The sequence below is a fragment of the Carassius auratus genome, chromosome 6 (genome assembly GCF_003368295.1).
Source record: "Carassius auratus strain Wakin chromosome 6, ASM336829v1, whole genome shotgun sequence".
NCBI classification, from domain to species: domain Eukaryota; kingdom Metazoa; phylum Chordata; class Actinopteri; order Cypriniformes; family Cyprinidae; genus Carassius; species Carassius auratus.
This window is the reverse complement of record NC_039248.1, coordinates 16957110-17101288: the sequence shown is the minus strand read 5'-3', so window position 1 is coordinate 17101288 and position 144179 is coordinate 16957110. Positions and strand designations below refer to the sequence as shown.

Below are 144179 nucleotides of genomic sequence, written 5' to 3'. Positions count from 1 at the left end.
GCACAATCAGCATGAACCATCAGGTTCTTGTCTTTATCAGTCGTTTGGCAGCATTTCCATGCACATGGTCTGTTGACTGTGTACAAGGACTGGGCTGCACTGCCCTCTAGTGGTGGATGTCCATCTGAGGCCAGACGAGATAGTACTATTTTTGCCCTTCACATAATCATAATGTTATCAAAGGTAAAAGGCCTTTGCATAAAAAAAAAATTGCTTATGAAGAGTGTATGTCCCTGTAGGTTTAAAATCATTGCAAGGATAGAAAAGGTCTGCATTTACTGTCTTAATTAAAACCTAAAGAGCAGAAAGGTTTCTAAGGGTTAAATGTAAGGGGTAATGGAGGGGTAAATCAGAATTGAATGGAAAGACCCTACCATGATACACAAACAAATGCGTGTGAGTGTGTCATTGAATGAGTGACTGGGTTTCTCTTGGTTTTGTTCAAGCAAGGCTCCATGAGGCTTCTCCTCCTGTTGAGGAGAGCATAGCTCCACTGATAAGATTATGCAGTGACTTGTGTTTGGCCATGATGAACAAGCCCTCGTTAGCAGGCGCTTAAACCTGGGCCTAGATAGTGCACTCATTAGAAGCACTAACACATTTTGTCGAGAGTTCAGACAGACTGTGGCTCTTCCCTCACTTTCTTCATCATCATTCACTGTTTGCACCCTTTAATTATCTTTGTCTCTCCTAGGCAGCTTGATTTAGTGCCGATATACATTTTTAGGGACTTTGCCAATATGGCTGCCCAGTCTTAATTGAACCCATTTGCTTGGAGGATGCCACAAATCCATCAAAAGTAGCTAAAAGAAGACCCAAGCTGTCCAAACAGATTTGCAGGATGCAGACTGTAGAGCAACACAGTCACTGGGTTGCAAACTATCATTCAGTTGTATATCTTTAGACACCTAGCCAGTATATTGTCAAAATAAAATATCACCTAAGTGATTTTAGGGTATAATTTTATCTGCATATGGCAAAACAGTGATAGTTGTCACGCAGGGTTCATATCTGAAACTATAAAGTCAAAAGTCCAATGAAATAAATAGGTGTTTCACTGGTTTTCTGTGTGGGTTAGTTCAAAACTGTGAAATGCAAATTCAATAGTTCATATTTTTGCTATAGCTGTTGAGTACAATGACACTGGCATGTTAAGGCAATTGTCAGCTATATAAAAAGTACAAAAATGACTTGTGCTCACAGAACAAGAGCCTTTTTCCCCATGAAATATCAGTTCATGAACTTTCTATTCGCCAGTGTTGAATTTTAAGTTGTGAAAACTAACCACATCAATTGTAGTTATTTATTTTACAGAAAAAGTAGAAAAAACCTCAAATACACCTTTTGTCACACTAAAAAAAAAGAATAGTTTTTAGTGTCACAAAAGGTGTATTTGAGGTGTTTCTGTTCAACAGCTGTTTGTCAATGTATGGATTGTCTACTCTGAGAAATATTCACTTGAGTAAAAAATCTCCTTGATCTTATAAAAAACTGCCACTAACATTTTTTTTTAAGAACTAATATCTCTTTGTTCACTATATTTTGTGCTATTTCTATGAAAAGGCTGCTTAGAAAGTAAAGGAAGCCTTCCATTTCCAATTTTTCTTGGCAGCGGGGTGTTCTTTTTCAGCATGCCTTTCATATCCTGTCCTTCCGGCATATTCAAGTTGTTTATTCTTCTTGATAACTATCTCTTGCACTGTAAAAATGTATATACAAAATCTGAACACACTTTGGAGCAAATCATTCCAAGCCTGGATATTTTTTTTTTAAATCTTAAGGCGTTTGCAAAGAAAGTACAATGCCATGGGTTGCTTTTATTGCTGTCTCTCTCCTCATTCTAGTCATCTTTGTGATACTTGCAAACACACACTTTTATGACAAGAGCTCAAACTTAAATCAATTTAAATCAGCCTTTGAAATTCCTTTCGTTATGCTATTGTGCGCGTTTGAAAAAAAGAATGAAAGGCAAATCGGAATTGTAGCATCTGCTGCATTGGGGTGTTCTTCCACCTCCTGTATGGCTTTCGTCACACACACAAAAAGGTATTGATCGATTCAAGTCCATTTAAAGGTTTTGAAATAAATCTGTATCTTCCAATTCTGAGAGGGATGCAGAGACAAGAAGGGGAAAAAATCGTAGGCCCTGCAGGCAAACAAACACATTAAAGATGCTGGGAGGACAGAAGCAGCCAAGCTCAGTTAAAGCCAAATGGATGATTCATTTAACCGCTTCTGTCATCTCCTTAAGCACTATGTGTATTTCTGCAGTAGCTACGGACTCTCTCTCATTCTGTCTCACTTTCAATCTCCCTGCTTCTCTCCTTCTAGTGTGACTTTGAAGCACTCTTCTTACAACTGAACAGTGAATCCAGCCTTCTGCACAAAGAGCAGAAAGCTCCAGAAAGATGCACTTGACAGACAGTACAATGTATTTACTTCTTCCTGCTGTATACATTCAAACATCATTAAGACAAATCCAGTCTATTTCTTCAAAAGTGTCTCATTGTTATTCAGTGTGTTAAAGATATAACATCATAATTTACTTGTGTGGCTTTCTTTCTTCTCCCGAACACAAAATACGATATTTCTGCTGCTCCTGGCCATATTATGAAAGTCAGAGTGGTCCAAAACTTACAAGTTTCATCAAAGATGAAGGTATTGGGTCACTGCCAGCTTACATCAAGCTGATAAGCTTGTGTGAGGTTGACTTTTGAGGTTTGTGTTACCATATTCAATGTAGTCATGTGTCCGTTGATCAATATATAAAAAAACAAAATTGATTAAAGGCTTATATTTGAATCTGTTCATAAAAAAAATATATCCAATAAAATCCCCCCAAAAATTGCTTTTTTAAACTTAGGAGTTTGTCTACAAAAATATGTCATCACCACAGCACTCTATTAGCATGACACTACTGAATTCACCTTTAATGGTTTATTAACATTTTTATTAAAGGTATACAAGGAAATCGGTGATTTAATCACACTTTAATGCACAGTCAAGTCTATTTTCTTTCAGAAAAATACAAAGCCACTATAAACCCTTCCTGAAGTGTTTGCTTAAAAAGTCAATTGTGATTTCCGGCTCGGTTGCAGTTCACATAGTGTCGCTGAGAAGTTACAAAATGGATCACCATCCAAATGGACATGGTAGTCATATCTGTTTGAGCTGAATTAGGAATGTCTCCCTTAAAAACAGCTTAAACTCCACGAGCAGTGCCAGCGAGAGAGACTTTGCCTCTAAGTCAAGTATCTCATTGACCACACTTCAAACTTGGTGAATTCTTGAGCCCCTTCAAAAGGCCATCCTGCCAACATAACACATGTGAACAAGCGCAATACGCTTGAGAAAGCTTCTCCTAAACACCAAGCACCTCTGATACAAGCAAATCCCCCCTAAGCCACTAAACTGTATTTAAGCACTGACCATGAGCAGAAGGCAGCATTAGAATCTATCAGAGCCATCGCCATATGATTTGTGGTGACAGGGTTGACGGGGAGCTATGGAGAGGACTGCGTGTGGGTGGTCAGTGATCCCCCCTGATCTCTGCTCCTCTTAAACCTCACAGGAAAATGGAAGTCGCTCGGATTATGGACTGCTATAATTGTGAGAGGTGGCAAAGTCCGAGAGCGGTGATTGCACTGGATTAAGACAAGGAAAGAGAGAGAGAGAGAGAGAGAGAGAGAGAGAGAGAGAGAGAGATGTTAGCTACTGCCCTTCAGGCTTTTTGAATGAGAAGGAAGAATAAAGGCCACAAGGGTATAGTGCCTTACGAAAGTATTCACACACATTATTTTATATTTTTTCCAGTTATGTGCTGCCTTATGTTACACTGCTTAATGTACTTTTTTCCCCACATCAGTCTACACTCCAACCACCATATTAACAAAGCAAAAACAGAACTGTCACTTCGTAAATGTATTACAAATAAAAAAACTGAACTAGGCTAACATTGCATAAGTATTCATGACTAAATATTTAGCTGAAGCACCTTTACAGCCTCAAGTTGTTTTTTTGTTTTTTTGTTTTTGTTTTTGATGCGACAAGCGTTGCTCAACAGGATTTGGCGATTACATGCCATCCTTCTCCTCACCTCTTCACCTCTCAGACTCTTTCAGGTTGGATGGGGCAGATGCACAATTTCAGGTTTCACCAGAAATATTTGATTGGGTTTAAGCTCAGGCTCTGGCCAGGCCACTTAAGGACATCCACAAGGTTGTCTATAAGCCACTCTTGCTGTGTGTTTAGTCAGGTTCATTGTCCTGTTGGAAGGTAAACCTTCTGCCATGTCTGAGGTTCTGAATGCTCTGGACTGGTTTTCATTAAGGCTATCTGAATATTTCCCTGCCTCTGAAAAACAAGCCCCACAGCATGCTCCCAGCACATTATACTTTTGGGATGGTACTCTACAGGTGATAAACAGTTCCTGCTTTCCTTCAAACATGATGCTTGGAAATGAGCTTCATCAGACCAGAGAAGATTATTTCTCACAGTCTGAGGGTCCTCCAGGTGTCTTCACTGAGGAGAGGATTGAGCCACACCACCATAAAGCCCAGATCGGTGGAGTGATGTTTTTTCTTCTGTAGGTTTCTCCTATCTCCACATATGGAGCTTGAGTGACCATCAGATTCTTGGTCACCACACTAACCAAAGCCCTTCAACCACTAATGGCTCAGTTTCAAACTTCTTCCATTAAGAGTACGAAGACTACATACTTCTGTGAACCTTTAACGAAGAAGGATTTTTTTTTCTGAACTCTTCCCCAGATGTGTGGCTTGATTCAAACCAGTTTCTGAGCTCTACAGCCAGTTCTTTTGACCACAGGGCTTGGTTTTTGCTCTGATATGCGTTTTCAGTTGTTAGACCGTTTATTAAGATGATACCATATCATACCAATTCAACTGAATTTGCCACAGGCTAACTTCACCTGAAATGTAGTAACATCTACAAATCTACAAGCAATATGATTGCTCCTGAGCTAAATTTCAACTGTCCCAGATACTTATGCAATCAAATCATATATATATATATATATATATATATATATATATATATATATATATATATATATATATATATATATATATATATATATATATATATATATATATATATACATTTATATGTTTTTAAAAATTTGCAAAGATGTTAAAAACCTGTTTTTTGCTTTACTGTTTTTGTGTATGCAGGGTAGATTGGTGTGGAAAAAGTGTTTTAAAGCAGTTTAATATAAGGCAGCAACATGTCAAAACATTAAAATGAAGGGGTATGAATACTTTTGCAAGTCACTGTATCCTGCAGTGCCACCAAATCTTACAACTGACATAAATACCATAAACTTGTATGTAAATATAAATATAAAGAATATATCCCAGTTAAATAATGTACATGTAAATGTACATGGGCTAAACAAAATTTGGCAACTAATAATGTGTTTTTTTTATTTATTTATTTAGAGTAACAAGACTAGAGAGTGGACTATAAGTGAAGAGCAATCTTGAGGTGAAATATGAGGTGAAATATTGCTAGCAGGATATTTTTATGGTGTGTCAGTTTCAAAGCTGTAATTTTCAAAATTTTTGCAAAAGGGCTGAAAATACTGTTTAATAATAATTTACAATGGATAAAATGTTAACCGTGAAATTAGCTTTAGCAAGACAGAACAAGACCCATAGAAGTTAGTAGCTAAATTGTGTAAACTAGTGGGAGTTTATTTCCTAAAAGTCCTCAGGAGTGAAAGTGCTCAGAGAAACACTCAATTACCAGCAGCAGTGATTGCAAAACAAACGCAACAATACGAGCGAATAAAGCAAAAGTTTTCATCGCTGAGCCGGTGGTGCAGAGGTGCTGGAGCTCATCTCTCGTCTGCAAGCGGCGCGGCTCCTTTGTCTCCCGGAGGGGAGGTGACCCCATGTCTGCTGCTTGTATCAGCGGAGCAGCATTGTGCTCTGGGGGAGATTTAGCTTCTCAAAGCATCTCCCAGCCCCGGCTTTCTTCACAAACACCCCGACTGCCATCTCGCCTTTTCTCTCTCACAGACAGTAATCTTTCTCTCTTCTTCTCCATCTCTCATGAGCTCACATTGTCAGAGCGCTGCTAATGTTTGCCTCCTATTCAGTATATATACACATATATGTATTTTTGTGTCTGGAAGAATCCATTGTTCCCAAATCATTGTAATATCTATTTAGAGTGGCAACAGCAGTGGCGGCTGATGCTCAGTATTCACAGAGCATAAACCAGCCTTAAGACTTAGAAAAGCTGAAAGAGCTTATCCCTATATTCTTAAACTCTCCGCTTTTATGCGGGTCTTAGGCATTAAGGGTAGGATTGTGAATAGCAATTGTTTGACTGCTGCAAAGAGAGAGCGAGTGTGTATACGTGGGTGGGGGAATTTTATTCCACGGCAAAATCCTCTCTCTTTTTCCTCCCCATTTTTTTCTATTCCTTTTTCTTCTTTTTTTTCCCTAGTTCTTGCTATAGCTCTGTCTTCACGACTGTAAATATTAACCACGTTCTTAACTCGTAACGGTGTATGAGACAGAGTAATGTGCTTTTAAGGATACATTATGTGAAAGATTTTCCACAGTATACAGCGCTGCTCAGAAATAAGAAAAGGCTATTTTATGGAAACTGAAAACAAATTTGCTGCGGTTGAGAGGAGAAGAGAAAAAAGTGATTTGAGAGCTAAGAAAAATACAGATAGAACTCTGAGGTATCAAATTGTTACCAAACAATAAAGAAAAGCCTCCAATAGGGTTGGGAGGATCTGGGTTTTTAAAAATAAATAAATAAATATATATATAAATACATTTCTCAGTGTCCCATTTCTTTGTGCTTGCTTGCTGTGTCTCAAATCCGTACTTGGTCTTTCTTTAGATAGTGTCTAATGCTAATTCATTTCAAAGGGCTTTTTTCAAAGCACAATAGAATACACCATAAGAGTTTAGCGGTTTCGCTCCAGCTATGCTTGAGCTCAGCGTATAGAATAGGACATTGGCTCTTTGAAAGGCCTGCTGCTTTCTGTTTATAGCCATTCTGTAGCACAGGAAAGGGTCTGTTGCATATGCAAAATGCTCTTATATTTACGGTATGGATAACATAAGGGCAGCAGTTTATCTTGGTGTCTTATGACTCAAGAGAAGATTGTGTTATTGTATCATAACCTAAAAGTGTTTAATCAGTGTGGACAGCAGCTCGGTTTTACAATCTTCAGGGATTTTTTATTTCTTTTTTTTTTCTCTAAGGAGAGCAGATGATCAAGGCCTGCCTTTTATGTCAAACTAATAATGCAGGCTGCGAATATACACAGATGTCTGATGGTCGGATGGTTTTAGATCCTGTGTGAGTAAAGATGTGTAACCAAACAAGAGCAAACAGCTATAGCCGGGTCTCAGCCTGGACCTGTAAACATGAAACAAATTGCTTAAAACAGTGGATTTTGTAATTCATGTGCTGTCGTTCTACTGGGTCCATTAATATAGGCAGGGGGCTCTTTAATTGAGAGAGCAGGGCTGAGGTTGGGTGGAAAATGAGTGGATGGTTAATGGGAATGAGCAGTGTGGATATTTTAATCAGCTGTGACTCTTCAGCAGGATGGAAATGAAAGTGAACAGCTTCTCGCCAGCACTGCAGCGCAGCCATCAATCTTAAGAGCCACTGGCTGTAGGTGACAATCATTCCTCTTTTTGCCATTCCTCTGTCATCCACGCACCCCTTCCACATATTTCCCTGTTGTTAAAAAAGACACATGCCACTTGCCATGAGGCACTAAAGCTGTTACTGTTGACCAGTCTAAACACTTGTAGTACTATGAACAGGAGAAACTGGAACACCCATTATGTCAGCTCCAGTACAGGAAATCCTGGCTTTTAAAAACAACAACAACAACAACAGAAAAAGAGCCGGTTGCTAATCGGCTAGTTCTTGTTGTTAAAACAAGTTTGTGATGATATTCATGTCAGATTTGTTTTCAATAAAATGTTATTGAAATGTGAATTTGGCAACCCATTTTTGAGAAATTGATATGTTGAATTAATATAATTAGTTAGCATTTAATTAGCATTACCAAAATATCCACCCTGGTGCGTTCCAAAGATGGCTGCAGAGTAAACATTGGCATTGATATGATGCCTTACAGTTTACATTGGTTTTGATTTTGGAGGGGGTGTGATTGTGTATGTAATGACTATTTCCTGTTTCTTTTAAGAGCTGTCATGATCAGTGAGTAAAGGTTTGGCTGATTATCACGGCCCTCTGCTGGAAGATGATGTAACTATACAATCTGGCTGCAAAAAAAAAACAAAAACATCTTTGTTTGTGGACGGCCATTAAAATTACTCCCATATTGCGATATACTGTAATTGAATTTGGCTAAATTTAAATACCGAATGATTTATGTTATTGTCGATCTAGTTCTATTAGTGCATGATTTATTCTGGTACCAGCAAACTACTGTTTTATGACATCCTTTACCTGTGGTTCCAGAGTTATTAGTTATTAGTCATCCAAAGATGAGTAGATTCCAAACAGCATACTTCCTGTGACAGCCAAGCAACTGTCATTGAGAAGAATGGGAATGTTAATGGATCACTCTCTCCAGGTATTATAGACCTGGGGAATTTCAGGGGCAAATGGGGAATTTCATGCAAAGGCACGGAGAAACTGAAAAGAAAAAGAACACTGAAGAACCATGTTATCCTTGTGGCTTTTATTATTATTATTATTATTATATATTTTTTTGGATTGGGTATCATCCCTGGCCATTCAAGAACATGTGCTTTTGTTTCTGGGCTTCAGGATATTTGCTGAGGCAGTTCATATGCAAAACTTTGCAAGATATTGTCAGGCGCTCTCATTTGTCCTTGCCACGTTTGTCATTAATCTTTGGCCCTGCTTGGTGAGAGACAGGCCTGATTTGTATAGGGGGTCTCCAGAGGGAAGCCCAAAACATTCAAATAATATAATGGCATTATGGCCAGCTGCAGTAAAAATGTGTCATATAAATTATACATTAGCATAGAGTGGTATGCCCCACAGATTGATATGACAGCTCTCAGTCTACAGTGAAATTCAGTCTGGACTATGAAAACGAAAAATCCCCCCTCCCTCCCTTAAGGCCTCATATAGCGGCTTTCAGTAATACTGAAGTGGGCTGTTTCATTAGAGTTTGTTTGATGGTAAACAATGCAGGACTAAACACCCTCCTACTGTGACAGGAACAGAAAGACATTAAGAACAGCTTAAGCTGTATTATGATGCATTTGCTTTGTCCACCATTTTTCTTTTAGACACTCAACCCTGAGTGTGACCCCACTGAGTCTGGTAAATGTGAATATATTTCTAGAGAATAAGGATGAAATGCTGCTTCATTGTGCCTAGTCACAGGATATTCCTACTAGACACATATGGATTTACTTTTTCTTTACTTCTTGGTGTTATTCATTAAAATGAAGGATTTATTTTGTTTTTATGATGAAACATTATTTCATCACATTAAATCTGTCTTATGCTTTTATGATATATCTCATAATTTATAATTTCATAAAATGGCTTTTATGTAAGTAATTTGTAATTTTACTCTCATCTAACAAATGAAAAAAAAAAAAAAAAAAAAAAAATATATTAATAATATATATACATTTTAAATTGTGAAACAAATTATATAAATATTGTAATATTATTATAATAATAAGTATAATTTATTTTTCTCATTTTTTTCCCACAGCTGTTCGGTTGTCACTGAAGACATATTAAAATCAGGGGATATTCAAAAGGTTTTAGATTAACTGTAAAAAAAGAAAAAAAAAATCCACAATATGTCCTATATATTGTTACAGGGCCACATAAATGTGTCATAGAACATGTTACCCTACATATTCCTCTTCCCTCGTGTCACTCCTGAAGTGAAAAGTTATTATTAAGGTTGTTTTGTCCATAGATGGTGAAACCATCTCTAATAGTGCTACTTATCCAATTGACATTAATGGTTGAGGGCATTTCTCCTCTGCTTCAGAGATCAGTATACACACACACACACACACACACACGCACACACACACAAAAGAGAAAAAAAGAGAAAAGGAATAAGAAAAAAAGAGAGAGAAATGTAGAATGGCACAGGGAAATGACCCAATACCCAAAGGAGCAGAAAAACAAGGTGAACAGGGTACGACAAGTACTAAGCCACATTTGAGAAAGGTGGAGAGCTGAGAGAGGCAAAGCCTGGAGACTTTGTTGGCAGAGATGAATTAGAGCACTGGAAATAGCCTTTTCCACCTTCCCACTGATACCGCCAGTTAACACACACTCGCACACACATCTATCTCTCTTGCTTCTCATTCCAAACATCCACAAAAAGACAGAGAAGGAGAGAGAGCATTGTATGGAGGAAGAATAGACTGTAGCATGTTCAAAGTGAGACTCGATTTTCAGTTCTCCAGAAAGCCATTTTGTCGTCCACATATGATGCAAGTGAAAATAATATGCTTGACCCTTTTGTGCACACACTTTGAGAAGTTTGTTAGACTGTGGAGTTCTATAATAACTCGCAGACCTCATGTATATTAAGTAGAAATTCACCGCCTTTTATGATAAATTGCCAGGGTAATGGTGAGACCCCTCTTTTGCATTTCAATGCGAGTGGGTGTCAGATTGTTATTTCATTACCTGACAACACATTAGCTGATGGAGTTTAATTTGCTATTTCCCACTCTCTCCCTCTCTTTGATAGCCAGGTATCCACAGAGACCATGCCTAAACACGTATGATCTTAAGAGGAGGGGTCGGAAATGAATTATTAAAGGAATGCACACCGATGTCAAATGCATTCTACAGCCAATTCCGGGCCCTCGTGAAATGAAATAAATAAAGAATGGGAAAAAGGTACATGCGTGTACTCTAGCATATATATTTGAATACCTTTAGAAATTTCTCAGCAGACCTTGAAATACCATAAAAAATAATGATGCCACAGACTGCTGGGTTTCTCATGCTGAGTAGACAGAAAATCAAGGTTTAATTCATTATTTGATAAAAATCTGAATGTCAATGAAACTAAGGCATGGTAGACTGGAGCAATATTCTGCCATTCAGCTAGTCTCTCTCTCTCTTTCATTTCTTCTCGCCTAACCCCATGCCCTAATCTACAGTACAAACTCAGCGGTGGAATTCTTCACGCCTTACTTACTTTGAGTGGGGAAAGAAGCCAAATAAAAGGTGCCTGTGCAATTAACAAATGACTTCTGCCTTTCTCGCCCCCTGCTTAATCTGTTTGTACCAAATCCAACTAATAATACATTAATGGAGAAAAAGATTATAGCGGATGAAATGAGACACTCAATGGAGGCAGTAATTACTCTCTCTGTAGTGCTCAATAGGCGTAAGCTGGATCAAAAAGCAGGCTGACGTGATACCTAGGAAACCGAGAGACTCTGCTATCCTTTGCCAAAAACGACTCCATTCTACTGCTCTCTGTAAAGGAGTTGTATTGAATGATTACACAGTTTTACTAAAATAGAGAAAAGAAACAAATTAGTCACCTCTGTGAGTCTCTAGAGGTTATGATGTTCATCAGGTAGGGGAGAATGACACTGTTTTTTTCATCAAGATTAAATGAAAGCATATCATCAGGAAGTCGTCGAAAGGTGATGGTCTTGCCATCATTTATTTGCCATAGAGAACGTTGTGTACTTGTTGCAATATTTGATTTAAAAAAGAGAGTTTTAAAAGTGTTAATTGTGAAACGTATAAAGTTCTGACTCAATTCAAAAAACGTCCTCCGTTCCAAAACATCTCGTTCTGACCGCATGAACGATTTTCTGACATAATTCATCCTAGTTTCATCCTAGATTCACCTTCATAAGTTTCCTAACAGTAAATACAACTTTCATATCTTATAATTACAAAATTTCTGAATCCACATAAGGGCACATATGTTTACATTACTTTAAAACACGTTTACGGTAGTCCATAATTCGTAAACTTCTGTATTTACTATATTAACTTGAAGCATTTAAATAAAGGCTTTTAGCAGCGGTAACCAATAGGAGTAAAGACAAGAAGGCAGAAGTCTTAAAACTACAAAATAATCAAAAATAGAGAAAAATGGTTCTGTTGAGGCACAAACATTTACTAATAATTTAATTCGACTTAAGTTGGAAAAATCATTAAATAGCACTTTAAAAAGTTCAGGAAATACGGATCTATCAAGTTTAATGTCCCTTTTAAAAATACAATACTAGGTGATCAACTACAAGCTTCCATGCCAAAGCGATACACGGCTGAGCTCACGAACAAACTATGAGAAAGTTAGCGTATGTACATCAAGCTGCTAGCACAGTGTGGATTAGCTGGCATTGGCCTGCTGCCATTCATCTTCCACATACAGCTGTAATTTATACAGGCCGAATGAGCAGATGTGATAGGACCATATGCTTGAGTGCATCAATGCTGCTCATAATTCAAATCTAATAGCTACTTAAACTTAAGTGAGAACCTGAGCAAGGCCCTTCATACAGAGTGGGGTAATAAGGGATGAGGGATGACTGGAGTGGATGACTGATGCTGGAGTTTTGAGGAAGAGGAAAAGAGAATGGTGCGAGAGAGGAGAGGGTTGTGAGATTCCTGGCTTTCGGCTCCAGCTCTTTAGCTCTGTTCTGTTTCACAGTCTACCCCTTCGCTAACTCATGTTACATGGCTAATTAGTGGGTTAATCAACCATGTTATGCAGTTTAATGGAATGTGTTTTAAGAATATAGGTACATTCAGAGATGAGGAGATGATCTGCAGTCAGTACTGCATTTTTGGCATATTACTGAAGATTCTGCTAATAGAAGTACATTAGTCAGTAGAGAAATTAGTCTTTAATATGGTGTTAAGTGGCAAAGCTTCAGTGAATGTCCACGTTAATGTTAAGGTAAAATCTCGCTTGATCTGATGTTTTTGCTTGCTATAATGTTGTATAAAATTAGAAGATTAAAAACCAAACAAACAAAAACCATTAGTAGATTCAAATGAAAAATAACACAATTTACAAATTATATCATTAACAAAACTTTCCAACACAGTACATAAAATCCAGAAAAGTGTGAAGATTTCATATATGTCTGCTAATGAGCAACAAAACACCTACAAACTGAAATTGGATTTTTTTTTTAAAGATCACATTAAAGCAAATTTAGAAACTATTTACTATGTCTTCAAATGTATTTTATGCATACATATTCTAGAAGTTTTAAACTTGTACCAGCCTTTCAATCTAATGAATATCCAGTACAATGTACTGTTTAAAACTATGAAAATCTCAACAAATCAGAATAAATAATAATAATAAATAATTTATTTATCAAATATGCATTGTGTATAAATGATTTTGATTTTAAGTTTTCAATACTGGCATTAGTTTCACTATTCGCTATTTTGCCACAAATGTGCTTTCTGATCGAATAATAAAAGAAACTAAACAAAAATCAAGGTGAATATCAATGTGAAGAGAATATTTCATTGCTAGTCATTTTGGCAAATATGAAAATATTATGTGTATCTAGGATAAATAAATGCAAATGTGTCAAAAAAAATGTGTCTGTGAATGAGACAAAAATTCCTAAAATGTTTCAGATGTAATTTCTAACGTCCTTTCCACAAGTATCCAACAGAATCTTGTTAAATACAATACACAATATGAGATGTGGTTGGATTTTCATTACTTCCAGAAAAAAGGCTTTCGGAGTTTTCATGTAATTTGTAAATATACTTTGTTAGTGGACAAATTCAACTAGTGTGTGTAAAACTATAGTGTAAAAAAGTGTGTTTTAAAATACTTCATGTTCACCCACTGATTATGTTTGCTGTATAGGACGCTTTTTAAAAATACAAGAAATTAAGAGAATAAAATGTATTTCATATAAATTATATTTTTATTGTAGTGTTTACATTATAAATTGTATACATTACTTCTGGTGATGTAATAGATTTGAATAATAATATAATCAGTAATATGCAATATGCAAAAAAAATATTTTATTAATGGTTTAAAATAGCCATCAATGGGCCCATTTAAATCTGATTCTTTTGTTGTTTGCCAAGAAGATCTAATTGTGTCATCTAATAGCACTTTGTGTCTTTGCCAGCCTGTTTGTGAAAAAAAGGCAAAACAATTGTCTTTGAATTTTGATGGAACACTGTGTGCAGAAAATAAACTTGCTTGAAACCAGTCCTATCTTATACATTTCACTTATTATTCTTCTTGTTTACTTTTTTTCTTTGCAGTAAGTATGAGATGCGGCCTGTCACCAGAGCATTAGCCACTATTGTCATCTTCCTCTAAGCAAATCAATGAGAACAGCCCCACTTCCTCCACTCCCTCTCCCCATCGCTCAATTCCTCTGAATGTCATACCCATTGCCCATTGTCACTGTATTAACCGTAGGCTAGCTTAAAAGTAATTGGAAACTGACGCCATCCAGAGCTCCAATTAACGCTCCCACCAAAAGTCCCCTGTTCTGTGTAATCCACTATAATAGCTCCATGTTTTGGGGGACGGCGGGTTGCCCGTGTTCATCGTTCACCTCCTGACATTGGGATCTTCAGCTCCATACAAAAATCCCGCCGTTTGCAATAATCTCAATTTCCAGCATTTGTCTCCCTCTCTCTCACTCCGTGGTGTTTGCTCGCAGTCATTGCGTATGTATCGCGGGAGCAGGAGGTGTAATTGACTGCTGACGACTTGGCGACAGGATTGTTAATTATTACCTTAGGGAACAGCGACCGGGGGAGAGTTCAGCTCTTCCACTCAGAGCACTTAAACAGCCGTGACTACTGCACTTACCATATTCAAATGCATCCCGCTCTGTGCTGTTTGGTGTCAAACCTCTCACTGTGATAGAGAAAGAGGAGCTTCAGAAATATGGAGTGAAAGTACAATGCAATATTGTCCAGATGAAGAATGACTACTTAGTCTTTCAGTTTGGAATCACCAAGTATTTGAAACATTAGCTGCTAATGATAAAGACCAATCCAGTCAGAGCAGTCGCTAGCTGATAGAATAATGAACCATGCTAATGGATTAATAATTATATAATATGATTAACTGCTCATTTTATATCACAATCTTTGACTGACAACTCCCTAAACTACCAAGCTTCACAACTACCCTTATAATGTACTGACCTACTCTGTCTCGCTATCAAAATGTCTATATTTGAAAAAATAAAAAGGTTGAGCAGTTTGCATCAGTGGATATAGCTGTTGGTCATTTAACATTTCTATTATAAAACAGTTAACTGATATTCGCAGCTTTGAGATATCTTTCAACTTTAAACTAGCGCTTGGAATTTGTGCTATGCTTCTGTGAACAGCAAACCCTGCCTACTTTAATTTAATTGGCCATCTTAATTATTTTTACATTGATGAGTGCTGTTAGACTACTGAGACAGACCAGGCTGAAAATTTAGCTTTTAAATATTTTTGTCTTTCTAACAATAAGAGTAATCTGTGTAATGGAGTGCAGCAAACAAGTGAAAGAATTTCAAATATTGGGGGTACAGTTTGGCCATTTCTAATTATTGTCCCCCTCAGTGTCTAGGGTGCTTAAGGCCTTGATTCATACTACTGTATAAAGAACATACTTTTTTTAATGATTGCAAAGTAATTAGTTATGAAAAAGAGGTACAGTACCTACTCAGAGAGAATGCTATTTTAGATGCAGCCCAGGGATGGGAAAATCTGTCCCTTAAGGCATCCATTTTTCTGCAGAATTATTTCCAACTCTGATCAAACCTGAGTGCATGCATGCTTTAGGATTAGAGCTACAGTAAACTCTGCAGGAAAGTGGATCTCGAGGGCCAGAGTTGCTCATCTACACAGTATCTCCACCTCAAGCGATTATGTGTATCCGTGAGTGATTTTTGCATGGTCTAAGGTGTGGTCACATTATCTAAATTTTGATCTAATTCATGAAACACCACTTACCAGCCTGAGTTTCCATCCAAAGTTGCAAATTTAACTTATGCACAAAATTTCAAATATCGCACAAAACATTTGAGAACAAGCACGGTTTCCATCCACGAGTCAAAGAGAACAAAATTGTCACATCCTAATAAACTGGCACTATACAATCACTAAGAAAAGTAGGAGAAGCTACTGAAAATAATAATTTTCCTTTATAATAAATTGCTTACAACAAACAGATGAAACAGTTTGAATATGGTTATTGCTTTCTTAGGTGGATACTGCTGTTTGGGAACACAGTCATTTAACAGTTCTGGAAGCAATAATACAGAAATACTTTGACTTTGCTCATGCATTTCCGAATGACCATAACAACATTTTAGATGCTGTGGAAAGAGATTGGTCTCCAGGTTAGTCAGAATTTACCGTCCCATAGCCCAAAGTCACATGACTTTTTTTTAATGCGCTTGGAGGAATTTATTTGCAATATGCATTTCCATCTGCCATTATTCGCATTAAAACTTTTTCGCACAGATCAAAAACCACTTCAAGCGAGCAGAAAAAACTTTTTTGTGAATCGAAATTCAGCATTTCCGTCACTCGATTCTGATGCGATACTTCAAAATGCACATAAAAGCATGGTGATTGAAACCCACGTACTCAGACATTATTCCTGAACTAAGCGGGTCTATACTGGTCAATGTGGCAAACTTTGTGTTCAAAGTTGAACTATCTTGTATCCTTGAATCACCTCAGGCATCTCTCAAGTGGAATTTTAAATTGTTCAGATTTACTGTTCAGATGATTGAACACCTGTGGAATTACCTTAAAAAGGTAAATGAGAATATACCTTAAGTCATTAGACCTTGTGGAATGCCATAGCATGTCATATATAGTGAGAGATTTCCAAGCAGTGCTTTGCATCTAAATGAGTGCAAACTGATGGCAATAGCACAGCATGCTGGGTCAGTCAGACAGGCTAATGTGACATAATAACCTCAGAGGCTTGTCTGAAATACACAGTTGCAAGGTCTGTCTGAAAACTTATTTACAGGAGAGCAAAGCAGACAAGAAAGTGGGAGAATGGGTCATAAGCCTAGTCCGATCCAAACCCTGGTCCCCATAAGATAACTGTTTTGTGTCTTGAGCAGGTGCTGCTTTGCAATTGCCTCAGGAAACCTACTGCAGTTTGTTCATCTCCTACAAAACACAGCGACACCGTGATGAAATAGATTTTTTTTTTTTTTTTACAAAACCCTTTCTGGCTTTGTCTGGTTAACTTGTTTTGGCTCTGTTCTGTGAGATTGGGTAGATCAGCCTGGTTAGAGAGACACTGCCTTTGCTCCACTGTAGCATCTATATCAAGCTTTCTTTGCAGGAGGATATGGACGGGGGTGTGAAAACAATCTGACAAAATGGCCTTAACACGCTTAGAGCCTCTTCTTTCTTTAATCAAAGCACACACATGCAGCACAAAGGGAAACAGAGAAAACGTGATTCTCCACTGGAGCTCCGTAGCCACTGTTCTCTGGCTTAGCTTCACTGGCTGTCCCCTATGCTAAAAAAAAAATGAGTTGACACACAGGATTTCAATGGCCTCTTTCATTTTTAAACTCTCTTAACCACAGAAAGACTCTGACCATGTTCACTCAACATGGAGTCTGGTACAAAATATCTGGTCTTAGCAGGTGTATCACTGGAGTGTTGATGGATTACGAGAGCCACTTAGAAGTGGTACAAGTTATCTCAATACACAAAAACAACAAAACCATCTTGCCCACTATTTTAGGCCAAATGAACATGGTTATATTTTGACAAAAATTGTATATGTGCTGAAACCTACTGAGTATTGCAGTGATTAAAGTGACATGACATACAGCCAAGTATAGTTACCCATACTCAGAATTTGTGCTCTGCATTTAATCCATCCAAAGTGCACACACACAACAGTGAACACACACAAACCATGAACACACACGTGGAGCAGTGGGCGACCGATCTGGGGTCATGGGGAATCTAGTATCTCAGGCCGTAGACAGGAAAACACCCTGTACAGTAGGCTGAAAACAGTTTGTCCCAATCCTCCTCCTGAAGGCCCATCAACAGAACAAATTATAGAAGTCTGCCTTTTCTGACCCATCCATTTCTTATATTCTCTACTAACAAGCTAATGAGTTTGATTCAGGTGCATGTTGATTAGATTACAGCGTTTTTACTGTTGGTGTGTCTCCAGGAACTGGCTTGGAAAACAATTCTGTAGTTAACCAGTATAGAGCATTAGGTAAAACTTTAGTATAGGGACCATTTCTCACTAATTAAATAGTTGCTTAGCATGCCAATTATTAACATTTTGGCTGTATTAGTGCTTATAACACATATTCCACATGACCATATTCTACATCCCTAATCTTACCTTATACCTAAACTTAACAACAACCTTACTCACTGCAGTACATTAGGAGTTTAGGGGTCAAAAGTCGTAGTTAACAGTTTGTTAATAGCAAGGACTAGACCTTAAAATCAACTGTGACCTAGTTGATTAGCATTACATTAGCAATTCCAAGGTCATGGGTTTTTATCCCCAGGAAATACATATGCTTACAGCACCATGGTAATCCAAGGTGATCTCCCATGATCCATCCATATACTATAACCAAGCCAAACCTTGCTTATCTTTTGAGATCAGATGAGCCCACTGGACCATGAATCAATGCTTTTAAATTCTATTAATTCTAAACTACTTAATAGTAATACTGTTCTCTAATCCAAAGTGTTACCAATGTTTTTTACACTGTGGTATTGTTGGTGGCAACCTAAAATTGACAATGAATCACAGGCTATTTTAGACCCTCTTTTCATAAATCTCCAAAAAAATATACAGGCTGAAACATTGTGAGTCGTGATTATTTTTGAAAAATAATATTTGACTTTTTGGATCTTAATTTGAATACCTCTGCTGTGAACATTAAAGTTGGTCATTTTGTTTTTCATCACTGTTAAAATAGCTAAACTGGTCTTTCCATTGTCCATAACCTTTTCCTCTTGATCTTTATTACTGATTTCTTACAGAGATAATCACTATTTGACATCTTTATTATGTATTTTGTCCATGGGCGTAGGTTTGGTGTCAGCTTCGGTGGGGACGCCCCGGGACACCTCAGGACACCTCGGGACACCTAAATAAATAAATAAATATAATAACCCTTTTCTATTATAAACACTATTTACCCCCCAGTACACTCACGTTTATGTTGACTGCAAGATTCCAAGTTAAGGTACACAGGCTCATTGACATTCAGTTACTTGCTAACGTAGCATTCTATCATCCTGGGTAACACATACTATCACCAGTTAATACTATTTTCCACAGTAGAATAAAACTGAATATTAAAATGTTTTACTGGCCTTTGTATGTGGCCCAGAGACAGCCCTGGTAACTTACCGTCAGCAGTCGTCAACATGTGCGTGCGTGCACACACACCACCCACTCGCTGCTAGTGCAAGCACAAAAGTAGTCCCGGCCCTTGCGTGTAGCCTGTCAGATACCCCGGCGCCAATCAAATTACAGCGTTTCTTGTACTGGCGTTGTGGCTGTTAGAATCGATCCAAATAGCAGTGCAAAGATACAAATAGCAGTTCAAAGGAGCTTGCTAAATATTGGAGGGGACAAATTTGTCATCTCAAAATATTGATAGGGACTAGTACCTAGCGTCCCCCCTAAACCTACGCCCATGATTTGTCCTACCACATTTTGGCACACACAGGTCGGAAGGAAGTTTTACTCAATCAGAAAATTAACATGGGTCTGAATTAGATATTAACTCTAAATGTACAGATGAGGAGGTCTAAATAAAATAAAGTGCACCTACAGTTAGCCTACAAGTATCGCATTATAATCGAGTGAAGAAACACTGTTTTTTGACTTGTGTGAAAAAGTGTTAACGTGAATAATGGGAGATGGAAATGCATTTTGCAAATAAATTCCTCCTAGCATTGAAACAGTGTTTGTTCAAAAATATTTTGTGCGATATTCCAAATTTGATTATAAGTTAAAATCCCGATTTCGGACGGAAACCCAGCTGTTGCTGTTTAATTATATGACGAATCGTTCATGGTGGAGAAAATTAATCGTAGATGAAGGTTTTAATCATAGGTTAGAATTTGATTTGTTAATCTAAGTTTAAAATTAAGTGGTGCAACACAACTTGGTTTTAAAATAAAACCCAGATCAACAAATCCTTGATTAACTCTAAACTTTGCTTAAATTAATCCTTGTTGGTTCAACCCACCCCATAATGTTGGATTCCCATCTGTAATTTGATAGCCGAATGAAAGGAGTATACCTGGAAGGGCACAAAGCGTTTAAAGATGGCTGGAGCTGGCCCACTTGCCCTTGCCCTTAGTATAACATTCAAGGGGAGAAGAGTATCCCTTTGTTATCATCCTTCTCTCTCTTGCAATTATCACCCTCTCCACTTCCCCCTGCCCTGCGGAGCCTGAGAGCTGAGCCGGTTGAAGACGAAGAATAGCTACATTTATAATTTTTTTTACTCCCTCTCACTCCTCACTCTCCATAGATTAATTTTCCAGGAAGCCCTGTCACTGCCCATACGGGGAGGGTGAGGGAGAGAGAGAGAGAAGGAGAAAAAGAGAGTAGAAAATCAGGGGAGGGGAGAGATTGGGGCTATGGTGCAAAAGCCTTTTCGCTTTCCTTTTTTCTCCTTCTTTTTTTTCTTTGACAGATCATTTTCATGCGGGGGTATCAGGGGGTCTGGCCGATAATTGGCATGCAGATTGCTACTGATGGCGTCCTGCAACAGAAGAAAAGAGCTGGCTAGTTAGAATAATGAGCCAGCCGTTCTGATGGATGGCCGAGAGAGGAGGTCATACAAAATGTTTCAGACACAATCCAAACCCCGTTCCCCTCCCCTCACCTCGGCACAAGCGCCGCCAATATCCCTACTTCTCCTTTAAAGAGCCTCTCTTTGCCTGATATTACATTATAGCTCTCCGATCTCTCGCTCTCCCTCACTTCCTTATACTTTACTTCACTTGGATCCACTTTTACTTCCTTATGCTTGCTTACCTCTTCCAGCTTTTAGTTCACAATTACTTTCTTTTTGATTAAAATAATACCTCAAGGCCTTGATGTCACAATATGGTTGTGATATAAACAAACCGCAGTGTGTTGTATTATATAAAGTGTATTGGCTATATTCATGTTAGATGATGCCATGCCATTAAAGCATTGTCTGCATTTGGCAATTCACTGATGGTGTTAAGTGGCTTCTTTTCATCAGTTCCATAGAAAAGGCTGGTTGGTGAGAAATTCTCTCTTCATTCAGTTTCCAAATGTTATAAATAAGGCTTTATACTGTCATTTCTAAAGGGCGTCTAATAGGGGTGCTGTTGAAATATATTTCATCATGTTTCATGTTCTCTCTTATTTTAGAAGTCTTCTGCTTTATTTGTGTAGAAAATAGCACATTAGATGCATGGCTAGATGTTTATATCCTTGTGCTAAGGAGTGCAATTGATAAGACCAAAGCTATTTCATTTTAAGACATGAAAGGGAACGTACAAAGTAAGCTGATTTGTATTTGTCTAACCTACATAAATTCAGCTTTCGTTTGAAAAGATGTCTGACATTCCTTAGTGACATGGCAAGTTTGCCTTCAAAAACATATTTTTAATTTTATAGTATTGTATATACATATGCCATTTAAAATATAAATGCAATAACATTTTGTGGGTGATGCATTTTTTTATATTTTTGATAGACGTTTCAGTCACACTTTCAGTTCTCACTAACTATTAACTTAACATGCCTCAATAAATTCCTGATTTGCTGCTTATTAATCGCAGGTAATTCTTAAGTTAAGAGACAAAAACCTAAAATATGCTCATGCAGAATAAGGCATTATTATTTATAAGGAATCAAAATGCTAATATGCTGGTAAAATGCATGCTAATAAGCAACTAGTTCATTTTGAGAATTGGTCCACAATTCTAAAGTGTTACCAAAGTTTCTTACGCTCACCAAAGCCTTGAATTTAGTCATAATCATGACATATATACAAGTGTTTAAAAGTCTGAGGTCGGCAAGAATGCTTGATTTATTGGAAAGAAGTGCTCAAAAAGGCTGCACTGAATCAATAAAAAATACAATCAAAACAGCAATATTGTGAAGAATAGTTACAATTTTAAATAATTCAATATATTTTTTAGCAAAAAAATTCAGCATCCATTACTCCAGTCTTCAGTGTCACATTATCCTTAAGAAATCACTCTAAAATGTCGATTTGGTGCGCAAGAAATATTTATCTTTATTCTTAATCAAGATTTTTTTTTTTTTTTTTTTGCTTAATGGAAGTTCAAAAGAACAGCATTTATTTTAAATAGACATCTTTTGTCATAGGCTCTATTTTACTGTAGATTATTTTACTCTATTTTACAAAATTTATGTATATATATATATATATATATATATATATATATATATATATATATATATATATATATATATATATATATATAAATAGTCTAATAGTATTCTATTCAGCAGAAGATTTATTATTATGAACACTATTATTATACTGTCATTATATGTAATAGCTTCTCTTGATGTAACCTGTCTTTAAAATCAGTATTGTGTGTAAACCTTTTTATTAAAACATAGTTCCTAAAGCAGGCCTTCGTCTAATCATTTGGATTTGACTAAATCTCTAGCTGAAACACCAGCTTGGGGTTTCTTTGCAATGCCTTGAGGAAAAATTCAGTTTAAAGATACAAAGTTCTCAATAGCACACTGACAAGAGGATTTGGAGTGTTGGGCCTTACAAATATCAACCACCATCAACCAGAAACCTGTTCACCTCTGCAGGCGGCAGTAATTATTTTCTGAATGAAGGCAGGTACTGGAATGCTGACGCACCCTGTTTCTGGCTTTGTGTTAAAACCAGAGGCTTTGAACGTTTCTTTTTTTTTAATCTCTCCTTTTCTTTTCTTCACTGTTACCTGAGGTCTTAACTCCCATATCTGAAACCACATAACTACTCTAACTAAACCCCACCCATTTTTCACTGCTTATCTGTCTCTGTAACTTAAATATATGGCTGTTCTCTCTCTCACAGAACATTTGGCGATGTTGAAACCGTCCCCTGTCAATTTCCAGTATTTCCCTTCTGCTCTTCTTCATGAATCTGCACCATGATGTCAGAATGGGCCTGGAGGGTGTGGTGAGGCCTATAGTTAAAGCTTCTCACACAAAGGAAGCTGTCACTACCACACCGCCCCATGAATGCCGTCCCTCCTCACTGATCGCTTCTAATCCCTGCAGCTATACTGATAATTAGCCCGGCCTGTCATCCAGCTCGGCACAGCCTCCTCTCTTTGATCACCTCCAGCACAGGTAACGCAGCAGAGGAAGGCTGATTCAGTGTTGAGGTAAAGAGGACACACGCTTAACTCAGTGTTTCACAACTTTTTTTTTATGTCGTATGTCGCCCCACAAAAGCTTAAGTACCCCTTCAGTGCCACCCTGTAAATCTCACCCACATAACCGCTTGTAAAACACACAGCAGTTTGTAGAAAACCTGAAGGGAATTCATTGGAAAACAGTTGAGGCAGGCAGTAACAAAAACATCTTGATAAAGAGCTAAGATTATCACTGAAGTGTGGGGAAGGTGTGTGTGTATTTATTATTATTTTATTTTTTTAAATACTGTTGCAGATTTGTAAGGATTTCAGTACATGTTTGCATTTCATTGTGGTATGGATATTTTAGTATTTTTGGTGCGATGAGGAGCACTTTTATATAAATCCACCTCTGTGCAGTGGTTTATAATATACAGTACATGCATCAACCCAACACTACAAATGGTCTTGGGTTCTTGTGCTATGATTTATTGATTGTTTGATTTTTATTTTATTTTATACATTTATATTGGCATATTTGAAAACAATATAATAGTTCTCATCAGGCATTAGAAACCAATTTGTAATATTACATTTATTAAAACTTACACAAAATAACCAGAAGAGCATTTGACAGTTGACTTGAAGTCACGTAAAATAATAATCTAAATAATAAACAAATTATTTTACACATTTGTGCTTGGTGATTTTTAACATTACTATAAATTACACACTTGCTTAATTATGATACCATGTTATGATACCATGTTATGCGTTTGTCTGTTGTTGAGGTTATTTAATTTATATGCAATATGTGTAATGTATCCATTTATGTAATTAACATATAAATCATATAAAAAAGATTTTCCTGAAGCCTTTTTGTATCATTCATAGACCAGAAGCTTGGCTAAAAATCTGCACATATTTATTGGTCACTTTTCATTTAACATTTAAGACATTTTATCTGAAGCAATTTACAGTTCAAAGCATCAACCTTTCCAGTGAGTTACATCACCTTCACTGCTGCAGTTTGCAAGTGCTGTGTATTCAGGATTAGTTGCTAATCGGGATAGTCCAATTTACTGCAGGTCGTGAGTATTGTCATAGAGATGCCAGGGACTGAACCAGGACCTGAAATTTGCGAGGCATATGCACTATACGACCACCGAGCTATATCCTCTTATTAGCATGATTCATATTCCCGAACAAACTCAAACCTGGAAATTTCAGGAAACGCTAACTTTAAAGCCTGTACTAAATCCGAGCTGCGCTTTCATCAGCTTTTGCACAGAGGAAGTGTCCGTCCCAGAGGGTCCTCGCTGCAAACATAATCTCTTGCACACCCCCATCAACGCCAAACAGAAAGGGAACAAATTCACTGTCTCATCCTCATTCTTTCTGGCGTGCCAAGAAGCTGTATACAGTACACTGCAGATCAAAGCCTTAATTGAAAAATAATTATAGGCACTTAATCATGGGAGGCGGTGGGCTAATTGAAGCAAAAACAAGGCAGCGAGTGGAGGCCCTCCGAATCGTAGCAGAAAGAGGATATTGTGTGAGCTCCCGTCTTTAATAAAGCATCGTCTTCAATCCCCCATTGTCTCCCAGATTAAATTGGAGAGGGCTATTAGCAGAGTTAATTGGCTCTCTAATTTAGATCTGGCCAGTCTCAATGCATAACGGATGTGAGTCGCAGCGGCCCATGATGGGCTCACTCTGTCACACCATATTGCCAGACCTGATTGGTTAATGGCTCTGGAATCTGGAAAGTTTGGGCCCATCCTTCAATTGCAGGGGACCTCGTTCTTCCTGGAGGAATCTCCACCCTCAACTCACTTGTCAAGTGATTCTTCATTCCTGTGTAATGGAAAGCAGCTTCAGACCTACTCATGACTGTGCTTGCAAGTTATTTTGACGAAACAATGTTACTGATCCCTAGAGTGAGTTTATGTTTCCCGGTAAGGATGAAGAGCCATGCGTCTTAATAAATTCACCCTGTGACCTCACTATCTGCGAGGGTCTGACCCGGAGGTCTAACGCATTAAATGAACACTCCACTGTTTTTGAAAATAGGCTCATTTTCCAACTCCCAGTTGTGTTTGACTGTTTTTCGAATCCAGTGAGCCGATCTCCGGGTCTGGCGATAGCACTTTTAGCTTAGCTTAGCATAGATCAATGAATCCGATTAGATCGTTAGCATCTCGCAGAAATATGACCAAAGAGTTTGGATATTTTTCCTGTTTAAGACTTGACTCTTCTGTTGTTACATCGCGTACTTAACAGAAAATGAAAAGCACCCATGGTACGGCAGCAAAGTTCCTTGATTATTATGCTGGAACGAGAGTATAGTTCCTAGCCGTATTTGCCTAGAAAATCGCAAATTTTCATTTTCCGTCATTTTCTTAGTACAAAATGTCACCACAGAAGAGTCAAGTTTTAAAAAGGAAATAAATAGGAACTCTTTGGCCATTTTTGAGCGAGATGCTGATGGTCTAATCAGATTCAATGATCTATGCTAAGCTACAGCTAAACTGCTACCGCCAGACCCAAAGATTGGCTGAATGGATTAAAAAATGGAAAAACACAATTGTTTAACTCTAGTGGAGTTGGAAAATGAACTTATTTTCAAAAATAGTGGAGTGTTCCTTCAAGTCCAGCTTTTGGTACAGTAATATAGAAAAGGTCTTTATTTTCATCCAGCATCCTGAAGCCTTTTTCGGAGAACTTGAGCCTGCCGTATCCAGCACCGATGGGACCATATCAGTTTCTAGCATCTGTGTTCCCTCTCTGTTAGAACAAAAAACTATTTCAATGTCCCTTGAATTCGCTGGTCTTTCTGCGAGAGCCGCGCTGGATGTTGTATCGTCTGCTTGGTGTTGTGTATTAGTGGATGCTGCTCATTGAAGCCGGGGCCCCCAGGCGTTCATCTTGAAGGATTTGAAATCCTCCGTCTGTCGGCTGAAAGCGGCAACGCTGGCATTATGGAGCTTCGGGATGGACAGAAGATAAAGAACAAGGACACAGAAGATTGTGAGGAACTATGGATTGAGTGTTTCAACACTTATTTCGAGTGTGAAATGTGGGTAAAAATCCTAATTGTCCTCTTCTTGACTGGCCCACATTCAGTGTGAAATCCTCAAGGCTTGTTGAGAAGTACAAACAAACTGTTTCCGCTTGGGGCTTCGGAGAATGAAAAGAGAATGAAAAGAAACACTCTTATCAAGTGCTCTGCAAATTTGTTTCCTGCTGTGATACAAGCGACTTATTCTCAACACACTGCGCCCTCTAGTGGCAGCTGAGCTGTAATAGCAATTAGGCATCAATCTAGTGGTTAGTGAGGAAGAGTTGCAGTGGAAGTAAGCCAAGTAACCATGGGTAAAAGGCTGTAAATGGCACCCTATTTGTCACCATTTTCCCTGGAGAGTCTTTCATCTTGGCCAACACTGCGCGGCTCAGGTTCTTTTCTCCGAGACTTTGCTAATGGAGGGTCCACAATGATTGCAGCTACTCAGGCTATCAGAGCTCAGATGCACAGACAGAATTTAAAGGCCAGGGACCTTTATGTCTCTTTATGAGGATGCAAGCCATTCTAGGTCATGGTGTAAAATAGGACAAACAATCGTCAGGCCGCTGCTGAAAGAGTGGTAGGAAGGCAGGTTGTTCGTTGCCGGGTGAGAAACGGAGAGGGGTGTTATTCAACATTTAATCTCATTCTGAGATGAATGTGTGCTGATAAGAATGGCAAGGAACCCAACTCTGTCGACTGAGAGATAAGAACATGCAGCCAGGATATTGTGGGGAATGTAACCTGCGTGGTCGCTTTTAATTTTTGGTCAGAACTTACAGCTACCTCACTTGTTGCAAACTACTAAAAAGTGAATAATAAAAACATTGGTGTAGGATTTACTTTGAAAAAAAAAATGTACACTTAGAATTTGCTCATGAATTACACAAGCAATTACAGAAATGGCAATTAGCGTGAACATTTAAAGTTAAAAACAAAACATTATCTTATTGTCAAATGTAATTCAATAATCTTTTTATTTACAGTTTAGCAAACTTTTTCTCAATACTTTCTCATTAGCTACTGTTTGATTTTACTGAATTTATTTCTACCACTGCTATAAGCATGATTATGACTTGCTTTAAAACAAATTAAATCTATAAAGGTTACTACTAACTATAGTTTTAATAATCGTTCAACTTATATGAGAATAGGGAAGTACACACCAAAGCCATTAATGATAATGACACTGATATTGTTGAAATCACTCTTTTCCCAGCTGATGAAAAATAAAGGCATGACAGCCAATCAGATTCCATCTGACTTTAAAGAGCTTGAGCATAACTGCAGAATGCTTATAAAAATAAACAGAACATTATTGTCTATTAGTGTGGATCATAATATGTTATCATTATAGTTATCTTTTAAGTTATCGTTTTTGGTGTGATTGTCTAACATTTAGTAGCCTGCTTCCTCTATTCATGTAGAGCTTCCTTAACAACTAAAGATATTAAATATTTTGTAAAATTATATTATTTATATAACATTATGTTGAATAAAAAATATGAAATGACTGGACAATTAATTTTCATGAGTGCACAATCAGTACATGCTTGTGTCATCTATTAATAATCCTTAATGGCATTATTATAGCAGAAACAAACATGAATGTATCTAAACTCATGAAAATGAATCGTCGAATTTACAACTGTTTAATGTGAAAAATATGATAAAGCTCTGCCCATGATCAGGCAAAGAGAAATGAAAGTACACATTATTAATGTGTAACCAAAAAAATTCACAATTCTCGCACATTTAACTTCCTACTGTATATATTTATTTCCCCAAATTTCTCTCATATGTTCATGATTAATTCATAGTCTTCAATATCAAATTCATATTTATTTCAAATATCAATTATACTCTAAATATCACAAACTTGTCCCAATGATTTCTTAATCATTGTCTATAAAAATCTCAGAGCTCATTAAATATTAGTGCTTCTTCTTTGGCTGCTAAAAGTAAATGTATCATGGACTACAGTATGTTTGGCACACCTGAAGGTTATATTACAGCACACAAACAAGTAATGGCTTATTCTCTAGGGTACAATTTTTGGGTTCACTAATTTCCTAAAGCATAAAAAAGGCTTTTAATAATGATTCCTTGGTACCTGCACGTGCAAATTCTGGGTTTGGAATGAAAACATGTCTTTATTTGACAGTCACATCACACTTCACCATGCTCCTGGTCTACTGGCCACAGAACTCCATGCACTGGTCCCTGAGGTCCCGCCGACCTCTGAACTTCTGCGTACTCCTGCACGGTTGCCTGTTAGCTCTGCAATGGAGGACAGCTCCAGGTCGCTGTCCTCATCAGACAGCTGGAAGACAGGTATATTACAAAGCTTTTCAGTCTAATACTGAAGGCAATGTTCAAAAACTAATTATATTTCTGCTGCAAGATTTTAACAGCAATGGAAATGACTTGAGAATATATGAGCTATGAGAGAATATGTGGTTGTTTTTTTTTTTTTTTACCGCTCTCTGTTTTACAATGGCAGGGCGAGGGGAGGGGTTGGATGGGGGCAGAACTCTAGTCCCACCCACAGGCTTTTTGATTGGTGTGCTTAGCTGTCTTTCCAAACTTCTTGTCAGTGTTTGGACAACAGAACCTGCAATCAAAAAACATTCATGTTTAAAAAGTCAACATCCCACATGAAGTTTGTAAGCTCTAAAGCTGGCATTTCAAAAATATTTGTCTAATCTTTTTTTTTTTTTTTTTTTGTGCGGCAGGGGTGATGAACTTTTGACCAACACCCAGAAACAAGTTAGCATTCTAGAATAGTTTGAGTTTGCAAACTATTCTAACTAAAACATTAATGGAAAATATGAAAATGGTCTAAAATAAGCTGCATTCTGTAACTTTTTGGGGTTAAAATGATCCGAAATCAATATTTGAGCAAGTACATAACCAGCCAGTGTTCAAAATGATCCCCTTACTTTAGCACGATTCACAACAGTTAGCTTATAATAATGTTTTCTAAATTGAGTGGTATGGGTGGGTTTTCGCGGGAAATTCAAGCATGTCACCATGTCATTACGTCACATCTGTAAACATAAAGAAGTTGTATCACATGTGAGGATGCTGCAGGTGGCAGATCGTTCATAGCCTTTTCTCACAGCAGATGGAATAATTAAATGTATCATTTTCATGGCAGTTTTCTAATCCAGAAAGGATTATATATTTTTGAAACACAAGAATGAAGTTACATGTTATTCCAGTTTTAAAATGAACATAATTATAATATAATATAACAATAATTTCTCAATATTTAATTTGAATGGTATGACAATTAAAGATTAGACAGTACAGAAATTAACATCTACACTGTAATACACTCTTTACTCATAGTCACGCAATACTGATGTTGTTAACATTAATAATTTGAGAATAAAGTAACAACAATAATAATTTGCACTATTTGATGTGATTAAATCATCCTCACATGTAACACGATTATTTTAATGCTTTTTTCCTCAGTTGGTCAGAACAAACATGGCAGACTTTGTTACTTGTTCAGACAACAATTTATAGTGAAAATTCTTATATTCCAAGACGTCGGCTAAAATCTGTGATTGCAAAGTACAGTAAATATCCACACCGGCGCGGTGAATGACTGCCACACATACTCCTCAAAACATTACATTCATCCGCGCTGGAGCCGTGCCGGTGCACAACCCATGCGAGGAAGATAATTCCACAATCAACTGCAATTGCAGGTTTTCGCCATTGGCGACAAAGAGGTCAGACTTACAGACTGCACTTTAAATAAAGACTGAAAGATCGAGTTGTTGGAAAAAGTTGACTTAGTTGTTGAAGTCAAGCTAGTCTAGGTTTAGCTTTTCATGACTGATGATTATATTTAGGGTTCAAAATTCTTAAAAGTTGTTCCTTTGTTAAGATTATCATGATTAACAAATCTTGTAAGAATCATAAACTTTTGTTGGTCAATAATCTGCAATAATGCAGTCACCTGGGTGATGATAACTTCCAGGTTTTTTTCACTTACAAAAAATGTGTCCTTACTGCAGCACTCTATTTTGGCAAAATTATATAGAAAACACAGGGCTGTGAATGGTTCTATATTAAATATATTTGGTATTCAGACTAATTCCAAATGGAGAAATGCAAATAAATAAACATGTGGGACTTTGGCATTTGCTCACCATGTGAATTGGGACTTTTGGGGAGTTTGGGTGTGTCAGAAGCCTCTGACAGTTCACTGTCTGTCCAATCAGGTTCAGCTGTTGGGTTCAGCAGTGATCCTGACTGGACAAGGCGCACGGAAGGGGAAGGCTTGCCCCGTGAGCTGGTGATATAGGCATTGTCCTCAACTGACTCATCCTCATCTGAACTGAAAGGTGGTGTGCTAATAAGAAAAATATACATTTAAAAACATACTGATAAGGTAATGTTAAGTATAGTTAAAAAAACTTGATATCTCAACTTTCTATTTCATATACACACGTATGTCTCTAAATAGTCTGAATTAAAGAAAGTATACCCCTTCTTTTTTTGTTGTGTTTTTGGAGTCTGTTTCTGAGGTGCATTGGAGCGTGGGGTGGGTGTTGGAATAAGTGCTGGTGGCTGCTGACTCTTGGCCCTCTGACCGGATGACTTTGGGCCCTCCCTGGATCGGATGCTTTTTTCCTTCACTAGTGTTGATTTTTTCTTTCCCCCTAAAACAAATATATGAGAATGACTGATCTTGGTTCAGAATAGTGGCACCAAATGGAACTGAGTCGAAAGCAGATAAGTTAGACGTGCGAGTATGGGTAGTCTGGTGGCATGATAAATAACACATTTTCTTACCTTGTTTAAAAGTGCTGGGTGTTAATTTCCCCTGGATATTCTGTAGGCTTTTCACTTGCCTGATGACCTCCCGTGCCAGGTTGTCTCTTTGGTTCTGAAGGTCTGGCTGCTGTCTGTATTTCTGCAGCCGCTGACCAGTCAACAGAGCACTCAGACTCTTAAAAGTTTGCTTAGAGATACCCTTGGTACCCTGCCAAAACATCATCACCTTCAACATCAGAGCAATGCTTGTTGAATGACATCATATATCCATGCATCCACGGTCCAAAATTAACTTTTTTTTTTTTTTTTTGCACATTTCTTTTGGAACTGATGTGTTCTTTTGTTTAGTGCTTGGATTGTACAGTATGTCAGTGATCAGGCTATCATTCCTACAGATTAACTGAAATCATGCCAGGTTTCCTAAAATACTGTCTCATTTAGTATTTTATGCCTTAAATGTTGATATTGATGCTTGTTTGGGTCAGTCTGTACCTTCCGCAGTCCCATATTCTCCAGTTTCTCCTCCAGTGATTCTTCTAGAATGGGTCTAGACGCTTTCATCAGCTCTGACTTTCCTTTACGTAACTTTAGAACCTTCCACTGGGGTTCATCTGATTCCTCCATGCCTGAAGGTGCATACAAATTTTGTTTTAATAATGTACATCCATGGCATGATTGGTGTGTGTATGTACATTATGCACTGCGGTTAGAAACTAATGAACCACACACTCTCTTCATCTTCCTCCACTGGTTCTTCAGGAGAATCTTGGGCTTTTTGCAAAACCACTGGAGCTACCAAATGAGAGACAAAAACGTGTCAAAACACATTAAATTAGAATCAAAGCAACAATATTTTTATGTGATTATGCATTGAGTAAATCCATAAATGGCAGCTATAATTCATTACCTGAGACTGACAGCTTTTTAATCTGTGGTGAAGCATTAATAAGAAATATGATTAGTGTTCAAGTATCAAGACATCAGAAGATAATTTAGCAGTAACTACACGTTAATCTAATTATGTGTTATTATATGAGTTAAAGGTGAAGTGTGCCATTTTAAAATACTTAAAAAATAGCTTAATAAGATGACTATAGGTTTATATGTTCTCCAAAGAGTGTTAACACGGGTGCTTATTTTTACAGAATGGCTCGCAATAAACTCTTTAGCATGTAACTTGTTTGTCCAAACAAAGCAGATGAGATGGGGATTCTGTAAACATTATTTTTGCAAGTCTTTTTAATGCCTCTAGTGGCACTTCACTATCAAGGATACCATTTTCTGACAAGAGCATGGTTTTATAGCTATTTTGTATCCACTGTTTGTTACTGTGGAGTAAATAACCAACCTTCTCCTCCTGAGATTTGATTAATCTGTCCTTCTGGCTCAGCTGAGAAGAGAGAGAGACAACCTGCCGCTGAAGTTTCTGCAGACTGGAGCCAGAGTTCTTCTCCACAGACAAGGCCTTCACAAGCCTGGCATTCTCACTCTTCAGCTGTAACACACACATACAAATCACAGACATGATAAGAGTGTTTGAGCATGTTGCCCAGTAGGGGTGTGCAGCAAAGCCAATATCTGTATCTGCAGCAATCTTAAAATTATTTATATATGCATTCGAATAAATTCAGGAAATCATAAAATCATATAATTGTTTTATTAGAATTCAAACATTTCTTTAAACATCTTTTAACCTGAACAAAAACTTAATGTTAAATATACTCATAATGCCCAGACAGTTCAATACTATAAAAAGACTTGCCTCTTCCTTCTCCTGTCGGTGTCTGTTCTGTGCTTCCTGAAATTTCTCCTTCCATTCACTTTTCTAAATGGACATGAATAATATATTGAGAAACTGGTAATGCATGCACTCTGTGAACTAAAAAGTATCATATATGCATAATATATATATATAAATTCCTTTAAGAACCCAGAACCAAATTTACAACCAAAAATTATAATGTAGTTTGACCTTACATCAGTTTTCAGTGACAAATAGTGCAACATGGCAACAGAAAATTCTGCCTGATGTGGCACAATAACAGATTATCAGATTCAGAACATATTTCCTATTTAATACACAGCTGTTGACCCGATTTTTCACACCAGAAATTTAGCTGTTTCAGAATGATCTATTTTGTAGCCTGAAAACTGCATTTTGGTGTTTGAAATGAAATCCACTATTTTGACAGTGAAATGGAATGGAAATTAAATTTAGTCACATTGCGAGTGATTTACTCACATTGTAGAGGGTTGTTTCCAAATGTAGCTACTAAAACATACATTGAGTCCGTAATGGATGTTGAAATCTTGTTTAACAGTCGCAAACATTATGATCTTATATATTGAGCTGTTCCACACAGAAAGAGAATGGACAGCTGATATCCCCCAGCAGTCAGAACAAAATCAACTCTCCGAAAATGTATATTTCACACTTATTTGTTTTGTTTTTGAATAAAGAGATCCCTGGACAGATTCTTGACCGCATAATCGACACAAGAAAAAATGAAGGAATCTCTGTGCTGTATTTTGATGATTTACCACAGAGAGGTACGCAATAATGTAGGGAGGATGTTTTCTCTTGTCTCTGATTTACCACTAGCCCCATTGAACTTGAAAAACATTTATTATATCTAGCCAAGTTTCTACCCCATACAGTAAATGTAAACATTGCAAAGACCATAAGCATGCCCACACGCATGTCTCCAAAGATCACAGATGCCATCTTGTGCACCTAGCCAATTATAACTGCAGATTTTAATTAGCCTATATTTCAGCTTCAGAAAATATACCTAATTTGCATTTAAGTCACAAAAATAAAAATAAAAAAGTAATTTATTTCATCTCAGAGTCTATACTAGGCATTCCTAAATATAAATAACTTGCATAAGAGTTGTTCAGTATCTGCTGATGAATAATCTTTTTTTTTTTTTTTTCACTTCTATAAAAATAATAACCATTCATTTTAATTGGGCACTGTATTAATGACTCATGCATTACTCAGTGAACAAGCAAACAACTCTCACCTTCCTGGCCATTTTCTCTTTTAGCTCTCTCTCTCTGTTTTCTCTCAGTTCTTTCTCAGGGTCACTCTCTTCTTGTAAAGTGACATTATTAGGTACACCCACCTCTTTGTTCTGCAACACTAGCAGTTTCTATAGATGAAAAAAAAAAGAAAAAAAAAGAAAACATCAACAATGTATGTCTGTATGTATGGCTTCCTGGCAGACATCCATACCAGAGGATCTGTCTCCATCTACTGGTGACAGTTTAAAGTAGGCTTTTAATTTTAAATCATTATACTCACAGCCTCTATGGATGAGCTCTTGCTTGCCATGTCTTTAGACTCCTGGAGAAATAACTGTCTCAGCTCTCCAATTTCCTGCTGAGATTTTCTTCTCTCCTCTTCTTTCCATCTCTCCAGTGCTTCCTTCTCTGACTGTTCTCTCCTTCGCTGCTCTTCTTGTTCCTGGAACACATCTGAGTTAAGTGACATATGTTCTCTTAAACTGGTATTTCATATGGAGTTTAAGGAGTCTTCATCATCTAAGGGGAAACTGTGATGTAAAAAAGAGATCTTTAAATACTTTTACACTTGCTCACACAACTTTCGAGAGAAAAGAAACTTTGCATTTGGGTTCTCTTATAAAAGTATTTTATTTCTGCAATAAATGGTATATTTGCTTGGAAAAACATTGAAATTGATTTTTTTGTTCTTCTTCTTGTTTTTTTTTTTTTTTTCATTTCAAATTATTTTGATCAACAGTTTTGTGATTGCTTTTAAAAGATTTACAAGCAAGCCAAAAAGTTTCAAGGAGAATGCAAAACTTTTTTGATATAACTTAACTGAATCCAAGTTTCTCAAGGGAACACAAAAGCACTGAAATAGTATTATTCCTCTCATCTCATTTTCCTATCAACATATTCCTTTAAGGGCTTAGAATTATTAGAGATGGTGAAGGAAAAATTATATTCAAACGATTTACAATGATTCAGTGATTTGAATTTATTTTGGTTTCACTCGCAAAACTTTTGTGTTCGCCCAATAAATGCAACAATGCCATGGTCTGTCTGAATACTTGATTCTGATTGGCTGGCAGGTGTTGATTAAGTAAGGAATAATTGACAACGGGCCATTGAATTATTAGAAAAATGTGCATTATTTTTCTAATAATTCAATGATCCTGAGTCAACTATTGCATTTACACTAAAGTTACCACATCTCAAGACATCGACCAGATATATTTAAAGGGATCCGTCTGGTTTTGGTACTTAAATCACTGTTCCACATCTCATCTAACACCTCTTTTGCTAGATCTAAAACATAATTTTAAAGTTTGTAATGGAAGCTTGAGCCGTTGATTGCATACTAATTCAGTTGTTAATGAAGTAATTAGAAAGAGAGCGAGACAGAGACACACAGAGAAAAAGAGATAGATAGATAGATAGATAGATAGATAGATAGATAGATAGATAGATAGATAGATAGATAGATAGATAGATAGATAGATAGATAGATAGATAGATAGATAGATAGATAGATAGATAGATAGATAAAGGACTATGGATATGCAGCCTACAAAATTTACATTACTGTATTAACAGAACTGAATTGATTGTGATGAACATTACTAGTAAATAAATAGAAGCAGAACTGCAGCAAACTATATTACACTGAATATTAAAACAGAGAATATTGCACAGAATGTGAAGTATTACATTGTACTACAGTACAGGTTCCAGTTTAATCACAAAGGGTCCATGTGTCAGACACTTCACTATCTTGAGGCCACGAGTTACTTATCTTGAGGCCACGAGATAGTATCTTGAGGCCATGAGTTAGAATCTTGAGGCCACGAGTTACTTATCTTGAGGCCACGAGATAGTATCTTGAGGCCACGAGTTACTTATCTTGAGGCCACGAGATAGTATCTTGAGGCCATGAGTTAGTATCTTGAGGCCATGAGTTAGTATCTTGAGGCCACGAGTTACTTATCTTGAGGCCACGAGATAGTATCTTGAGGCCATGAGTTAGTATCTTGAGGCCACGAGTTACTTATCTTGAGGCCACGAGATAGTATCTTGAGGCCATGAGTTAGTATCTTGAGGCCACAAGTTAGTATCTTGAGGCCACCAGTTACTTATCTTGAGGCCACGAGTTAGTATCTTGAGACCACTAGTTAGTTTATTGAGACCACTAGTTAGTTTCTTGAGGCTACCAGTTACTTATCTTGAGGCCACGAGTTACTATCTTGAGGCCACAAGTTACTATCTTGAGGCCACAAGTTAGTATCTTGAGGCCACAAGTTACTATCTTGAGGCCACGAGTTAGTATCTTGAGGCCATGAGTTACTTTTCTTGAGGCCACGAGTTAGTATCTTGAGGCCACGAGTTAGTATCTTGAGGCCATTAGTTACTTATCTTGAGGCCACGAGTTAGTATCTTGAGGCCATGAGTTACTTATCTTGAGGCCACGAGTTAGTATCTTGAGGCCACGAGTTACTTATCTTGAGGCCAAGAGTTAGTATCTTGAGGCCACGAGTTACTATCTTGAGGCCACGAGTTAGTATCTTGAGGCCACGAGTTACTTACCTTGAGGCCACGAGTTAGTATCTTGAGGCCATGAGTTACTTATCTTGAGGCCAGAAGTTAGTATCTTGAGGCCATGAATTAGTATCTTGAGGCCACGAGTTACTTATCTTGAGGCCACGAGTTAGTATCTTGAGGCCAAGAGTTAGTATCTTAATTTTTTTTTTTGACAAAGTGGGACCAGAGGGGCTCCGTACATAAGCTATATTGTCAACAGTGTACTGCACCTGTATAAAATACCTAAGCTTAAATTGCGAACTTTAGGCTACATTATATTTCTCATTAGAAAAAGTAAAACCATGGCGCAGGTAGGCTACTACACACACGCATCTCATTCTCACTCAAGTTCGCTCGCTAAATTAAATGCTATAATTAATTCAAACAAATGTAATCTTACTGCACTTAATAATATTTTCCTGCTCTATCTTATTTAAAGAGAGTAGATATGGAATTATATTTAGTTCAATAATAATGAATAAAACTTTATAAAACTGAACGTAACTTTTTCAGAAACCTTCAAATAGATGCCATTACAAAAGAAGAAAAACACAATGAAAATGAAAAAACCACTCTCGCGGTGATTAAATCTGCTACACCAAAAATACACCAGAAACTTTGGGATGACATTGTTGTGTTTGACAAGTGTAAGAGTCTGCCAGGCTTCTCAGTACATATGAAAAACATTATATTTGAGAATTATGACTCTGACCCCACAAACGAAAATATCAGTTTTGTTATAAATTTAAAAATTTTTCCTGAACAAATTTCACATTCACAAATGCAAATTGTCCAACTGTAAACCTGTCTTCTCTGTTTTTCTAAAAGAAATGGAAAATTATTTGAATTTAATCTCAGTATCTACTAATAAGTCGTGGCCTAATGGTTAGAGGGTTGGACTCCCAATCGAAGGGTTGTGGGTTCTAGTCTCGGGCCGGACGGAATTGTGGGTGGGGGGAGTGCATGTACAGTTCTCTCTCCACCTTCAATACCACGACTTAGATGCCCTTGAGCAAGGCATTGAACCCCCAACTGCTCCCCGGGCGCCGCAGCATAAATGGCTGCCCACTGCTCTGGCTGTGTGCTCACAGTGTGTGTGTGTTCACTGCTCTGTGTGTGTGCATTTCGGATGGGTTAAATGCAGAGCACAAATTCTGAGTATGGGTCACCATACTTGGCTGAATGTCACTTCACTTCACTTAATAAGAAAGCTATAAGGACTGTTAGAATTTGTTTCGCCTTTGATCATGTGTAATTTTGTTTAGATTTTGGCCCTCTTTCCTTTAGTTCTATTTTATTCTTTATTGTTTTTTTTGTTGTTGATTTTTTTGTTGTTTAGTGGTTGATATTATGTGATGTTTGTTTATACTTTTGTGTGTTTTTGTTCTATGCATTAATAAAAAAAAAAAGAAAAAGAAAAAAAAGCTCTTACAGTGATTTGTATGCAATACGTCTTGCCTTGTATTACTAAATATGCAAATAATATTTGACCTTCGATCATCTCAGTCTGTAAAGATGAGCTCTCAGGAGGAGATACGGAGCAGCATCATCTTCCTCCTCCGCTTGTTCTTCAAGGCAGCTTGAAGTAAACTTGTTTTACTGAAGTGACCGATAACATCGATACAAGTTTTTAATGTTACAGTGTGAAACAGTTGTTGCAGGTAATTATTTTCATTCAGTAACACAGACTTACTTCAAGGTTTCTTGAAGGACAAGAGCTCATCTTTACAGACTGAGACGATCGGAGGTCAAATATAATTTACATATTTAGCTTTACAATATGCGTGCCACTCTCTGGCACCCCTGAGTGACGCCTGTACTTCCCGGTCAGAGAGCATCTGTCCATCAAAAGCTCACTATCCAATCAGAGTAGATCACCGTTAAACCCGCCCCCACGAGAGGTTTGTGTCAAAACTCTAAATGAAAAACTGTGAAGCAAAAGCGTAATCTGTGGCAATGCATTCAGAATCCACGATCAGCGAAAACGAATCTTTGAAAAACATTAACGAAAAATGAAGCATATTTGAAGAGCCTGTTACATTTGTGCAACTGTGTTAATTTTTTTCATTTTCATTGTGTTTTTCTACTTTTGTAATGTCATATTTTTGATAGTTTCTGAATTTGAATATTGAAGCAAATGTAATTCCATAAGTAGAATGCTACATCTAACAAGTTGTAGCCAGTGATGCGTGTGTCAGTGTATAAACAACCCGCACCTGACCGATGTTTTCAACTAACCCACCCGCTATTTGGACCCCAAAAAAGAAAAAGAAAATATTGTACTCGATCTGCTTCCTGACCTAGGGTGACCATATGAGCAATTTTCCCAGGACGCGTCCTTGCCAGGATTTTTATATTGCCTAAAATATCCAGATTTTGGGTGTTTGTGCTGTGCAGATAAATCATTGTATGACATTCATATAAGAGCTATAGAGAGCAGAGCAGACGGCTTCCTTATGCATTAAAATCACTCTCTTGGTACTTTGGTGTCATACAATGAACGGTGTGCAGTGACGCTTCAAGTTGAATGAAACGAACAAACACCTAACATGTATGTGTATTTGCATTGCTTTGATCATTTTCTGTAGATCTCACCTTCTCACACGCCACGATTGGTTGATTATGTACCATACTTGCATGTTATTGGTCAAAATACTTTGGATGTTTTAGGCAATATAGAATTCCTGACAAGGACGCGTCCTGGGAAAATGGCTCATATGGTCACCCTACCTGACCCTCATTTTCTAAAAGTAGTAAATGCGTCACCCCTTTATATTAATTTAATTACGTAAATAGGCTATAGCCTACAGGATAATAAACGTTATGACCGCACACATAAGGCTTGCCACAAAGAAATTGTTAAAGTAATGATTATGAATGTGTCTAAATTAGCAAGGAAACATTTAATTGTTTAGTAATAAACTGGTGTTTTCTGTGTCACTGCTAAGATGAAGTTGACGATGCGGACTCGCCATGAACGCCAGAGAGAAATGCACATTTCATATGGATTACATAATCAGAGAGTAGCCTATTTATTTTGGTTTGAATATTTTCGTTTAAAAGCAGACATTTCAAGCTTTCTGTAATATATTGCCTATATTTTTTTTTAAACCCACCGACTTAAATATTAAAGGTACAGGTTGTAGGACCTGCCACAAGAGGGCACACTACCAAAACAATAACAATCGCGTGGTTTGATGACGCTAAGAAGCGTGAAATGATGGGACTTGTTGTCTTCTACCCAACCGCTGACTGCCATTAACCAGACGGAAAGATAAATCATGGATTCAACGGATGTTTTATAAATGTTGTGTTTGATGTCATCATTTTATTATATTGAATTAAACCCGAGTGATGGAAGGTTTACAACTAAATTTTTAGTCATAGATGTTAGAATATTTGTCCAATTTGATGGTGTTATAACAGCACAGTTTCAAGTATTCAAATCAATAATAATAAATGTTATTTTGAACTTACCAATATAATTTGCAATAATGATTGATTTATATTTCTGTAAATAGAAACTGTTTTTATTTACACCGTTTAACTTGTGAGGTGAAATAAGCAAGGGTAAATAAAGTGGTAAATAACCAAATGCAATAACACTGCACCTACATAAACTTTAGTCATTCAAACAGCAAACTCGAGTTCAACGATTTGCGCGAGTAGATTACATACAAAGTCAATGCAAAGACGCGATCAGACTATGGATCACACACGTCCGCGCGGGTCTAGAGACGCAATGCCCCGCATTTGGCTTGTATGCCCCATAATACTAATCGTGTTGATCTTTATAATAGCATACATGGGAGCTGTCCTTGTCGACAGAACCAGCGGCAGATGGTAAACAGTAATTATGTTCCATAAATAAGTAACACAATTCACCATAAAACGTGCAAGAAGAAATAAATAAGGCACTGCTTGAAGCAACCTAGTGGACTGCTGGACACAAGACAGTACTTCCGCATTTGTCCTCGACACTGTTATCATGTGGTTTCTACGTCAGTAAAGGCGGTAACAAAGGATAACTAACGTCATTGACAGGCGACTGCACTGCCCCGTGTCACTGTTTAGAATGCGATTTTTTAAAATGAATTACAAGTGGTTGAAAACATTAGAGATATTGTTAGTAATCAGCTGGACAAAATATATAGCACTAGCCTAGTGGTTTTTGGATATTTTACTGCAAATATCTTACAAATTGTACCTTTAAGACACTTCCTGACCCAAAATATCACCCAAAGTTTCTACAGTTTTTTTTCTTGGCTGTTTCAGAATCTGGAAAATTGACTGGGGCAAACTTGTTACTACAGTCGGTAGAGAGATATGAATGTGTGTGACATACGGCATGATAAATGCTTGTCACTTCTGCTGCCGAAACTTTGTCAGCCCTTGGGTCATTTGGTTTATTGAAAAACAATTGCACTGATTTGCATGTTTCTTGATGGTGTGCTTTTTTTCTGTGGTACTCACATGCACCATGTGAGTTCACTACGTATTCTCCACCATGTCCCACAGAAAAACTGCTTTTGCATAAAATGCAAAAAGCTCTCTCTGCTTCGCCATCTACAGGTCTTAACCAAAAGTATGTTGTGGTCCATTCGCTATTAAAAGTGCATCTTCTCTTTTTCGTGGCCACACTGGCCATGGCTGCTTAACCTGACCGAGCAGCGTGCCCGCTCTCCAATTTGAGATTGCTGACAAGGCTGAGGAGGCTTTCGTGCACCAGTCAACAGTTTGATTGATGTACAACTCAGCCTATCGACTAACAATTTTATTGCTCTCCTCTGAACTATTGGACACAAGTTAACAGTACGCCTATGGACGTATCCGTGTTTTTATTAGGCAGGGTCGAATGAAAAAGTGGGACAGATGCTCACTTTGCGTGAGGCGGGAAAAAGGGTCAAATTGCTGTACAGTACAACGTAAAGCCGTAAAGTGTAAGCCTATGTATTGAAAAATTGTGTCTAGTACTATATAAATTACAAAGGTTTAATTGGCATCTTTATTTCAAACGACCCGACCGACCGCGGCCCAAATATCATAAAAAAATCTTTTTGGATGACTCGTAACCGCGGGTGACCACAGGCACCCGCTCATTTTGGATGAACCTGCGCATCGCTGGTTGTAGCCTAACTGACGAAAATAACCGTCATTTTTAACGTTCGGGTCAAATATTGCAGCACAAATATTATAAACATCTTTAATATGTGAATGCCGGAAATGACCATGGCATAAGCGGGATAATCAACGGCTAACTGTGCATTAAACGATTTGATGGTTCTTTGCCTCCACTTCGTGCATTCAAATCGTATAATGCACAGCTAGCCGTTGGTTGTCCCTTATGTATCAAATACTGGAAATAGATACAGAAGAAAACAGGGTTATTTAAGAATCGTAAAGCTGTATAGGATGCTGGATCTTGATTAAACAAACTCACCTGCTGTCGCCTCAAACTTTCTGTTTCTCTCTCTGCTTGTAGCTCCATTTGAGTCAATCTCAGCTTCTCCTTCAGCTCTTCTATCCTATCTTCCATCTCTTCTACCTTCCGCTTCTTTTGTCTCTCTGAAACATATACATGCACAAGCAGTGATATTCAGTTGTTAATTGTTAATTATTTCCAACCACATCATCAATGAAATTCAAATCAACTGCTAGCTCACCTGCCTAACCTGAAATTGTATTAAACTTGTATTAAACAAACACATTTTTTTTCCACCAACCTGCATCTGTAACTTCAGGATGTCGTCTTTGAACGTGTGCTTGTAAGTAAGAGTAGTTCACAAATGATTTTTCACAGAACTGGCACTGTCAAGGATAAAAAGGCATCAAAATATTAGAACTGGTTTTATGATATCTAAAGGTCACCCAGCAGCCAGTAGTTCATTCTGTGCTGAATTTACAATATATTTAATTATGAAATATAGTAATGTTTCTTAAATTAAATAGTACATGTAACATTATGTTACCAGACTCAAAAAGCTCACATTACACATTTCCAATTCTTTATCTTTCCAGTTAGCTTTGGTTAGCAAAATACCACCTTAGCCTATAGTTATTTTTATTATCTATGTCACACATTTTTAAAGTATTGAATTTGGCAACCCACTCTAAAAAACAAACAAACAAACAAAAAAAAAAAACATTTATTAGCCTACAGATTCAAAATCCTACCAATCCAAAAGTTTGGGGTCAGTAGGATTTTTCATTTATTTTATTTTTTAAAGATCAATGCTTGCATTATGCACAGATACATTAATTTGATGAAAAGTGGCAGTGAAGAAATTTACAATGTTAAAATATTTCTATTTCACAGAAATGCTGTTCTATTGAACTCTATTAATTAAAGAATCCTTCAAAATGTCACAGTTTCTATTATTATTATTATTTAAACATTGATCATATCACGTGACCTGAAGACTAGAATAATTTAGCTTTGCCGTCAAAGGAATAAATAACATTTTAAAATACATAAAAAATAGAAAACAGTTATTTTAAATTGTTTGGGATCAGTACATTTTCCATTTATTTATTTATTTTAAAAAAAGGATTAAGGCTGTCAGTAAGCACAGACTCATTAAATTATGAATAGTGACAATAAAGAAATGTACAATGTTAAAATATTTATATTTAAAATAAATGCTGTTTTACTGAACTCTATTCATTATATATATATATATATATATATATATATATATATATATATATATATATATATATATATATATAAATCTATATTAAAAACAGGAATATATATATATATATATATATATATATATATATATATATACACACACACACACACACACACACACACACACACACACACACACACACACACACACATATATATATATATATATATATATATATATATATATATATATTCCTGTTTTTAATATAGATTTGATCAAATAAATCCAGCCTTGGTGAGGATAAGAGGCTCCAAACACACACACACACACACACACACACACAAACACACAGAACATACAGATTCAAAATGTTTGAACAGTATGATTAGGAGTGTAAGGTTTTAAAAGAGTTTCAACAGTTCTTCATTTGTAAGAAAAGCACCTTGTGATAATTATTAGCACTGGCCTGCAGGAGGAGCTGTTGAGTGGCGATCATTTTTTTTCTCCGTCGATTCTCCTGTTTGGCCTCTTGCACATTTTTTTCAAGTTCTGCTCGTTGTTCTTCTCCTCGCTGGACCAGAGAGAGTGCCGCCTGCAGACGCTCCTCCAGTCCTGACAGCTGAGAGCTCAGCAAGTCCTGGCAGTGCAGCAGGTACTCAGTGCTCAGCTGAGACATACGAAGCAGTTTGATCAAAGAAGGGTCAGCAGGTCCTCGACAGTTTGGGCACCTCTCGCCCTCCACGGCACAGAACGTTACGGTCGTAATGAAATTCTGAAGCATATCAACATCCATGTCTCGCTCAACACGTTCCACATCAAGGGCTGAGAGACGCCTCCAGTCTACGGGCTCAGTTCGTGAGCGGAAGCGGAAGGGCTGAAGCTGGTGTGCTGGGTTCCAGGGTGGTGTGGAGAGAGCACTGTAGGGCTCACCAGGGGAGAACTGGCCCAACATGGTGACAGGTTTGAGATAGAGAGGTGAATGGATGTGGTGATTCCTAAACAGAGGCTGAGTGTGGAGAGAACACACAATTTAATATCAAAGTTTAGCTTTGATAGCTAAAATGTGACTAAAGACGTTGTTTCTGAAAATTCAGCAATGCCATCCAGAAATTAATTACATTTTAAAACATGTTAAACCAGAAAAATGTATTTTAAACTGTAAAACTGTTTCACAGTATTACTGTTTTATTGTGTTTTTGATTAAATTCGTTTTGCAGCCTTGGTCAGCCCAAAATACTTCTTTTAAAAATATCCTACCAACAATGCATATCAATGTATCCAATTTTAAATAAAAAAATTCAGACAATTTAGTTTTATTTTTTTACATTTAGTATTATTATTTACTATAGTGTGTATTGTTGTTGCCCCATTCCAAATGAATTGCTAAGTGCAGGAAATATATTCACGTGAATTAGATGGCAGATAACATATTGTGAAAGTCAAAGAGTCCATCTCTATGACAGCAACTAAAAACCATTGTCAGCGGCCACTCTTGCACTCTTGTTTTTAGGACTGTAATTTCAATGAAAAGCTCAATTGTCAACAATAAAATGTGTGTGAAAGAGAGCAAGAGCTGCATTTCTTATCTTATTTTCTGTGCATTGCTAGACTATAATATACACCAGCATTCACATCAGCCATAAGAACAGACCCAAATTTTAATCTGTTAAGGAAATCTTGAATATTAACGAGATCTCATGTTTCTTAAAGATTTTTTTTGTTTTATATAGCAGTCAAAAACAAATATTTTTACCTGAAAATGCGCTTGGTAAGGGTTCATCTTGTTCTGATATGAATCAGTGCCATGGGCTCTGAACTGAGTTTACATATCAACAGTAAACGGTCTCTCTGCAACTCAAACTAAACCCGTCACACTATCTGGCTAATTTCACACTTCTCATGTTTCTAGACAACTAACCACACCTGTAAATCTGACTGAACAATCTCAATAGTATACCAGGCAAAGTTTGTGCATCATAATATAAACATTTTCTCAGAGTCTTAATGACTGAGAGACCAAATACAGGTCCTTCTCAAAAAATTAGCATATTGTGATAAAGTTCATTATTTTCCATAATGTAATGATAAAAATTTAACTTTCATATATTTAAGATTCATTGCACACCAACTGAAATATTTCAGGTCTTTTATTGTTTTAATACTGATGATTTTGGCATACAGCTCATGAAAACCCAAAATTCAAAATCTCAAAAAATTAGCATATTTCATCCGACCAATAAAAGAAAAGTGTTTTTAATACAAAAAAAGTCAACCTTCAAATAATTATGTTCAGTTATGCACTCAATACTTGGTCGGGAATCCTTTTGCAGAAATGACTGCTTCAATGTGGTGTGGCATGGAGGCAATCAGCCTGTGGCACTGCTGAGGTGTTATGGAGGCCCAGGGTGCTTCGATAGTGGCCTTAAGCTCATCCAGAGTGTTAGGTCTTACGTCTCTCAACTTTCTCTTCACAATATCCCACAGATTCTCTATGGGATTCAGGTCAGGAGAGTTGGCAGGCCAGTTGAGCACAGTAATACCATGGTCAGTAAACCATTTACCAGTGGTTTCGGCACTGTGAGCAGGTGCCAGGTCGTGCTGAAAAACAAAATCTTCATCTCCATAAAGCTTTTCAGCAGATGGAAGCATGAAGTGCTCCAAAATCTAGTGATAACCTGCTGCATTGACCCTGCCCTTGATAAAACACAGTGGACCAACACCAGCAGCTGACATGGCACCCCAGACCATCACTGACTGTGGGTACTTGACACTGGACTTCAGGCATTTTGGCATTTCCTTCTCCCCAGTCTTCCTCCAGACTCTGGCACCTTGATTTCCGAATGACATGCAAAATTTGCTTTCATCCGAAAAAAAACTTTTTTTGCCACACTTTTTCCTTCCCACAGACTTCCCACTGAGGTGCCTTGATACAGCACTCTGTGAGCAGCCTATTCATTCAGAAATTTATTTCTGTGTCTTACCCTCTCGCTTGAGGGTGTCAATGATGTCCTTCTGGACAGCAGTCAGGTCGGCAGTCTTACCCATGATTGCGGTTTTGAGTAATGAACCAGGCTGGGAGTTTTTAAATGCCTCAGGAATCTTTTGCAGGTGTTTAGAGTTAATTAGTTGATTCAGATGATTAGGTTAATAGCTCGTTTAGAGAACCTTTTCATGATATGCAAATTTTTTGAGATAGGAATTTTGGGTTTTCATGAGCTGTATGCCAAAATCATCAGTATTAAAACAATAAAAGACCTGAAATATTTCAGTTGGTGTGCAATGAATCTAAAATATATGAAAGTTAAATTTTTATCATTACATTATGGAAAATAATGAACTTTTTCACAATATGCTAATTTTTTGAGAAGGACCTGTAACTAAATTATCTGATTCCCACCAGAATCAGCATCCACTTCTCTTAATAGTAGGAATTAAAGTATTTTTTTTCCTTATTGTGTCTAATTATTATGGATGTGTGTATGTATGCCTAATGTTTGAGCGATATTTTGGTTACAAATTTAGTCTCAGCATGTATAACCAAAGAATATGGAATACCCTTTAAAGGACTTTGGTATAACCAAGGTGCAAGATGCAGTCTATTGACTGATTAAAACAAACAAACAAACAAAAACACAGAGGACCACTTTTGATGTCACCTCACTTCACACGAATATTATATATATATTATATATAAATTAACGTTTTCTTCAACGTTTAAAATGTATAAATTAATGTCAAAATAAACTTTTATGATATTAATGAAAATAAAATTACATATAAAGTAAATCACCAAGTAAATCACTTTTTTTTTTTTTTACTTCGCTTAACATAGCCTATTTAACGTTAGAGTTATTAAATCTCTATCTTAAAATGGGTTAGACGTTGTAACTAATTACACGCACTAACTTGAGATTTGATTTAAACCTGATTTTTAAAAGATTGCTCCCATTTATAATGTCTAATGTCGTCACTGACCCATCTGTAGCCTTGTTAATAACAGTACCTCGGGGGGAAAATGATACCAATATGTTAACGTTACATTAAAAAGTAACCTATGTAAGCAATTATTTTTTGCGATCAGCGGTTGACAACAGCGACATACTGTACACAAAAGTAACGTCTAGTAGTCTACATAAAAGTTAATATAAAAAAGAGATTTCAGACACTTACCCTTGTCTTGATTACAAAAATAAAAATAATAATAAGTCAACAGCTTTAAGCTACAAACTGAAAGGAGAAGTTAACAGCTGGCAACTGTTGCTGCTGGGCGGGGCTAAGAGAGAAGCGTTTCTTGTTGCCATAGTGACTACTGACTCATGACCTCAGGTGCCACAACTAAAGATAAGCAGAGAAAACAAAGAGGCAGTTTTCAGGAAGAGTGTAGATTGCTTCTGTATGTTCAGCGTCCTTTATATATATATATCGTGATAGTAAACAGAGTACAGAGTAAAACATTTTTTTTGTATCCCTTGTTCCCTATAAAATAAATAAAAAATAAATTACATTAGGCTATATTGAATTTATTTCAATTAAATACGAATCGAGATTGAATTGTAAAGTTGAACCCACAAATACGGAAACTGCCATGCAACAATGCAACTGAACACATGATGGCGCCAATATACATACGGTATATGTGTGTATGTACTATATATATATATATATATATATATATATATATATATATATATATATATATATATATATATATATATATATATATATATATATATATATTAGTCGAACTACTTATCTTTAATTAAAATGACAACAATTTCCTGTTTCACAATTTTAAGTCTCAGCATGCTTTCCCAAAATATGCAATAAACTGATATTTAAAATACTGTATAATACTGTTAATTTAATGGTTTCAAAACAAGAGGAAAGTAGCAAAACAGTCATAAACAGAAATTTATGAATGTGCAAGAATGGACAAAGGAAAACATTGCTTGATAGGTTTTCTTAATCAATTTAGCTTAGCTTGAATTTCTGTGTATTTTGCAGATTCACTTTAAGGGATGTTTAAATCTAATTGAATGCTCTCTGCCTGGCTGCTTTGGCCACTTCTGAGGAGCAAGTTCATCCTTCACTGTCTGTTTAATGAGGTGCTTGACTTGCCTGAAGTGACTCTCTCCCCAGCTCTGTTCTCACACAGTCCTAACAGCTTCTCTGACAGTAGTGGCTTCTTTTCACAACAACGCATCAGACTGGGATCTTATTTTCTATGACCACAGAGTTAAATATACTAGGGATGGCACACATACAAGGGGAGAAAAGGGCTAGCTGTCACATGGTGAAGTTGTCAAGGGGCTTTATTTCAGTTACTGGTTATAGTTTGTTTTTTAGTTTTTTTGTCCAATGCATGGATGCTTATTTTCTTGAGCAGTGACTGGCTGTCACATTTAGTTCTTGTGAATTTTATCACCAAAACAAAGATTCAGATTCAAGCAATAAATGTTGGGCAAAAAAAAAAATGGTAACTGGTAATTGCAATGCATTAAAAAAAAGGCTTATAATACATCAAGTCAACATTAGTAATGCATGAACTTGAGGTCATGTGATTCCAATCACTTATGGAACTGAAATAAAATAAACTCCATATTTCCCACAGGCTCTCTCTTAGTTATGTAAAACACTTTTAATAGAAAAGGCCATATACTGAACTTCTCTGCTATTAATAAATCAGCATTTAGGCCAAAGCATTTATTATTAATTACTAGGTTTGAGTTATAGTACAAGAGGTTAATAATGGATGTCTGGGCATGATTAATGCATTGTTAATTAGCTGCTAATACGAGTATTCTTACTGCCTTAACAGATGCCTTACTGCTGATTAGTGTTGTAATCCTTTTAAGGTTGCCTCCTTTGTGCCTATAGTTTTACTCCATTCTCCGTGAGTAATGCCTTTTTACTGCTTATTTTACTGCAGACATGCAATTTCCCATAGTGAATGAGAGACAATATAATTTATTTCACAAAAGAAGAAAATATATATATATATTTAAAAAAAAATAGCACATAATACTTTAAGTCGGTTACATAGCAGCTGAACAATATAACATGACAGTGAGCCATGGATCACAAATAATCTCATGAGAATGTATTGACCTTGTATTGTATTAGCTGATACTTCCACTGCACAGTTAGAGACTACTGAAGAAACCCTTGAATGTACAGAATATGATCGTCTAAAAAACAGCTCACACTCAGTGTGCAGTGTCTTCTTTATCAATAGCAACTAATCCACAGAAAAAAAAAAAAAAAAAAAAATCAATTTATTTACTTTCGGGAGACATTACCTGGATGAAAGGAAGTTTCACCCTTCACTGGTTATTTCTGAATGCTGAAGTTAATTAAACCTTTAAAATTGAAATAGCATTTTTCTCCACTGCTGTAGAAGTAATTCTTTATAATGAGACCTTTGAATGCACTAAGACTATTTTTAAAAACAAATAAAACAATTAGCAAAAAAGTCTATGTAGGTTGGTAAAATGTGCAAATTTTGCAAACTTTGTTTTCTATATTGCTTGGTTAACATTTTTTTTTATTTTATCAACTGATAATCAACCCCTAAGTGTCTGCATTATGAACAATTTGTTGAACGTTTATTTTAGTCTTAAAAAACATTTAACACGAACAGAAAACAAATGAGCTAAATTATAAGAATACAATAAGTGCTCATACTTTTTGTTAAGTAAATCTGTTTTAATGTTTAAAATGAATCTGTTTAATAATTCCTTATACAAATAAATCAATGGCTGAAGTGCAACAAATGGGATTTTTAAGAATTTTAGCAAACTCTGTCGTCTTGAAGGCCAAGAGTCTTAGCTTTTCAGTTAATCTGTAAGCAGGTAAAAAGAAAAATTGGAAAAACTATACAACTGCTTATAGGACCACTAAGCAGATTTTAATGAAAAAGAAAAATGCAATATAAACCAGACATGGCTAAAATAAAACCATAATAAACTTTTTTTGTATAAATGAGAAAACATTTGCCTTTCATTGTCCAATGAAAATGAATTACAAATGCCATTTTTAAATAACTTTCAGTAATTCAGAAGCTGTTCTTATCAGCTCTGAGCACTGAGGGAAGCGCTATTGATTTTTTGGAAACAGCGGGTTGTGGTGGATTAAGAGAGGTTCAAGGAGCTGCCCGCTTTTCATAGTTTCACACAGTAAGTAATGCTCAAAAATGCTTCTTTCAACAGAGACCGATCATTTACCCCTGAATGAAGCCACATAGAAGAAAAATCTATATTCATCTGATTGCGTCACTGGAAAGTCTGAATATGTGACAAACACTTCTTTCTGTTTGAGACATACTGGCTCTCTTTGTTATCTTCTAACATTGATCTAAGACACAAAGGATGCAGAGCACTTGAATGATGCACTGAATGAGCCTTCAGTTTATGAAAGCATGGTCCAATGAACTTGACAGATTCACTGAACACTGTTTAACTGCAAGTTACTTTTGAGAATCATGGCTTATACGCACCTTTATATGGAACTTTATATGTTTTTTTTTTTTTTTTTTTCTACAACACTGGACATACAGGTGCAGCAATCTGCTTCAATGTGTACCGCCGATATGCATGATATACTGCAGTTTGTGTAGTATATACTATATGGCCACAGGAAGGTGACAGTCATACTGTACATACAGTAAGTGATATGGCTCTACACCTGATGTGTTATTTTAAGCAGAAGCCAAATCCAGATGATTTGATTGGTGTCAATTTCCTCCATGCCTCTATGCATGCTGTGTGTTGGCAACACTTGGCACAGATACAAACTACAGGTGGTCATCTATACATAATTCCCATGGACCCTCTGCAATTGCAGTCAGATGCCTAAAATATTTGGTTAAGTTCTCCAGAATTGGTATTTTATAGTTACAGTTTTCAGTTGGGTATGTTACAGGGGTTTATTTAGCAAGAGTATTTCATTCTTCATATATTATGAATGTTGTTTTGTTTTCTCTCGAAGCTCTCACTTTGATTTTCAGTTTGAATTTAACTGCAGTAATCATACAGACCTACTTTTGTTTCAGATGTTCTGTATGGAAGCTACTTACAGGGCATGCAGTTTTGAGAGTGTATTTATAAAATCTAGGGGGGGGGGGGGGAATATAGATCAATCAATCAATCAATCAATCAATCAATCAATCAATCAGATGTAAAACACAAGACATGTTATTTGAAGTGTCAAGCATAAATTCATAGGAACCACTAAGAAACAGAAGAAACAATGCATCTGATAAAGTACTCTTTAAATTGTATAATCTTTGTTTTATCATTTGTGAAAATATTTATCAAAATTTATAAATCGTCAATGAGTTTTACAGGAATGTATGCCCCAAAAGCTTGAAATGACTCTGTTAAAAAATAAATTCCCTGCCAGCTGTGGTTGCCAGAATAATTCTTTAATATATATATTTCAATTGTAATGTGTCCCATTGGAAATTCTAGGAATATCAATTTACAGTTTTCACTGTAAATTATAATTTGATTTGAATAGGTTTTGCCTTTGTAAGGTGGAAAAAGGTATCTGGAAGTTTTTTCCCCCTTTTTTTTTACATTAAGACTCTTTTACATTAAGCCAGATACTCGGCCCAGTATTTAGCTCATGGATAGTAATAAGGCAAGTTGTACTTGTGGTAATCCTAAGGAGATCCAGTAACGTAAACTCATTAATATTCAAGAGCCAAGCCTTTCACTGAGCCGAGCAAAGAGGAGAGACTCGGCTCGTGTCAATCTCCGACCCGATAGATGGCGCTTAAAGCGCCGTGCCGTTCCACTCGCTTCATTGGAGTCCGCGGAGGAATAAAATCCCAGTGTTGAGTGACGCAGGAGGGCAGTGGATGGTCAGAGCTGAGATGATGTGCAACAACTAAGCCCAAGAGTCCGTTGTCCCCGGTTTTAACAGAATACCATGTTCTGCAGACAGATGAGCGTCTGAAGTGCCCTTGCTTGCACTGATGTATTCAGTTACTACATCCGTAACTTTATTGTGTTCTCTGCGCATAATCGAGATCATCTGTCCGGAGTCGATATTACTGCTCCAGTAACGGATTGATCCGAGCTTCTCATTCACGTTTTACGGCATGACATGTAGATAATCATCCGATACTTTGATGGGGCTCCTGAGGATCATGATGCCACCCAAGTTCCAGCTGCTGGCTGTTATGGCGTTTGGAGTGGCGATGCTGTTTATTGAGAACCAGATTCAGAAGCTGGAAGAGTCTCGGGCAAAGCTGGGTAAGACTGCGGTTCTGTCTCACACATCAGATAGCTGCCTATCTACCCTACAAAGCCTTTTTGGACCTCATGCACGTTCGGTTCTTAATAGAATCGATTGGAACGCGTCTATTGACAGAATGCTGTAGGCAGCTCATAGGGTTTGAGACAGTCTGCTGCTGCTGCTCTTGTCTTCTTTACAACACAACACAAGACATTAGGAATGAGAGTGCTATAAGATATCTGAATTTGCATTCAACTTATTTGAAGTAATAGCTCACCCACAAATGAAAATTAGATTATGTAGTCTTGATTGACTCGTCATCTGGCTCTTCTGCAAAACACAACAAAGGAGAAATTTTGAAGAATGCTGTTGTGGTGCATTTTCACTGAATAGCAAGTGAAGATGTCAAACCTCAAATGAATGCTGAATCACCAATGAAATTACTATAAAAAAGAAGGATTCCTCCTCATGCACTATTCTTCATGTCATCTCAAGCCATATGATAGGTCTGTGTGGGACAGACTGATGTTTTATTTGTAATCTTCACCTCTATACTAGAGTCAAACCATAATAGAGTGCAGCAGTACCCAATGTCCTTGGTTCTTTAGAAATTTGTTAAACAGTTATATATACCATGAATAATTCCAAATAGCTGCTAGGTGAGTCAAAATATTACAAACATTTATTTAATAATAATAATAATAAAAGTGTATTTTGAGAGTATAAATCAAGCTATTGTTTGAAAGATGTTGATGATGTATAGACAACATATTTAGTTTAATTTTAATTCATTTTGTGCATTTGGCTACCCTGCTGTCTGGTTGATTAGGAACATCGGTCTCAGTGATTTGTTTGTGCAGTTGGACATCGGTACTGGAGCAATGGTGGATGGCTAGATTTTCAGTAAATCATGATTTAAATTGAGTTTTGTCTCCAGGAGACTTGGAATATAGCCTAGTGCATGAGTCTTGAGGGGAACTTTTAGACTTTTTAATGCATTCTGTTGAGGCTTGACATCTTGAGGAAAGTTTTCACAACTGATCAGAAATGACATTCTTCAAAATGCATAATGACATGGGGATAATTAATGGCATTTATTATTTTTGTGTGAACTGTCCCTTTATTTAGACTATAACGAAAACCTGTATCAAATTTATTTTATTGGCAGAGATACAGTAACTCAGCACTCAGCAGGGTATTTATTACATTTGATCAAACTCTTACACTGATCTGATTTTACTCAACGATCTGCTTTCATTTATAATCAGCTTGCACATTTATACTCACCTACTCACCATAATGCTTTGTGTGTAACGCAGGTAAGATATTATTAAACAAATAACAGACTTAAACTGAAGAAAATTCTATAAATGATGATTGGTGCTCCATTTTGTCTTTCCTGTCTTGAGTTTATGAATGTTATAGCATACTAAAGATTGCCTCTAGTTGGTCCAGATTTCAAAGTTGGTTTTGGAACAGCTCAATATGGAGTCTACATGATTTGCATCATGGACATGCAGTCGGAGTTCCATCAACCTTATGCTTTATCTTTGTAAAGCAAATTTGTGTTTGGTTCGCATCTGAGATGACCCAGATTTGCCATTCTGTTGGTGTGGCTTTTGACTTCTAGAAAATACAGTAGAAGGCAAGTGAAACCATGCTTTGTAGCTTAAAATGTACAGAAGAAATTGTGTACCAAGTTCTACCAACTACAGTAGAGGCAAACTAAAATATATAGTCGAAATATAGGGATATCTAGATGCCATCTTTAGGAAGCTATACCATTCGTTCAGTGGTCCTAAATGCGTGAGTCATACCACTATTTCTATTTCACTGTGCAACTGTTTCTTGCATGGAGTGTTTTAATATCCAAAACCTTCTGTTTTTGTTCTAAATAGTGTAAAATAATTGATTTACTGTATAAGCCACACACCTGCAGCTGATGTTCCTAGTGAACTGGATGAAGCTGGTGTGTTTTCACACACATCCTCCAGTGACCCATGACATGTTTTCTGCAGTCCAGGTGCATCCATACATTCGTGCAGCAAAACAGCTGAAATGAGTCCATTAATTTAGTCTGAAACTAAAAAAGATGGATGGAAGTTGAGTTACAGGTCTGTGGAAATTATTGAAGATTTAGAGTGGGAAACTTAATTTGGACTTTTCTTAAAGTGGGGAGAAAAACCACAGCTGCTGCCTGTAACCTCCAAATGCAGTTCATAAGTCTAAATATCTTCAGCTGATGATGAATTTTGTTATTGTTCATGAAAGGTAATGTCATTTTTTTATCAAGTTAAATTGGTAATCTGCTCCTGGTTTATGCTGTATTTTTTTCCCAGAATTATATATATATATATATATATATATATATATATATATATATATATATATATATATATATATATATATATATATATATATATATACACACACACACACACAAGTAAGTATTTAATTAAAAAAATAAATATATTATTGTCTGCGATTAATCTCATTATGAACAAAACTAATAATACTTTCAAAAGAAGTGTATTGTGGCTTACTGCTATATGAACAAAAGTGTAATACCATGTGGTTTGCAAACACTTTAAACAAATAAAATGCTTTTTACGGCAGTAGTACTTTTACATAGTAGCAGTTAAAGTGCACTTTTATACCATTTTAAGGTTGCTAATATTATTTTATCAATCTCTTAAAACAGGTTTACATGCATGCAAGTTAAAAAAAACACCTCATTTTCACTAACACCACTTTCACCTAATTTGTAAATGATTCATAGACAACTTTTGTGAAGCAGTTCAAAGAATCAGTGTCTCTAAACCCCTCCTTTCCGTGAGCCCTCACTGCTGTGATTGGTGAGACGACGCAGTCCTTTGTGATTAGTCCAGAGCCATAGAGATTGGATCTGGATTGGTCTAACGCATACAGCGCATGTTGGAGATGAAACGCCCATTGCCATAATGGAATGACAGCCCTGGAGACTTGTCAATACATAGAAAAGATAGTAGCGATTGTACCTCATCGTATCGATTGTATGTCTGATAATGAATCGGTTGAAATGGCTGATTGACAAGAGACTGAATCGCGACTTGAGCAGGACGTTTCAATGGTAAGTGTCAACTGTTAACAGGTTTCTGGTAATTAAAAGTGATAAAACAAATTTACTCTCACATCATAGGATAAAGCGTCTTCTCAACGTGATGTTAATCACATGGAAATTTTACTGTGTTTGTGGGTGGGCAGGTTGGTGACGTAGAACATGTGCAGACATTATGCAAATGTGTTACTTTGTGACGTAGAGCCATAACCGAACAAGATTCGAATTTCTGACTACACGTTTAGACGAGCCGACTCTTTTTGATAGGCAATTATTTTATTTATCATGCACTGTTAGATTCACAACTTTGCAGATATTTTATCCTCACATACAGCTACATGACATACTGCATGAAATGTAATAGTCAAAAAGGCATAATAGGGGGATTTTAAATATTTATTGTAGCCTAAACCTCAACTTATGACATTAATGTAAATAAATTAAATATAAAACAAGTTATTTGTTACTGCCAGGACATTAACATTTTTATAGAAAAGTTGTTATAGAAAAACAAGTTATTCTCCGAGTCCAGAGCCTCGGTCATAACATTATAACAGGCACCTTCCTATTAGAGACCTGCCCAATCGCGGGACCCATTGCAGCAGAGTGTGGCGTGGGACAGCATTTGATGGGCAGGTAGAGACTTGTGTGTGCGGGATGCGTGAAAATAATTAGGGTTTGCTCACACTAGGGATGGGAATCTATGGGTATTTGATTCATTTACGATTCAGAGGCCCACGATTCGATTGTTTCACAATTAAATTCAAGTACGATTATCATTATCAACTCAATATCACGATGGGTCACATTCTCAGTTTTCAGTATTATGGCACATGGCTACATTTTCAAATAAATTTAATATCAAATTTATTTTGTGCAAAATTTACTTTATTTTATTATTATTATTATTATTATTATTATTATATAAAACAGCAGTCTATTTTTTAAAACAATTAATTATTTAAAATAAGTGTTCTTTAAGTGTCAAAGTTTACATACACAATAGTTTTCTTTTTTTTTATCAGCATTATTGTCGTTTGGTTATTACTGATGAGCTCATAGACGGTGGCAGCTTTAACAGGCTGCATTAACACTAATGCACAGATCTATTTCGATATCAATATTTTGTCCTGCTCTGTAAACATTACTGACTGTGTGTACATCAATTTCATATGAAAGTATTCAAAAATGCATGTGCAATAAAGCTCGCCGCGTCTCTAGAATCGTTAAAAAATGTTAAGAATTGTTGAAGAGAGAATTCCGATGCATCGGAAAACCTTTTTTTTTTTCTCTCACACTCACATTAGCGAACCTTAACACTCAAAGCCTGGTTCATTTGACTAGTGTGATCACTCTGTTTAGCAGTCCCTGGTTTTGGTTGGAAGAGGTGGGCCAGAGCGTGGATCAGTTCTAAATAGATCTTCTTATGTGTGCTTTGTGTGAATATTTCAGAGCGGCAAAAGCGATAGATCTGTAAAGCATAATATTGTGAGAGGTACATGTGTTACGGCATCCCATACGACTCAAAATAATAAACCACAAAATTAACAAAACAATTCACTCCAGTGTGTTGAGCGTGCTTGCTTCTCTGCTGTCTTCACTAGCTATCGGAAACTTTCTATTTCCAACTTATAAGGTCATGATTACGAGCTTGTTGCATTCTTTTCTGTTAAAAATAACAATGGACAGTGGTTTGTGAATGTTGATGCTTAGCTTAAATAATTTGATCAGGAGCGTCCCCTCCTGTGACCCATGATTTGTCTTTAGGCCTATGTGTATTCACAGCCAGTCAGCAACAGACTTTTCATAATAATAAAAACGCGTTAACGTGTGATAAACTCAGAATAAACAGTACACGAATATATTGGCCTAATGGTATCCCATCAAAGCAGATAGCATGACAAGCATTTACATATAGTGGCACCTTTAAAATAAATGCATAAACATGCCACTCTCCATTACCAGTGCAAATGATGCTGTCATATTTAGCATTGAGTCCAGTTTTTGCATTATGGATGAGAAAATATTAATCATAAGACCATGAAGTGGAGAGTTAATTAAATTGAAAGCAACACTGCCGTTCTAACCATGTGATGGACGTTTGTTGAGGCTTAGGATGCCAGAGCTGACAGAGGAGTGAAATCTGATTTGCCCTGTGCAGGCATTGAATTTATAGACTCTGCACTATGCTTATTAGGTTGTCTCACATGACATGGTTCATTAGAAGATGGAAAACCCTTAGCTTTGCCTCCCACTCCACTAAGTTACAAGCATCACTGTCAAGCCATACATCTGGTGTTCAGCCACTGCCAACAGGCCTCTGATTGGGTTTTTTTCTTATGCCATAGATTATACAACATCAGTTTATTTTCATTCCACTACCAGCTGTGCAGCTCACAAAGAGAAATAAGCAGAAGCCTGCATGCAGTGTGACAAGAATAGCTCCGCTTTCAAGAGCCCACATTGCCTGTCGTAAAATTCTCCTAATGTTGTCCTATTGGCAAAGAGATGAAAGAGCCGAAAGACTGAATATCTGAAATCAATTTGATGCCACTGATATGGAGCATAATCACCTGGATATGCTGAGAAAATAGTTCACCAGATTGTTAAAAATGCATTTGGAGGTGTGGAGCAGCAGGCATGTTGTATAATATAAATGATATTGAATGAAATAATAATTTTATACTGCAGAACCGTATCAAATTGGTCAAAGTCAATTGATCAGAAGATACAATGTAATAAATGCTGTTCTTTTTAACTTTCTATATATATATATAAAAAAAAAAAAGTTGATGGTGATGACAAATATTAAGCAGCACAACTGTTTTCAACATTGATGATGGTAATAAATGCTTACTGAGCACTAAATCTGCATATTATAATGATTTTTGAATGATCACATCACACTGACTTGAATAAATTAAATTTGAAAATGTTAAAATAGAAGAATTATTTTACAATATTGCTGTCCATTCGGTCAAGCCTTGCTTATATTTTTTGATCATCAAATTGATAAAGCCTTGGTAAGCATACTGTAACAGACTTCCATTTAAAAGTATTAAAAAATCTTACTGACTGCATATTTTTGAAAGGTAGTGTTGATTGGACGAGATCCCAACTTTTAAAATAGTTATGTTAGAAAAAAAATTTATGTTAATAAATGCTTTACTGCTTATTTTACAGCTTTAGATAAACTAAAGGTCAAGTGTGCCATTTAAAATATTCAAAAATATTCCACTATTATTGAATTTGCAGTGCAAGATAAAGTTTTGTATTTTCTGGTTGCTTTAAAAACACAAAACAACATACTAGACCAGATATGCATTATTACGAGCTGATTTGCTTTAGGCATATATTATGTCACCCAAAAATTTTAATCACCCCAGTATTGCTCCCCCTCAAGCAATCCGAGGTGTACAGTATATGACTTCCTTCTTTCAGACAAATACAATTGGAGTTGTATTAAAACATGTCCTGGCTCTTCCAAACTTTATAATGGCTGTGAATGGCTCTTAAGATTTTTAAGTCCAGTAAAGTCCATCCATCCATCATAAAAAGTGCTTCACGTGGCTTCTGGGGGTTAATAAAGGCCTTCTGAAGTGAACTGATGCATTTATGTAAAAAAAAAAATCCATATTTAAAACTAGAGATGTTCCGATACCCTTTTTCTCTTCCCGATACTGATTCCGATACCTGGGCTCAGGGTATCGGCCGATACCAAGTACTGATCCGATACCTGGGTGTGTATCTGTAAATACAGCTGTATATACTACTAGCCCTGTGTAAATTGCTAGAATTATTTTATGGTGTGCTTCAGACTGATCCCTTAATAAAACATTAATAAATACATGGTGAACTACTGTATTCATTACAGTATTTTTATTATCTGACATGAATTTGACTGTATTATTTATTTTCTTAAGCAAAAAGGACTTCAAATGCAGCCAAAAATCTAACACCGCAAACTAAAAAAGGTATTTTAGTTTTACAATATAACTGTATAAAAACTGCAGCAAATAAGTCTAGGAATATAAAAAAATTAAATATTAATCAGACAATCTCTTTACAACAAAACAAGTAAAAAACAAGCAACCGTCTAGGCATAATTATTATTATTATTAATAGAGACATATTATTATTTCTACATAGAGACATAGCTAAATCTACTGTAGGCTACAACAGTAGCTTAATATATTGTCAATTTACTCATGTTAAACCAAACATTTATTTTAATAGAAGATCTTTGAGTGTCTGTGTTTATGATATGACAGTTTTCTCAAATGAAGCGGTAAATTCTCATGAAGTGACTGTTTATGCGTTTTTGTCCTCATATAGTGACACAGAGACTACAAAACTGGGAGCTCCCGCGCATCTGCGCCCGTCACCCACAGAGATGTAGAATTTTCAGGAGTAATATTTAAATAGTATTTTGCAGTTTAAAATTCACAGACACTAGTATATATTCGGCTACTGTCTGGAGCCCTGCGCTTTTACTAACACGGAAGCGACTGAACGCAGCTGCGGGTAGCTACCGAATATACTCGGGAGTCGGTAACTACCGTTACTACAGAGACATACTGCTAACCACTGATCTATAATATAGAAGCGGCTTCACTGTCTGTTGGCAGTTTAGAACGCAATGAGCGATCCAGTCATGTATAGATCAGTGCTGCTAACACGTTTTCATTTCTTCTACGCTGCTCTAAACGGGTTGCTTGTGGCAACACTGAACAACTTCCTTTGTTTGCAATGCATTCTGACCAGCAAAGAAGAACCGTGCAGCGGTTAGGCAAAGCTAGCGGTCATAACTAGGTCTTTTTTAAGAAAATGGTATCGTATCGGTATATGGGTTCATGTACTCGCAGATGCCGATGCCAGAATTTGTTGTGGTATCAGAGATATTTCCGATACTGGAACAACTCTATTTAAAACTTTATAAACGTTCACAAGAGATTGCCATTCCAGCAGATGATGTAGGATGGCTTAAGGGGAAAGTAAATAATTTTTTTTGGGTGAACTATCCCTTTAATAAATGCAGTTATGATGAGTAATTTCAGAACTAGTTATTTTTACTTACTTTTGCAGTTATGTTTGGTGATGGTGGTGCAGAATATGCTCACTTGACCTTTTAAGACTATTTTCTTTGTTCCTTTTATCAAGACACTTTGTATTGCTGATAGAAAGCCCTTTTCACTTATCACAAGTTCACAACTGGCATTTTATCAAAAGGTCTCTTTCTGCAGTGATGGTTGTTAACTTTAACAGACACAAAGATTGGATGTCCTTGTTAGCAGGTGATTCATTCCCATGTCAGCTACTGGAATCTCTTTCAGGACTCAGGTGGGCAAACTTTCTGTCCATGTGCTCAGGGATAAGTGGCTGATAGCAGAGCTTTCTAAATTGGAGACCTTGCTCTGACGACTTTTAAATGGAGTGATTTATTCTGTTTGTCATCACGGCAGCACCTCTCAGCTGTTTTCCCGGTATTCATGTCATGCTCTGAGAATTGAAAATGGCCCTTGTATTTGTCTGACTGATGCAGAACAAGTCTAAGTGATGACAGTGCAATTTTCTTTTTTTCTGTCATGTGTATAGACTCTTGCAATGCCTTTGTCTTTGGATTCAAGAGGTGTGATTCTTTGATGTTATTGGAAATGATTCATTAGTTGCAATTGCTTCTTAAATGTTCAGTTATGTAGGCTTTTATTATGCTATTGTCTGTGGAAACTTGCTTTGTTTTCCCATAGCCCATCACACATTAATTTTGCTCTTGGTGTATATATACAATTTGTTGGCTATTCTTTCTGTAAAAGGGCCTAGATACTTGAAAGTTTCTCTTTACGCACTGCCCAGTAAACCACCATGGCAGAATCTCTACACAACAATTTGGATGTAAGGTTTGTGTGTGTTCTAGCACAGGAAATCTGTTATATACAGCTTTTCACATATTGCTTACAGGCATCTTCCAAGAAATATAATACATACAGAGGTCGACTCCATTTCCTAGAGATTATCCTGCAACCCGCTGGCACTCCATTGTCATGGGAACTGCTAAATTGGTCGAGATCCTGCCAGTGAGAGGGTGTATATCTCTTTGTCACATTAGTTTCTAAATGTATTCCTCTGTTGGGATGCAGTTTGTCTTTACAGTCACCGAACTGGTAATCGACCCCTTTTACCCAAACACAAAAAAAGGTGAAGTGCTGCTTTAAAAGAGTCGATTTGACGTGACCTAAATGTCTCTTATTTTAATTAGGGACATCTCAAAAATAATTTTGCTATTTGGCCATGTAATTGCAAAGGAAGAGGATCATTACAAACCTGTTTAAAAATGCTAACACGCACTTCCTAAATTTCAGACAATGGCAGAGTCTGCAGGAAGAGAAAGAGAGAGAGAGAGGAAAAAAAAAAAAAAAACTTTGACAGCTTATCAGAATCCATCCAAATGAGTTATTTTCTGTTAGTTTGTGTACACTGGTATTAAAATTGAAATCATCATCTTTATAGTTATTTTCTTTTTGTGTTTGGGCCTTAATAATGTATACTCTATATGTATAATCTGAAGGTATTATGTATAAACTGGCCAGTATGGCAAGTTTGTAAGTAAGACCGCAACAACCCCCCACCCCTCCCTGCCTTTTTTAATGAATCTCTGGATCTAGAACTAGTTACACTGAAAATGTGTTTATGATGGAATAACTTTTTGGAGTTTATAGACATAGACTGAACAAGTTTTAGTTTATTGATTCTGCCTTTAGTTATGACCTACTTTCCTTGGCACATTTCTCTCTTATAAGTTTAGTTTTTTTTGTCTTTTAGAGCTGTATGTTTTGGCCAGTACCATTATTATTTTGCTGTTATGGCTGATATGACAAATATGATGGGCATTGGTGGACAGTTAATAAGTATTTTTGTATTTCTTTACTTAGTTACTAATTTTAATAAATAAAAAAAAAAAATTAAGCAGTATTTTTTGGGGGGGGATTTTTTTTTTACTACATTCCAAAGCACAATATTGTACTTTTTACTCCACTACATTTCATAAAAACATTTTGTTCTGGAGAAATCATCATGCACTACGAGATATGATAGCGTTTAGTTATTTTCAATGATTCCGTTAACTCAGTTCGCAAATCACACTGAATGATTCATTCATGAATTGGATTGAGCAGATTGCAGCTGTTCTCCAGTTAACAACTCACTGATTCTAATGATCTGAGTCTCCAGTTAACAATTCACTAAATTCAAAAGTCTCAAAATGACGCAAAAGCTGGAGATCCTTGGAGCTTGAGTGCACATGCAACTGAAAGTAAGCCACTAATACTCTACTTTAGCATTTATTATTGTAAATAAAATATTTAGGTCATGAGTGTCCGTTGTTTGTGAACTAAAGCTGCTTTAAAAGGGCTGTATGCAATGCTTGAAAGTAGACATTCATATTTTTTTATGGACATTTTAAAAAAAAACATAACCGGAATAAGAACCAGTTCTCCGTTCCCAACCCTAGTGTTGAAAGCAGCCATGTCAGGGAGATGATGTATGTTTCTAGGCAAAAGCAGAAGCACCTTATTTGGCCTTACGAAAGTAGATGCATTTAGGAATCTATAAGTTTACTTAAGTGAAAAAGTGAAAGTGACGTGACATTCAGCCAAGTATGGTGACCCATACTCAGAATTCGTGCTCTGCATTTAACCCATCCAAAGTGCACACACACAGCAGTGAACACACACCTGGAGCAGTGGGCAGCCATTTTATACTGCTGCACCCGGGGAGCAGTTGGGGGTTCGGTGCCTTGCTCAAGGGCACCTAAGTCATGGTATTGCTGGCCCGAGATTTAAACTCTCTAACCACTTGGCCACGATTTCCCCTTTTTTTTTTTTTTTTTTTTTAAAGACAGAACAGAACAGCAACGCATTTTATGGACAACCATTTCGTGAACCTAGGAGAGTAGGTAATTCTGACTTTGCTATGACAATCTGGCGCTTCTGAATCAGCTACTGTAAATATGTTTTGTAATTTTAGTTGAAGTATTTGCTATTGAATGTTCAAGTGTGTGTGTGTGTGTGTGTGTGTGAGAGAGAGAGAGAGACACAGGGTCACATAGTGGAGTCAGCAGTCTTAACCATCAGTGGCTTGTATACTTCAAACACATAAGAGTTTCATCACTGTCTGTTCCCCTTTCAGGCTTGAACTGATGGTAAAACTAACTTTACATTTATTTTTGAAAGAAGAAGCTCACGATTATGAAAAGGGGTGTTACATTTCCAACAATGCCAGCAGTGTTCGGCCAATCACAACGCACTGGGTCAGTTGGCCAATCAGAGCAGACTGCACTTTTTGCTTGGAGGGACTTTGTAGAAAATGACGCGTTTGAGAGAGATGGGGCATAGAGGACCTACCTTATTTTCCGCACTATAAGGCACATTTAAAAGCCATTAATTTTCTCAAAAAATGACAGTGCACCTTATAATCCAGAGTGCCTTATATGTGGATCAAGGCGCTCTGTCAAAATGTTGACATTCCCTTTAGCACAGCTCCAAATAGTGGATGCATAACGCAAACTCAGTCAAACATTTGACTGCAATATCTTCTATTCTATGCACTTTATAATCCGGTGCGCCCTATATAAGAAAACAGTTCTAAAATAGGCCATTCATTGAAGGTGTGCCTTATAGTGTGGAAAATACGGTACAATAATGTACAGTATTTGAATTTTTTTTTATTTTGAACATTAAATCATGTCAACATATTCTGTTACAACAAATACACAAAATAATGATCTTTAAAAAGCATCATATGACCCCTTTTAAAATAATGCAAATTAATTCCTGTTTTATTTGGAATCTATTTAGACACAGTAGTATATAATTTTTATATTAGCCATTTATTGGGCATCTTACACAACATAGTTATGGATTGTCAGTATTATATTGGTGCATCCTTTTGTTTTTGGCAATTAGTAGAAATTAAACAAGATTCTTGAGAACAACTTTGTTCCATTTAGTTCCTGTTGTTTGAACTTTATTGCACTGATGTCTTTTAATGTGGTATCAATTTTATATTTACCCACTGCTAAACCTCATGTTAAAAACTGAATGCGGATGGCTAATTTGCATTGGGTTTTTCTTGAACAGCTTCTATAAGAACCAGTGTTCTTTTTGTAGCATCAAAGTTTTGGTTGTTCAGACTTCCAGCGGAGGGACAGAACAGAAGTCTCTCTGGTTTAATTAAGAAAATATCTTCATTTGTGTTTCAAAGATGAATGAAGGTCTTATGGGTTTGGATCAATATTAAGACGGAGTAATTGGATTTTTGGGGGAACTAACCCTTTCAGTGTCCTCTGTTTATAGAACAGTGGTCGCAGGCATACATTAAAAGGCCTTCAGTCTCTTCTGAATCCTTGGAAGAGTAGATCGCATAGAATGAATATTCAGTTTAGCAATTTTTGTCATGGACGGAACATGTAGAATATAAGGTCACTTTTAATTTTCCTATTTTGTGGTTTGCCAATATGTGGCTGCCACAGGCCCCCACCTCTTTCTGAATAGAAATCCCTTTTGAAAGAAATGGGTTGTAGCCACTCAGAGACCAAATCTGAAAGCAGGAAACCCATAGAGCCCAGTGTGGGAACAGCTGAATAGATTTTCCAACTCACTTCCCTCTCCGCTCCTCCCCTTTATCCAAAGAGCGGAATGCCTCTTGTTCTGTAGTGGATTCCCTGCTCAACCTGCGGGTCTCCTTGGCAAAGCTGTGTTTACTGAGGCTAGAGAGCTAAAAAGGGAATGGATGATTGACAGCTGCCTCTCATTTTACTGTGAACTCCAGTCTGTTGTTCCACAGAGACTTCCCCTCAGCCTTATCACAAAGACTGCAGCTTTGAGGAAAAACTTGTCTGGGCCATTCCAAGGGAAAATACCTTTTTTTTTTTTTTTGGAATTGGTATCGTGCTTCCAGTGTACTTGATTTTTCATATTTGAGCACAACAGTGAGATTTCTTTTTGTTTTTCTTGTTTCTTTTTAAAAACAGATTCTTTACATTATGAAACTTGGGGTAAAATCAAAAGATGTGTTGAGTTCTTTAATAATGCATCAAATTGCAAAGTTGCTTGGCAACTGTAAACCACGTACAGTCACCATGTGTTTTCACTAGGCTCTTCAGAACTTAATGGCTCTCATTATATTCAACTGAGCTGTCTACACTGGAAGTGCACATCTCTGACATTTTGCAGAGTACACTACAGATTTCTTGCCTATCAATTTTTTTTGCAGTACTGTGGTTTCTACTGGTTGGCCCATGTCTGCTATGTTATGTAAATGGTTCTACAGCTACGGTGCAAAATATTACGGTGAAACAAATACATTTGTGCTTAAGTGCCATTGTGAGGATGATCTGAATCTCTACTGACATTTTATAATCTGTATAGATGCAGTTGTGTGGTTAAATTGGATCCATATTGAAAAATGCCTTTGATAAATGTAATGATATCCAAATGATCATATGTAACTCAAACACAAAAGTCCATAAGCTGCTTTTATTTAAGCTTTCAGTAATGTTCTGTGATTCATTTTGCCTAGCTCCAACTGATTGCACTCATCAGACATATGATAAATTAGAAAAGTGTGACAACGTGAAAGTCAGCTTGGTCTGGTATTACAAGTGCACACAAAAAGTGCCTCATTCTCTTTTGAATACACACAAAAAGATGTCAAATTGTCAGTTTTGGTGAGTATTCACATAAACGTACTTGGTTACGTCTTAAGCAAATATAAACATTTCTGGTTTATGACGTTTTTTTTAATGCATAATCGGGTGTACAATGCATTTTTTACTGGTTGATATTCCAAGACGTGCTTTTAGCCCGACAGCTCTTGCATAAAATGGTTGTTTGATCAACGTCTGATTTTTGGAAACCAAAAACCCTCCAAACACAAGACCAGGCTCCTCTTTTTGGCACAAGTTCTTCTGTGTCATGTTCTACTAGTTCTGCAGCATCCATCTTCCCTGTAACGCCTGTTTCACACATACTCTGTCTGCAGTGCATATTAGAGCTGCAACTAATGATTATTTTTTCTGTCGACTAATCCATGGGCGTAGGTTTAGGGGGGACGCTAGGTACTAGTCCCTATCAATATTTTGAGATGACAAATTTGTCCCCACCAATATTTAGCAAGCTCCTTTGAACTGCTATTTGGATCTTTGCACTGCTATTTGGATCGATTCTAACGTCCAGGACGACGACAGTACAAGAAACGCCATAATTTGATTGGCGGCGGGGTATCTGACAGGCTACACGTGCGGGCTGGGACTACTTTTGTGCTTGCACTAGCAGCGAGCGGGTGGTTTGTGTACGCGCGCATGTTGACGACGCCGATGGTAAGTTACAAGGGTTGTCTCTCTGCCACATACAAAGGCCAGAGTAAAAACATTTTAATATTCCGGGGTTTTTTTTTTTTTTTTGCCCCTTTTTGTACTTTGTAGATGCCACCCAAGAAGAAGAAAGGGGACAAAAGAAGCTTCTTCATAAAGCAGAGTCAGAGTGTAAGTAGGCAAAATAACTAGCTAGCCACAAAAATAAACTAGCAGAAGTGACTGACCAGGCTTTCAAATGCATATTCTGTGGAAAATAGTATTAACTGGTGATAGTATTACCCATGATGATAGAATGCTACGTTAGCAAGTAACTGAATGTCAATTAGCCTGTAAGTTACCTTAACTTAGAATCTTGCAGTCAACATAAACGTGAGTGTACTGGAGGGTAAATAGTGTTTATAATAGAAAAAGGTTATTATATTTATTTATTTAGATTTGTTTCCTTGTAATTTATCTTAATAAAACGTTTGGTTGTTCAGCATCACGAGTCTGAGATTTTGATTTTTTGAGAGTGCATTTTTGAGATTATACAGTTATAAATCACCATTAAATCACTGGTATCTTTACCATTAAATCACTGGTAAAGACCCTTTTTTTATTTAATTTAAAACCAAGTTAAAAAACTAAAACAAATACTGAATGCTGATTAAGAAAAATCTTATTGAATTTGTGTTGGTTGGATTGTAGAACTATGCAGTTATTGCCTTTAATTTCACATGGTTACAGTTAATGTTTTCATTTAAGGCCAGTTCTATGTAATTTCAACCCAATTCAAAAACAAAAGCTAAATGCTGATGTATGTTCCATCAATGTTTGTACTGCATGTAGGCTACTTACTGTGCAGTTACTGTCGTTAATTTCATATGGTTAAGCTTATTGTTTTCAATAGCCAAAAGCCAGTTTGGCCTATTAAATACCAAATAAACTTGGGTTTGGACCAGGCAAGTGAACCAAGTGTGAAAGCACCCTTAGTTTTTAATTTTAAGTTAATCTACTGCTGTGTTTCCTCTCTCAATCAGTAGAAAATGTGGTTAATACACGGTCATGCATGAAAAACCTAATATACAGTGAAACCGGTATAAAAAATAAAATAGAAAAACTACTAAAATCTTATATTTTAGTCAACTTAAACAAGACTACCATTCAGATTACTAAAACTGAATTACTATGACTCAAACTAAATTTAAATTTGCTGTCAGTATTAACACTGCTGACTCAATACTTAAGTTAGGTGCTTGTTTTGCTTCGCATTTATTCAGACTTTGAAAAAACTTGAGTGCAAATGCAAAAATAGGGTCTTTAAAAAAAGAATAAATGTATGAAAATATGTATTGTTAATTTTTTCTTAATGACTTGAATGGAATATATTTACTCCCTTTGTGTGCCTCTGTTTAATTATCTCTCCCTCTGTGTTTTCCAATTAATCTTTCCCTTTGAAGTCTTGCTTTTAGATTAATCAAGTGACAGATAATCCAGCCTCCCTTAGATGTAGAATCATAGAGCACTGCTTCACAACACCAGGGGTTTCACTTGCAACCTAAAGATTGTTTCTTTCATTCTTGCACTACGTACGTTTTCCTGCTGCACACAATTTCATTAATGCAACCTTTTAAAGCTTTTCACAGCTGCAATCCACTTATCAGTGGCTCCCATAAGGAAATTCTAAATCTCTTTCAGGGCTAAAATTAATTATCCTTAATATTGCTAAATGAGAATAGCTGAATTAATAGCAGCAGGGCTGACCCAAGAATAGAGCTCGTCTAAGATCACTCATTTCCATTCTCATCTCTCAGTCTTCCTGGTGCCCCGTGCCAGAGGCTTTTCTAATCTGTGAGTATGTTCTTGCAAACATCCACTTTTCCATCACGTCTGCAGCCTCACACGCTCCACTGATCACACGGAGGAGAGCAAGTGGACCATACACACTGGTAGTAATGGACAATTGGAGGTTTTTAGTAGCAAAGCTGAACCTCTCAGTTGGGTTTGCATCTGGATTGTGGTTTTTAGGCCCAACATGGGCTGAATAGGAAAATTTACAGTTTGTATTTTAAACATGTTTTAAATGATATGATTTAAGTTGATTGATTGCAGAATTTTGTAGAGTAAATAAACAATTTAATGTGAATAATTTGACCGAAAAGTTCCTTTAGAGAAGAACTTAACCAAAGTGAAATCTTTAAGCTTTTCAGTCCACTTATTTTTATGCCAATATTGTTTAAATGCTTAATGAAAAGACCAAGATGCAGTTTTTATAAATCTTACATATACTGTGTAAATATTTGTATAATTATTTCTCGTGCTAAATTGATGAAGAACATCAAAGGATGATGTGACCTGAATAATTTACTCAGATGATTGATTGTTACCTTCCAGAACTCTCAGATGCTTTGCTCTGGGACAGAAGGCATCTGCTGCCGATCGCTAGCAAATATGAAAGTTCATCAGAGCGTTTTGTTTGCATGCTTTAAACCACAAGTAATTTATTATATTTATATAAGAGCCACAGTTGCTTAGCCAGTGGCAACACCTTCCATTTCCATTTTGTGCTAGTTTTCCAGGAAGTCATGATTTTGTTGTTTTGAACAAACAGGGCTTTTTTGCAAATTGCTTTTGAGACAGTCTGATCTTTTTTGTGTGTAAATTAAACATAAATGGGCGCACAGCTTGTTAAGTGATGGATGAATTAGCTGTTTTAAGGGCTGTTTAGTCCACAACAAATATCTATTTATTATAAAAACATTGTATTAACAAACTTCGCAGTTGCCCAGAATAATTTTTTGAAAACACATTCATATAAAATCATTTTTTATAGATGAAGCATTCTGAAATTTGTTTATGGTTTGCTTATTCCTAAAACTCTCCTTCATTTACAAAACAGTATGTAGTCAATCAGAATCTCTGAACAAACATATGAACCTCTGACCCTAGACGTGATTAAAAATAAATAATCCGCTTGCTCCTGACACTAGGGTCCTTCTGAAATCAGTTTGAAAGCGGTTTAAACTATTTTTAATTCTATTTTGACCCTATCTCCATTGTCCTGTGAAGAAAACTGGCCAACCGATTAGCTCCGATCAGAGTTGCTGCTATTATACAAAATGAGAATGGGTGACACTCACACATTAAATATTTTTTTGCTAAGCACCATTGTACAGTGGAGATCAAAATTGGAGAACAATTTAGTCCTGTTTGCAGTTATCCTAATAGGAGTAGAAGGGCAGTTTTGTAAGCATATTGCATAAATTTATTATATTCTCAAAAACAGTATGTATATGTATGTTTTTTTTAAGCGGTCTCCAAAGTGGATAAATTTGAAGATGCCATTTCCACATTGTATTGTGGACTCTGGAAACGTCACGTGCCATAATTTTCAAATCATTTTGAAGATGAAGCATGTGACACATTGTACCAATAGATACTACTGTATGTTTATACTGTCCGTTATGTGCCGTTCACTTTCACACTTGCTACAGATGTGTTACTTTGTACACTCTTCATATGACAGTCCTGTAAAGAAAATGCCAAGAATCTGGCGATATGATACGTATCACTATATAGGGGTTGCAATATATATATATATATATATATATATATATATATATATATATATATATATATATATATATATATATATATATATATATATATATATATGGGGTAATTTTTTTTATTTTAGGAATAGTATATATTGTAAGAAAAGCTGTCAGTAAGAACACACCACCATATGCAAACCTTAGCATAAAAAAAAAAAAACACAGAACACAGTGGGATCTGTATTTGTAATTATCAGTCCGTATAACATTAAATGTTATCAAACCACTTTGTGTGCTTGTATGAGTAAAGGGGATAAATTAAAGTTCTTTCAGGATCCCTTAATAAAATAAAACAATATAAAAACAATAAAAGCATAATCTAAAAAACCAAGCCTTGTGCATTATAACGAATATAATACAGTTGGTTTGATACCTTTCTCTCAAACGTTGTGACAGTTTAATTAATTTAAGTGGGCACAGTATATAAAACAGTTGAAAAATATGGATTCAATAATGTATATAAAAACAATAAAGGCATAATCTGAAATACTATGCCTTGTGCAATACTGAATAATATTCTATATATTTGTATATTTTAAAGTTAGTTTGATACCTTTTAGATCAAATGGTGTTGTCGTTTAATGGATTTATATTATTGCATACATTAAAAGTTGTAAAATTGGTTTTATATTATTATGTCACGTAGTTAAATTGCTTAATTTAAATAGTTCATTGTTAACTCCCCCCTAGAAATTAATCCTTGTGCAACGTAAAGCGCATATATTTATGACTATCTGAGTTAGTTTGGGCTCAAAACATACTAACTTTACCACCGTCGAAAACCATGATGCAAGCACCGCACCAAATGCATAAAACACCCCTAAAATGAGAGAAACTGCAGCCTCTGTTCCGCCACTTGCCGCGACCATAGACCGTAAAAGGTTGCCTGTCAGCTTCTACTCCTGTCCATACGGTAATTTCTCTACTGTGCGACAGAGGGTCGTTAGCCAATTTTTACAAAAACTGCTTCTACGGGGCCACAACGTAAGATACAAGGTAATGGGGCCTTTTATACATTTTAGTGTTTCTTTACAAATAATTAATGGACAAATGGAGTCTTTTGAGAAATTTTGGAAAACGTGTGGATTGAGAGCGTTTTTAAAACATAAACACCGTTTTCAAATGTATCCGGATTAATGTAGACGTTATAGTCTAAGGTGACTGAAACCCTATGACAGGTGGCAAATCCAGATGAACACTAGAGGGATGACCCTTTCAAAAATAAATGTTTTTTGTTTAAATGCCTTGGATATTTTGTCAAACATGTTAGTAGAACAGTGGTATACCTATATACCTTAAAATTTTGAGTGATGAAGATAAAAAAAAAAATCATATAGGCCTATAGACGGTTTTAACGGCAACAACATAAACAAACGTTACTGTGCATGAGCGCTTTTGTGGACCTAACTTAACTTCCTGTAGACTTCCAAATAGAATCAATAACAACAGCCAAGTCCCTCTAGAGTATATATTTTTTGATAACAAACAAAATGTTTGCTGCGTGGATCAGGCGGACTTAATGAAAATGCAAATTCATTATTTGCCAACAGGAGATGTTTTAAAGCATAGACATAAAGCGCGAGAAATAGAGGTTTCCCCAGTAACAGCTGTAAACGAAGCAGAGCTGGTACGCTCATACGCTGCTATCAGGCATATAACATGCAAGTCTTCCTTCAGAAATACAGTGATATAAAAACACCTGTGCCTCGTTTTGATATTTAAAAATATAAATGTAAGGAATTATTATTATTAAACGTGCAGTAAGTAACGTTACTCATGTTTATTCAATGATGCCTTTTTGAAAAAAGATCAGTTTTAAAATTGTGGCGAGTCTCCAAAAATAAATAAATGTATGGGAAACACATCCCGCAGCACAACCACCTGAGCCCAACTTCAGTCTACTCATCACCTTGCCTTTAACTGCGTTTGTAGAAGGCACCGCAGCCAGACCGATATACTCAACACAGACCGGAAGTTAACTTAGGTCCAGGCGCGTGCGCCCGATGAAACCGTCCATAGATTGTTCTCCAATTTTGATTTCCTCTGTATAACAAAGGAAGAATCCAGAATAGGCTCTTTTTTTCCTGATTAAACATAATGAATGCAAATATCTGAGCAGGAAACAAACTGTTTGATATCCTTCCTTCTAAATGACAAAAAGGGTGTCAGAAACAGAAACTCTTTGTGTAGCAGATAACTGAAGTATGTCTGCTTGTCTAAAAGTGACACCTACTTCTTTTTCATTCAGTCCCTCTAACTTGTTTTTGGAAGCTTGTGAAAGTCTCATTAAATTTTTGCGCTGAACTTTGGTGTTGATATGCACAAGTCTTAAATGATACATATTTAATGAAAGTCTCTCCTCTCTTTTTTTAAGCTGATAGGCCTGTTCATTTTGCTTACCTAACATTGGTCATTTATATGGTTATTTGCACTGTATCATGTACAAGCAGCAGTAAACAATTCGAGTCTCTGCAAAAAGAAGCCACTTTTGTGAATTGTTAGTGGTGTTCAATTCTGACTTCTTGCTTCTTAAACACTGCTAGGACTTGACTGTAAAGCTCAGCCATTTTAACAAACATATCATATTTGCAATCCCACAGAAAAGCCGATATGACAGCCACTGTGTAACAACTGTCTGTTGTGAGAGGCGTCCTTGCATGCTGTGAAGGTATTGATCTGGCGGTGAGAGAGATGATCTCAAAGATAAAGACTGAACAGAGATCCTATAGATAACATAAACCCTTTCCCAGAGCCAGTCTGTAAAGAATTTCTCACTTTGGCTTGTGCAGCTTGCTGTAACTTCTATTGGCAGCGAGGAGAGGGTGAAAGTTGTTGTGCTGAATCATTACAGCAAAAGGATTGTCATAAATTATTCATCAGACTCTCACACCTGAATGCCGCCTTGGCACAGAAAGGAAAGTATGGCCACTATCTTCACTCTTCTCAAGTGTTTGTGTAATCCAAGTAAAACTATTGATTTGGCTTTTTTTAGTATTTTTTTTTATTTTATTTTTTTATCTATCAATAGTAACTGTGAAAGGTTCATATTCTGAAGGATTGCATTAGGGAAACCTGATGATGAGTCTTGTGACTTTGATGTGACTTTCGTCTCCTCCAGCTCATGTGGACGGCTTCAGCTCTATCTGCTGAGATCAAAGTGAGAGCCCCATGCTCTTCATCTTTAAACTCTGTCCTATGAATAACACTTGGATCCACATTTTCACTTTTCTGCTTAATATCGAGGTCACACATGGGTCAAGGTGACACTTGTCAATCAGGATTGACTGCAGGACCACTCATTATTAAAATACAACAATTGATTAGAAGTAATGATAAAAACAGACACACACGTACAGTAGTTCAGATTTATGAATTTAATCATAATTCTGTTGTATATGTAAAAATTTATTTTTATCCAGCTAGTCAGAACTGCTGTTTCTGTGGTACAACACGCAGATAATTGGTCCAGACGGCCTGATTTTGCTATACTTTTAGTGCCAGTTTTACTTACAGCTTGCACCAGCACAAACTACTTTTGTTGTTAAAATTGTACTGTCAGGTTTTACTAAAGACACACTGTGATGAATTAGTGCTAAAAAAAAGGCATGAACCCATGGAGTTTCCCTATCAGACGCAAAAGTGGGAAGTAGTAAAATCTCCGATTTTTTTTTTTTTTTTTTCGATTTCAGATTTTTTTCCGATTTTACCCCCTACTTAAGGAAAGCAATAAGTACAAACAGCAGACAACTTAAAGCAAATTTTGCTTTTATTTAATCAAAAGTAGGGGTGCTCTGATCACGATCGGCCGATCGTTAATGCGCATCTCGTCAGTAAAGACAGTTATCTAATCAGCGGTAAATTCCCTCAGGTGCGTGATTTCACATCGAGCAGCTGTTACTACACAGAGCCGTTTGTTAACTGAGAAGATGCGCAAATAAACGCTGAAAATGAAGTGGATTTGCGCATCTTCTCAGTTATGGCTCCTTGTAGTAACAGCTGCTCTATGTGAAATCACGCACCTGATGGAATTTACCGCTGATTAGAAAACCGGCTTTACTGACGATATGCGGATTTACGATCGGCCGATCGTGATCGGAGCAGCCATAATCAAAAGCAAGACAAATGTAACCCCCATTTTCATATTCGGCTGGTGCTGCTGCTTTTGACTGCGATGGGCTTTAGGCAGTGTGGGGTTTCTTGCTCCACGTCTGTCGCAGCAAACCCATACCAGTTCCAAACAACAGATGATTTTATTCCTTTCCTGGGAACAAACTTCCAACTCTCATCGGTAGCCATGTTGTCGCTTGCTGTTTCGTGTGTGCTATGATGTTGTTGTTGTCGTTTGTCATACTGCCATGTGAAACTAACGCTACGGAAGCTCCGGGGAGCCAAAAATGCGCCATTACACAAAAACTTCATTTACTTATTTTTTAAATCGCCTGTAACAAAAAATTTGAATTAATTCATTCAATCGATTTTTCGCCCAGGCCTAGTGGGAAGAGAGTATTCAAATAAAGCACGCAACTGGTTTTACTAATGTTTGCACTCTTCAAATTCCTGGCATTTACCATTAATTTTCTGTAAAGCTGCTTTGCAATGATTTTTATAATAAAAAGCACTTTACAAATAAACTTGAATTGAATTGAAAATGGCTGCAATTATTGATCTCATCAGTAAAGTTGGTTCTCTAATCAGCGGTAAATTCCATCAGGTGCGTGATGTCACATAGAGCAGCTGCGCTGAGAAGCTGCGCAAATCCACGTTCATTTTAATTGTTTATTTGCGCATCTTCTCAGTTAACAACGGCTCTGTGTAGTAACAGCTGCTCAATGTGTAATCACGCACCTGATGGAATTTACCGCTTATTAGAGAACCGGCTTTACTGACGAGATGCGCATTAACGATCGGCCGATAGTGATCGGAGCACCTCAAATGTGTGTGTGTGTGTGTGTGTGTTCTGACACACACTCTTGGCATTTAGTGAACCATTTTAATTTTTTTCTATTTGAAATCATTGCGTATTTAAAGGGAAGAAACCAATGTGTACAGATAGAATAGATAGGTGTTCAGCCTGATCCTCTGGAGGTTGTTAGGGGAGTTCAACAAGGATCGGTGTTGGGGCCGTTCTTATTCATTGTATAAACTTTAATAATTTTAATATTGGTAATGCAAGGTTTCATTTTTATGAAGATGGTACGTCCAGCCCCCTCAGTCTGTGGCTCACATCTGTCAGTTATTTTCATGAAACTCTGAAAACCTTGAATAGATGGTTCAGGTGCGTGATGTCACATAGAGCAGCTGCGCTGAGAAGCTGCGCAAATCCACATTCATTTTAATTGTTTATTTGCGCATCTTCTCAGTTAACAACGGCTCTGTGTAGTAACAGCTGCTCAATGTGTAATCACGCACCTGATGGAATTTACCGCTTATTAGAGAACCGGCTTTACTGACGAGATGCGCATTAACGATCGGCCGATAGTGATCGGAGCACCTCAAATGTGTGTGTGTGTGTGTGTGTGTGTTCTGACACACACTCTTGGCAGTTAGTGAACCATTTTAATTTTTTTCTATTTGAAATCATTGCGTATTTAAAGGGAAGAAACCAATGTGTACAGATAGAATAGATAGGTGTTCAGCCTGATCCTCTGGAGGTTGTTAGGGGAGTTCAACAAGGATCGGTGTTGGGGCCGTTCTTATTCATTGTATAAACTTTAATAATTTTAATATTGGTAATGCAAGGTTTCATTTTTATGAAGATGGTACGTCCAGCCCCCTCAGTCTGTGGCTCACATCTGTCAGTTATTTTCATGAAACTCTGAAAACCTTGAATAGATGGTTCAGGTGAGGGTTGGAGACCCTGAGCTAGACAGTAGAGTGTGTATTGTGTAGTATGACCGTATGTAGTACGCAATGTGTAGTGCGTCATTTAGAACACACTTAAGTGATACAGATATTTTTATCCAAACTGGAAATAATGAGTAGATTCACCAGTGTTGGACTGGAAAGTCTTCCTGCAAAGTCTAAACCCTGCAGCATCTTCCTTCATGAGAGACCTGTGCAATTAGTTTTTCACACAACTTCAGTAAGGTCTGCAACACTGCCTAGGTGTCACACTGTACAGCCTGTGTCAGTGTCTGATAATGGATAGAAATAATAACCAGCTCAGGTCATGCTGTTCCTCAAATAAGTCACTGTTATAAGAACATGCATGTTGCCTTGTTTGTTTTTCGATCATCTCATCCATCTACAAGCATTTGAGACAAGTTTGTTATCAACAAGGTACTGAAGGTGTCAAACTTCAGTCCTGGCGAACCAGTGTCCTCAAGAGTTTATCTCCAACTGTAATTAAACACACCTCATGCACACACACATCTAATCAAGGTCTTCAGGAATACTAGAAACTTACGGGCAGGTGTTTTGAAGCTGGTTGGAGCTGCTCTCTGCAGGTCCGGAGTGAAGTTTGACATAAGCTCTAGTGTAAGGGTCTTTAACCATCTGTTATACTTTTGCTCTAGTGACTTATTGATATAACCAAGTCTTATTTTTAAATACTTTGATGTCACCAAATGTCTGACACGTGCCAGAGCTTTAACAGATGCTCATGCTGTTAATGAGTATGAGTCCGGCTTGTGACATTTATTGATCCTGCTCCCCTACTCTCTTCATCAGGTCTGGTCCTATTTCTTGCTCTCTCTTTTAACTCATCTGCATGTGCTTGTTGCAGATATATTGGTTCTCATACATCTAGTGATCATGGCTGAGCCTAAATGAAATGGTTCATCATATAAAGTCTTTAAAACACTTGATTAAATTGGTCAATTCATATTTCTTTCTTTCACAATCTCTTTACAAATTTTTTTAAACATGGACATTTTGTTGGAATGAACTTTTAGTGGAAGGACAGCAATCTCTAAGGTTTTATTTAAAATATCGGTAACACTTTAAAATAATGTTCCATTAATTAATGTTAGTTAATGTATTAATTAACATGAACAAACAGTGAACAATACATTTATTACAGTATATATATATATATATATATATATATATATATATATATATATATATATATATATATATATATATATATATATATATATATATATACTAGTGTGTGTGTGTGTGTGTGTGTGTGTGTGTGTGTGTGTGTGTATATATATAGTTGCTTGCAACTGCTGTCTTCACGGAAGCTTTGTGTTCAAATATTTCAACTCATTTATATTTTTCGTATAATTATGTACTTATGTGGCAGGTAGCCATGTAATATGTGGGATAATGTACATCCAGCCGGTTGTTCTCGCAGAATAAACCCCTTCAGGGTGATACAAGAGGGGTTTATTCTGCTAGAACAACCGGCTGGATGTAACGTTAAAATATCCCTATCTTAACTAATGGAACCTTATTCTAAGTGTTACCAAAATATCTTTTTATTTTTCAAACATGGTGGGAAATTTGGGTGATTTCGTTAGGTGAACTAAGCCTTTAAGAGCCCAAGAAAAAAAATCCTTCACCAAAATTTGGAAAATCAAAACATCTTCCTTGCAAATAGTTTTGAAAGCTAAAATTGCTAAGTAATGTTATTTTGTAGACCTCGACTCAAGAGCAGAGTTATTGAGCCAATAAAGATGAACTTTTAAGTGGTTTCCATGCCAACGATCTTTGGTTTAAGTGTTCTGAAATGTAGGTTCAGCCACCGAATCTTGACCTGAGCTTTGTCCACAGATTTGAGCCTTTTGAAAGCTCATTGAGAGACTGCAGTGCTGTGTAGGTAGATTTGTTGGTAAATGGGAAAGGAGGCTTTAACAAACCAGAATTATGAAGTGTGATGGCTCTTCTGTGATTTATGGTTTCTGACAGAGTTTGTGTGACCTCTGTATCTTCCCGCCTGCTCTGCTTGTCTGCTAATACTGTGTGGACATTCCCCTGTATTCACTTACAGTCAGCGTCAAGGTAAGAGGACAGTTGAGATGTGATGAAAGGAACGTCAAAGCAGTTCTACGCGCATCTGCGCTCACAATTTCTTCTAAGGCATGTTTACTCAGAAGCACTGAAATGAATTATAGCACCTTTGTTTTTCAACTAGCATCATTTGTAATTAGGACAAATCATTTGTTGTGTTATTGATTTTGGCATGAATGTGATACAGGGTAATGGGTTGGACTTGAAATGAAGTCAATGTCAGTGCCTAGAATCTTCTTTATAACAGTAGATCTCTTTGCTGAAATAGGAACAGTTTTATATTTATTTAATAAAAGAAAAAGGAAAGCTTCATATTCACACTGAAAGCCTTTTGCACAGCACTTGAGGGAATACTTAACTTAGGGAATTTTATGGTTTAGAATAAAATATTAGTTGTTTCTTATTAATATATAAGTCTTAAAACAAATGGCCTAATACTAATACAAATGGCCTAAGACATTTGCACAGTAAAGCAAACTATGTATTTCTAGAATGGATATTAATTGTTTGATTTTATCAGTTATTTGTCTTAATTGATTTTGTCTATTTTTGAAAGATTTGAGATTCAGTTGAGATATTTAAGTATTAACTGTTCATGAATAGGTCTGTCACGATAACAAATTTTGCTGGAGATAAATTGTCCAAGAAATGATTGCGATAAACGATAATATTGTCGTTCTTAGACCAGTTTCAACTAATATAATGATAATGGAATAATAGTGCAGGTACACCTTTTCAAATATCAATAAACTTTTATTTCTAAAGAATATTTAACACTGAAAACGGAAAACATTTTAAATATCCACACTAAATGAACAAAACAACCAAAAACAATAAAAAGCAATGGACACTCTATGTTAAAAAATAATCACTTGAATAAATACCAAAAACAACCAAAAACAATAAATTGAATGTATATAAACTTAATTGCACTTTCAAAAAATATTAAACATTAGGCTCAGACAGTGCCAGTTAGGACCTTTGTAAACAAACAAACAAATAACCAAGCCTCAACAAGCCATATGCAAAAAAATATTTTATGGCAGATTCTGAGCCAGAAATACCAACATGTTGACTTTGTGTGGCTTAAAATAATTTTTTTTTTGCATGTTTGTATGTTATATTATGTTTATATGCCAGTTTTCTTATATTGACCGTTTATTCATTAACTGAAAGTAAACATTTTTACCGATTAATACTATCAGTTAAATATATATATATATATATATATATATATATACATACATACATACGTACATACATATGTACGCCTACAGACATATTTAGCTGAGCATATTTAGTTGCGCTCCAGACTAACCCCACATCATGACGTAAATATTTTTTTTTTAATAAAAATGTAAAAGAAATTATCGGAAAAATTATCTAGCTTTTTTTTTTTTTTTTTTTTTTTTTTTTTTTTTTTTATTGTATGACAGTAACATAAATGTGAGTGATTAAAATGTATTGTTCTGTGGTGGCGCTGAATTCCCAGCTTCCTTGAGAGAAGGTGTAGTTCTTCATGAACTAGGGGTTGTAAAGTTGCTCACAGAGCAAGAATGGACATGAGCTGAAAAATCTGCATGGTTGGCATATTTTATATAAGAGCTTCGGTGTCAGTGGGCCTGTCCCAAGAGTACCTTTTCCTTCAGGCTTTAGTCTTAAATAATTACCTGACACTTACATTCTTCATTTGTTTTCCTCTTTGCATGTAGGAAGTAAAACCCTTACAGCAGTTACTGGATGATTACCTCGCTATTAGTGTTGCGTGTGTTGTTTCAGGGGGAGAATTTAAGTGAATTGGATTTATGGAAATTGGAAATGTCCATGGGAATGCTTTGTCCCGTGGAGTCCATAGTGTACATTTGTGAGGTAAATTTCTATTTCTTTTCTTTTTTTTCTTTTGATTTTGATTTCTTTCCTGCTGTTGTTTGTTCCCACAGTCACCTATGAGCCAATGGTCCATCGGACTGCTACCACACAGGAACTGCCAGTAGCTTTAGTTTTGTGCTGTTAATCACATCCATCAGAACATATTGCCCCCAAGCAGATCTTTGAGTGACACGTGAGGGGGAAAATGTCTACAGATGTTATTTTTAATGAGATACATGGCCATTTGCCTCCTATGTTGTATTCTATTTATTATTCTTTTTTAAGATTTTTGAAGGAAGTAACTTATGCTCATTTGTTTGATCAAGAATAATGTTAACAGTAATGCTAAATTAATAAGTCGTTAATTTAAAATGTATTCTATTTCATTAATCAGCCATTACTTCAGTCTTCAGTGTCACATTGTGCTTCAGAAATAATTATAATATGCTGATTTGGTGCTAGTGTTATTATCAGTGTTGAAAAATGTTGTGCTGACTAATAATTGTGGGAACAGTGATACATTTCAAAAGAACGGAATCTATTTACTGGAATTGCTGCAGCATAATTTAGAAAAGGCTAAATCAACTGTTCCACGGTCTCTGTTCATTCGACTGCTGTGGTCCAGGATATGATTGTTCCATAATGGTGAACAGCTTGATTGGACTCATCTCCAGGATTGTTGCTCTTGAATAGTCTACTGTTAGCTACAAGAATTGAACTGTATGTAAACCTCTTCGTCAAGTTCACATGTCTCCCTGATCTCTGATTCAGACACTCCTATTATTCCATACTTACCCTCATATTGTTCAAAACCTCTATGAATCATTGACATTTTCCCTCTTCCTCCCTTCCTCCGTCCAGTTTCCTTTGTTCCTTCCTTTATTTCTGTTCACCCCAAAATAAAAGCTGTCATTATTATTCACCTTCATGTCATTCCAATCCTGTTTGACTTTTTTTTTTTTCTCTTTAGTGAACATTTTTTTTTTTTTTTTTTTTTTTTTTTTACAATAGAAGTTTTTTAACTTCATAATGGAAGAATTTCCATTTCGATTGAACTATCCCTTCAACAGGGTCCTTACAGTTGAACAGAATGCCATTTTAGATGTTTTTTTTGAAGCACAGACTGAGTTGGAAACTGAAAGATGTTCCTCTTTCCAAAAAGCTGGCCTATTGATGCTCAACTTGAGTGATCCACTCCAACTAACCCACTCTAAAAGTCTTGTTTTCTGTGCTGCCCTGTAAACATGCAATGGATAGTGCATCCAAGTCTTCTGATTGGCTAAACAAAGAATATGACCATGGTGCCCCCCATCCCCCTTTTTTAATGAAGACTTGGGCTGTCAGGAAACCTAATTCAGTGAGATCTGTCAGGTTATAAGGTTTTTTTTTTTTTTTTTTTTTTGAATGCCATTCCTTTTTAATGTTGCCCACACACAGCACATTTGAATAAAATAAATACAAGCTGTAGCTTTCTCTCTTGCTTAAGAATATTTATCCCATCTTATGTTCATCAGTGCACATTGTGTTTTCCACATTGGTTTGAAATAAGACCTTCATTAATCATTAGTGGCTCTTGGAATGTGGAATTTTGGGGATGTTAATGAATTAGTCATGAATGGATCTCTGTAATACTCAAGATGAGTAATTTGGTGGAATTGTCATAGGGCATTGAGGTTCTGAATGTGAAAACAACAGCTCAGTTCTTTTTCTCTGTTCGCTATACAGATGTAGCTTGATTTAGTCCTCTGTATATATTATATAGGATATGGAATGCAACCAGACAGAGTTGTCTGTGTTTTGCTCTAAATTATGTTCTGAGCTTTAAAAATAGAGAGAGAGAGAGAGAGAGAGAGAAAGAGAGAACAACAGTCGGCTTTCATTGTGTTAGTGTTTCTGTGTAATGAGAGCTGTCCTAAAGACCCTTTTACACTAATGATGTGTGTGGTGGCTGATTCATCTAATGTGAACCCTAGGGTTACTCGTCCTGTTTTAGTACATTATTCTGTACTCATGTTGTACACAGACACCCTATTTAAAATGATTGCTCAATCATTCCTAAACCTTTAAGTTAATATATAAATAATTTATAAATGCATTTGTATGTTCACTCTTCTCTGTTGTTGGTTAATGATCACACAACATGCAAATTCACTTTTGTACTTTCTGGTGTACAACAAAGAATGATACTTGATACACTGAGCTGGGATGGTTCATCCAGGGTCAAACTGGAATTGTTAACCCAGAAATGAAAACTGAAAATGAAAAATTATTTGATCCCCCCCCAAAACTGTATGACTGGCTTTTGCTTTGAGAGTACTATTCATGATTCATGCACTATTTTACAATTCTCCTTAAAGGGATAGTTCAATTTGAAATAAAATTTTGGTATGTTTTCACTTACCTCAAGGTCATCCAAGATGTAGGTGTCTTTGTTTCCGTAGTAGTTTCAATTTTTATATTTTTAGGTCAAATCGTTCTTGTCTGTTACTCATATAATGCAGGTCTGTGGTCACCATCTCAAAGAGCATGCACAGAGAAGTCCAAATGAAACAATTCCCCATCATAAGTACACATTGATGGCATAGACCTGCATTATATGAGTGAGAGACAAGAATGGCTTGACTTAAAAATAATCAAAATTGAAACTACTGCGGAAACAGACACCTACATCTTGGATGACCTTGAGGTAAGCTAAAACATACCAAAATTTAATTTCAAAGTGAACTATCCCTTTAAGTCATATAATATGACTTTTTAAGTCGTCCATTGAAAATGTATCTATATGTATCTACATATATTTGCTTTGCACTGCCTGTGGCATATCTAACATGACAAATCTCAATGCAGAAAGTGAAAAGGTGAATAGAGAGGAAGTAAGAGTGACAGAGAGCTGAAAATAGCCTGTGATGCAGAGATGTCTCTGAGGAGCATCCATCTAATGCTGAGATTCACACCAGAGCTGACTTAATACACTCAAGCTTTAGATTTGTAGGTCGTAATGAAGAATATTTCAGACAAATGTGACCATTTTCCTGTTGTAGTCACAGTGAGGCTATGTCAGATTACCGCTGATACTGAATCATAAAGTAAAGGTCCAGCAAGTAGCTTCCTTTTTAACAACTGCAGTATTCGATTTCCTTCGCAAAGCTGCACATTGGTCACAATCAAAGAGAGCAAGAATGGAAAAAGACGAGGGAAAAGAGATTGGTTTCCCATATTCCTTAAGGGAAGGGAAAGAGATGGAAAAGAGAGAGAGAGCAAGTGAGCAGCCCACTATGTTGGCAGTAGTGTATGGACAGTCAGAAAGAAATGGCAGAGGCACATACATTTTCTGTCCTGTCATGGTGAGATTAATCTTAGGTGTCAGTTGGATTTGCCTCAATATTAATCATTTATTGCACGCAGGGGCCCACAATGAAGTGCCGAAACTTTTGATGCTTGGAACTGCAATTTCCACAGAAATAGAGTTGGATGATGTGCAGAACATTAAAATCGACCCTCATGCATGATTTATGAGGAAAAGTGAAATTGACTGCAGACACTGAAATGTGTTTTATTGGAGCTGAACATAATTATGCAAGGTTGATGTAGTAATCTTTGTTGAGAGGGGTTTGTGTTATGTGCCTCTGATTTAAAAAAAAAAAAAAAAAAAAAAAAAAAAAAAAAGGTCTTTTCAACACTACGGTTGACCACGGCATTCAGTCATTCTGTCAGATTGAGAGATCCATTTCACCCTGTGTGAATTCTCACCCTTCAGAGTCTCAAGTTCTTAAAAAATCTACAATGCATTCCATTTTGGACATCTTCACAGTCTAAGAATATCTTTCTGGTTATGTCAGTACAGGGTAAACGTCTCTGGTCATTTTTTTTCCCTTTATCCCTTTCTCTCATCCCTTCAAACCTGTATGACTTGCATTGAGTTCACATTTTCCCATGCAATTACAGTAATATAGCTTTCAAGCTCCAGAATGGGGGCAGAAGCATTTAAAAACTATCACAAGTGATCCAAATGGCTTGTACTCTGCATGTTATACATCAGCTTTTTACTTTGTAAAATTGACAAAATATGGAATTCCCTGAAATTCTAGACATGTGCCCTAATGATAAAACTGTTATAGGATGCACACAGAAAATCAAAGTTTTTCACTACCACCTACCTACCTGAAAAAATAATAATGGCAAAAATATATTAGTATTGCTCAATGTACTTCTCAAAGTAAAAACAAAAATAATATGGTTTGTTAAAACAATATCACAATTTTTCAATATTATAATTTAAATAGTAAGCATCTGTTGTACAGCACTGTTTGTCAATGTTATTTGATTTAAAGTTTAAATATTAATTTAATTGTTTATCCATTCATTTGATTACCATTTTTAGATAAAAATAAATAAATAAATAAATAATGCATTAAATCATAAAATACACAGGGCCCTATCATACACCATACAGTTTTTTTTTCTACTTTCAGTCGGACGCAGTTCTCATTTTCCTGCGCCATGTTGTTTAAATTGCAAATACATTTGTGTCCATTTGTGCGCCCATGGGTGTGCTGGTCTAAAAAAGAGGTGTGTTCTGGCACATTGTTGGCGCATTGCTATTTTGAGAAACTTAAAATAGACTGCGCCATAGACCAAATCAAACCTGGTCTAAAGTCTGGCTAAATATTTGTATTTTTTATTTAAAGAGCGCGTTAGTAATATGCGCCTAAAGGCGGGTGCAAAATGCATGTACACTTTGCTTATAACACACACAAGGACGTGCAGCAGCACACACATTTTTTAAAAACTTTCAAAGGGGTTGGGAGATGAGACTCTGATTGGTTTATTGCACTCTATGCCCAAAAAACCCCATTACTCATTAAAATAATAGGGACAACTCATTTAGACCATGCGCCCGGGCGCGTTGACTGTTTCCCTGTCGTTAAACTAGCAAAAGTGGATTCGGACATGTCCTGAGTGCACATGCACCGTGCACTTTACACCATACGCTTTTTTTAAATAAACAAAAACACCTTTTTCCATGAGGCACTATTATTAAATTATTAATCCTGATAAAGTTTACAAATTCAGTTGATTAAAAATCATTTTTGATTATTAAAATGTAATTAAACCATTCAAATGGAATCATGGACAAGTTAGATGGAAAAATCAGGAAAATTAATCAAATATAAAATGGGATTTCATAAAGGTCTGAACAAGTCATATGCATCATTTTTATGAGACTTTAATTGTGCATTTTTCCCTATTCAGTGTAATTGCAAGGAAATGCAAATCTAATATATTCTTTTCTGTTTCATCGAAGAAACAAACCTGGAAAGTGACTGGTTTGGACAACAGGTTGAGTAAATTATGACAGATTTTCTGAATGAACTATTCCTTTAATGTCTTCTATTTCAGTAAATTGTGAATTAGCTCCCATAGGGCTGATGTTTTGTCATGAGTTGGGATGAAGATTCCAGCTGTAGTGTTCCATCATGCCTTTTTCTGTCCACTTCAGATGATGCATGAGCTGGCAGCAGTGCCAGGAAACTCGTTGCCTGTCAAGAAATCAATAGGCCAATTAGCCAGTGCTGCCCTAGTCAGACAGAGGGGCTGTGCTCCATAGATCCAGACTGGGTCTTTGCCAGTTTGACTGGGTTTGAAGCACTGTTTGTGTTTTGCTAGGAGTTAATGCTGAGGTGATGGTGTTTAATTTGGGCTGTTTACTGTCTAATAAATTTGGTGATTTCCTGTCTAGACAGGAACACCGTTCCAATCAGCTGATGTCCTGGGGTAATTCTGAATTGTGCTACAGTATCTGGTCAGACAATGGTACATGACTTAGGATTGATTGCGGTGGCCTAGAAAAAGAGGTGCATGGATGTGTAACACAGAGATGCTGTTTGCATTAAATATTCACAGCCTAGCTGATAGAACTTCAGTGATCACTAAGAATTAGGGCTGGGATAAATGATTATTTTTTAAACGATTAATCTAGCGATTATTTTTTCGATGCATCGATTAATCTAACGATTAATTTTTCCAGACCTATTCGATTTCGATTATCTCCCCATTAATTGACTACTAAGAATTTATACATGTTGATTTACATATCTGAATGAATTCCTGAACATTGCAATATATGTTTATTGCTCTTAAAATTACAAAATAAAAGACCGACTAAGAATGCATTACTTTGCACTTGTATAGAGATAGCATTCAATAAAACCTTGAAGCCTTAAAAACACATAGCTTACTGAAACAAGCTTATTGAACCCATAGGGCCTAGCTTACTGAAAAAAAAGTTATTCTTTCAGATGAAAATAAACACAACTTGATGTCTAGCATTCAATAAAAAAGGTCACCCAAAATACTTGTTTAGAGCAATTGAAAGAATACAGTAACCAATTTTTCTATCGTGTCTAATGATTTTGGTTAATATGCACGAGGGAGAGAGAGAGAGAGAGAGAGAGAGAGAGAGTGAGAGAGAGCAAGATAGCGCTCGTGTTGTTTGAAGACTGTGAGTGCACGAGCGCGTGGAACTTTGGTGTTTCGGCCTTTTTCTATCGTGTTTAATGATTTTGAATAATATGCAGAATGGAGAGAGCGAGCAAGAAGCGCTCGTGTTGTTTGAAGACTGAATGCGCGCGCAGCCGGGGCTCTCTCTCGTACGCGCCCTGTCAGGTGCAGCAGTCATTCTATTCTACTCACCGATCAAATAAGGCTTTGACAGCCGCCAAAAAAAAGATCAATGCAGAAAACCCCCTGGATTGGTTATATAACGTTGGACAGAATGTTGATCCGGCCATCGCGTATATTCAGCACACATAAGGTAAACGTTTTGCAAACGTTCTTTAGAGAAATAAAAACAGGTTGACGAATCTATGCGCATATTTTGCGTCAGGCTTATTTTTTGCGTCGACGTCATCGATGACCTCGACACGTTGTCTCAGCCCTACTAAGAAAATATTTACATAGTTTTATGTTTTGTACAAAGTGTTATAGACAAGTGGCTGCGCTTTTTCTTCTATTTAATATAATTAAGTGTAATTAAGTGGAAAAAAAGCCAAAAATGAGGTAAACGAGGCTCTAAACACGACTCCATTTATTTTATCAAATATACAGTAAAAACGATAATATTCTGAAATATTATTACAATTACAAATAACGGTTCTATTTTAATATATTAAAAAAAAAGTAACTGTGATGGTTGAATCAGAATTCTCAACCAGTTATTATAGTCCTCGGTGTCAGATAATAATTCTGGAATAATTGTAATCTAATTACAATGATTAGTATTATTAATCTTAATATGAATAATATTATCAATGTTGAAAACCGTGTTTTTGTGCAAACCATTATACATTTTTAATAAGGATTTTCTGACGAATGGAAAGTTCAAAAGAACAGCATTCAATTATTGTACATATCTTTAACGTCCGTTTTTTTTTTTTTTTTTTACCAATTTAATGCATCTTTGATTTAATAAATAAACAAATAAATAATAATGCATTGGTTACTTCTTATTGGGTATCAATATTTACTACCATAAGTATGAGATGTCATACTTCATACTGTCATACTAAGTTCAAATCTTGCCTGAATTTGTTTTACATTTTCAGGAAGAAAAATATATATAAAATAAATGGTGAGAATGTAGTTGGCTGCGTTTTATTTAGTTATTTCTCTGACTTGATTAACTTGACCTATCCTGTGCAATGCTATTAACATAAAATCCATGCCTCCAACACTTTTGGCACCACTAGCATCCTTATCATTGGCAGACAGACAGAAACAGAAACGAGATGAGGTGGTGGGGGTGGGAAGCTGTTACCTACTGGGACACAAATCTGGAGTAGGGATGGACAGGATGGTTGTTGATGGACTAATCTTTAATTAAATATTTTATCTAGATTTTTGTTAATATTAAAATATTTTAAGTGTCACTGGCTTAAAGGGTCTTTGAAAGGATTTTGGCTGACAGTGTGGTGTTTTTATAGCATTCTGTCAGCATGACTGTCTCTAGATATGTGTTTGTGTAACACATTCACTTCCGTCAACAACAAATTTCAGTAGAATCACTCAAACTTCAAATCTCATGGTGTGAAGAGTGTTCTTGTTAATATGCATAAGGTGCTCTGGAAAACAAAAAAACAAAACAAAAAAACAAGAGACTACTGCAAAATGTAACCAGTTTCTCTGGTTTTACTAGGCAGAATATGTGTTTGAGGAACATTTTTGTTTTACTCTATAAGCTACTGATTTTACTGAGATTTTATACCTCGAGTAATGCAAAGAAAAACAGCTTGTATTCATTTTAACACCACAATACAAATGTTTTAACTTGGGATCTTGGAAAGCAATATTTGATGGAATAACCCTAATTTTTCAATCATAGCTTTCATGCATCTTGGTATGCTCTCTACTAGGGTTGTCATGATTTCGATTTTAAATCGAAATCGATCGAAATTAAGTCACAGTCTCGAACTTCGAATTAAAAAATGGAATCGTCGATACTGCCACGCCCCCATGTTGTATGACGGCAAATCAATGACAAAAATAACCGAGCATACAACTGATGCTGGGGGGCGCTCTATATTGCTTCCGCGAGAGGAAAACTGAATCGGATGCGAAGAAACGGGAGCCCGCGACTTCATTTCAAACTCTCTCGCGCGCGTTTTACTCTTTGCTGTTTTAGTTGTTATCTCAAATGTCATTGGTTATTCCCCTTTTCCTAAAGTCAGTATTCGACGCCTGTTAGAAAATGAGTAATAATTCACTTGACTTGACCCATCAGTGGACCAGATACATGTGAGTAATCATTTATTTTGCTTGTTTAATTTATTTTTGTCTTTAATGTAATTAAATGCATTGTTTATAGAGTAGATCTTTTGTAGATACTTGATTAACTGGAATTCTTCTGATTGCTAGTGATTGCAGTCTTGTAATAAGAGATGCACATATTTTACAGACTGTAATGATGCACACACACACACACATACATACTGTACATACATACATAATATATATATAAATAAATCTAAATGAATTACAGTGAAGTGTTTAACAAGTGTTTTATCTTTAATCTTTTAAATAGACACATCGTAATATTTGAAGGTTAGTTTAGTCATTTTTTATTGTTTTTGTTTGTTTTGTTATGAACTTGAATGTCATCTTTTGTGAAGAAGACTACACTTACAAAAGAGAAACTGGATGGCAGTTTATTTTAAGTTTTCAATTGACTAAAGATATAAGTTATTGTTACATTATGTTGTTAATAAAAGTTTTAAATTTGACAGTGTAATGTGGTACATTGCAAACAAAGGTCAGATATTATATTACATAAAAGTCTAGTTTGAAAAATGACAATCTGTGCTTTAAAGAGAATAAATGTAAAAATCGAGAATCGAATCGAACCGTGACCTTAGAATCGAAAATGCAATCGAATCGAGGATTTGGAGAATCGTGACACCCCTACTCTCTACATGCCTTTCATGTCACTTTTGGGTGACTTTATGCCACTCCTGATGTAAAAATCCAAGCAGTTCAGCTTTGTTTGATGGCTTGTGACCATGCATCTTTTTCTTATCACATCTAGAGGTTTCCAATTTGGTACAGGTATGGAGATTGGGCTTGCCTTGACAGGGTCTTGATCTGGTGGTCCTCCATGCACACCTTGATTGACTAGGCTGTGTAGCATATAGAATTGTCCTGCTGAAAGAAGAAGAAGAAAAAAGTGATCTCTCTGAACTCTCTTCAGAGTTGAAGAACATTGTAAGCACATAAGGAAGCCAATTTTCTTCCAGTACATGGCTTGATTCATGTGCCCTTAACAAAGATTAATGTGTCCCATTCCAGCTTTGCTGAAGCAACCTGAGGTCATCACCAATCTTTCACCAAATTTCACAGTGGGTGCGAGACACTCTGTCTTGTAGGCCTTACCTGGTCACTATCTAACCATTAGACGATCTAGGTGTTGGGTAAAGCTGAAAATTGGAGACCTCAGAGATGGTCCAATCCTTATGCTCTCTTTTTAAACCTCATTCTTGCTCTTCTTTGCTTCTCATTGATGAAGGGCATTTTTTAGCTGTGCACACCTTTGACTTGACCTTGTTCTTAAAATGAAAAGTTTACTAAAAATTAAAAATGGAAAATGGAAGTAGCCTGATGCTTAATGTATCACTTTGCCAGTAAAGCCAGAATTGAACCCTTTTGCTCATTCAGCTTTTCTTTTCAACTCTTTTGGCATGGTCAATAATTATTATTTGATTCCAAATACTTTTGAGGTACTACTAGCACTGTTTGTACCATCCAGCTGGTCCTATTACTAGAGTTGTTCTGATTCCGATACTAGTATTGGAAATATCTCTGATACCACAACAAATTCTGGCATCGGCGAGTACATGAACCCATAAACCGATCCGATACCATTTTCTTAAACAAGACCTAGTTATGACCGCTGGCATTTCCTAACCGCTGCACGGTTCTTCTTCGCTGCTCAGAATGCATTGCAAACATAGGAAGTTGTGCTTTGTTGCCACAAGCAACCCGTTTAGAGCAGCATAGAAGAAATGAAAACGCGTTAGCAGCACTGATCTATATATGACTGGATCGCTCATCGCGTTCTAAACTGCCAACAGACAGTGAAGCCGCTTCTATTTTATAGATAGGTAGTTAGCAGTATGTCTCTGTAATAATGTTACCGGTAGTTACCGACTCCCGAGTATATTCGGTACCCGCAGCTGCGTTCAGTCGCTTCCGTGTTAGTCAAAGCGCAGGGGTCCAGACAGTAGCTGAATATATACTAGTGTCTGTGAATATTAAATTGCAAAATACTATTTAAATATTACTCCTGCAAATTCCACATCTCTGTGGGTGACGGGCGCAGATGCGCGGGAGCTCGCTGTTTTGTAGTCTCTCCTGTGTGTCACTATATGAGGACACGAACGCATAAACAGTCAATTCATGAGAATTTACCGTTTAATTTGAGAAAACGGTCATATCATAAACACAGACACTCAAAGATCTTCATGGCAGCCCATTAAAATAAATGTTTGGTTTAACATGAGAAAAATTGACAATATATTAAGCTACTGTTGTAGCCTACAGTAGATTTAGCTATGTCTCTATGTAGTAATAATAATACGTCTCTATTAATAATAATAATTATGCCAAGACGGTTGCTTGTTTTTTACTTGTTTGTTGTAAAGAGATTATCTGATTAATATTAATATTAATATTAATCATTTTTTATATTCCTAGACTTATTTGTTGCAGTTTTTTATACAGTAAAACTAAAATACCTTATTTAGTTTGCGGTGTTAGATTTTTGGCTGCATTTGAAGTTCTTTTTCGCTTAAGAAAATAAATAATACTGTCAAATTCTTGTCAGATAATAAAAATACTGTAATGAATAAAGTACTTCACCATGTATTTGTTCATGTTTTATTAAGGGATCAGTCTGAAGCACACCATAAAATAATTCTAGCAATTTACACAGGGCTAGTAGTATATACAGCTGTATTTACAGATACACACCCAGGTATCGGATCAGTACTCGGTATCGGCCAATACCCTGAGCCCAGGTATCGGAACATCTCTACCTATTACAAGAGGATATTGATGACCACAGCAGTGGATTTATGTGAGATTTGGTTATCTGATGTAAAGCTACAATTAAAATATACCATAATATAACCACCCCCCCCCCCCACACACACACACACCTAAAGACTTCAAATTATAGTCCTTTGAGTTCAAATCAAGTTTTCTGGCCCAAATCATAAGAGCACTGGTTGGTAAATTGCTGCTCCAAAAAATAAATAAATAAATAAACTTGCAGTATGCAGTATTGTTTATTGATTGGAGGTGGTTGTACTGTTTAATGGTGGCAGTCAAAATAGATCCCCAATCAGTAGCATTTCTTAGGACAGTGGTATGAGACAGTGGTATTATGGAAAGATGTCCAGAATTATTAATAGTAGACTCCAGTTCTCTTTTTACCACTGCCTCCAGTGAGTCCTGTGTGAGTCTGATAACAGACTTGCCTTTTTAATTACTTCATTGAGAGATCTGGAAGTGCCTGTGCTGGTAGATTAGAAAGCACATTGGCCTTTAAATGCTGTAGAACATCTCCTGTGCCCTTACACATATCGAAAGACCACAGCATGCTTTGAAAGGGTCTTCATTGTTTAACATGACCATATTATCCATCCAGTCCTTTATGTAGCAATACTACTTCAGTTATTACTACTGTACACTAGATTCATTTTTGGCTCAACATATCTCAAATATAGAATATATTTTTCCCTTTATACCTTGAATATGTGTGAGTGAATACATTCTGATTATTTTAATTGTTAATATTTATTATTTAAAATTAATTTCTTCAGAATATGGAGAAATCTTAGGGTGTATTTGAACCTGTCTTGTTTGGTTTGATGGAATCAAACTAAACTTTGTTTCCCCCCTTGGTGCAGATCTTTTTGGCAGGTCTGAATACAGCAAGCACACTATATTGTGGACCAAACAACCATACCAGACCAAGAGATTGTCTCGGTCTGGTTCCAAATTAACTCTAGTACAGTTCGTTTAAAGTTTGAATATGACACAACCTTGATCCGACCCAATTGCTGAAATCATTCTCTGAAACCGACAGCTCGTGCATATAATGCTGTTGTTTGCATTTCAGTGGTGCTTAAAAATGTGCTTTAAAAAGTGCTTAAAAATGCATGCAAATTTGTTTTCGTGACCATGCCAAACTGTAACATGAGCATGAAAAACAGGCTAAAGCTTGCTGCAAAACCCCACAATGTATGTGTCGGGGGAAATAGTAAGGAGATATTTTAAGTATTTATTAACAGACTAGTGTTTTCTGAGTCAGTGTCGCAAAAATGAAGTTGACAATACTGACCTGCCATCATCTCATTAGATGTGACTTTAGAAAGAAAGGCATATTTATGGGTTACATAATGAAAAGGTTTTTTGTTTTGGATTTGAATATTTCGTTTTGTTGTCATTTAAAGCTTTCTATAGATATATTCATTATGTCTGTGAGGAAAATATTTGCTGAGTTCCTGTTTAAGACCATGATGGTAGGAAGCGCATCCTATTTGTTTTCTTAGTTTTCTTTCTTTAAAACCGTTAAGAGTAGCAAATGATCATGCATAAAATATAGTGTAATCAGTTCGGACATTGCACAGTTTTCATTCAATTCACCTGAAGTCCTGAAGTGCACTTTAGCTTCCACTCAGTGCACAAATGATTGGATATGCGCCTAATAGCGCTTATGTATTTAGTTAAAAATTTAACTACTAACATTAGTAACATTAATAACTAACATTAGCCGGGTTTCCATACAAAGTTGCGAACTTATGTGCAAAACTGGAATATCGCATAAAACATTTGTGAACAAGCATCGTTTCCATCCATCAAATTAAAGAGAACAAAATTTCACTGAGAACAAAATTTCACTTCCTGATAAATTGGCACTGTAAATCACCAAGTAGGAGAATATAATTTTCAGATATAATAAATTACTTGTGCCTCAGAGTGAGCAGACAAAACACAATGAATGTGTTAATTGCTTTCAGAGGTGGATGCTGATGTTAGGGGATACAGTCATTTAAGACACTTCTGGGAGGCAATTATACAGAAATACTTTGACAAACTTTGTTCCTGCATTTCCAAATGACCAAATCAACATTTAAGGTGCTGTGGAATGAGATTGGTTCACTGGTTAGTCAGGTTTTGCCATTCCATAGCGCAAAGTCGCATTACTTTTTTGATGCGCTTTGAGGAATTTATTCACAAAAGTAATTTCCATCCCCCATTATTCACATCAACCCTTTTACAAGTCAAAAACCTGTTCAAGCGAGCGTAAAACCTTTTTTGCTAATTAATTTATTAGAAATTTAGCGTTTCCATCACTCGATTCTGATGCGATATTTCAAAATGTGCTTAAAAACAGGGTAATGGAAACCCATCTATTGTGATATATACTTTAAATATTTTATATCTATAGATTTTATTTTCAGAAAGTCATAATTACAACGTGGACATTATCAATGTTAAGTTTATTTATATTGCTTTAACACCAAAAATTGGCTACGAAAGATCTCCATGATAAGCTTATTATTGCGCTTCCTATTTTTCCCTGCTTGAGAATTTCTATCCATTGAAAGGATGACCTTAGCACACGTGTGTTTTTGTTTAACATTTTTGGTTCACTTGCAAAAAGGGCAGTGTGAAAGCGAACCGCACCCAACAAAAAAACAAACAAACAAAAACATTTTTATTGTGACCCAAGCAAGTGAACTAGTGGACTTTGCCCTTTTGTGAATACAGCCTTTATTTGGGAAGTATTAGAAATCTCTAGTTTTTAGAAAGAAGGGTGGAAAATAGGCAGAGCTGAAGATCTCATGTTCCTATTTATTAATCAGGGCAAGAGTTTTGTTATCTCAGTGGAGGGCTGCAATTGAAGAGCTTCAGGCATTCTCATAGAGGATGGTTTTAACTAGATATTCAATGAGATGCTTTTCCTCTCTATTAGCTATCAGTGCTTCGAGATGATGTGATGTTCAAGGAAATCGCTACCCATGTGAACAGCATTTGACATGAGAATGTAACGGTTACAGTGTGACCAATGCAAGAAGTGAAACATCTTCATATTGTCTCTGTGTTAATGCTATTGAAAAACATAAACAAGAGACTGAGGTGAAAAAAGAATGGAGGATGGCTTTTACGCTATAAACTTGGAGTGGATGTCAGGTCATCCATAGCCATAGGAGCTAAATTCCTAAAAGCCACCTTCCTAATTAGTCCCAGGAGTCCCTGCAACCTGTTTGCCTGAAGAGATACATGTCTCCATCTTTACTATGGACAGCCTCTTCTCACCTTCACCCTTCATTGATCTCTCAATCATGTGTGTCAGGGCCAGTCTGGGATGAGAACCATCTGAGAAAGTCGTGAGCTGGGCCTCTTTAGCCCTGTTATATCAGCACACTGACACATTTTATTTCATGAGCCAGTGCTCATCCTCACTCAGCAGACTAATGGAGTGTTTAGAGCATTTCTGTGATCTCTATAATGGGCCAACAATAAGTGACACTTGAGTGTTCTCGAAATCTGATTGAAACACAGGAGGCTCTTTGTTAAATATGTTAAATATGTTTCAAGGACATCCAAGAACCACATTGAACTACTAGGATGGCTTTGTCAGCTATATCTTTAAATTCCCTTTCGGTCGAATTGTTTTTTTAGCAGAAGCACCTTAAAGGGGGTCATGTAATGTGATTTTAAGTTTTCCTTTCTCTTTGGAGTGTTCCAAGCTGATTCTGCATATATAAGATCCCTGAAGTTGCAAAGACTAAAGTCTCAAAACCAAAGAGATATTCTTTATCAAAGTTAAGACTGCCATGAAATATTTGCGTAATGAGCCAAATGTTACCCTAAAGAAAGAATGTGTGGTTTCAGTACCGCAGTTAGTGTTGAAGCAGCCATGTCAGGGAGATGCTGTGTGTTTCTAGGTGAAAGCAAAAGCACTTTATTTGGCCTTCCGAAAGTAGATGCATTTAGGAAACTTTAAGCTTATTTAGAAGTTACAACAGAACAGCAACACATTTTATGGACAACTGTTTTGTGAACCTAGGTGAGGAGGTCATTCTGACTAGGGATACTCCGATCTGCCTTTTTTTTTACCTCTGATACTGATTCCGATACCTAGGGTTCAGTATTGGCCGATACAGATACCAATCCGATGTGCACTTTGCAGGGCACTTATGTTGGAATAGAGTCCCTAATTCTGACTTTGCTATGACAATCTGGCACTTCTGAATAGGGCTGGACGATTATGGCCTAAAATCAAAACCTCGATTAATTGAACATTTTACCTTGATTATGATTAATGAATGATAATTTGTTTCTGTTTTTTTTTTTTGTTTGCCCTCATAGTTCACTGACAAGGTTTGTACTGTGAATATGATTGACTATTAAAGGTGGGATATTTTTTCCTATTGAAAGAGCGATCTGACATCATAGCTAACTATCAGCAGTTATTTTATCTACGTTTGTAACATTTCTTACAAATTATTGCTTGGTATCAGATAATGATAAATTAGTACAGTACCAGTACGAGTGATTGCATGTGTGAATTAGTCATACCGTCTAGTGTTGTCTTGGTACCAAAATTTCAGTATTCGGTACCGATACCAGTCAAAATCCACGGTTCTCGGTACCAATTTCGGTACCAAAGCAAAACACAAAAATATGCTAAGTTATATAATTATGAAAAACAGTAAACAACTTTCACTCAAATTTAATTTGTCTTTTGATTTATGAAATTTAAACACATTTTATTTTTGGTAAATAAAGGGGATTTGCTATTAAAATTAAAACATGGAAGAAATATTGTGATTTATTTCTTTCAAAAAAATTTCAACAGTAGTAGCAGTATCACATAGATTTTACTAAATAATAGTAATATTTCTAGCACAATGCCTTTATGTAAAAATTTACTTTTAGGCCTAATGAATGCATATTTGACATTTTAACTGAACTTAAGACTGGTGGTGATGTTTAAGATATTTTTGGTCATTGTGGGTTTCTGTAACAAAAATAGTAATAGATCAAATTAATTATTATTAAAAGATAATACTACTTCTAATTTTGCTATCATACTAATGTATATACAATGCACTATGAATTGATGAGGTTCATGAATATTAATCACGTTGTCTGCGTTCGGTCAAACTGACTTGCTGTATTCATAACGGGGACGCTACTATTCAGCGCCAGCCAATGAAACTGCCATTTGCGCATTGAACTGAGGGTAAAACTAAGGACATTTTTAACAGTCTTAATATTTATTTTGAAAGATGAAGCTTGCGATTATGGAAAGGGCCATTGCATTTCTGACGTGTGCTTGTGGTGTTTGGCCAATCACTATGTTATAGGTCACCGGGCCAATCAGAGCAGACTGTGCTTGTGCTTGGTTGGGCATAGATGACCTACAATAATATTCAGTATTTGCAAAATGTGTTTTTTGAACATTAAAGCAGGTCAACATATTTTGCAGGTCAACATATTACACCAAATACACAAAATAATGATTGTTAAAATAGCATAAAATGACCCCAACCTAAATTATCAATAATAATAATAATAATAATAATAATAATAATAATAATAGTAATAATACATTTTTACTATTATTTTAAAGATTACGATATCAACAACAATAATAATAATAATCATTATTATGATTGTGAGAAATGCGTGCTCTGATGTTCTTATTGAAGTGCTAAAGAAATAAATTGAAATCCTCTTTTCTGCTTTAGTGGATGAAGTGAATAATTGTCATTGATTTGGCTTCTGTCTGGTAATTAAAAGGACGTCTCTGGAGATTTCTTGAGATGGCTGATGTACTGAGCCCAGCCTAATTTTTCTCTTCTGAGTTTCAAAAACCTCTAGGACAGACCAATCTAGGGACCCACATCTAGATTCTCATCTTAAAGGGAGCTGTGATACATTAACAAACTTTATTAACATCTTTAATTCTGAACAGACGGTTAAAGGGATTATTGAAACTTGACATTAGAGTAAATTTACTTTTTTTGGTATTCCTTTAATGTATATATATTTTAAACACAAATCACTGTGTGTGTGTGTGTGTGTGTGAGTGAGTGTTGGGCATGGAAGCGATCAGCCTGTGCCACTGCTGAGGCACTATTGAGTCTTCAGCTCATCTGTATTGTTGGATTGACTGCTTCTCATCTTTATCTTGAAAATATCCCATAGATTCCATATGGGGTGCCTGACCAATCAAGCACCGTGATATCATGGTCAGTAAACCACTTGGAAGTGTTTTTTGCACTGTAGGCAGGTGCTAAGCATTTCCATAAAGCTTTTCAGCAGATGGAAGCATAAAGTGCTCCAAAATCTCCTGGTAGATGGCAGTATTAACTTTGAACTTGATAAAACGCAATGTACCAACACCAGCAGACATCATGGCACCCCAAATAAACACCGACTTGGTAGACTTCACATTGGACTTCAAGCAAGTCGTGGAAAAATATATATGTGTGTGTGTGTGTGTGTGCATGCATGTATGTGTGTGTGTGTGTGTGTGTGTATATACACTAGAGCTGCACGATTAATCGTTAAAAGATCGCGATCTCGATTCAGACACCCTCTCGATCTCATTTATAAATGACAATGGTTCCCCGAGTCTATTAAACCTTTGACAAAGTCTTTCCGGATCATTCAAATCCGTGCTCGCACTGCCGCTGACACAGATAGAGCAGTTAGCATGTTTGGTTAAGAAACATCTTCCCAAACTTTGTTTTCAATTACACAGTAATATTTCTGTCTAACAGTCATTTATATTATCACAGAAATACTGGGATAAAGTGTATAATTCAAATATAAACACTGATGTCTATATGGCAGCGATCAAAATATAAGGTATCCACTGCGCTTCAAATAACGTTTGTGTCGATTGCATTGTTTTGACACTAGGTGGCGACAAGTGTCTTAAAAATGTATTTGTCAATTAATTAATTTTTCATTCAAGAGAATCTTTCAAAAACGATGATTCATCCAGTAATAAAACAAGGGAAGTAGGTTTATGAGTGAGTCGTTGAATCAGTGATTTAAACAACTTTTTTATCATTCTAATATACAAAATCTGGGGATTTAAATATATTATATATACACTACCAGTCAAAAGTGTGTAATGTTTTTTTTAATTCTCTTCTCCTCACCAAACCTGCATTTATTTGATCCAAAGTACAACAATTTTTTTTTTTTTTTTTTTTTACTATAAGCAGCGTATGTATTTTGTTACGAATTCTTCAGATAAAACAAATATTAAAATTAGTCATGTATTAGTTATATTATTTTACAGCCCTTTTTTTTTTCATTTCAAAATAGTGATCACCTGAAAGCATCTGGTTCCGCAACTGATGTAATGCCCCCCTCTCTTCTTTAAGCAAGTTATAGATGTGGTTGTTCAAAATCTTCTTTCTTTGATAAATCGCTGTTTACAAACAGGTACTTTTCCAGAGTCGCTTAAACATGCAACTGTTCGCCCTCTGCTTAAAAAACAGGGTATGGATCCTACTGTTCTGACAAATTTTAGGCCCATCTCTAATTTGTCTTTAATTTCAAAAATTATTGAGAAATCAGTTCTTGATCAAATACAATCTTTTATGGCTGACAATTTGATCGTTGAGGTTTTCCAATCAGGGTTTAGAAAACATCATTCTACTGAGACTGCACTGCTGAAAGTTTCAAATAATATATTGTTAACATGTGACTCGGGTAACTATGCGGTTTTACTCCTTTTAGATCTCACCGCTGCATTTGATACTGTCGATCACGCTGTACTTCTCGATCGACTGGAATATTGTGCCGGCATTACTGGCAGTGCCCTGCAGAGGTTTAGATCCTATCTGACAAATAGGACCTTTTCAGTGAAGTTAGGAGATCATACCTCAAGTAAAGCTGCGATAACCAGTGGAGTTCCTCAAGGATAAATTTTAGCACCCTTTTCTCTCTCTATATGCTCCCTCTTGGCTCTATTTTCAGAAAGTATGGGCTATCGTTCCAATGCTATGCGGACGATACACAAGTTTATCTGCCTCTAAAACGGAATGCACTGGATGGACTGAATGCACTATTGCTTTGTTTGAGTGATGTAAAGAAATGGTTGTCTCTAAACGTTTTAAATTTCAATGAGAGCAAAACAGAATTGATTGTATAAATAAAATTGACATTGACATTGACATTGACAAAATGTTTGATGCAAAGTTGACTGTCAAATAGGGCTGCAGCTATCGATTCTTTTTGTAATCGATTAATCTAGCACTTAATCGATCGATTAATCGAGTAATCGGATAAAACGATTTGTGTGTGTTTTTGAACAACCAAAACAAATAATGCATAACAAAAATGATGTGGCTGTAAAATGAACAAGCATTTGGCTTTTATTTCTCAACAGAGGTATTTATTTCCAAGTCCAAAAGTTTGGCTCCAAAAGTTAAGTGCCAAGTTGGCATTGCCAACAATTATAGAACAATGTACAGTTAAGTGAACTTACTGTAACATGTATAACATGTATTGTAAAACTAATATGAATATAAACTTAGTTTTTTGTCTTCTTAATACACAACATTACAAAAAAAGGATTGCACCTTCTGCAAATTTAGTTTAGTTAACCTGAGAACAAAAAATGAATATAAAATATCAAGCCAAACAGGTACACAATGTATAAAATGTATAAGAAAAATTATGTAAATAAAACAATTATAAACAATTATAAATAATAAGCTGTAATCTCAAAACAAACATCAAAATGTACGTGTGTGTGTGTGTGTGTGAAGGGGTTCTTTTTTTAGGCTATACTCTCTTGCAATTGAACGTGATAGTTACGTTTACTACTTTAAAACGTCATCAAAGTTAAACATCATATCTAGTCAAACCGCATCACGACATCGCTACAAATGCAGTATGGGATTAAAATCAGCGAACATCAATAGGCTTAGACTACGTTAATTTACCTTGTTTCGGCGATGCTTGGTGAAACAGCATAGAGTGGATGTCTTCTGTTCAGATGCTGAATCATGGAAGATGTGCTGTTGTGGTATGCCAGCTCTATTTTGCAGTAGAGACACTGCACCTTGTTCTCTTCTTTATTAAGTGTGTAATGATCCCACACTTTAGACAATTTCTGCCGTTTATTTATAGATCTATTCTCCGCCATCGCGCCAACTAAATTCAAAAGGTCCGTGTGAATAAACGGTCCGTGTGACACAATCAAATCCCTGCGCCGCGCGTATAGTGCGCGTCATAGGAATTTAACGAGACTTCGAGGCAGAGTTTTTGCCTCGAGGAATTTTTGTAATCGAGTAACTCGAGTAACTCGAGGAATCGTTTCAGCCCTACTGTCAAATAATAAAATATGTTGTGAAAATGATGATGAAACAAACTAATGTTTGTGTTCAATTGAGAAATGTGAAGATAAATCACAGCCCAAGTCTCACAAGGTGAATATTTCATTAAACAAAAAAATAATAATCAATGTAATACAAACATTTACGAGAAATAAGTAATTTTTACATTTACATAATTTGTAAGGTAAAAATAAATTATGTATCTGTGTGTAAACACCATGAGTTCAATTTTCATTTCGTGAACAGTAGGGAACATTAGTGTATTTAATTCATTCACCGTACCCAAACATGCACTGACTCAGTTAACATTTATAGAATAGTTATAATAGCAGTGTAGATCTTATTAGCATTTGAAGTGATATTATAAATCCTGTAAACATATATAGAAGGTAATATTCGGATTTCTCCGGTTCTCTGCACTGACGTTTAGCACAACCGGAAATATCAAAGCACACACTCGCAAGACCGGAAATCCAAGATGGCAGAGATATGCAACTAGCCCATTGTAATAATAATTTTAAAAAAGAATCGTAGGAGAATCGTGATCTCTATATGAGACCAAAAAAAAATTGTGATTCTCAATTTCTCCAGAATTGTGCAGCCCTAATATACACGTGTGTGTGTGTGTATATATGTGTGTGTGTGTGTGTGTGTGTGTGTGTGTGTGTGTGTGTGTGTGTGTGTGTATATGTGTATATATATATATATATATATATATATATATATATATATATATATATATATATATATATATATATATATATATATATATATATATATATTAGTGCTGCAACGACGCGTCGACATCCATCGATTATGTTGTGGCATACTGGGAATGGAGAAAGTTGCATTCTATCACAAAAACAGAGACCACGTTTATCAAAAGTATGGGAATACTTTAAACAGAGGCCAAATAAAATGGCCCTTTGTTACCTTTGCAAAACCGATATGGTGTACCGCGGCAGCACAAATGCGATGCATGAGCACCTCAGAGGAAAACATCCTGGTGCTCTCCGGTGTGGTTACCGTGTGATCTGGTGACCAACTTCCTGGTTCAGGTCTCTGCTGCAGAGGTGATGGAACGATTGCAGCAGATTCGGTGATTCTAAAAGTACAAACTGATGTGATATTATTAAGTGTAATAAACGCACACTTGCTCATTGCATGATTCTGATATTCTTGTAAAGATTACAAGTTATTGGTATGATCACCCATAGCGGCTGAAGTAAGGATAAAATAAAAAATAAAGTAAGTCTTTGTTGGCGCTGGTTTCGAACACGCATTGGGGCGTTCACATATCACGCCTAAAACGCGTGTAAAACGCTAGTCGCACCGCTTTCTCCTTTCCAAAACGTTCGGGCAGTTGCGCCCCTGGGGCATCTGTCGTTGCTAAGCAACCATGAAGCGCTCTCTCCATGAAGACGCAGAAATTTCAGCAAAGGATAAATGGATTTGCAGCTCTAAAAATCGCTTGCAGTAGCTCTGCTACTACATTTATTTCAAAATGTCAGTCCATATACAGCTATGATCAGCTGTTCCCTCGTCTTAGCTGAGCTTTCAAAGTTGTTACGGGAAAGGATGAAGCTGATCGGTTAGTTCTTGTTACATGACCTGCAGTGCGCTTGCGGCATTCTGAAAAGTTTAGATGTTTTTAACTCGATGCGGTGCGAACGCGCCTGTTTTCGCATGCGCATGCGCATCACGACCGCGTCGCTTCCATTATGAGCGCGCATACTGTGGTTTAATTATAAACTCTATCATAAACTTATATTTACCATAGTAAAATAATTTTCTTTACCTCTTTATTTTTGTATACTGTAAAAACTTCAACCACATTGGTTGAAAATGAGTAATGGTTGAAATATTATTTTAGAAGTTGTACTTTTTTTGTAAAGTTATCCAAAGGATTCATTAACTAATCAAAAAAAAGAACATTAGATTAATTATTTATTGTAATAAAAATTATCGTTAGAGTAGTCGACTAATCTAAAAAATTATCGTTAGATTAGTCGACAGAAAAAATAATCGTTAGTTGCAGCTCTAATAAATATATATATATATATATATATATATATATATATATATATATATATATATATATATATATATATATATATATATATATATATATATATATATATATATATATATATATATACATACATGTGCATCTCAATAACTTAGAATGTTGTGGGAAAAAAAAATCAGTAATTCAACTCAAATCGTACACAGACCGAAGTAGTTTGTCTTTGATTCTTGTAAGTGTGATGGTTTTGGCTCACATTTAACAAAAACCCACCAATTCACCATCTCAAATTAGAATACTTTATAAGACCAAAAAAAAAAAAACACTTTTTAGTGATTTGTTGGCCTTCTGGAAAGTATGTTCATTTACTGTACATGTACTCAATACTTGGTAGGAGCTCTTTTTGCTTTAATTACTGCCTCAATTCAGCGTGGCATGGAGGTGATCCAGTTTGTGGCATTGCTGAGGTGGTGTGGAAGCCCCGGTTTCTTTGACAGTGGCCTTCAGCTCATCTGCATTTTTTGTTCTCTTTTTCTCATTTTTCTCTTGACAATACCCCATAGATTCTCTATGGGGTTCAGGTCTGGTGAGTTTGCTGGCCAGTCAAGAACACCAACACCATGGTCATTTAACCCACTTTTGGAGCTTTTGGCAGTGTGAGCAGGTGCCAAATCCTGCTGGAAAAGGAAATCAGCATCCTAAAAAAGCTGGCCAGCAGAAGGAAGCATAAAGTGCTCCAAAATTTCTTGGTAAACAGGTGCAGTGACTTAAAAAAAAAAAAAAAAAAAAAAACATTGAACCAACACCAGCTAATGACATTGCACCCCAAATCATCACAGACTGTGGAAACGTAACACTGGACTTCAAGAAACTTGGGCTGCGTGCGTCTCCACCCTTCCTCCAGACCTTGGTTTCCAAATGAAATACAAAACTTGCTCTCATCTGAAAAGAGGGGTTTGGACCACTGGGCAACAGTCCAGTTCTTCTTCTCCTTAGCCCAGGTTAGACACACCTGACATTGTCTGTGGTTCAGCAAATTCCTTGACACGTCTGTGTGTGGTAGATCTTGATGCCTTTACCACAGCCTCAGTCCATTTCTTGTGAAGTTCACTCAAATTCTTTAATTGATATCCAAATTCGATATTGTGTGTGTACTATTCTGTTATTGTTGAGCCCCACAAAAGGCACAAATACATTATAAAGCACCAACACTTTCTTGCTGACATATTTCAAGTGTTCTGAAGCTGTTCCATTGTTCAATCTGAGGTACAGATTAAGCCTCTGGAGTCGATTCATGCGTATGCGTGTTTTGAGGTATCCTCTCCTGATCACCCCAAAAATTACTTAAATTACACTTTCAGTTTTGATCATACGGATAAGAGCAATACATCAATCTAATTGTAAAGGATCTACTTTTATTTGTATACACACATAATAACATCAAAACTTTGTGCATTTACAAAATAAAGAAAAAAGGGTTCGCTGTCTGCAGCCTCGGTCTGCGGTGATCTTCATTTGGAAACGTGTCATTAAAATGAATTGTAACTCAGCAAATTCTCAACAAAGACATGAGAGAGATATCTATAGAAAGCTTGACATGTCTACCTTTAAACTAAGCAAGTGCTGCCGAAAACAAATATTCTGTGATAAAGTAATCCATATGAAAACAACGCAGTGTCTGTCTTTCACGTCTCTCTTCATTTAACCTAATGCGAACACGCCGATGCGTTGAACTCGCTATAGATATTATGTTCCATGTGAAGCTGAATGTAAAGCTTTTAATAAAAGCTTTTAATTTTCACATTTCTTTTTAATCGCAACAGCTGTAAACAATTATTTAATTGTGCAGGGTCAGTTTTTGCACCCTAATCTTGAATTTGTGATGCATTTTTGGTTCATTTTAGTGGGCTTTTTGCCACTAGCCCCTGTTAATTTTCAACCTTGCTGTCGACTCACTGATTCAAGACCTCCCTTGATTGAAAACATTGGTATTAATGTGTAACTCTTGAAAATAAGAGAAAGGCATCCAATAAAATAAACCTCTGCTTCAATTATTTAGGTGTTGCTCTGTGTTGATATAAAAGTTGCAGTATTATCTTCACCCACCTCATGCTCATGAAAGGAATGAATAATCTCTGAAGAGGGTAATACTTCATGTCCTCACACACACAATGTTACTGTGAGACAGAGAATTAGGCCAATGTGCTGTCAGCAGTTTGGAGGCCCATAGAGACTCACTGATTCCCTGAGTCAGCAGCGTAAGCCAGGCCAGGACTGCAGCCGCTCAGTCTTAGCCTTAAAACTCTTAGCCGACCACTATGCAGAAAGCATTTGCAAAAACATTTATTAGATATTTATTTTGTGTTGTCTTAGGTGTCTTTACTCTGCAGAGTTCAGGAAGTGTTCAATAGAGGTTTATTTGTTTAAAAGAAAAATAAATGTAGCAGCATGTTACACAGGCATACAGAGGAAATATCAGCAAAGGAATAGTGTTTAATATTTCTAATATGTCCTATATAAAACTATATGTTTGCAAAATAAATTGTCTGGTATGATTTCTTTTCATTAAACATGGAAGTGCATTATTTAAACTGGAAGGGTTACTCCACTCCATAATGAAAATTTTGTCATTTATCACTTACCCCCATGTCGTTCCAAACCTGTAAAAGCTCTGTTCGTCTTCGGATGACAATTTAGGATAATTTGGATGAAAACCTGGAGGCTTGAGACTGTCCCATACATAGACTGCCAAGTAAATAACAGTGTCAAGGTCAATAAAAGGTATGGAACGATTTCATCAGAATACTTTGCCATCAGACGTGCAATCTGGGCTATATGAAGCGAGTTTTTGTAAGCGAAGAAAACAAAAATAACAAATATTTATTTCATAAATTAATCTTTTAATTTTAATATTTTATAAATAATAACCAACACAGAAACAATTTAAATGCTTTTGTCTATATTTACTTAATAGTAGTAGTTGAATGGTGACTTTTGTTTGGGCTGTTAAAGTGGTATCAAAGCAGCAAGCAGCAGTTTATATCAGAAGCTGTTATTATCATTCGCAAATTACTTTTTAGATATATTATTATAAGAGACGCCCATTTATCTTCCACCTCTACCAACCATCCTTTTCTTAACTCTTGCTTTTTTTCTTCTGAAGCTTCATCCATCTCTCTGCTCAGTCAGATGGAAATCCTTTATAAGAGCGCTCTTCCTGCTCACCTGTCCGCATGGCTGAAGTAGCTGTCAGCAACTGAGTGTCACTGAATGGGCAGCTGATGGAGTTTTTGTCCTCTTCTGAGGTAGCCACACGCCCACGGCCAGCGCTGACAGCAGAAGGGGACAGAGTGAAGCAAACCGGGCCGAGTACAATGCCCTGCAGCACTCCTGATGTGTGCTCAAAGTACAGGTGGTATTGGAGCTTCAACACTGCTGCTTAGTTAAGGTTAAGTTGATATTTTGGTAGTCCCAGCCTCAAATGGACCACCTACAGTCCATTCACTCAACAACTGATGCATAATGGACACAGATCTTGTGATATATTGGTCAACTAATATCCAATAGCTTATATAAATATCTTTCCTTGTGTAATATACTGTAGTGTTATTACAAAAGATTTTTAATTTAAATGCATTTTTTTTTTAAGTATCACAGGTTGAATGTTTTAAAATATTATTATTATTTATTTTTTATTTTTTTATTTTTTTATCTTTGAACGGCACTGTAATTCAGCTAGACCTGCCACTAAAATGTGCATTAAAATGAAAATCTGCAGTTGGTCAGTTTACAGGACACTTCCTGCATAAGTAGGTGGTTTTTGGCCAGAATAATACTCTGCTGTTGTACTGCAGAAATTTAATTTCACGCAAAAAGCAGTATGGTTAGTGGCAGATAACATTAATGCATGGTGTGATTCATTTGCAGGAATCACAATGGTTTCATGGTTGGGGTTTTGAAAGATGGTTCGAGGGAGGTAAAATCTAGGCCACTGCACAATGAGCTGAGGATTTGGCTGGTCTGCCTCACTGTCTCACTCCACTCCCCGCAGAGTCTCATCTGACTGCTGTAATTTCATTAAACTCTGAGCCCTCACCATACATTGGGAAGTGTAACACTTGCTAATTGGGAACAAGCATTAGCCAAAGCTCGTCTAGTCTGCTGATTTGAAAGGGAAGAGACAGTGTTCGCCCCCTAGTGCTGAAAACCCCTGGGGTTAAGGGGGCAGTGAGATCAAGTGGCATCAAAGCACTGAGTGTGCCTTAATTGGGACAAGAGGATTTACTGAAGCCAGCTTCTAGCATGATGAGTCGGATGATGGGAGAGATTGCTTACAACAGCTTTAAGGCACGCCTGCAGGCCAATCACAAATGAGCACATTTCGTCAGATTTTCTTGACACCTTAGGGAAAAATGCCGCTCAAAACATGAAATGGATGCCAGTGTAAAACCAGGAAAATTAAATGGTTTCATTTCTTGAAACCGTTTAGAAAATGTTCCAACCTTAAATGACTGCGGTGGGACATTTCACAGATCACTTGGTTTCTATTTCTGTGCTGTGAAACCAGGTATGCCTGCCCTTAGTACACTCTCATTGGTCTACAACCCTGTTTCTCAGAACTGTAATATAACTGTGTATTTTGATTGGCTGTCAGGATGAGCAACAATTTCATTTTCGGCATCAAACAAATGTCGGAAATTTCATGCAGCATTTGCAAAATAGTTTTTTTTTTTTTTTTTTCTGGAACCACACACAAAAAACTTTCAGCTTGTTCTGTCTGAAAGACTTTGTGAGGTCTCTGAAGCAGGTGGGTTGCGTCGTATCACAGGTGGCACCTGCCAGCGCTGCATCCTTCTCTGAGATTTTCTGCACCATTTAGACTGTTATTCTTTTTGTCAGTAATAGAGAAAGTGGAAACATTTAAAAATAAGGTTGTGATGCATGCTTATCTTACTGATCTATGGCTTGCAATAATCAGGATTGTGTGCTTTATCACTATTTTTTTTTTCTTTTCATTTAATCTATCATTGTTATTAGTAGGGGTGTGCACGGATAGTCGAACATTCGAATATTCGTTCTGCTCTAATTATTCGATAAATAAAAATGATATTCGAATTTCTCAACAAAAAAAAATTCACAAAACCTAATTTGGTAACTTTCTGTGATTCTCCACTGCAATATTTGAAGATGTATGCAAGCAAAAATAATTAATGAATGAATAAGGGGCCGTTCACATATCGCGTTATGCGCGCCGCTTTCTCCTTTCCAAAGCGCTCGGGCAGTTGCGCACCTGAGGCGTCTGCCATTGCTAAGCAACAATGACGCGCTCTCACCTTGAATACAGGGAAATTTCAGCAAAGGATAAATGGATTTGCAGCACAAAAAAATAATTTTCAGTAGCTCTGCTATTAAATTTATTCCAAAATGGCAATCCATATACAGCTATGATCAGCTGTTCCTTCATCTTGGCTGAGCTTTCAACGTTGTTATGGGAAAGAATGAAGCTGATTGGTTAGTTCTTGTCACATGACCTGCGGTGCGCTTGCGGCATTCTGAAAGTTGAGATGTTTTTAACTCGATGCGGTGTGGACGCGGTGAAACGAAAGCACGAAGCGCTTCACAAAACTTAGTCTCTTAGCACACCGTTTTTTATGAGTCCCGACAACGTCTGTGCCATCTGAGCGCGTTTTCACAGCGTTCACAGCCTTATTGTTAACAGACTAAGGAGCCAACTTTCCCCCGATCATGTTTACATGCTCGTATTTTTTAACAAGAAGATGTAAAGCAATAGAAAGAAAAGCAAAAAAGATTTGCTGACAGTTTAAAAGTTTCACAGTTAAGTGTAGGCTACGTTCTACAATAGCCTAATTGCTGCAGGCTGCTTTACGTTTTTTCTGTTCACTTTTTTTTTTTGCTTTTAATCTGTAGCCTACTTTTGTTTTTTTGCATGCATTGTTCAAGGTTTTCAGCTACAAAACACGATGTGTAATGTTCAAACTTATTGTGTGTTAGCTTGTTCAAAATGACGGAAACAATAAATGTTGCTGAAAAATAACGTCTGTCTCATTAAACTTAATTTAAATAAACAAATATTCGAATATTCGTTTTTTGTGAGCCCAAATATTCTAATGTGATATTTGCGTAATACGCCCATCCCTAGTTATAAGTACAATTGTTATTTTCTTAGTTATTGTTATTATTATTATTATCTTAGTTTATGCTTGCATGTATGACATGTATATGACAAGCATTGATGCATTAACTGAAGTTTTTTTGTTGTTGTTTTTTTTAATTGTTAGAGATGCTTGGTTGGAGGAGTGAGTGGTACACACAATACAAATGCAGTAGAGTTAAATAGTGGTTAGTGATTTTGAAGAAACATTGAACCTGAGTTTGTACAGTAGCTGGTTTTTAATAAGCCAACACAATAAAGCTTCTTATCTTACTTTTCACATGCATCATGCAAATATTCACTGCTCTTAGTGTTATGACCGTTCACTTCATTCTGTTTCCAGAGGCAAAATGAAAGAAATGGGCTTTAAATTCCTATTATAAGGTAGCAGAATTTCACGGAGGATAAGTTCTGCTTTGTGATGTCTGCCATTTGTTTGTCCGCGAAACATCAGGGGAAAACTCAGAAATGAAAAAGCTTTTCAGTTTAGTTGTGGGTCAAACTTTTCCAGTGTTCCATCTTGAATAAATAAACAGTTTTCATAAAGACAGAGAAACGGTATTGCATTAACATTAAACAGGTTCAACAGCAGTTCACTTGCTGAAAGCTTCAGGTTTTTTTCTTTTTATGGTGTCTTGAGGCTTCGATCTTCTCGCTATGCCATCTTTTTTGCTCTGTTAAATCTTCTTCTTTTGACTGAATGATGAAATGAGGATGCAACCTTATTATACCTCCCACTCCTTAAACAAAGCTTTGCATATTTTTACCTTTCAAAGAGTTTTAAAGGGAAGCTTACACTAAGTAATCTTAAACTAGGTTTAAGAATATATGATTGTGTGCTTGTCCATGCAAAACTCACTGCCTCAATGCTGAGGTTGTTCTAGCACATTTCTACATTTAATGTTTAATGATCTTTGGTCACAGTGACACTGTTTGCTGCCACTCAGAGCTGCTGAAAACAGGGACATGGGAGAAGGAATTATATTTTCCCCAAATCATGAGCATGCCATAATAATGGCAAGCAATACACCTTTCAACAGCTAATTTATAACTACTGTGATATTATTTGTAACTGGAGAAATTAACTAGCTAGTTGTGACTGTTTCTCAAAACTGTAGAAACATGGCTATGCCTCCATTGTTTGAATCAAATTGATTTCAACTATCTAGGATTGTCAGTAACAACATAACGCGCATAATATATTTTGCCATTTAAATCAATATTGAAATCAATGTCAGATTATTATAGGGTTTTTTATCTTTTTTTTTTTTTTATTGTGTGTAAATGTCTTCGTCCCATTCAGTCATGAATTTTCCACAATGTATTTTGAACTAGGTATCTGAGGAGCACTTCTTGACTGTTTTTGATCCCTATTGTATTGCTTAACTTGATGTCTGTTTCTTTGTGAATTCCCACCTATGTTATACTCTGTGTCCTCATATGCACTATGCAAAAATAGCTTGGTTTATATATTTTATGAAATTTATATTTTTTTTAATGGAATGGAAGATGAATAATTTATAACGTTATCTATGTTGGTCCACATAGTAATAACAGGAAAATATGCAAATTTGTGTTTGTTTTTTTGTTTTGTTTTTTAATTTGCAAATTTCCACGGCAAATCAAAATGTTTTAAAATTTTGTAAATTTAAGTTACATTTCTATTTATCAGTTACTATATTTAGATTTTTTTTTTCTTTTTTTTTTTTTTTTACAAATAAATGCTTTGTTCACTGCTATAAAGTGACATGACAGGCAGATATTTTCTATGTATGAGACATACTCTAATTGCCTTACAAAATACACATCTTGGGATCACTGCAGCTCCATGTACTTGTGTGAAGTTTAAGGTCAAAGTTATATTTTTAAAAGCTCTGAGTCAGTGCTAAAAATATGCCATGTTTTGCCCTCGTGCCACAAGGAATCAAAGTTTGCACAGTTAAGGGTCCACAGGCACCTTTTTTTTTTTTTTTTTTTTTTTTCAGCTAAGCTTAGCTGTCATGATGTCAGAACTGGTCTCCAGTCAGTTTAACACCACTCAACTGACTCTGACCTTCACAGACTCTCTCATCCCTCAGATAACGGCCTTGTTTCTCTCTTTATGTCATCTGCCGTGGATGTAAAGTGTCCTGTGCGGGCAGTGGCTGTCATTACGGGTGTCATCTGCAATGTTTATCATCTGTACTTAGGGAATAGTTGTAAAGGCATTGGGCTGTAATGAAAGAGAGGCATTGGCGAGTGCTCGTTCCTTGTTTAATGGGCGTTTTAAAGAATTTTGTCATGGTTTTCAATCACATCTTGATTATTAGTCAGTCCCAAGATTAAATGATGCCATCAAGCTCTGCTGCAGTTACAGTTACGGATAGGTTTATGAAAACGCAAGTTAAAGCTCACCTTGGACAAGAGAAAGGGAGTGTGGCGTATTGAAGATTGTAGGCCAAAACTTAAGAGTTCAAGGACTTTTGTCTGAGCCAAACCATGGTTTCAGGTCATTACTCTAATGGAATGATGGAAATTTAACTGCCATGAAGAGCCAATAATAATTTTCAAATTTAGTGTAGATCTCTTCAGCATGCGGAAAGGAAAAATATCTTGTTATCAGAAATATGTGAAATAAATAACCATAAATGTTAATTTGTTTTCTATGCTAATCACTGGCTTACATACAAAGGGATGCGGTGAATTTCTGTGCAGTTGTGCTAATTTCGTTGCATTGCGGCTTATTTCCTCATATATCACTATAAAATAATTAGACAATAATTATTTTTTACTTTCAAAAATGTTCACTTTCAGATGAAAAAAAGTGATCAGTTGTTCATACTGCACTGATTCGTCAAAATTTTTATCAGCAAAATTCAGTCCCACAATATAGGTCTAACATATATTTTACAAAAGTTTTCTAATATGCATTTTATTTTATTTTATTATTTTTTTATTTTTTTTATTATTATTTTTTTTAAGACTAACATTACTTAATTATAGATAATTTCACAAAACTATTTTTTTACACCTAATGGTACTCCATACATGGACTGGTGCAAAAGGACCCAAACCCAAAACATGTAACATCGTTTGAAATGGTTATATCTCTTAAAGATATACAAAAATCTGTAAAGAAATCTTAAGTTGTTTTGAGGGCTTTAAAACATCTTTTAGGTGTAATTGGTAAAGTTTTTGTTTTACTTTATGGATCTCTTCTGGGTTAAAATGGACCTGAATACATAAAGAGGTTATATTAATGAATTCATTGTTTTCTTCATTTTGTCTTTAAAGGTGCTGTGTGTCATTTTTTGACTGTACTAAAGCATAAAAATACCCTATGTTGGATATTTAGGGAACTCTCTAAGTTCACATACTTGTTTCCGTTGTGTTGTGCTAATTTTGTTGCGTTGCGGCTCGTTTATGTTGTGTTTTTAAAATGTTGTTGTGTTTTGCACTACTGGGAAGCTGTAGCTTATTGTGGGCTATTTTTATCCTTTATTTGTTGCCTGAAGTGTACCAGAGACTGATATTGTACCAAAGTCAAAATTTTGGTATCAAAAATCCACCCTGCATCCATATTGTTTTTTTGCACTCAATATTTTACAGTTCTAACCCAATGTGCATTGTCTTCATAACTGTCTTCTTGCTTAAAGCTTAAGAGAGCTAAAAAAAAATTTTTTTAGACTAGCTGTAAAATGCTGCCTCCTTAAATAAAAACCCACTAGTTGGAATGTTCGTTTATTTTTCAGCATCCACTAAAAAGCTGTTGGAGGTAGGGAAAAACAAAGACAGTGCGAGGACTGCATGTTGAGACGGTGAAGTGTTGTACAATAAATTTGGAGCTTTAATCAGGAGAGGGTGAGCCTCCTGTCAATGATATTGGCCCGTGAGACAGGCGAGTGTTTACAGAGCCAGGTGTGCTGAGATAATGTACTGCCTCCTGGCTCCTGTCCTCCATGCACCACCTTTATGACAGATGGGTGATAAATGTGCTTGTATCTAATTAAATCAGCAGAGGTTATTGGGATCAATCCATCTCACCTTCCTCTCCCCATCTGCCCCCGTCCTAGTGCCCTATCAGCCATTAATCTCAGCTTTGTTTTATGTTCCGATAATGTGGACGCTGCCTGCCTTGAATTACATCAGCTTGATTACCACTGAGATACTACCAGCTGGCACCCTGTTGTTTGGTTGGTTAAAAGGTTAAAAAATGAGCCTGTGAAGGTTTGACCTGCGACATATGTTTCCTGTAAAACTTCTGCTCTGTTTGACTCTGATGACTTCCTGCGAAATGCTCTGCTTCTCCAGGTTTTGGGGTAGTTAGATTAGCTGGGACACCTTTTGGTGGAGGTATACATCGGTGGGCGCCACTGCAGGGTTTCCAGATTCCTGTTTGTAGTTGCATCATGTGTTGCTCAACTCAAGCCAAATCAATAGATGTCTCTGGTACAGTTTGTGTAGCAAACTTCAAGAACCCTTCCCTGCATGCTTAGCAGGTTTCATCTAAACTGATTGCAATCGATCAGGAATGCGCCTTCAAAATTAATTTTATACCTCCTACTTTCTGTGCCATAGGCATCAGACTACAAACTACATTTCTTTCATTTCCAGGGTCTGATTGCAAAATTAAGCTATGGGTCATATAAGTATCTGAAAGTAAGATAATATATGTTTGAACCTTTTACAAAGCAAAAATAGTTCCTACATATACTGCATAAAGTGGTCAAATTTATTCTGATCTTTAATTTATCAGTAGTAGGCGAATACAATCTGCTTGACACTGTATAAACATACATGTCACATATTTTCTCTTTATGGAGGTCGAGTGCACCTAAAAAATAAAATGAAGGAACCAATAATCAGTATTTAATAAAAAATAAAATGTAAATGCATTACTTTTCACGTTGACAAATATATAGACATTTAAAACATGTTTCTTTTTTTTTTTCTTTTTTTATGGAACCATGCATATACTAATCATTTTAAATGTAGTATTAAAATAATTTTCAATTATCAGTTGCTTTTTAGTTTTCAATTGATTTGCCAAACAAGAAAAAATTGCACACAGGCAAACTTTGTTATATTTTTGTTACTTTCAACTATTTTTTTAACTAATTAAATCATTTATTTTTCAGTATTGATGAGAATTTAACTATCATTGAATGAATTTTATAACTATACTTATTTTTACTTTTAAAAACTTTAACTTTCAGATGAAAAAAGTTATCAGTTTTTCACGCTGCAAAAAGTACAAAAAGTATATTTGACACTAAATGGTACTCCATACAAATGCCGGTGCAAAAGGACTCAAACCTGAAAATGTAACATCGTTTCAAATGGTTATATCTCTTAAAAAATATTTAAGAAATATTAAGTAGTTTTGAGGGTCTTAAAACGGTTTTTAGATTTACATGGTAAACATTTTTTTGTTTTAGGATTTACTTTATGGATCTCTTCCAGGTTAAAATGGACCCGACATGTTAATGTTAATGAATTAATTGGTTTCATCATTTTATCTTTAAAGGTGCTGCTGTATAATTTTTTGACTGTACTAAAGCATAAAAATACCACATGTTTGGAGTTATTTAGGAAACACTTGATGCCCCCCAAAAAACATACAACTATTTTATGAAATGAAATTCGTTCCGTGTCGGAATGTCTATTAGTTTTGGTCTGTGTGATTTTGCTCAATGCCAATTTACCCAATAATATTTTGACTGTCAGGGTTGCTATTTACTGTAGCAGAGAAAACAGTGTATTGCAGCCATGGAAGCCAGCAAATGAAGAAGAGCTGATTTAGCACAGTAAAATAATATACGCTTGTTTTCCAGCTGCAAGCGGGAACCCGATAGAGAGACTATCCTCACATGTGCAGACATGCTTATACACATTTAAAGACTGCTGTCATCATTCAGAGATGAGAGATGTGCTCTGCTGATCACGTACCTCTTATTCCAAGCACACATGAGTACTCTTCCTGCTGCTTGTGGTACTGAGATGAACTTCAGCGCTGCGGTTCGGCACTGCCTCACGAGAATAACAACAAAGGCTTGAATTCCAGCAGCTAAACTCCTGATACTTTTTTCAACTGCACCTTTTAACTACATACCATTATATGACTCCTCTGGAGCTTTTTCTTCAGAGGAAAAGCACTGGATTAGCATAATAAATAAAGCTACGGAATGAGGCATAGCTGGAAGACAAATGGAAAATAACTTCAGCCACTATTGGAGTGAAAGGGCAAACAGGTATTGGAGAAAGGGTAGATATCGAATTAAGTTGACAAATCTCTCTTCCTGTCCTTTACGGAGCATGAGCGCTCTGACCCCTTTCTTAGCTTGTAACATCTCTTCTTTCCTTGAAGATTAGATGCTGTAGTGATATGTCTGCTGTATCTGAACATACATAAAATACCCACACAACATTGAATCTCTAACTGCAGGTTCATTTAAGATAAGCGCCACCTGCTGGAGATCATGAACTTGTAAATAAAGTAACCATAACGCCTCCTTTAGTCCATTACAGAGCCATAGAAAGAGAGAATTGCATCAACGCAATGCATATTACTAATCAAAAAATAGGTTTTGATATATTTACAGTAGGAAATGTACAATAAATATAAATGGAACATGATATTTACTTAATATCCTAATGATTTTTGGCATAAAAGAAAACTCTATCATTTTGATCCATTCAAGTTTTTTTTTTTTTTTTTTTGCCTATTGCTAAGAACATACCCAAGCGACTTAAGACTGGTTTTGTGGTCCATGGTGACATTTATTTGTATAGCACTTATAACTTAATATACACATACACATATAGCACTTAATATACACATTGTTTCAAAACAGCTTTACAGAAAATTGTTTACAGAAAGTTTCTACATTACAAATAAGAGTTCTGTTAACAGGTGTAACTGTGCCAAAGTAATGTACGAAATACCGAAACAATGAACAAATTAGAGCAATGGTTACATGATGTGATCATGTTGATTACAATGCAAGGTTTTGTATGTTTAATCAGTCAGCTTCATCTGAAGTCCTCTCAAGGGTTGGCATTATCTCTTCACAGGTGTTGGGATATCTGAAGTCTTCATAAGAGGCTGGATATAGTCAGCAGGAGCAATCTATAGATTTCTCCAACAAAATGCGATGTAATCATACTAGGTAACTGGCACTTTTTTCCACGAAGACACAAAGAGCAGGGAAAGACTTTCCAAAGCCCAGTGAATAGAGACTCATTGTGAGGGTGATGTCTCTTTACAGGGAGTCTGCAGGTGCTTCTTGTTCTGGAAGCAAGATAGCGAATGAGAAAAACTTCTTTAGTAGCTAAGATTGTGATATATAATTCTATAATATAGTAGTGGTATATAATACATTTTTGGAAATTCAGCCTAGCATGATTCTTAAATGAAAACTACTCCCCATCCTTTGCAATGTATCCAAGTTTATTAAATAACTCCCCAGCAGCAAATCACTTTTAATAGCCTTAAGTACACAGCGATGGATAATACTGCATAAAGAAAATAAATAACATCCTGCAAATCTACTAATTGAGAGAGGAATAATCTACTAATAATCTTGTTTTAATGCATAATTTGATTAGCTGTGCTGATAATATACAATATTGTTCCATAAATGTCTTACCTTTAAAAAGTTCATCACAGTGGTTTTCTTCTGCTGCATCTCTATGGTGCTGATAGTATTAGCAATAACTTCAGGGAACTATTGAGCGGCTCCACGATCCGCCATTGCTGTAAAAAAAAAAAAAAAAAAAAAACCTGCTCCATTGGATTGAATGCAGTTGTTGCAACTCTCTCTCTCTCTCTCTCTCTCTCTCTCTCTCTCTCTCTCTCTCTCTCTCTCTCTATGGCTCTGGTCCCATCAATGCTCGTCTGTTTATTTAAAAACTGAAAAAGAAAATCTTTCTCTAAAGTCTAAAGAGTCTTAACTTACTCTTTCAAGTCTTTTCTTTGAGTACAATAATAACGTTTCTACATAATATTATATTCTGACGCTTCTCGATCAATAACATCTTGTATGGAAAACACATTTTTTTTTTTTATTATTTACTGTTAGGCTTGCCATATCTATTTATCATATCTACGGAAGTTCTAAGCGGCCATGCATTATAATATTTTTTTCTTGTTGTTTTCTCGTTATAACGACTTCATTTTATCGTTATCTCGACATAACGAAGTTCGTTTTCTCGTTATAACGACTTCATTTTCTCGTTTTCTCGACATAACGAAGTTCGTTTTCTCGTTATAACGACTTAATTTTCTCTAAGAAGTTACAAAACTGCGCCAGCAGGTGGCACTATAAACCTGAATATAACTGATGCGGTGTTGTACACTATCCACTTTACTGTACGCGGACCTTCCTCGTGATCACTATAATTTGTGCAGTCTTCATTACTGACATTTAATTAATTCATAAATGTTAAATGCTTGAATCAATATGAATATTTTGTGTATTAAGATCCTGCTAGATGCATGAGTTTCACCAACGCGTTCTGTGTCATAAAATAACTGCTTATCAAAACCAAGGTTGACATCACTGTATTCTGTTTATCTAACGTTACAGTAGGACGGGATTTAAAGATGTAGGCTGATGTGCTTCTATTCCTTATTACTAATCTTTGTTGTTAACCATATTGATGCGAAATGTGATGTATATGTAAAATCGATAGGCTAATTCAATTCAGTTTTGTTCTATAATGTAATCGTTTTCTTTCTACACACACACACACACACACACACACACACACACAGGGACGCTCTTTTCAAACAGAAGCTTGTAACACACATGATATCTGCTACATCATATAATGACTACTACAAATTACAAATTATATATAATTTTATTTCAAATAAAGGGAAAATGAAAAGTGAGTTTAATCCAAGCAGCTCTAATTTCACGGTGTTGCCATTTAAACATGTTAATTACAAAAACAAAACATTCGTTGTACTGTCTCTGGAAAAATCAACAGTGATTGATCAGCCTTTATTTATATACAGTATTGTAGACGTGATTACCTAGGCGAAGCTAAATTTGCTGAAATATAGGCTACAGTAAGAGCGCCTGCATGGTTGTCCATCAGATGCCTGTCAAAGTTGTGTTCGTTACTATAGCAACAGTAAAACTGTCATGTCGTTATAACGAGAAAACAAACTTCGTTATGTCGAGATAACGAGAAAAATAAGTCGTTATAACGAGAAAACGACTTTCGTTATGTCGAGATAACGAGAAAATTAAGTCGTTATAACGAGAAAACAAAAAGGAAAAAAAAATTATAATGCATGGCCGCTTAGAACTTCCGTACATATCAGCATATTAAAACTTAATTATAACTTGTAAAGAGTTATAAAGAGCAGCTTGGACATTTTTCTAAATGTGTAATTTTGTGTTCTATATTTTATTCCCGATTTTTCTTAAGAATTTATCTTTCCAAATATATAAAATACATTTATATTGATATTTATATTTTTATACAGTTATTACAAGAGCATAAAGGCTAGTTATATGCTAAAAGAGTAGTTTGTCCAAAAGTTCTGGCATAGTCACAGTCACGTTGTTCTAAAATGTATGTAAAATTTATATTCTAAAATGTATTAAAATGTATCTGTATTCAAAACACCTAAAGAAAAAAAAAAGCATAGGAATGGAACAGCATGCTATTGTGTCTGTGTGTGTGTGTGTGTGTGTGTGTGTGACCTTTCATTTTAAGTGTTGCACAAAAGCACTTTATAATTGTTTATGTATCTTGAAGCTTGCAGGGTTGGGTTCTTGTCTTAATCTTTAACCACTAGGCCACACTTCCTCTTGAAATTAATTACACTAGCTGTGGTTTACAGTTTACATTAATAATTTACACTCATCACATGATCAGTAAAACGTGATTTCATACAAAATTCCAGTTTGTTTCTGTTTTCCCATCAGATGATGTACTGATATAGAGATGTGGACAGTGGCTGATCAATTCTGACAGTCAATCAGTTCTGCGTAACATCTAATTTGTGGATGAAACACCTTCAGGAAAACATGCTGAGCCTTCCCTTGAGGGAAACCCCTCCCAGAACCCCTGCCAGTTTGGCTACCTGGCAGCAGGATGCTGCCCTCTACTGTGCAGAACAGAAACCAGAGAGAATAAGAGATGCTTGTAGACTTTAATGAGCTCCCATCAGACCTTGCTTTCATTATAAAAATAAAAACGCCTCAAACAGCCTTCCTTGTAATTATGCATCCTCCTCTTAACATCATCAAAGGCTTAATCGCCTGGAAAGGCGTTTGTGTGTCAGGAAAGAGCAGGTTGTTTTACTAATTAAGATGAGCAATGCAATCATTCCTGGTGGCCTCTCCCTTTCTTCTATTGTTGGAAGAAGTGTTGAGCATTTCCTCTCCATCAGATAGATAAAAACAAAGATGCATGAGTGTGAGAAATGCATTCTTGTTGTGATCATGTAAAGAAGCCGGAGGGAGTTTGAAGGCTGTAATGGACGGTCTGTGCAATGACACAACTGAGCCATCCCTATCCCTCTCCATTATGTGCAGTTTCAGCCTTCTGTTAGTGCCAGCCTGCAGAGGACAAACACCACAGCTCGGGTTTCAGGCATCATCACTTCTTGCCTATTACACTCCCAACCTTTATCTATGATGCCTTTTTCACTGCTGTATTACTGAACTCTTTTATGAAACATCTGAACGTTTCTATTATAATCTTGTTAACTATACTTTTATTCTTATTGTAAGCTGTTGTTTCGTGCAGTAGACAATATTTTTGTTGGACAACCTGCCGATATTACAAAATATAAGAATTATTGTCTTTTGGGGGGGGTAACACTTTATTTTAGCGTCCCTGTTACTCATAACACGTACTTAATACAGTAATAATGGAAATGATGTATAATGTGTAACTTCCCCTAAAGTAAGTTGTTAAAGGGATAGTTCACCCAAAAAAAAAGAAAAATCTGTCATTAATTACTCTCCCTCATTTCATTCCATACCAGTAAAAACCTTTCTTTTGTGTTCATTTTCAAAACACAAATGAATATATTTAATGAAATCCAAGAGCTTTCTGACCCTGCATGGACAGCAACGCAACCGACACGTTCAAGGCCTAGAAAGGCAGTAAGGACATCATTAAAGGGGGGGTGAAATGCTCGTTTTCACTCAATATCCTGTTAATCTTGAGTACCTATAGAGTAGTACTGCATCCTTCATAACTCCTAAAAAGTCTTTAGTTTTATTATATTTATAGTCTGTACTGTTTTTTTTTTTTTCAACAAGAGCGGCTGGAGGCGTGACGTGTGGGCGGAGCTAAAGAATCACGAGCGCGAGTAAGCTTTTGCGTTGAGACCATCTGGAAACTGTGACATTACCGTGAGGAAAAAAACATCATCCAAAACAAACCATGGCTAACAGTCAGATTCAGCCGTATATTTATGATCCAGAATCAGATCCAGAGGCTGAAATTGAACAAGAGCAGCATCAGCAATCAGTCTCTATGTGGTATGTACTGAAACTGTATATATTTGCTTAGCGGTTTTGGAAAATGACCAAGTTCCACTTTGTCATATTTTTTTTTTTTTTATTTATTTTATTATTATTTTTTTTTTAAGGTGTACATGTGGAAAGTGCAGTTTGATGACAACATCGCATGTTGTTTACTTGATGTGATTACGCGCCGATAGCTAAGTTAACAACACAGAGATATTTGAAGCAGTTTTACTCACCCCCTTACGGTTCCAACACACAATCGTTACCCTATTTCGTTGGGACTGCATTATCCTTAAGAAATAAACGATGTGCAAATCTGTCGTCAAACTGGGCCTTGTTTGTAAAACAAGCATCTTCGAAATGCAGGGAACAAACAAAAAAAAAAATAAACTCCATCCACTGGTCCCTTAATGCAGTGTATTTTTTTTTTTTTTTTTTTTTATCTGTGCTGGGTTGTCATGCCCTGGCAACCAAAAACACACTTCTTTTGTGACATTTCGGTCTCTCGCTCTGATCAGTGAATGTCTCTGCTCTGCTATACGGGAGTGCGCGCTCTTCCGGCAGAAGTGCCCTTAGGACCCATATAAGAAAATTCCGCTCCATCTAACGTCACACAGACCCATACTTGAAAAAAACTTTCAGAAACTTGTGACAAACGTACAACTTAATTTTTGAAACTTTGTCCATGTTTAGCATGGGAATCCAACTCTTTAACAGTGTAAAAAACTCAGTATGCATGAAATAGCATTTCACCCCCCTAAAATAACCCATGTGACATCACTGGCTCAACCTTCATTTTATGAAACTACGAGAATACTTTTTGTGCGCAAAGAAAACAAAAATAAAGCCTTCATAAAATTATAACTTCATAACCACAGATGTCACATGGACTATTTTAACAATGTCATTACTACCTTTCTGGGCCTTTAACGTGTTAATTATGTTGCTGTCTATGCAGGATCAGAAAGCTCTCTGAGAAAGCTCTGCTGTGACAAATAAAAATAAAATAAAAAAGTTTCTCTTTTAGTTTTCAATGAAAAAATAATTTTATGTAAAATTATAAATTTATTTTACTGTTATTGTTAATCAAATCAATGCATTCTTTACTCATATATATATAAGTAAAGGTGCAGTAGGAGATCTTGGAAAATGTTAACTTTAACCTGATAGCACTGAATGCGAATGTCCCACCGTTCCTGCAAAACGCAGTCTAAAGCCACGCCCCCTGAATGCATGAACGTGAACAGATCAGAAGACCTGAGACAACATTACTACAATACATAATGTGTCATTCACCGCTGAGAAAACTTTATAGTACAGTTACTAAAAGTACTACAATACCAGGAATGAAGATCAGGTTTGCCTGCCATTTAATTAGTCTGCATAGCGTACGTGAACGCGCTAATGATGTATCCTGTCTGTGCAAACTGGGTGCGAAGAGTTATGCAAACACATGTTGAAAGGCAGGTAGGAAAGTCAGTTAAAACACTTGGAATATATATAATATATACCATTTTTTTCGGACTATAAGTCGCACCTGAGTATAAGTCGCATCAGTCCAAAAAAACGTCATGATGAGGAAAAAAACATATATAAGTCGCACTAGACTATAAGTCTCATTTATTTAGAACCAAGAACTAAGGGAAAACATTACCATCTCCAGCCGCGAGAGGGCACTCTACGCTGCTCAGTGTAGACTACAGGAGCACTGAGCAGCATAGAGCGCCCTCTCGCGGCTGTAGACGGTAATGTTTTCTCTTGGTTCATGTCAAATTAATTTTTATAAATAAGTAGCACCTGACTATAAGTCGCAGGACCAGCCAAACTATGAAAAAAGTGTGACTTATAGTCCAAAAAATACGGTAAATCGAGATAAATACATTTTAACCACTTAACTTACTGATTGCTATCGGGATGTGAAGAGACAGTCAACCAGCAGTACAACAAATGCTTCTGAAGACAATCACCTAATGCACCTTTAATTTATTTCAGCAAACATCTTAATGACCTCAGACTTTTGAATGTTAGTATAGCCTTTAACTTGCATATAACTTTAGAAGTAAATCTATTTAAGGTATATTATTTTCATTGTTTTTACATTTTTAAATGTTATTAGGTGCTTTCAGTGTGGGCAGAGCTGTGGTATAACGCTGAGAAATACAAACCTAGCAAGCCACTGACAAAATGTAGTGCCATTGCTGGTGAGGAAATGTTAGGGGAGCGTTCTAGTTTTGGGGTGATTTGTGTCAATCACAGTGTAGACAGCTATGTTGATTTGGGATAGTGATCTAGTTAAATGGGATGTCAGACTGAGTAGATGAGATGTCAGGCTGAGTGTGGTTAGGGTCCTCTGTGGTGGAGGACGTTTTAGAGAAGTACAGCTGATGCATGGAAGCTTGATAAGAGTTGATCAACATTTTAAGTGGCTTATTTTATGCATGGGTAGGCGTGCACTGTTGAAGACTGATGAGTCTATTAGCAAGCTGAGTTTTGTGTAATTGCTGTGTGGAAAATGAGCATATGATATACAGCATGATGACTGGAGAGAGATTTCATTATTTTTTAGTGTGGCTTTTGTTTTCAGGACCACTGTGCATTTCCTTTTTCAGTGCACAGAGCGTAAAATTCCACACTGTGTAATAGTTTGTTTACACTTCAGAAGAGATTATACTATTTTGGCCAAATTAAAGTGTTTTTGTGTAATAAAAGTCTGTTGTTTATCATTGTGTAAAATTTAAGTATTCTTTAATAAAAAACTACTGTGGTATAATATGACACAGTACAGTGATGCATAAGATACTAATATTGTGGTATTTTTTTTTTCTTAAAATTGGAAATTGTAAAGAAATAAGTTACCAGTACTGTTTTTATTGTTGTGATTTATCTGTACTGTTTGGTGTTTTCATCCTGAACTCTCTTGGCTCCACATGAACCCCAAGGGAAATCTTGTTTTGTTGAGTGTTGGTCCCTCATGAGACACTGGAGTCTTTTAAAAGAACCTTGAAGACACTGACAAATTGTAAGCAGTATTTGCTTAGACAGCAAAGGGTGACCACCAGTGTGATCTGCTAACAGTTTGGTCAGAAAGGAACATTTTGATAGGTCTAAATGACGGTACATATTAAATCGCATTGGTGACCCACTGTTCTTCACTCAAAACACACACTGCTTACCGAATTAGCCAATCCTGATTAGCACGATTATATCATCTTGGATGTGAAGACACATACAAAGAATGAAACCCTGGTGTGTGTGTTACTTTAGACATCTTTGCACCAGTTTCTTTGTAAGCAGCTGAGCTGCAAATTCTTTAGCAATATAAATGTACTATTATTTGTACATTGAAACTGAAAACTGGGGGATTTTATGGTGCAGAATACTCTTGACATCTCACTACTGACAGTGAAGTTATTGTGTCAAGTGTGTGTGTGTGTGTACATAAAGCAGCACACAATGCTGCTGAAACTGCTTGCTTTGTTTTCTCCTCTTGCTCCATTATTCAGGCTTTTTCATCCTGCTTCTGTTTTCTGTCGCCTAAATCAACAGGTGGCTGAAGGGCCTGTTGGGAAGCTTTACAGATCTTTAGATGCCCTAGATTTATTGCCTCTCTCTTTCTCTCTGAAAATACTCAAACTTTGCTCTACAACTACATTTCCCACCAGCTACTTGCATTAAATTTGAAGATGGATGTATGGATTTAGATAATCTTAAGTTCTTCATGTACTGTACTTTGGAATTGCCGAAAGTTCTCCCTGCAATTAAACATTGATCATCATGATTATATGTGTATTTTACACTAGAAAATACATTCTGCAGTTATAATGCCATGTTTATTACAATCTAAGGTCAAATGAACTCAATTTATTTCTAAATGTCAGGCGTAACATGGCATAATGAGATGTTGTGTGTGTTTTTATTTATTTATTTGATTATATTTATGCACGGATGAATAAAACAATATTGTGGTTTTGTCTGTCATGACATATATTTAAGATCTGTGTGCATGTAACGTACAATAGATCACTTAAGTTAAACAGTTTTAAAGGTATAGTCCACCCAAAAATGAAAATTGCCATCATTTTGTTTTAGATCGATATTTTAGAATGTTGGTAACCATATATTTAAGTCAAAACAGTGAAACTGTTTGTTTAGCAACATAGAACCACAAGGTTTGGAACGCCATGAGAGTGAGTAGGTGACATAATTATTTTGTTTTGTTTTGGGTGGATTTCCCCTTTAAATCTGTAGAAATTATACAGTAGTATTTATATAATTTTAGGGTTTATGTAAATAAAAGATAAAATGCATTTTAGATGTAGATGTAAACATGATCATGTCCTCTCTCCCGCAGAGCGCACTATGGCCAGACACGAGGTGCGAGGCGTGGAGCAGAGACAGACACGGGACGGCGTTCGGGACTCCCCGGCATTGCCTGAGATTGAGGATCTGATTATCATCTATAACCGTGTGCCCAAGACTGCCAGCACTTCCTTCACCAACATTGCATATGACCTGTGTGGAAAGAACCGCTTCCATGTCCTCCACATCAACACCACCAAGAATAATCCAGTCATGTCTCTGCAGGACCAGGTAACATGTCCATTACATTAGATTCAACTTACAATGCATTCATGTATGAGATTATTTAACATTTTAGTACAATTATGTACACATAGTTCTTAAAGGGATAGATCATCCAAAAATGAAAATTGTCATTCTTTGTTCATCTTCAGAACACAAAAATGAAGATATTTGTAATGAAATCTGAGAGCCCTCTATAGACAGTAAGGGTCCTACCACGGTCAAGACACAGGAAGGATGGAAGGACATCGTTATTCCATGTGACATCAGTGGTTCAACGATAATTTTTTGAAGCTACAAGAATACTTTTTGTGCACAAAGAAAATTGTAACGGCTTTATTAAAAAATAATGATAAAATAACAGTTTCTCTCCCCCAAGTTACTGTCTTCTGCCATTATTGAGAGTACCATGATGCATGCTTGTGGTGCTGCTGATGTAGAACATGTATGCACTGTGCCTTGTTTATGAGCGGAGGAACACACACACATACGCCGTGATCAAATACATCGACTGTCTGCTGTAGGCTGGTTCAAAAAATAAGTCAGTCCCATAGAATTCCCCATGTCAAAATGCCCAACTTCACAGTAGAAAAAAATATATGTTTAAAGCCAGGTACAAAAAGTGGTTTTGGTCTATATAGCTCATTTTGACCTTCATGACAACTGTAAGGGGAGTGAATTTCCTAAATGTATATTAAGCCTTGAAGTTCTGCATAATTAAAGGCATGGGTTGATGGTGGATTGCCGCTGTTGTTGCCACAGTCAAGCTAAGTGGGTGTGGTTTCAGCAACCAGCTCCACAAACGTCCTGCCTCTTTGTCCATTTTCGATTATACAGGGGAAACGCGCAGTGACGTGCTGCCAAGATGACGATGGCAGCTCTGCTCACTTTGAGCTTCAAAAACACTACATTCATGTTTTTTACATTCTATGATTGTGGTACTCTCATTAATGGCACCTATGGTGATGCGGAGGAGAAGAATTGTTAAATAAAGTATTCTTCGCACACAAAAGTATTCTCATAGTTTCATAACATTACAGTTTAACCACTGTTACATGAACCATTTTAACTATGTCCTTACTACCTTTCTGGGCCTTGACCATGGTAGGACCCTTGCTGTCTATCCAGGGTCAGGAAGCTCTCGAATCTTAAAATGTGTTCTGATGATGAATGAAGGTATTAAGGGTTTGGAACAACATGATGGGATGAACAATGGGTGAACTATCCCTTTAAGCTTTGCAAGTCCAGAGATTAAGGTCATTTTCTCTCTAATTCCTTTGAACACTCCAAATATACTGTAACTGTATGTGAACACCTCAGATGAACTCAGACCACTCTAAAAGGAACCAGTGTCCTTTTGTGGTTCAGCTGAGTTCCTTTTTAAATCATTAACCATAAGTTTTTTTGTTAATTTAAAGGGGTCATCGGATGCCAATTTTCCACGTTAATATGTTTCTTTAGGGTCTTACTGAAAAGTCTGTAACCTACTTCAGTTAAAATTTCTCAATAGCTATGTTGGTAGCACTTTATTTTACAGTCCTGTTCCTCATGTACATACTATGTACTTATTACAGTAATTACAATAACTATGAAATAACTAGGTACTAACCCTGAACCTACCCCTAAACCTAACCCTACCCCATGTAGTTACCTTGTGTTACCAGAACTTTCTTAGATAAATACACTAAGTACACTATAAGTACATGCTAGTACACGTACTGTAAAATAAAGTGCAACCGCTATGTTTCCATTACTTACGCGCAAAACTTGAATATCGCATAACATGTTTGTGAATAAAGCACAGTTTTCATCCAATGAGTCAAAGAGAACAAAAATGTCACTTTCTGATAAAATGGCACTATATATCTCTAAGAAAACTAGGAGAAGCCACAGCATAATAATTTTCATATGTAATAAATTACTTGCGATTCAGAGAGAGCAGGTGTAACACAATAATGCGGTCATTGTTTTTAGAGGTCGATGCCTGCTGTTTGGGCACGCAGTCATGAAATACTTTGAAGACAGCCTTTCCTACATCGGGACATTATATGCTCACCTAACATTCATCATCCTCAAATATGGCTTATCATCTAAAATATGTATGTAGTAGCAACTTTACATGGCAGCTCAATCTAATGTTGGCCTAGAAAATAATTTGCAGTTATTTTGTTTGCGTGGAGCGTGGAAACTGAACCGTAGCACACTACTGCATGACAGATTGAGGCACCGCTGCGATCATTTGCTCTTAAAAGAATTCATAATTTTTGGTCATACAGATTAATTCAAGAGTAATGAATCTTTTGTATCTGTAAAGACACTACGTTTATTTGTGTACACCCAGAATAACAATGAAATATTGCGCTTTTGTAAAATAATGAAAGCAAACAGGATGCACTTTCTGCAATCTCGGACTGTTAACCTGATCATGTCTGTGTTTGTCTTATAGAGAGTGAAACTTTAAATGAACCAATTCAAATATTCTCAGATTATGTAATATATGCCTACAGATGCATATTGCGGAGATGTGTCAATGTTGCCGACTTCATCATTTAAAACAAAAAACACTAGTGTAACAATAAATTATTAAAATGTTAATACATACAATGTACTTGCTGTTTTTTCCCAACACATTCATAATTATTATATTTGCCGATGCACTGTGGCAAGCCTTTTTTGCGTGCGCTTGAGCGCTTGTTAGGCTATGTAGGCAATTAAAGGCTCATAATTATGAGTTTATGGTTTATTAATAAAAGTGTGACTAATAGTCGAATGATGCTTAAAATGAACGACTACTAGTCGACCAGAAAAATCTTTAGTCAAGGGCAGCCCTAATGCATAATGACAGTCTTTTTACGAGAAGCATAAGAGGCTGACAATTAGCTGAATATATAGCCTACTTATTCAATAAATTAACACTTAGCCTGCATTTAAATCTTTATTCGAATGTGTCAATTAACATTTTTATTTTAATGCCTTAATTTGAATATGGCAACATAATACTGCGCTCTACAATATTTCTATGAATAATTCTCTGACAGAGACCATCAGCCAATCCCTGGGTGCGTATTTGGTAAGAATGCTGACATTCATAGCAACGAGGTCAACCCCGCACTTACCCCACTTTCACACTGCAAGCGTGATCGGTGTGCGAGCAACGCGTCCGCGCAACTACATCGCCACTGTAGCAGCAGACTCTCGCGAGTATTCACACTGGAAGCGTGTAAGTACAGTATCACAGCAGCGGCTGCAAAGCGTGTTCGGCAGACAATATAACCATTTCAAACATTAGGTATAATTCTTTCAACATTTGTTTTTATAATAATACACCACACTTTCACCCAAACCGATTAATTAAAAAGTTTAAATGGGTAAATACATATTTGTTATACTTAATTTTCTTCTCTGGCATAATTGTTAAAACTCTAGACATTGGCATTGTTGTTAAAACTCTTGACATGCTTATTCTGTGCATTTTGAGCACGTTTTGTGTTAAATCACATTTATTTTGTCCATCAAAAGTGTGCTTTCACTTTAATTGAGCGTGAGCAGCACAGCAAAAATAGAACGGACGCCGAAGCCCCCGCTACACTGCTGTTAACGCGACGTTCCTGCTTGACGCTCACGTGCTGCTCCTGGTCCCGGTGTGAATGCACTCACTTATTAACACGGACGCCGAAAAAAATATGCGCTGCTTGCGCGCCGCTCACGCTTGCAGTGTGAAAGAGGGGTTACTCTTAGTTTAAGATTTCTGTCTAATCCTTACTAAAAGTTTGTCTCAGCAGCTTCATGAATAGGTTTTAAGAGAAAACTCTTAGCTAAAAACTTCCATTGCTATTCAGGAGAACTCTTAGTGGTAAAATAAAATACGGGCCCAGAGTTTTAAAACATGCTTATAAAAAATTAGGTTGCATTTTATTTTACAGTACGTGTACTTAGTGTACTTACAGTGTATTTATCTAAGAAAGTTCTGGTAATACAAGGTAACTACATGGGGTAGGGGTAGGTTTAGGAGTAGGTTCAGGGTTAGTACATAGTTATTACATAGTTATTGTAATTACTATAATAATTACACAGTATGTAAATACGGAACAGGACTGTAAAATATATTGCTACCAAAAATTCTTACACAAAATAATAATTAGTAGCTAGACATTGTATATAAGTATGCCTGATATTGGGCACATTTTACAGACACTCTCAACTTATGCAGTTCGGTCCAAGTGCAGAGGTGTAGTGTGCTTACACTGATGACATTGTGATTGGTCTTTTGCTCAATTGTCACTCTGACAGTCCAGGTGATGTTAGCCCAGAGGCCCTGTGTTTCTGCCGCACGCTGCCTCTAACAAGCAGCCTTGTCTCTGGCTCCACCTCCATAATTCATAACCTACTGTCAATATCCACACTGCTGCTGTGCCTTTGTGTGACAACCAGCACTGAACAAGTCGAACCGATAGATAAAAAGAACAAGGGGGAAAAAGAATAAAGTGCAGATTATGTTGACAGCTGCGAAGACAGACAATTCTCTATTCATTTTATGTATTGTTACATGTCAGCTCACAGAAATCTATCTTTGACGAGTTTTATTTGCGGAGTTGAAGGGGGTAAAAAATCATTTTGACCTCACATGTGTCAGCGTTATTCAACACAGCATGTGGCTCTGTCGGTCTGCGATCATGAGCGTATGTTTACATTTGTATTCACGTCATTGTCATCCACAAAATAATATGCCTTGGAGCAGGGGGGAGGGAAGGTGTTATTTGTGGGTGATTTTTGCCAAGGTAATATCCAGTCTAGCTTTCAACAAAGCCTTTCGACGGTACAGATGGTACAACCTTTCCCTCCCAGCGGAGTACAGCTGTGGGACTACGGGGAGGATGTTTGGAGAAAACATTGCTGAAATGTGTTGCATTAAGTAGTCACTTGGCTGGTTTGTTTAGCAGCCCGTGACAGATGCAGTGCGTCAGTGCGAGATTGTTATTTGAGATTTGGATATTGCTGATGCTTGAATGATGGGGGCATATCACACATGCAGTAAAAACATATTAGAGGTTTATAAACTGTGCACAGGGACAAATCGAATGTGTTATCTTGTGCTTACAGATGAGGTTTGTAAGGAATGTGACATCCTGGCGAGAAATGAAACCAGGTTTCTACCATGGCCATGTCGCCTATCTGGACTTCACAAAGTGAGTTTTGCTGTATTAATATTAAACCATAATAACAATCACTGGAAGCAATTGCTCTACAGTTCACTGTAGTTAAAATGGGTATGTTTTCTTAAAGCATCCAAGACCGTATCTAGTAGATTTAGTAGATGTCTGTTCCTGAAAAATGGGACATCCATCAGCCAGCTATTTAATTCACTGATGTGAGAAGATACATTTAAATGCTGCACTCTAGTGGTTGAAAGTGGAACATGTTTTTTTTTTTTTTTTTTTATCAGTGGTTTAGTTTTTTTGTGTGTGTGTGTGTGTGTGTGTGTGGTTTGTACCACTGATTTATAATAGTCATATATAGATCTGTGGTTTGTATGCTGCTGTTATTAAAGCAAAAAGAATACATACCATTGAAATTCTGAAATTGTATTAAATGTTTAACTCTTCACATTGTTCTGGTGATAATATAATTGTAAACAAGAAATGTGTATTACAAACTTGTAGTAGAAGAATGTAGAAAAAAAACGAACAAACAATTTTTGACAGGTGTTTCCTGATTTTCGACTGCATATAATAATATAACTAGTGCGGTCACATGATCAATCGCATCCAAAATAAAAGTTTTTGTTTACATAATATATGTGTTCTGTTTTTGTTTATTATGTATATATAAATACACATACATTGTATATTTTGAAAATATTTACATTTTTATACATTTATATATTTTTGTTGTTATATTTTATTATATATAAATATATTTAATATATGATGTTATATAATATATATAATATATAATATAAAAAAAAACATTTGAGAAAAAAGTATACATGCGTGTGTTTATTTATATTTAAATATACAGAGTAAACAGTAATAATCAATTGTTTGACAGCACTGAATATAACATGATATAACAGTATAATACAATATAATATTCCTCTAAATAGGTTTGGAGTCAAGGGAAAGCCGGTATACATCAACATTGTACGGGACCCCATCGAGAGGTTGGTGTCGTACTACTATTTTCTCCGATTTGGAGATGATTATCGGCCAGGTCTCAGACGGAGAAAGCAGGGGGACAAAAAGGTATTCTTTTTAAACAATTAATTTGAAGTAACTATTAATTTTCTCCCCATGTGGATGCTAAGATGCTATATGTGCGACTGTGTTTCAGACCTTTGATGAGTGCATGTCTTCAGGAGGTTCTGATTGCGCTCCTGAGAAGCTTTGGTTACAGATCCCCTTCTTCTGTGGCCATTACTCTGAGTGCTGGTGGGTAACATGAGCAGCCTGTTACTCTTGTTTTTCACTAAATGCTCTTTCGCATTAGACAAATTGATTGATTCACTCTTTACTGATTTGTTCTTGAAACTGTGTAGGAGCTGGAAATGATCTTGTGTGTCTCGTTTGCGCAGGAATGTTGGCAGTAGGTGGGCTCTCGAACAGGCCAAGTATAATTTGGTGAATGAGTATCTGCTCGTGGGAGTGACTGAGGAGCTGGAGGATTTTATCATGATGCTCGAGGCCGCGCTGCCACGCTTCTTCAGAGGAGCGACTGAGCTCTACCGCACAGGTACTTTGTCGATATTTAAGAAAATGACAGTTCTGTTCTCTACTTGCCTTCATCGTTCCAAACCCAAGCTTTTCTTCATGTAACACGAAAGCTAAATACAATAGCTTTGTGTGAGAAACAGCCTCAAGGTCAAATTCATGGCACTTTTTTGACAGCCCGTGGAAGAAGTACCTTAACAAATGTGTGTTTTGTAGATTCTTTTTCAATTCATTGGTCGAAATGAAATCATTCGGAAAACCTTTTGAATATTTTGTTCATGAACCAGACCAATATAATTCAGTAGTTCAGTTGCAGCTCCTGGATTCGGTCTGTTTGTCACACAAAGGTATTGTAAAGGTTCAGAAGTAGTCATACGGGCTTCTTTTGATATACTTTACTTATGGTTCTTTTGCATCCTTTATGAAGCTTGGAAGCTTGACTCCCTATTCATTATAACTGCATGGAAGAGAATGACTAGAACATTATTAAAAAACATAATTCTCCTTTTGTGTTCAATGGAAGAAAGATATTCATAAGGGCCCAGTACTGTAAGTGTTGCTTCCTCCATGTTAGAATTGATTGTATTTAAGCAGTGGATTTTATTTTAAAGTGTTATGCCTTTCATGTCAAAGCTGAATTTTCAGCATTATTTTTATTCTGCTGGCTGTTGCTAGTATATTGTAGCCATTTTTAGTCTTCAGTGTCACATGACTTCTCAGAAATGATTGAAACATTTAGTTTGTATCATGATAAATATTTAATATTCAACTAATACAACAACTACTTATTGCTCTTTTATTGTACTAGCAATGAAAATATTCACTTTTTTTTCTGGAAATGAAAAAGTCAAATTGTAATTAATTTGTAAATTAAACTCGTATTTAGCCAAGCTTTGAAAAGAAACCCTAACGTGTTTTCAGCATTGAGCATTGAATAATTTTTCAAGTACACAAGCCAGTGAAACCTCCTGAGTGACCTGCATTTTATTCTGTCTTTGACTCGAACTGCAGGCAAGAAGTCTCACCTGAGGAAAACGAGCGAGAAGAAACCTCCCACTAAAGAGTCCATCTCAAAGCTGCAGCAGTCCAACATATGGAAGATGGAGAACGAGTTCTACGAGTTTGCGCTGGAGCAGTTTCAGTTTGTGCGCGCTCACAGCGTCAGGGAAAAAGACGGAGAGCTTTACCTGCTGGCTCAGAACTTCTTTTACGAGAAAATCTATCCAAAAGTAAACTAGAGTTGACATTAGCATGGTCCAAGTGTCATTTGGCCCGTTCATGAACTGTTCTGTCACATTCACTGGGAAGAGAAGAAAAGGACTTCTGCAGTGTGAACACGTGAATACCCGGAAGTCCTAGACTAGAGGGGGTCGAAGGACTTAAAGAGTGTGTTTTTTGAGAGACTTCACTCAGTCCTGACTCTGACGCTCGTTCTCTAGCCACTTTGAGCCCAGTATCTTTTTATGGACTTTTACAGCAGGGAAAACACTTGTGACACCACCATCAAATTTTCACATAATTCATCATGCCTCATGACAGAACCTCTTTGGCCATCGCTCATTGTTGTGAAAAAAAACAAAAAAAGAAAAAAATTTAAACAGGGTCAAAAGGGTACTGCTTTTTGTACCAGATGTATGGTATATTAGAGCACCTCCTTATTTTACTACTAACTGTGGTTTTGTGAATTCTTAACACTTTCTTGCATTGTGTGTATTCATTTTTAATAGAATGCCATGAACAGTGTTTACAGACTTTAGTCAAGGTATTGTAGCCAGAGTTTAGAATGTGGTAAAAACAGATTTCACATCTGTACAAATTGTATTTACATTGTATATTTTATGTAATTGGACCAAATGGTTGTAAGAAATTCAAAGTTGTAGAATTTAAAACTAGTCATTTAGAAAATAGACATCTTTTTTGGGGACCCCACTGGTGCTTGCTTTTTCTTTACACTCTCTTTTTTTTATCATTGCATCTCCTGAAGACGCTAAAATAATGAAACTGAATAGAAACGAACTTTCATCTTTCATTGACTGGTTAAAGATCATTAGATCTGGCCTCCGTGTTCCTGTTTCTACCTGCTTCTGTGTGAGGCCTTATCTGTCCAGAACAGGTTCCTTGAACGATAACTGCAAATATCATCATGCATCTTGTAGCAGTCTGTACTGGTTTAAGGTAACTTGATCTCAACAGACTACTACCCTCTCGGAAGTCGTAATATTGCCTTTTACCAGAGGATGAAAAAAGAAAGAAAGAGGCTTAAACCAACATTAGTTGTTTACTCAGTAGTGCCTTCATGAATCATTCACTCCACCCTGGTTTCAGCTGTTGTTCAGATCATTTAAACAATGTCTGTGTATTAAATTGTGTTTAAACTGCCAGCCTTTCTTTTTTTTTTTTTTTTTGTGTAAATTGTCTCAAAGCATTTCAAATAAACTTTACTGTCTGTGAGACCAGTAAGAGATTTATTTATGTATTAATTTTTTCCAGTATGCTTAGTTTTTCTTCAAACTGGGGTTTGTGGATATGTGCACATTTTCAGAGGGAAGTTTTTAGGACTGTCAAAGTTGACTTGTTAAATGAAGACGTCAATTAAATATGTAAATTGTTTACTTCATTTATCAGTGATCTTATTAATTGATCATATATAGTACAAAAGCATAGTACTATGCCCATCAAGGCTGCATTTGTTCATAAATACACAGAGCAATAATAGTATGACATGTCTGTACTGTTACTTGTGATCAGCTTAACGCGTCCCTCTTGAACAAAAGATTTCTTTAAAAAAAAAAAATACTGATTTTACTGATCCCAAACTGTTATTATGCAGTTTTTATTCATCTTCCAACATTTTCTTGACAATTCATTTATTTCACTCAAAAATGTCACATTATGGTAAATGGCGTACAGCAAGGGTGTACAACTTTAAAAGGTCACTATGCTGCAGATTTGAGCTCCAATCACAACTAAATGAGCTAAGCTTTATGATAGCTAAAAACTTCTCGACAACAGTGTTTTTGGTCATATAGTTTTGGTAAGGGTCATTAATTTCTTATCAGTTGTTCGGTCTCATTTTTAGTTTCAACATAAAACAGGGGAAAGCTGTCATGGTGACTATAGGACAAATCTCATTTAATTCTGAGTTCATCTCCACAGACAGACAGACCACATCCAGACATGTCACATGACCAGAAGAGAACGTCTGCTTCACAAAAGAGAACTCAATTAACTTTTTCGCTGCAGGCATAACAAAGCATTGTTTCATTAGGCAGATGCATACAAGCTGATAATTACTCCTCAATTAAAAAGAGCCTGTTCCATGTATTGATTTACAAGGGAGAAGGTTAATTAGGAGCACTGAAGTTCTCTGTTCTGTTGATGTAGCGTTGCTTTCATTTGTTTGTTTCCATGTCAGTGAGTATCTTAGTATGAAACAGGATTTTATCTAAGTCTTTGATTGTTTGTTTAGAATACTTTTTACGTTTATTGGCAGTATCTCTTGAAGGATCACTGAGGGGTAAATAATCATGCACTGGAGATATAATAGTCTGGGAGCTTAAAATTATTGCATCTTTTTGAACATGACCAGCTGGCTCTTTCTAAGTATTTAAATGGCCTTTGTGTGCCTTTTACATCAAAATAAATAAATAATGTTATTAATGTAAAATCAATAACTTTAATAGTAGCTAGTATTTACAGTAAATTGTATTCCTTCTACATGAAGATGCTTTCTTCGGCCTGTACCCAGTCAGTTTTATCTAACTTGCCTTTGCTGTGTTAGCAAATGCAACTTAAAAATATATAAAGAAAGATAAAATATTAGATTTATTTCCACATGTGTGTTTGTGTGTGTGTGTGTGTTAGACATTCTACTAACTATTTCTGCAAACTTACTTATAATCAGTAAAATGTCTAAATTGGACTCAAAATAAAGTGTGACATATTACATTACATTATTATATTATATTATAATATATTATAATTTTGTCCTTGTTTTTATATTGTTCTAGGTTTTGACAAACACTTTGTCCTTGTGTGTTCAGATTACGCATCAACCCTGTTCCCATTCTGCTTAATTTATTTTGAATTAAGAAAGACAAAGACTGTGCGTGTGTGTTTAAGTCATTGATGTAGCTACAAAATATGACCCACAGGTTTCTATGCTGTGGCCAGGACAAAACTAAGTGATCAGAGCATGTCCTGTCCCAGCCAGCGTTCTTTGCAATAAACACTTTTATCATGATATTTCAGAAAGCTAATTCTTCAAGGGAAAATAATTAAGCACTTATATCAACCTTTAATAAGGTATAATTACAGCCAAAAAAATAAAATAAAATTTAATTTAACTTGACCCAGTATAATTTATTAACACTTCAGTTTAACAATTCTGTTGTATTAAAGAATGTTTAAAATCTTACCATAATTGTAATATTTGCCGATATGAAACTGGAAAAGACATCCATTCTAAATAATGATCCAGATATGTGTGATACTTGCATTTACTTTAAGCCATGAAAATATAATGTCATATCTAAATGAATTATAAAGATTTTTTTTTTTCTTTCTTGCTTGCCGTCACTTTTGATCTAATACATACCGTCTTGTATTAAATGCAGAATCTGCTTAATTCTTTGATCTTCCACCAGAGGGAGTATTGCGTTCACCGATCCGTCCTTTTCCTCGAATCAGCTCAGCTGGATCTGTTCAACAAGCTCCATTAGTACACCTGTACTGAGCCAAATGGACCAAACGAATGGGGCATTACCATTAAGAATACAGATTGCTCTATTAGAGCTACACTGCCTTTCAGCTTAGGTGGTAGCTATAAATAAAGCTCTTTACTTTAGACCCAGCAATTTGTGTCCCTCTCTCTGTTCTCTTGCATAAATGACACACTAAGGTTTAAGTCACTGTGTGCAAATGGTGCGCTAGTGATGCAAACCTTTCCAGAGAAGAAGTTTAGCGTTTCTGGGAAGACTTTTTGTCATGATGTCTTCAAGAAGCTTTTAGCAAAACGAGCGATTTACAGGTCTAAATACACTAACTGCTGTATTTAACTTCCCTATTTGTGAAATGACAGGGAGATGAGTGTGACATGATTGGCTGTATTTTTAATAATGGGAAGAACGTGTCTGCTCTCTTTATATTTGAAGGATATGATTCAGGCCTGCTTAAGGTCAAAAAGTAAAGCGCACTACCATTAGACGAGTACTGTGAGTCTCTGTGCCGAAATAACCTCTAAATCAGAGTCAAAATAATGACCTCATTCAACTAATGAAGGCTGGCTGGGTTTGACAACCATAACCCTCTGGACATCTGACAAAATGGCTGGGGTTTTTTGCTTTGTTTTTTTTGTTCTGGTTAGATCAGAGGAGTTCGTTTGGAGTAAAACTGGCCGCGGTGTTTGAAAATGGTGCTCCATAAAACAAACAGAGCAGAGAGGAGGAGAGATGCTGACCCCCTGCTCTCCAGGACAGAAGGCAGGACCTCTGAGCACTTGGCTAAAGGGATTTAGTATGCTTGCTACAAAAACGCCTTCATCTGATGGAAACACGGGGATCTAAATTGGAAGGTGGGGGGATAAAACGTTCAAAAAAGTTCAAGTCAATGGAGAACCAAGGAAACTAGCACATTATTTCCGATCTTGGGCCATTTAGGCTTCCTTGACTACTATATGCAAGCTAAAAATAGTATTTGAGGGAGCTGTTCGCATGATGTGGAAAGATCATTCGGAAAAGCTAAACATGCAGGATGTGGTTTGAATTTACTATTTGATTCTTGTGACACAGGTGCTGGAGAAATCGGATTGGAAAGAAATTGAAATATGCCGCATAGAGACATTTCAATATAAACTTCATGATGTGTATTTTGTTCGATGTCTGTGATTAAGGCTTTGGTCTTACCAATTTGTTTTCACCCAATTGCTTTCTGGCATTTGGTCATTTCTACTAATACATGAAAATAAAGTCCTTCAGAAAAATTGTCCATAACCATCTCCAGTATCCATCTGCAGAAAAAGCCTGAAGTCTGATGCTGGAAGTGACCTTTGACTCCTAATTAGATTGGAACCTGTACATTATGGCTGTATGACATTGGAAAAGATTGTTTCTCTGTGCCCCTCTTTCTCTTTAATGCAGAATTCGGGAAGGTAAAGGACCTAGCAGGCAAAGAGAGAGAGATGCAATCAGCAATTCAATCGTGCCTATTGTTCAGGCTTACTGATGAGCTTTGCAGCGCAGATAATGGAGTAAATTATTTACCTCTCTGCTCTCTCTTCTTTCGTGACTCCTTATTGTAGTCGGTGCTGGCAGTATACCTCCGCAGAGCTGTATGGTCACAGGTTGAAGGCCTGTATCAGATCCTGCTCAACTGTCAGCATGTTTCAAATGGTTTTTGGCTTTTTCTTTTGTCTTCTTATCTCATTTTCTGTTCTTAAGGGTCATTCTAAAACAGATGCCATTTGGATCCCTCTGCATGGGCATACATGTGTTTAACAATGAATGGCTGCTTACTTGACACTTGTTTATTACTTGTTTAATAGACATAAAAAATCTACTGTACGAGCTGCACATTTTGATTTATATATGCACACTCCAAGAATTGTATCCATATTATGTCAAGCTTGTTTCCATCAATTATTACTGGTCTGCTCATACTAAAAAGTCCTTAAAAAATGGAGCTTAAAATCACATTTTTAAAAGAAAGTACCTATTTCATAGAGGGGTTTTCATTCAGGGTGTCGTAGACTTTTGTCCACCCCGTTCAGGTGTCATTCACAAAAAACATGTTTTTGGGCATGGAAGAGACTCTGGGAGAGACATTTATTTGTAAAATTGAATTTAAGAGTTCAGATGCAAAGGCCTCCAAGTGCCATTTAAAATTTTATCTAGAAGAAGATTTCAAACGGCACTTGAAGGCTTTAGCATCCACACATGGGATAGTTTGAGTAAAATGCGCATTTTTATCAAGCTCCCGTGTATAGGTTATGTAATTTCACTCTAATGGCAATGATGTTCTTTTCATTGCCATTAAAGTGAATTAACTGAACATAAACATATGAGCCTGAGAAAAAAAAAAGCTAATTTTAGAAGAAAATTTCAAACGGCACTTTTATTCTATTTGTTTTTAATTAACTAAGCGTCCTGTTTTCCGAACACAGTGTCATGCGCGAGGCACTAACTAAAACTCGAAGGGTGAATGATAAGTCAAACATAGTCCACATAGCTCATGTGTGAAAAACAAGTAGCTCAGTGGAAAAACGTGTTCTTTGCAAATGGCTCCTACTGTGTCTTTTTCCACTGTGATGCTACAAAATCAGGATTTTGGAATGTATACCTACATCACCTCGGGGACGCAGCTGGCCACAGCGTGATATTTTGGCTAAACATTGGAACAAGCATACCATGATGGAAGATGATGATGAATGTTAGCTATCAAAAGGTATAAATAAATATATTATACAAATGGTAAAAGTGTCCAGATAGCTGGCTTCTGATATAAACGTGATATATGACTATTCATAATACATAACTAATATTGATAGGCCTATATTATATGAGTTTTAATGAGCTAGTTAGCTTAATGCTGATGAAAAGTAGCTAGTGTAGAGAAATATTACACTTTAAAACAATCACCGCACATGCGTTCCAGGAGCATAGCTGGGCACGAAAAAACATTCAGGCTGGGTTGTGGTAAAGCGCTTATAGGTTTCAGAGATTAACCCTTTTGTGTCAAATGGAACAGGCCTTCCGCACAAGTACTGAGAGACCATTTGTACTTCCAAATGTAATATTTCATTGCATTTACAAAGGGTTTCAAAATGAGAAGTGAGTGACCTGTGTAGCTATTTTCAGACGAGTGTAGTAGGAAGAAAAAACAGAAATGTAGATCACAAGACACTCACTATTTTGGTCACTGTTGGCCATTACAGTCTCTGCTGGACGCACAATACTTTTTCCCAGTCTGCCTCGGTTAGAGGTAAATAACCTTCATGCAAATTGGATTCATTAGCCCTTAGCCCCTCTTCTACATCATTTCATTTATCTGCTTTGAGTCACTATTATTCCCCTTTTCTACTATTCAGTTCCACAAACCCTCATGCTGACCAAGAAACAGTTCTTCTGCTGCCACAAAATATTTTCATGCTTTTGCAACTTCACACTACAACATGAGGAATGATGACTATTTCAAATCCCTGTCGAAAGTCACATGATCTCCCATGGTTTTTGGTAGTTGAATATTTGCAAATGGTCTCCTGTGAAATTACCAAATGAAAAATGTGTAGCCTACTTTATATTGACCACATACTTGTTTCTTAAGAATTAAAGGTGGATTTGTTCACACTGCATGTGTGTTAAGAACACAATCAGCCATCAACTAATCTATGACCCATACAAATTATGGCTTCTTTTAATCAATGACAACTAGGGGGAGAAATTAGACCTAATCATGCTGATTAAACTTGCATATTAAGCCAAGGAGTTTTTTTTTTTTTTTTTTTTTTTTTTTACCACGATAGACTGTATATTCATTAAGACAAAACCTGAATCTCTAAATCCTCCCTCACAATCTTACTTTTTAAAGTTGAAAGTATGGCATGATCTCCTTGGAAGCTGAATAATGAGCTTCTGAAGTACTTGCGTTCGTCGGCCACTAGGTGTCACTGCTTCCTTCTTGAATCTGCAAGATTTGTAACGCGCACATCTCACGTGTTTGTTGAGTGGATAGTATTTTTCTAATTCTGTACACATTGCTTTATTATTTATAATTTGAAAATTAAAATGAGCGAATAAACAGATCCCTTCCGTTGGTGGGTGGGTGGTACTAAAATATAGCCTACTGTTACTTACTTTTATTTCATTTATTTTATATGTAATATATGGAAATATATGGAAATGGATAAATGGAAGCATCACAATCTGCACTTCTAGTTGAAAAATGCAATGAAAATAGTATACCATTTGGACAGCTTTAGAGTACTATTTTCAACATGCTATAATTGGAGACCCACTAATTATAATCTTCCATGATAGAAGATGGATAGTATATGAATTGGGACGCATCCAAAGTTTATTTATCAAATGCAAAACAATACAGTATGCCGCAGTAATTGCTGGCAATGGCATATTCTTTCTGCAAGCTCCAAAGAAATTAGAACTCACTCGTAAATAGAGCAATTAAAAAGAAAAATAGATGAACATGTACATATATTAATGTACAAATTGTGCAAATACTGCAATTTTACTATACTGTCCCATGAAACCCTTTTTTTTTTACCCTTTTTTTAACCAGAAAGTAACTACTAGTAAGTTCGGGCCCTCAGGACAACTTATTAAAATTTCACTCACTCGGATCCCCAACAAAGCAGGACTGTTTCCACATGTCATTAGAGAAGTGAGCGAAGTCTAACTCTGACCCAGCAGAAGCTCGCTCTCCTGCTGTGGAGAGGACACATGGCTGCGGGTTCTCCGTGCTTGAGTTCCAGAGCTTTGCTCGGGTCACACATTTCTGGAGGCTGCTTCCCTGACAACTGCCAACAAAGGGGGCATTGAAGAGAGGCACTTTGATGCCTAATCTACATGCGTTTGTACAGAGAAACCGGAGCTGCGTTAAAGGAAACAGGTGCAACTAATTACAATGCTCTACAGTCCTTTCTCTTTCCTTCTCACTCACTCTCTATTCCTTTCTCTTTGTATTTATCGCTCTCCCTTTCATACGATGACTATCACAGAGGCCTCAGAGCGAGGGAGTTCGAAGCACAAATGTTAGGGCACATAGAGGGCGCAGTCTCTCCCGCAAACCAGACATCAAAGCTGGCCACTTAAAAACATTCCATGACACTGCTGGCTGGCCTGCTCACCAACGTGAAGTTGGCTGTTATTGAATAGCTTGATTTAACCTGTTGCCAAGTTTAATTAACCCGCTTTAGTTTCTCTCTTTTCAAAGTCTTGACCTGTGTCAGAAAAGTCAAATATGTAGAACAGGACGGCTGGGCATAAAAGAGCCTCGCCATGAAAGTTTAGCTTGGAATATCCACGTGCTTGCCATGTTTTCCATATTAGTTGTTCATTAAAAATACTCAAAAATATGAAATGGAACTGAGAGCAACTTTCCAAGGCAAAAAGAAAAAAAGGGCTGTAACCAGGAGCGTCTAGGTCATTTATTTATTTTTTTGACAGTCCTGGCTCGTGTGGTGTAGGTCAAGGGTTTGTTAATGCCAAGGTTTCACGAAAATATGATTTTTTTTTTTTTATAATAATAAAAAAATTGAAACATGATAAATGGGACTTTAGATGAATAATAATGTTTATAGTAAATTTTACATACCATTTTGATGGTGCTTTTTATGTTTGCAAATGCTTTTCAGTACATATTTGAAAGCAATACATAAAAAACAGTACTTAGATTTCTTTCTTTTTTTTTATCTGAAAGAAATATATAATATAATAATTATAGGTATAAATGCACTGAATAGGTGTAGAATAAACCAGTTACAGAATACAAAATTCATTATAATAAAATATAATGAACCAAGAAAAAAAAATGCAACTGAGCAAAACTATATATTCTGTAGGAAGGTGCAAATTGCCATATTTATGTAAATGATTTTTAGACCAACTTAAATTTTTACTCACACTATTTGTGTTACTTAATGATCAATGATGAAAATCTAATTTATTTTTCGAACTTCCACTGAAAATTTACCCGCAAGTTAATGGCTCTGATGCTTTTAGATGTGTTCAACCATGATATATCTGTATGACCCTTGAACTTTTGCTCTCAGACAGATGTAAACACTCAAGGTGATCACTCACTCACACTCAGCCTGGACGACTGCATTAAGAGTCCATGAGTCACTGAGCTTGTGTCTCAAGAGCCTGAGGGGATCCTCCAGCTGGAGAAAGAAGAGATGCCGTCAACATCTTCCCATCTTTCCCGTACAATAAAGAGGTGTGTCTTACCCTGAGAGACAATGCTTTTGGGTGTCAGGTTCATTCTGTGGGCCACCCCCTGTATTCTGTAACTGCAAACTGCCTTGACTGATAAGATAACATAACTGATGTCAGCAGCAGGAACAATAAGGGTAGGGTGGAGACATCAAAACCTGTGTGTCATTCACTAAAACCTGAAAAGCAACCAAATCAGAACAGCTTGGAGCGCAGACAGGTGTCTCGAATCAAAGCTGCTTTCTTTCTGAGGAGCAGCTTCCGAGCCCTTTGAAAAGCACTGTTTAATCTGACCGGCCAGTTGGGTGATTTGTCTTCGAAACAGAGTAAAGAAAAGTTTGCGAAGATGAGATTCGATGGAGACTTTTTCACTATAGTGTACTGATCTCACTATGAGCCCAGCCTGCTTTTCAGAAGCAGAGGATATAAATTTGGAGCCTTATTTATGCCACAGCATTTGATTCCCAAGCATTGTCCTGCTCTGTTTGACAGCAGGAATCTGATGCAGAGGCAAATGGCCAAATCCGTAACGATAAATCTTCTGCAAATCTGAGGTGCTCAGAAACATAATGCATTATGGCTGGGAGAGAGTATCTGTAGCACACCTCAAAATCACTTTCAGATTTTGGAAAACAAGGCTATAACTTGACCTTACGGTTTGGTGAAGTGGAGCGTATTTCCATTTTGGTGGCAGGTCATTTTGTGGCCGTTTAACAAGCGACAGATACATATGAGCTCCAGCTTGGCCACTTTGCT

At 36.4% G+C, this 144179-nt stretch overlaps 2 protein-coding genes across 2 annotated transcripts; one reads left to right on the top strand and one right to left on the bottom strand.

Annotated features, from left to right (window-relative positions):
• Nucleotides 1-28184: 28184 nt before the first annotated feature.
• dzip1l (DAZ interacting zinc finger protein 1-like) lies at nucleotides 28185-47722 on the bottom strand. Its single transcript, XM_026263717.1, has 16 exons — nucleotides 47620-47722; nucleotides 43892-44455; nucleotides 42538-42622; nucleotides 42255-42379; nucleotides 34536-34697; nucleotides 34255-34383; nucleotides 32991-33053; nucleotides 32577-32723; nucleotides 32136-32157; nucleotides 31958-32020; nucleotides 31721-31854; nucleotides 31247-31436; nucleotides 30939-31113; nucleotides 30601-30803; nucleotides 28912-29045; nucleotides 28185-28754 (listed from the first exon to the last, which is right to left on the bottom strand). Exons 2-16 carry the CDS (start codon nucleotides 44399-44401, stop codon nucleotides 28608-28610), a joined length of 2289 nt encoding a protein of 762 aa, XP_026119502.1. The 5' UTR covers nucleotides 44402-44455; nucleotides 47620-47722; the 3' UTR covers nucleotides 28185-28607.
• A 4530-nt stretch (nucleotides 47723-52252) lies between these two features.
• On the top strand, nucleotides 52253-134941 carry LOC113098678 (heparan sulfate 2-O-sulfotransferase 1-like). Its single transcript, XM_026263713.1, has 7 exons — nucleotides 52253-52706; nucleotides 125541-125779; nucleotides 130871-130956; nucleotides 131874-132012; nucleotides 132101-132198; nucleotides 132342-132499; nucleotides 133489-134941. The coding sequence occupies exons 1-7, from the start codon at nucleotides 52583-52585 to the stop codon at nucleotides 133713-133715; spliced, it is 1071 nt and encodes a 356-aa protein (XP_026119498.1). The 5' UTR covers nucleotides 52253-52582; the 3' UTR covers nucleotides 133716-134941.
• The last annotated feature ends 9238 nt before the right edge of the window (nucleotides 134942-144179 follow it).

Bases quoted from the DNA above. Each gene is read 5' to 3' on its own strand.
- dzip1l (XM_026263717.1), bottom strand. From the start codon at position 44,401: ATGTTGGGCCAGTTCTCCCCTGGTGAGCCCTACAGTGCTCTCTCCACA. The intron at 32,158-32,576 runs GTTGGTTATTTA...GCTTCACCACAG, and splicing joins TCAAATCTCAGGAGGAGAAG to ATTAAAAAGCTGTCAGTCTC. The intron at 31,114-31,246 runs GTAAGAAAATGT...TATTTGTTTTAG, and splicing joins ACCCAGCACTTTTAAACAAG to GGGGAAAGAAAAAATCAACA.
- LOC113098678 (XM_026263713.1), top strand. From the start codon at position 52,583: ATGGGGCTCCTGAGGATCATGATGCCACCCAAGTTCCAGCTGCTGGCT. The intron at 52,707-125,540 runs GTAAGACTGCGG...TCTCTCCCGCAG, and splicing joins AGAGTCTCGGGCAAAGCTGG to AGCGCACTATGGCCAGACAC. The intron at 132,500-133,488 runs GTACTTTGTCGA...CTCGAACTGCAG, and splicing joins GACTGAGCTCTACCGCACAG to GCAAGAAGTCTCACCTGAGG.